General features: G+C 44.4%; 2 protein-coding genes across 8 annotated transcripts in view; one reads left to right on the top strand and one right to left on the bottom strand.

Moving 5' to 3' along the window:
* Window positions 1-38,474, bottom strand: part of mov10l1 (Mov10 like RNA helicase 1) — a 66,539-nt gene extending 28,065 nt beyond the window's left edge. Inside the window, exons 1-16 of one of the 3 annotated variants that reach the window (XM_086010321.1) lie at window positions 38,393-38,474; window positions 37,462-37,758; window positions 31,607-31,712; window positions 29,588-29,775; window positions 26,517-26,685; window positions 23,374-23,486; window positions 22,444-22,634; window positions 18,150-18,293; window positions 15,723-16,256; window positions 13,025-13,225; window positions 10,121-10,235; window positions 9,847-10,024; window positions 6,400-6,470; window positions 3,627-3,718; window positions 2,503-2,561; window positions 631-752 (exon numbers count right to left, since the gene is read on the bottom strand). In XM_086010321.1, the coding sequence (XP_085866447.1) occupies window positions 631-752; window positions 2,503-2,561; window positions 3,627-3,718; window positions 6,400-6,470; window positions 9,847-10,024; window positions 10,121-10,235; window positions 13,025-13,225; window positions 15,723-16,256; window positions 18,150-18,293; window positions 22,444-22,634; window positions 23,374-23,486; window positions 26,517-26,685; window positions 29,588-29,775; window positions 31,607-31,691 (2,262 nt within the window). In that variant the 5' untranslated portion in view covers window positions 31,692-31,712; window positions 37,462-37,758; window positions 38,393-38,474. The remainder of the gene's footprint in view (window positions 1-630; window positions 753-2,502; window positions 2,562-3,626; window positions 3,719-6,399; window positions 6,471-9,846; window positions 10,025-10,120; window positions 10,236-13,024; window positions 13,226-15,722; window positions 16,257-18,149; window positions 18,294-22,443; window positions 22,635-23,373; window positions 23,487-26,516; window positions 26,686-29,587; window positions 29,776-31,606; window positions 31,713-37,461; window positions 37,759-38,392) is intronic. The other 2 variants (XM_086010322.1, XM_086010323.1) reach the window with 2 other exon arrangements.
* A 20,255-nt stretch (window positions 38,475-58,729) lies between these two features.
* Window positions 58,730-120,711, top strand: mlc1 (modulator of VRAC current 1). 5 transcript variants are annotated; one of them, XM_086010317.1, is made up of 12 exons: window positions 58,730-58,825; window positions 58,916-59,099; window positions 59,598-59,687; window positions 61,278-61,331; window positions 61,427-61,528; window positions 93,740-93,841; window positions 94,268-94,339; window positions 99,174-99,290; window positions 100,662-100,718; window positions 103,800-103,922; window positions 119,663-119,830; window positions 120,181-120,711. In XM_086010317.1, exons 1-12 carry the CDS (start codon window positions 58,758-58,760, stop codon window positions 120,184-120,186), a joined length of 1,143 nt encoding a protein of 380 aa, XP_085866443.1. In that variant the 5' UTR covers window positions 58,730-58,757; the 3' UTR covers window positions 120,187-120,711. The 5 variants fall into 5 exon arrangements, with proteins under 5 accessions (XP_085866443.1, XP_085866445.1, XP_085866446.1 ...); XM_086010316.1 differs by having other exon boundaries at window positions 58,731-58,825; window positions 120,209-120,711; XM_086010318.1 differs by having other exon boundaries at window positions 58,741-58,828; window positions 120,209-120,711.
* Window positions 120,712-144,179: the final 23,468 nt, after the last annotated feature.

Genomic DNA, 144,179 nt, shown 5'->3' with positions numbered 1-144,179 from the left:
CTTCATTTTCCCTCCTGAATATATTGTTTAAATAGACAGTGTTAGCAAAAACACTGGGCAACTGGCTAGGTGAAGTTACTGTATACTGTGCATTAGTTTAGCTCCTTCAAACCGTCAAGTTCAGTAATTTTCCAAGCCAGTTTTACCCATTGATATCAATTTCTTGTTCAAGTAAAAAGCTTCCAGATACCTCAATTTTATTTAAAAAATGAAACTCTCCCTTCGCTAATTAAAATCTGAAATGTGAAATGCTCACAAAAGGTAGTTTTTATTCAAATTAGGATGAGTTAACTGGTTTAAAGTCAACGATAAATTCAGCCCAAGTCAAGACCCCAAACTCAAAACCTGAACAAGGATTTTGACTGCTTGTCTTCTCTATACCGCCACTGATTGTTTAGTGCAGTATCTTTGCACTCATCTTACTTCTAATGGCAAAATGCAAAAAATATTGACTTCACTGCTCTCCTCTACTTGGGCTCAACCCAATCATGAGGAAAAAACCCACTCTCTGTTTAAAGGAACAGACCAACATGCAAACATGAGTATTTATGGTACAACTGATGACCATCAGATTCTAATGCAAGTATTGGATCAGAAATATTTGTTTAAAAATCCTAAAAATATTCTTACTTTCTTAGTCTGACCTTGTGACCTGCAGCAACTTTTCTTTTTGTTTCTCACGACCAAGTCAATATCATTCCATGTGGTAACAGTCTGTGGAGTTTTTGGCACAACATTTTCTGGAAACAAAACTGGGGTTGGGATGGGTAAAAGGAAAGGGAAGTTACTGGCTGGACTAAAGAACGGAGACAATTTAAAACTTCACTGTTGGATTCAATCTGTCCCGTTACAAAATTTACTCAATCTTCCAAGGGACACAATTTCTCCCCAACCTTAGAAGGTGCTTAAATGAAACTCCATGGCATCAATCCAACCCCATGCCCTCCAACTTGGCCACATTATTCTCAAAAGTCCCAACATGAGAATTATCGTACTCAAATATTTGCTCAACTATCTACATTATTCTTAAACTTTGTACTTCTTTTTAAACCAAACATTTAGGCAACTTCCTTTCCCCCCAAAATAATGACTGTTTTTGCTAGAAATCAATTGCTTAAATCCACTACCATGTGGGCGAAGATTTAAAAATGTCCAGCCGTATTTGCAATTTGAGTTGAATAACTTGTGACCTGCAGTTCAGAACTCTCATGCTAAATACTGTAGCACAATCACATTATTTATGCCTCTCATCATTTTGAAGCCCTTGATCTTTTCTCCAAATGCAAGGTCAGCTTTGAGAGTCTCTCCTCAACTTAGAGATCCACGTCCCACAATGATCCTTAAGGTTCTTTGTCAAACATTAATATCTTGAATGTAGGGTGCACAAAACCGCACGTAAAATGTAACCTCACCAATGATCTGCAATAGTTTATTTTAAAATAAACTTGTTTCAAGTTCTAATCAAACACTTGTTATTTACGGCAGCATTTGATTGGCTCTATTGATAACAGTTGCAGACAATGTTCACCCCCAAATCCTTTTCTTTTCCATTAATATGGATATTCCACATTTCCTGTTCTGAAATGTATTACTTTACATTTACCCACATTAAAAAATCCTATTCCTCAGCTCAGCCCACTAAATGTAATCTGAGTACAAAACATCCTCCTGCTTTTTCACTTCCACTTTTCATTCCTTCCACCACAGGCCCAAAATGGAGCCTTTTTATTTAGCATCACCTTCTAATTTCTATTGCCATGATAGTTTCAATCCAGCTAATGTACCATTAATGCACATTCTGCTAGAATATTAATGAGCTGCCTGAATTTACCACCTTCAAAAGCAAAACTCTGCACTCTTGCACTGCCTTGCTGGAAAACCGGTACTGAACCCAGTATAATCAGGTTAATGCTTGCGCAAGTGACGTGGACTCCATGCTTGCTGACTGATTCAGTTTCTCAAACTCATACTACTAAATACACTGTAAAAAAAAATCTTCTCAATGTCTTACTTGTGTTTTCATTTTGACGCACGGAGTATAAAAGCAAAAAATCTTATAACCCTAACAAAGAATTAATTCAATGCTTCTGAAAATCTAATTTACACCCACTAGATATATATCCTTCCTCCATTAAATTAGTTGTCTTTTCAAAGAATCCCAGTAGACGCCACAATATGAAATATCACATACACAGTGGTTGCAATCTGAATCCCTAGAAATTACTGAAACCATAATCACTTTCTTTTCTCAACATAATTAATAACAGCGTTCTTTATGATAGACGAGAAATAGAGAGAAACAAAATAGCAAATTAGCTTTCTGTAGGTTGTCAGTTTTGACTGGTTTATTTGAAATCTTTATAATGTTGAACAGTCTTTCAAATTTCAAATACAAAACATGATGCCACTTCCAGATATTAGAAGCAAAAACCCCCAAAATTCCTTCTACTTTGACATTTTTCAGCAAAAAACAAGCTCCCCTAGAATTAGAAGTCATTTTACCTGCTTCACCAAGATGAACAGCTTGTTCCACTGCAAATTGACGTCTTCGGGTTGAGATTCTAAAACATAAGCATTCCAAATGAAATCAGACCAATTCATAGGCTGTACCAACTAATTTTGTTGGTGAATTCTACTGCCCTCAAATTCTACTTCAATGTATGCCTATCACAGGGCTGGTTTTTCCAAAATGCAACTACAGTAAACTTTCGTATCCGGCACCGACGGGACCGGGATGGTGCCGGTTGATTGAAAATTCCGGATAATGGAGCGGCTATTTTTAACAAAAAATAAAATAAGATTTGAATGCTATTTACATAACATGACCAAATTTTATCTGGTATAATCCTTATCTGGACATCAATCTTCAGCTTTCACTGGCAAATGTACATTGCCCTCCAAGTAACTTATCCACACCAATGCCTTCTATATAGCTTATCCACACTCGCACTTCAATCTCTACCTAACTCACCAACAGCCAGTCACCTTTTTCTTCTGGGTAAGTCTCTATGAAGTATTTATTATTCCCTACCAACTATATATTAATCCCTATACAACTGAAGATTTCCGACCTATCACCTGACAGCCATGAATCCATCAGGTGGTTAACACGCGCCTGTAAACCTCCAAATGGAGAAAATTCAGCTCTTTCTCTCCGACAGGGATTGAGTGCATAATCTGACTGTCCTTGATGTTAACTTCACTCACTAAAAAGTGCTCCATTTCCCAGCACTGTCATTTGTTACAATGATGAGCAAAGAGAAACAGCAAAAAACAAACCCCATAAGTTTTAAAAAGAAATTTAGCATTCCAAGAGAATCCAGTGATTTCAGAAAATCAATTTCACATCAAATCGGCAATAGAACCTGGGACTGCTAGTCTATATGGCACAGTAACATACTGAAAAATGAACTCATCCATCGAGTCTCTGGGAAACGCATTCAATTCTAAAGTAGCTGCCACACTCAATATTCTGAAGCAAACAGAAACTAAGACTCAGACTCAGCAACATGTCCGGTTATTTAGGTGTTGTTTTCTGAGTAGCAATTTTGCCGGTTATTAGAGAATTCCGGATGATTAAGTGACGTTTATACAAGAGTTTACTGTACTATTCATCCCGGTTTTACCTGTTATACATAAACTCCACATCCATAGGCTCCGCTCCATAGGTCTGTTGAAATGAAGAATGAAACTTCAGCACAAGCTCATCGTCGCACACCTGCACCAAGAGAGGGGAGGAAAAAAAACAATTTACTTTTCCTGAGTACAGAAAGACCAGCTCCATACATCGCAACCAAGGAAGGCAACTTTACAAAATACTTCAGAACAAATGGGATACCGAGTCACAAGAGACCAAAACAGCCCCAAGTTTGATCCCCATGCTGAATTGAAGCAGTGATGTGGCTCCAGTGTCCTCTATAGGTCCAGGATGGACATGGCCTTTGGGGGGGGGGGGGGGGGGGGAAAGAGGGAGGTTGCCCTGACTGCCTACCTCTCTTCCGTGGTCTTGTCCCCGCCTGGGTGGCTCTGGAGAAGGAGCTTGTATGTGTGAAGGCCTTCTGCGACTGGTGGGCACCGCAAGGAGTGTTTTGTGGATGCCAGGAATATTATAATTTAGTTTTATAAGTTTCCCTTTGTTTTGTTCAAAGTTATTAAAAAAACAAAAAAAAGGGGAAGCTCCTAATCTTGAACACTATCCAGTGACTGAAAAGTACGTAAGTGGCAGCAGAATCAGTCTCAACTGTAATGCTCTCCAGTCAAACAGACTTACTCACTGAGAATAGCCACCTAAGTGAAATACTGTAGAGCAGAAGGCACATTTGAAACAGTAAAGATCCAGCTTGTTCCCAATGAATTCTGGGATACTTGACTGTTAACCCTATCAAAGAAGGAACTGCAAGAAACAGCTGTTAGATTCAAAGATGGGTTTTAATTAATTCTTCGAACAGAGACTGACAACATGCAGCTGGAAACTGATAGCAGAAAGGCAAGCAGGGTCGAATATTAAGCATCAAAGACAAATAGAAGTGATAAGGGAGTCGTAAAATGCAAGGAAACAAGCACATTTGCAGACTGTGAGACACCACTTCACTAATCAAACTTCGGAATATGTGTTCACAATGCCTCAGTAGAGCCACTGTCTAAACACGGCCAGTCCTCCCAGAAGATAAGGGTACAAATTAACAACCAACATTGTACTAGTCGCAGAGTATATGAATCACCGTGGCCTTGTAGTCACCCTGCTTGTTCGACAGCTAAGGATAAAACATGTTTTCTCAAACAATAAATTATGCCTACAACGGGGAAGAGATAACAGCAAGAATGTGGGGAGGGATGAGACAACCAGCATCTGTGACTAGCATGGTCGAAAGGTACCCGAGTTCAAGGGGTGGGCCCGACAGTTGAGTGACTAACCACATAAACCAATAAAGAGCAACTGTTGTGACACACTTTGTAGTAGGTGGGTGTTGCTTATAGAATTGTATAACTTGAATGAACAACCGCTTGTCCTTTGTGAGTGCACCTCGAGCTTGAGGAAGCGGGGTGGCTTTCCCTTGTGCACAAGTTTCTCTAAGTTTTAATAAATTCTGAACTTGTCCTCAATTCCGTCGCCGTCTGTGGTTTCTCCAAATTCGAATCTAACAGTACCTTTAGCACAAGTCACCAAGTTCAGTGAAGGAAGAGAGATGAGGCAAGAATACTAGGAGGTCCAGCACAAAATTCATGATATTATTTAGGGCAATTAAAAGATAGCTCCTCGAAGTCAGAGAAGTTTATTTCCCCATCCACAGCTGGAGGAAACAACATCCATCCTCTGAAATGTTCTACATTTTCTTTTTAAATTTGACATACCTTCAAAACTGCTTGGAACATATGATGGAACACAAGAACAGGGGTAGGTAATTCAGCCCCTCAAGCCTATTCCCCCATTCAATTTGATCATGGCTGATCTGTATCAACTCCATTTACCTGCCTTGGTTCCACAACCCTCAATACCCTTGCCGTACAAAAATCTATGAATCTCAGCCTGTACAACACCATACTTGTAAGAATCCATAAATAAATGAAAGAAAGAGTCTTTAAAATTAGCTTAGCTATCTTCATTACAGTCTTCAATCTTTGAATGCAGTTAATAGCCTACACAATGGACTGTTCAAGTCAGAGGGCAGGAGGGAGCAGAAAGAGGAACACAGTCCTATCGAGACTTTCAAATGTCTTTTGCTTAGGATGATCTTGCACCATCCCTCCCCCACCCAAGTCACTCTCTAGATCCTTTAAAGAAGAGGTTAGCACCTTACAGCACAAGAACAATTTACCAAGCACTCTACACTAAATGCAAGGAAAAAGGTTGGGATCTGCAGGAGCCTACATTCAGAGAATTGGCAAGACCATAGTGAAGGCAGGTAAGCTGCACTTCACAGCAAAGGGATCATATGCTGGAAATTTAACACCATAATCAGAGAGAGGGAAATTTGACATCTATAGGGAGGAATTTAAGAAGCCAAAATACAGCCACATGCTAATTCCTCAATAGGAATGCTCAATGTATCTGCCAAAAGTCATCAGCACCTTGTGTGAATGGCAAAACGTAAAATCAAAGACAAAAAGTTCCTCAATAGATTCAGCCATTAGTGTAAGTTACAAGATACGAACTTGTGTTTTTTTTCCTGAATTAATGCAAATGTTCGAATATTTTGAAACAATAAATGCAGGTTTTTCCAATCTCCACAATTTCACTTATGGTTGCAATTAAGAACTCTGCTTCCAAAGTGTCAGTGTGCTCTTGTTTGGAGCGCACTGTATTCAGTCTGTATTAATAGGAACTATTTTAACTGGTAACTGAATTAGCTATTGTACTCTTTCCAGACAATTATTGGTAGCCCAGAGATGCCCATTTACCTCAGTTACAAAGCCAGAATACCGCACTTCAGCTTCCGTAGAACAAGAATTCTTCAATATTATTCGGTCACCTAATGACAAACAAAATACATTGAGAGCATTACAAAACTAAATGAATATTTGGACAAATACAGCATTTAACAATGCACCTTTTATTCTAATCATATGCTGCACTCTTCGTGTCTATATTCAGTAAAGTAATAAAAATCATGTTTCAGATTTTGTTTCCCCAAAGGATTTGCATAAAGGAAGTCAAGTCATGTGACCTTGAACATAAAACATAGGTTGTGTGTGGTTTCACTTGAAAATTACAGCCTACTCTTAATTCAACATTGCTTAATTCAAGTTAGCTGCTAATTCAATTTTTGACACTAAATACCTACTTAGTGTTATGTATAGTAAACTCTTTCATATCCGGCACCGACGGGACCAGGATGGCGCCGGTTGATTGAAAGTTCCGGATAACGGAGAGGTATATCTACCGAAGTTATTTTTAACAAACAGAAATAAAATAAGATTTGAATGCTATTTACTGTACATAACATGACCAACTTTTATCTGGTATAATCCTTATCTGGACATCAATCTTCAGCTTTCACTGGCAAGTGTACATTGCCCTCCAAGTAACTTATCCACACCAATGCCTTCTATATAGCTTATCCACACTCGCATTTCAATCTCTACCTAACTCACCAACAGCCAGTCACCTTTTTCTTCTGGGTAAGTCCCTATGAAGTACTTATTATTCCCTACCAACTATATATTATTCCCTATACAACTGAAGATTTCTGACCTATCACCCGACAGCCATGAATCCATCGGGTGGTTAACATGCACCTGTAAACCTCCAAATGGAGAAAATTCAGCTCTTTCTCCCCGACAGGGATTGAGTGCATAATCTGACTGTCCTTGATGTTAACTTCGCTCACCAAAAAGTGCTCCATTTCCCAGCACTGTCATTTGTTACAATGATGAGCAAAGAGAAACAGCAAAAAACAAACCCCATAAGTTTTAAAAAGAAATTTCTCACCATCCCGAGAATCCAGTGATTTCAGAAAATCAATTTCACATCAAATCGGCAATAGAACCTGGGACTGCTAGTCTATATGGCACAGTAACATACTGAAAAATGAACTCATCCATTGAGTCTCTGGGAAACACATTCAATTCTAAAGTAGCTGCCACACTCAATATTCTGAAGCAAACAGAAACTCAGACTCAGCAACATTTCCGGTTATTGAGCTGTTGTTTTCCGAGTATCAATTTTGCCAGTTATTAGAGAATTCCGGATGATTAAGTGCCATTTAAACAAGAGTTTACTGTATATTGCTTCATTCAAATTATTGGTCAATTCAATTTTGTTCAGTGCAAGAAAAAAATGATCAGACTATCCCTTATATTATCTCGCCTCTCCCCATCTCTAACCTCTTCCAACCCTACAACCTGCCGAGATCTTTGTGCTCCTCCAATTCTGGCCTCTTGCGCATCTCCGATTTAAAAATCGCTCCACGATTGGTGGCCGTGCCTTCAGCTGCCTAGGCACTAGAATTCCCTCCCTAAGCCTTTCCACCTCTCTCCTCCTTAAAACCTACCTCTCTGACCAAGCTTTTGGTCACCTGTCTTAATACCTTATGTGGCTTGGTGCCAAATGTTGTTTGACAACGCTCCCGTGACGAGCCTTGGCATGTTTTACTACACTGAAAGCGCAATGTTGTTGTTGCACGTTTTTTATTTTATGGGCAGTGACATACAATACAGCAAACAATAGTTCTGAGGCATTCCTCATTCGATAAATGCACAAGGCAATACTGGATCATGCAGACGAGCAGTGTTCCAATTTAAATCCCTGGCTTATACCAAGAGGCCTTACCACCAAGCGCAAGCAGCAGATCCTGTTTAAGTTCTTTCTCCAAGACTTACTGGTAGTATTATTCCCTAATACTACCAGTTTCCATGAAGTATCAGCTTTGGCTAAGTGGTAGCACTCTTTCTTCGAGTCAGAAGGTTGTGGGTTCAAGCCTCAATCCAGAGACTTCTAGGCTGCCACTCCCTACTGAGAGAATACTGTACTGATGGATGAGATGTTCAACCAAGTCCCGGTCTTCCCCCTCAGGTGAATGTAAAAGATCCCACAGCACTTTTCGAAGACGACCAGGGTAGTTCTCCCAGTATCCTGGCTGTTTGTGGGAACTTGCTGTGCGCGAATTGCTTGCCGTATTTCTTACATTAAAACAGTGACTACACTTCAAAAGTAACTCATTGGCTGTAAAGCACATTAGGACATCCTGAGGTTGTGAAAGGAACTATTGAGGGTCACAGATCTGAAACGTTAACTCGGTTTCTCGCTCTACGAATGCTGCCTGGCCTGCTCAGCGTTTCTAGCATGTTCTGTTATTTTATATAAATGCAAGTCTTTTTTCTTTCACTGACTCCCTCAATGATACTTAGTGCTTCACAAGTCTGCATGCTAGTCTCAGCACTTTGGGATAAATACCATATAACCCAGGAGAGTAATTAGGTTTCAATTCTTTTAACTTGTCTAGAACTTTCATCTCATTTATATCAAAGTCCTGAATTTTGCCTTGATACTTTGGAGGAGGTTATGTTGTTTATGCATCACTTTAGGCCCCTATATTATTTCTTCTTTTTCTTAAAGGGCCATAACCCTTTATTCTTCACCTTTTTAATGTATCTGGCTCTCTCATTTGTGCACATTCTACACCAGTCATCACATAACCTCCATCTTAATTTTACTTCTGTCACATACTGCCCAGTCTTGTGCGCCCAATTTGTTTCTCAGTTTTAGTTTATCTCTTGTGTTCCCTTTTGCTTTTACTGCTAATTGGTATCCTTTTTGGAGTATCCTTTTCAATATCCCCTTGCTTCAGCAGACCGCTTTATTAGCAGTCACCTACAGACGCTCTCTTACAGCTTAGCTCCTCTCCTCTATTAACATTCATTTACTTTTCAGCTGCTGCCCTTTTAGTTTTTAAAACAAAGAAGCCATACTCTCCTTTCTTTACTTGAGCGGAATACCTGCATTCTATCACTAATATTTTTTTTTTTTTTTAATAAAAAAAAGAGTGAAGTTCTCACAATGAGGTATTTTGCTGCTTTGCCAACAATCATGCTTTAATTTCACATTGAGTTCCCAATGGAGACAATCAGATACTCTTCGATTTAGCAAACTTCAGCTGCTGTGCTGGATGCCATTAGATTATTTTTGCAGCCATGCCATTCGGCATTGTGCCCGTGAATAGTCGAGCTAGAAATTTAAATTAACCTCCATGACAAATAATTGAAATACAGTTTTAAAAGCTTAGATCGAGGTAACTTTGGGGATTAACTGTCCCTACCGACCTCTCAAACTGGGGCAACGGCACAAAATGAATTGGCTCAAAGCCCAATAGTCTATAGCGTTTATAAATGGATTAATGTCGAACTAACCAACAGCTACAGATAGCCGGCTTTCAACCAACCCTGGCATCTCCAGAATTAGGAAGTCTCCACGCTTTTTCAAAAGCGCTGCAATCATGTTAAATTCTCTCATCTCCAACTCCGCTTTAATCTCCTCCAGCCACAGAAGAGTTGAAAAATGGTCTTTATATTTTGACATGTTCATAGCCTAAAAAGATTCAAAACAAATATTCACTTTAAAAATGGGAGAATTATACTTTTAAAATGGGAAAAGGTCTGACTGCAAATAAGTTAAGTTACTAACCTCCCCGAGACTTGGCTGAACAGTGAGGACATCGGCACCTTTTTCAATGCACGCCTTCAATCTCTCAGGTATGGGGTAATGTGGAAGAAAGCTAGGTATGTGTCTTCTGGCAAGTCTAGACAGAACATTCACAAAGTTAATATTCAAAGCTAGATAAGCTGTTGCCCAAACTTCCACAAGTACTTTCCACTCCCTACCCAATCATTTCCTAATTATAAGTGACTACACTTCAAAAAGTAATTTATTGGCTGTGAAGCGTTTTGGAACATCTTGAGATCATGAAAGGCGCTATATAAATGCAAATCTTTCAATCAGCTATTGTGTCCTGAAGAGGGACCAAGCAACTGCTTTCATTAAATTCCACAACTGAAGAATCTAGCTGCTCACATTTGATGCGCTGTTCTCCATTTAAAAACCGTTTCTAACCTTATTTTCAAACTTGTGCTCCCCAGCACAACGATCAACTAAACTCTAAAAACCATAAACCAGTTTTAATCATTCAAAACTATGTTAGCATCGCCAGAGAATTTTAAAATTACATTCTCTAAATATCTTAATCGTGTTTGACTTATGCCTCTGAAAACAGTAGAGGCAATCCTTCATAATGTGGTACATTTTTTAATATCGCTCCTTATTTCCATCAGGTGGCATCTCTATAGGATTTACCATTATGTAGTGAGCAGTTCCTAAATGGGGGCGGGGGGGGGGGGGGGGGAAAGAAAAGAGGGGGCGTCAGCAGACATGATTGGTGGAGAATGTTCTCCCCCCCCCCCCCCAAAAAAAAAAGCGGGTCAACCCGCCGCCACGTGCCTTTACCAAATGTCGGGTCTGTCAGCACTGAGCAGACGCGACACACAGCGGCGGGGGAGGCAATTAAAATAATTAGTAGCTTGTTTACAGCCACTTAATGCTTTTTTCATTTGACAAGTCGCCCACCGGTTTCCCGCTGTGCCTAGACTGCGTCTGTGAAGCTGAAACATAGAAGATAGCAGCAGGAGTAGGCCATTCGGCCCCTCGAGCCTGCTCTGCCATTTAATGAGATCATGGCTGATCATCCAAATTCAGTACCCTGTCCCTGCTTTCTCCCCATATCCCTTGATCCTACAACTGCAGCAAGACATCCTTGCTCCTGTACTCGAATCCTCTCGCTACGAAGGCCAACATACCATTTGCCTTCTTAACCACCTGCTGCACCTGCATGCTTATCTTCACCTGTAGCTGCACACTTCTATCACTAGATGGAGCTTCAAAAGGTCCAATTCTCTATCTTTCTGCAAATTTTCCAACTGCCCTGTATATTATTTTCTCTAATAAGTTTTGATTTTAACAAGTTAGTTATTTTTCCCTCTTTTGAAGCACTTACCACCTCAGGCTATTTTCCATCTAATCTAATTATAACATTTAAATTAAAGATTTCTCTCCTCTATCACCCCTGGGTCCAGCCTTGCTCCACATAAGGCCAGGATTAAATTTAACTAATTTATCCCTCCACTTCAGTTAAGCAAGAAAACCGAAGTTATTCTGATAAGAAGCTCCAGTTCAATTTATTTCACCTCCCGCCTCAGCTTCCGAACGTCCCAGGGCCTCCACCTGGACTCCGGCCTCCCTTGCAAGAACATCCTCCAGCTGCCAACCCTGCTACTTTCCAAAATCCTCCTGCATGTAAGAAGCTCCAGTCCAATTCATTTGATGGCCTGATTCTGGCATCTGATCCCGAGTTTTAAGGCCTCGATCCTGGTTGTTTTTCCCACCCGGACTCCAGACTCCCATCTGGGAACTTCCGCGGGCCTCCACCCTACTGGTATCCAATTTAATGCAAGTTTAAGTTTTCCTTCCTTTCTTTTATGTTTGTTGGCGAACTCCTCAGGACACTATGGTTATTTCATTAATTTCCCACAAGCCCCGCCAATCCCAAATTTAATTATTACAAAAGCAAAATACTGCAGATGCTGGAAATCTGAAATATAAGCAGAAAATGCCAGAAATACTCAGGTCAGGCAGCGTCTGTAGAGAGAAACGGAGTTAACGCTTCAGGTTCTGACGAAGGGTCATCGACCTGAAACGTTAACTCTGTTTCTCTCTCCACAGACGCTGCCTGACCTGCTGAGTATTTCCAGCATTTTCTGTTTATATTTAATTAGTTCATTCGCAAGTTTTTTATTTCCTTTTCCAAGGCCTGTTTTTATCTATTGCCTATTTAAGTATCCCAATTTTTAAAATTTTATTTCAGCCCATTCTTTCCAATACCTCTCAATTCATGAATCTGAATTTATTTACTTATTGCTATAAGTCACTTAAAAGCACAAAAGCAACAGGTGCCAGTTGATTTAATTATTATACCACTCTTATTTTATTTAAAACCTCGCTCCAGCCAAAAAGCCAGAGTTTAAATTTAATTTCACCCAAATTTATTGAATCCTAGAGGGAAACGAGTTGGATTTTATTTCACCGATTTCACCCCATTTCCCACTTAATTTTTTCCTTCTCTAATGCTACTTTACCAAAAGCCTGCATTTAAATCCATTTATTACCAAAGATTTGTTTCATTAATGCAGCACCCCAAAGGCGTGATTTCAACTTCTATTACTTTCAAACATGCCATGTTTATTTAATTAATGCATTTATTCACAGACTTCATTTAATCAATTACTGGGCAGACCCAATTCCCTACCCGACAAAGTAATCTAATGTTTCTAACCAGTATGCGCATAACTCATTAAAAAATAATGCAGGGCTGGGTGACCAGTGTGCAATGCCAGGAGACATCGCCAAAGGGTGCACATTTCCTCTAAGTTCACACTTTGTTCATCATTTCTTTGTTATAAAACATTGAATCCTGTGATTAAACCATGAGCAATGCCACAGGAGATCTGCTAGTGCATCATTTGAAAAACTTTACGGTACCTTATAGGTTGTTGCACGCTCACAACCATGAAGTTAGTTTCCTTTTGATCTGTTTGAAGGGATTTGGGTCGTATGGGATGATATTGGGATCTTGGTGCAAGAAGAGATTCCTCATCACTCATCACATCCACCTCCACATAACGTCCCATCACAAAGCCATTAAAATAAAGCAAGAGAAGATCTTTACAACGACCAGGATTTCTGTAAAAGTCAAAATTACGTTAAAAAAGAGAATCATCTGAAAGAAAACAAGTGAATAACTGGAATTTGTTTCAAGCAATGTGTATTACAAGTAAAATAAATACTATTTAAAAATCCAGTGTACTAACACACATCTACTGGGATGATTTTAACTCTTATCCCATTAACAATAATTTATGGTCATGATAGTGAAGCTCATAGCATGGAAATCCATTCTAGATTTGTATTAACAAAATAAACTCTACATGCACAACTTCCTAACAAACAGACCCCAGTCTGTCAAATTAGGTAACCACACCTCCCCCCCCCCCCCCGACCCTGAACACGGGGGCCCCACAAGGATGTGTGCTGAGCCCCCCTCCTCTACTCTCTCTTCACCCACGACTGTGTGGCTGTTCATGGTTCCAACACCATCATCAAGTTTGCAGCTGATACCACGGTAGTAGGCCAGATCACCAACAACGATGACGCAGGGAGGAGGTCCAGCATCTCGTGAAGTGGTGCACCGATAACAACCTGGCCCTTAACATCAAGAAAACCAAAGAAATCATTGTGGACTTCAGGAAGTCCAAAGGCGGAAGTCACACCCCCATCCACATCAATGGGGCTGTGGTGGAAAGCTTTAAGTTCCTCGGAATCCACGTCATGGAAGACCTCTTCTGGTCCCTCAATACCTCCTCTCTGGTGAAGAAGGCCCAGCAGCGCCTATATTTCCTAAGGAGGCTGAAGGGATGTAACCCGTCACCCCTGATCCTCTCCAACTTTTACCGCTGCACAATAGAGAGCATCCTGACGAACTGTGTCACAGTATGGTATGGCAGCTGTAGCTACTATGACCGGAAAGCCCTGCAGCGGGTAGTCAAAACTGCCCAACGCATTACCGGCACCCAGCTACCGACCATAGAGCACATATACCAGAAACGCTGTTTATGGAGGTCACAGTCCATCATCAAAGACCCTACCCACCCCAGCCACAGTCTGTTCGCCCTCCTGCCATCTGGGAGACGCTACAGATGCATTCGCACCCGTACGAGCAGATTTAGGAACAGCTTCTTTCCCAGGGCTGTCATCCTACTGAACTCCACAAATAAACTCTAAAGCCTGCACATCTGCCAATGCACTTTATTATGGTTATGTTTATGTTAATGTATTACGAGCCAAATGTATGTTGAATGTTTAAATGTCTTAATCTAAATGTACACTCTCGGGAGCCGCAAGCCTACATTTCGTTGTACTGCACTTGTGCACTAACAATGACAATAAAAGTTGATTTGATTTGATTGAGAAGTTATTGGGAATTGAATTGTGCAGTGCATGTAAAAGGGAAACCGTGGGGCGGTGATAATTTGTATTGCTGACTTTGCATTTACCCCAGCCAACCTTTCCTAAAAAATAAACTATTGGCGCACTGCGATGGCATCCACATTGCAAACTGTGGGGCAGTAAGGACATGTCCCCAATGCACAAGGTGAGGCTCGCTCTACAGGGGACATACAAGTCTAACGCTTCTCCAGTTCCTGCCAGGGCAAATGCAAATCCAACACAGTCGCGCTGATCTTGGCTTTCCACTTCCTCTGTGCCTGATGCTAGTGCATGGGAGTAGAATCTCAGCTAGATAGGCCAGCATAGCAACATTTGCGGAGTCAAGGGAGATGGCGGAAAGGTACAGCTGAATGATGTCAACATGCAGATGGAAGCTGATCTCTTAAGTGTGCTATTTCCGAGAGGCATCGTGTATATGAGGAATCGGAAGGGACGAAGATGGAACTTTGGGCAGGTTGAAAATCGGAGTATGGTCATGGGAGGAGAAACCATCACAGGAGAAATTGTTTCCACTGGCAGGAGGGTTGGTAACCAGAGGACACATTGAAGATAATTGGCAAAAAAGCCAGGGGGAGGGGGAGCTTATGTGAATAATGATAATCTGGAATGGATTGCCTGAAAGAGTGGTGGAAGCAGATTTAATAGTAACTTTCAAAAGGGAATGGGATATATACTTAAAAAGGAAACATTTGCTAGGCTATGGGGAACGAGCAGGGGTGTGGGACCAATTGGATAGCTTTCAGAGAGCTGGCACAGGCACAATGTCCCAAATGTCGTCCTCCTGCACTGTATGATACTACGATACACTGACTATATTGGGACAAGTAGGAATGGGAGCATGCGAGAGTGGCAGCAAAGAGGGGAACAGCAGGAGGAAGGTAGTGAAGGAGAATGAAGTGGTCAACCACAATGAAACTAGACAGCTGGAATTCCTTGATCATCTTGCAGGTGGCTGAGCAGGCTTTTAAAACCAGAAAAAGAAATGAGGTCTTAACATTCAGGCAAAATTAGCTGAGGCTTTCACCTTCTGTGCCATCATTTTTGATCATATCTAATACTTAAACCCCAATGTAGTGCAAGAATTAAAATTAATGCTGGTTACCTTTTAAGCTAGACACTGATCTGCATGTCAATACTCTTTTCAATATAACTTAGTCAATAATAAGACTCTTACTTTGCTTCACACACAAGGTTTATGTAGGCTTTTCCACCAGGTAGTATTTGCAGTGCTGTTTCACCAATTTCTGCATTTGTATTGAGGTATTGTTTCATCTCTTCACATTTTACATCAGCATCATCACAAGTTTGTGGACAATTTAGCCGATCTACTGAACTTGCAGAGACTAATGGCAGGATCGTCAACAGTTTATCTCTAGTGCTTTGTGAACCATGTGTAACATCTTGTTGATATGAAGTTATCTCACGAGGTGTAGGTACATTCGGGTGATCAAGAGTCATATAGGGGGACTTAGAGTCTGGCTGAATCGACATTCTGTGAAGGGAAGAACCGAGGTCCATATATGATGACTGGGATCTAGTCACACTACAGTTGGATGCAAATCCAGTGGGGCTCTGTTGTTGTATGGCTGTGTTTTCAGAGACAAATGGAGTTAGAACTGCTTGTGGTGACACCAGCAAGAACTGATTTCCCCTCTCCCATCCTGCCAGCTTGTAGTTCAGAAGGCTATGGGTCTCTTTGCCTTTGTTCCTGAAAACAAAAATCACAGATGAAGAATGTAAAATAAATAAAATGGCTATGTACAGGAAAAGTTCTGATATCTGGCACCGACGGGACCGAGCTGCTGCCGATCTATCAAAACTTCCGGATAGACCAGCGCTAATGTTGAAGGATACGGAGGTTTTCATCTCCGTATCTGACAACAAACACTGTTGCTTAGCAACAGCTTGTAAACACTCAGCCCGTACCTTGGAAGCGTCTCTGAAGCTGTTGCTAAGCTACAGAGACGCTTTCCAGAGCCTGACTGTTTTATAAAAAATAAAAAATAAATGCTAGAAGAAAAAAAACCTAACCAAAACGGCTGCTGATTTCTGCCGTTAGGTCGAGGTTTCCGGACATACAGCCTCCGGATAAACCAAAGTTTCCTGTACACCATTCCCTCCGTTAATTTCAGAGCTGAGGGGAGCCACAAACATTTAATTAGGAGTCCAAAGACTTTCAGACTTGAGTCATGGCATTTCCATAAACCCATCCAGTATCATTCAACTCCGTTTGGCCAAGTTCTTCTTTCTTGCCTTTGCATTGTTTTCCATAAACACCACGGAATCTTGTGACTGGAATCTAGCACTGACGCTGCAATGCTCTATTCCATAACATAACACCATGGTCAACTTATTATTAGTGTAAAAATCTGTAAGCATACAAGGAGTGCAGATCATGAGCAACATCACTGCAGTACATCATGCACAGCATGAAAGGAGGCACAGTATAACATGTCCCATGCAGACGATCAAACTGTCTAGTATCTCAGCATGTAATTATAATTCCTCATTAATTATTAGCTGACCATACCTACAGCTGTTAGAAGGATAATAAAACTAAAGAAATGTCATACTTTGATACCCGTCTCCTCAAGAGCATATTACATTGTGATTGGTGGCTGGACCTCAGCAGTTCTGTCCGACTGATTAAATGATGTCCTTGCAGTGGAGACCAAAGATAAAACATAACTTGGGTAGCTCAATGGTCACCGGATGTTCTAGTTTATAAAGGGGGGGGGAGGGGTGAAACAGAAAATACAGAAGCTTGTACTAGACCAAATTCTATGCATAGGTAATATCAATAGCATTGTCAGGAGGGAGAACAGAAAGGCAGAAAGTACAGCATGTTCCAAATAAATGCGTTTATGGTACTGGTTCCAACCGCACTCAAATCAGTTCGGGTTGCACTGGCTCATTAATTGTGTTCCTCACTAAGTTCATAATAATACATATGTAGTGGCACTAGAGATTTTGGTAAACATTAGATTCTGGTCTTTCTTTTCCCTGACTTTGAATAACCCAGGAGTGGGAAACAGCTGAGAAAAGGCTAGAATATTGTGATCTCTTTGACCTGTACCAAAAAGGTTAGTGTTTTGTTCTCTTAATAGAGAAATTAATGCTAGGTGACACCTCCTGATGAAGTATCTACAGGGTAGCATTTCACAGTTCTGCTCAAGACTCAAACACATTTTTTTTTTTTGCTTACCTGCTAAATCTTGGGTTAGTGGACACATTTTGTCTCCTATTACATTGATCATTCTTCAATGCAACCCAACTAACCAGCTAGTACTTGTGACTGCACTGAAGTGTCAATATTTTGTTCACGCAGTGGACTCAAGCTTCCATTCAATCCACTTTTGCCTCTAAAAGGCACTCAATGCCAACAAGGTAACATCTAAATTTACTTAAATCTTTAAGAAAATATATGAGTATGAACAGTACTAAATGAAACAGTTGATTTATTTTAGTCAAACAGAATATTCTCAATACAGGGAATCTGTATGCCAGCTACACTAAAATGTAATTCAACTGCATTCATACAAACTGTAATACAGAGACTCATTTATGGCTTTCCTAGATACTGAACTTTATATAAACTTACTCAATCCACACCAGCAAGTCTTTCTTCTCTCCCTGCTTGATGATACCAAAGTCAATCTTCCTTGTAACTTCCAATCCTCCTTTGTTAGAGAACTCCAAGTCAATTTGTTCAAGCTCTTTGTTTGTCATTGAAGGAACTGATAAACTGAAAAAAACAGCCAAATTGCAACAAGTTGTATTACAGGAAATTGCCTTCATCTGAAATACACCTCAATTCAAACCAGGAGGCAAAACTTGCCTAATTAATTAATCAATACAAACAAATCTTTGGATTTACTATTGGGCATTACAAACACAATTTTCTGTTTCCACTCTCCAGATGTAATATGTTCATTTCAGGTTCATTCTACATTTAGTTCACACTATTTCTGTTTGAACAAGATATGTTGTGTTCATTTTTGTATGCTTCATACAATGCCCTCCAGTGAAGGGTCATCTTTTTCCTGGGCAGAATGAGCAAGCTTAAGAAACAGGTTGCACTCTATTTAAATAAATAGGGGGGAATTCATATTAATTTGTATGAGGGCAATAAGATGGATAACCCTGCAAGATATTTTGATAATCTCCTTGGCCAGAATTAAGTTCAGACCAGCTCTTGGGCACTCGTGTGTATCTTGGAGCCTTGTAAAGATGTGAAAATTAGACTTGTGAAGCTTGAATTTTGAAAAGCGAGTTTCAGGTTGGGAGTCTAGGGAGAAGGGAGGTAGGGAAGCAAGGAAAATCAGTGTCTAAGATGGGTAAATTCTAAAAGGAGCAGGTCTTCCATTCAAGGAGAAGGATGCCTAGAGATATTAGGTATTATTTAAAGTTGTGTCAACATCTCATTGTGTTTTGCCAGTTTACTTTATTTAATGCACATGAAATCATCATCTACTGCCTGGTCTGGTCCACCTCCATTTTCTCCTTGCTGCTGTTTTGGGATCCTCTCTGCCACCGCCACCGCTGGCTCCTGCTGACCTACTCTCCAAATCCTAACTGTCCTGTTTTAGCCTTTTCAAAACCTGCAGGGCTCAGAAAGCAGCGTTTTCCAGTCTTCCAGGCCAGGGATGGTTGAACTGCTTAGCCAAATCTTCCTTATGCGCAAGTAAGCTAATGGGCCTTGTTTTACACAGTTAGTTAGAGGCTTTATAACAAGAATAATGTTGTATCATGCAACACACAAAAGCAATATTATACATTGACAAGGAGGAGGAGGATTGGGGCAGAGGTCTGGGCGAGGGCAGCATTTGGTGGGGTGGGGGCGGAGTGAAAGGGAGAAAAGGAAAGCACATGGTTGCTAGTTTCCATTTCCGCCCTCTCCTGTGCTGTGCTGGTAGAATTAAAAAAAGTATATCCAGAGTTTGTGGAGCCCAGATTAGTTTCATTAATAAATTTGACAGTGGAGATTTAAAAAATAAATAGATCATGATGTTTGGGAAGGGTACAGTACAGTTAAAGCATACACGATGACTTGTTATGTCAGCCATCTCACGGAGGCATCAATCCTGTTACACCCTTTAATAGTGGCCTCTATTTACACAATCTTGGATCACTATTGACATTCTACTGCAATGTCATGCAATACTCCCTGAATTATTGAAGAGAGATAGCAGATACAGTCCAAGAACATTACTAAACGCATCTGACACTGATCCTGTACTACACTGCGGACATTACAAACCAAAATCACCATATTATTTTGGCCATTAATTTAGTCTTGGTAATTGGAACAGTATTGAGTTAAAATAAAAACCAAGGTCAAAAACAAACAGCTTACCATCTTGCTAGGTTATAAATTGAACTGATATTAAAATGGGACTTGGCATCCAAAATTATTTTTGAAGTACTGAATATACCAATAGTGTTCAGTAACCATACAATGTAGGTTAAACACAATGTCAATTTATGCAGATATAAAAAGAAACACACAGGCACACTGTCTGAACACCCGCCTAAAAGAGAAAAGGCTGGGGAGGTGGAAACAAGGAAGAAAAAAAACTTCCGCATTTCCGACAGAGTATTTCATTCAAGAAGGGGAAGGATACTTGGGGATATTAGGTATTATTTAAAACAGTGTTAATTTCTCCTTGTATTTGCCAGTTTACTTTATTTAATACACATTAAATCTACTGCCTGGTCTGGTCCATCGCCACGTACTACTCCGAGTTTCCTACTCCATCGCTGCTGCTGAACAGAATGTAAAAGCTTAGCAAAAATAAGTTTAAAAAAAACCCACAGAATTTCTGAACATTCAGAACTAAAGTGGCTGCTCTGTAGAATTCGGCAACAGGGTCTGTATTCCATTGGAGTCTTTAGTTCAACCGAAGCCTCTCGATCTGAAATACTCGTTACTGAAGGCTTTTCCCTAGGTGCTTGTTTTATCACAATGAAATAGGGAATGAATTAAACTTAATCTGAGCTGAATTCATTGTACATGTTCTGTAGAAACTTTCCATAAAGTTGTGTTATAGGAACAAAGGTTGTTGCACAGGAGGAAGCCACGTGACAAAGATAGGCTTAGGCTTGATTGCAATTTACCCTCTAGTCAAATAACCTGCCAACACTCAGTATCAAAGTCAAGACTCATGCATAATAGCCACTTTAGCAAGGTACTGCAGGGTGATCAGGAGAAGGAAAAATGAATGAGATAAAACAAGATGGGGCAGAGAAGAATGACAAGAATAATTCTATCGTTCTGTCTCATTATGATGAGAGATACGGAACTAAATTTGTTTTAATTAGGGTAAAAAAGAAACAGCTTTGGGAGAGGGGAGGGAAAGAAAGGAGGTAGGAGTCATGATTTGCTGAGAGGCTTTGAACTGCAATGGAAAAATGTCCTAATAAACCAGAGACTTTCCTGGGTCTTCAATTTTCTATTCACCATGCTTCCCTACATGAAAGAGACAATTAGAGCACCGTGGGAATAATTGTGTGTTTACACCATCATAGATTGTGTGTTTCTAACTTAATGAGAGGAGCTGCAACAACTACAGGCATTTGCCTTTTTAAACAATCAACCCAGTTTGCATACAATGCAAGTTTAGTGTACTGAACAGTATCCAGCTAATGTTTCTGCTTCTATATATTAAATGTGAGCATTAGTTTTAGTTTGTATGCAGTGGTCCAGTGATGTAATATTTTCCACCTTCCAATACATCCACAAATTCTCAAGTAAGTGGTTTACTGTGATTTGGCATTCATTTTAGACCTGGGCTACACTAACCCACACCTGGCAGAAATAAAGACAAAAATTCTGGTATTGGTCTGATTTTGGAAACAATCAAAATATAAACATGAAAAAAAAATGTAGAGGAAAAGTCCAAAAATGTAACATATCGTATCTTGTAGCGTAGAATGCAGAGACGCTACATCACTGCTGATTCGCTACAGTAGGTTATTCCAGAATCATGAGGGTTTAAAATTACAATCTCTACTTTTGAACAATTTGTGATGTCAGGTACATATTCTGATTATTGACTGAACACATGGATACTGGTAGAAACTTGAGCACCTTTTCAAATTCATTCTGGAATACCTTACACTATTACGTGGAAATTCACACATGAAATATTAACATTGGCCATGAAATCACAGTGCCATGTCTCAAAATGTAAACACTTAGGAAGGGAAAAACAATTATACAATTTCACAAAACAAAGCAGGAGGCAGCCAATCGGGCCAGCGTGCCTGAGCCGGCTCTCTGCACCATCTACCCACTTACTCCCTTTCGCCTGCCCTTCTTCCATACCCTTTAGTTATTTGTTTTCAATTATTTATCCACTGCCCCTTTAAAAGGAATAATAGATCATGCTTCCAACACTTTCTGTCAGGGCAGTCCATGTTCTAGCAACCCTTTAAAGGAAAAAAATCTAATTTCTCCCCACTTTGTTCTTTTGGTGATAAATATACCAATAAAGTAATTAAGTCCCAGTTTTGAGGAGTTGGGTATTTGTTTGTGTACTGCAGTTCCACATTAAAACAGTATTAGACTAAAAGCTTTGGGTGTAAAAGAGAGCGCAATAAATCAACATTACTATACACTAGAAGCTTCTGAAAAAAGAATACCACCCCATAGGGAGGGAACTGTTCTCTTTCCTCAAAATATTTAAGCAAATTAGGGAAGGAATGATAAATGAAGCAGTACTTGAACAAGCATTCCCGTTAAACGGGTTACCGATTAACGGACCATTATGGACTAATAGTTTACCTAGAGGGCTCTACACCAATTGGTTTTGGATTGCAAAATTTTAACCAATTAAGTGAAACATGCACATGGCAAAGTATTCAGTTAATTGCAAAGCTGGATTATACCACACCTCTCTTTCTCTGCAGGTGCGATGCATAAAGCTCTCCATTGGTATAAAGACTGATTACTCTCAATAATCACAAGGTTGACCAAATCATCCTTCTTGGGTACATAAAGGTGTGGTAGTTGGAGAGATTCAAGAGTGAAGAATATGACGTCATCCACTACACCACTTCGATGAAGTATTCTGGTTATTGGTACCTTCATACAAGAAACACAGCAATAAATTTACATTTTATAGTCAATTCAGGCAAGCTGTATAATTAGACATTTGGTTATTCTGCCCAACTATGCTATACTGGAGGTTAATAGTTACAAGAGAAAATTTTACATCAACACAAATACGGTCATCCAGGTTGTGCAGAATGGAATTGCATTCATATTGATCAGTAACTTCCCTTACAAAAACATCGGCTGCGATTTTGCCTACCGAGGCGGGTCCTGTGCGGCCGGGGTTGGTGGCGGGGTGTGACCCCGCTGCTGGCTCCATCCTGCTCTGTGAAAAGATTTTATGATAATTGGGCGTTTGCCAGCCAATTGAAGGATGCCAGACAAATATGATAGAAATTTGCCAGGGAGAGGCTGTTCAGAGGCCTGGCTGGGTACACTGTGCTGCTTGTTAAAAGGGAGAGAGGAAGGGTTAAAAGAGGGATGTTGTTGGAATGAAGGTTGTAGGCCAGTTTGTGATTTAAAAAAAAGTAAATCAAAGTATATGGAGTGTGTCCTGGGCATGTGGAAATGGTCTTACTATAAACCCATTGGGTATTTACATGTGCAAAAATATTTTACTGAATGCTCTAATAGGAAGGAAAGCAACTCAATGGCATGAAATATAAATTACCCCTTGCTCCACAGTATCAAATCAATTTTTTTTTTTTTTTCAAATTACAAAATTCTGCAGTTTCCAAAAAATTTCTTTGCATCTTTAATGAGCACTTACTTTATCTACTCTTTTATATCTAAGTGGTTTCATGCAGCAAGCTTGACTTTTCCAAGTTGTTTGTTCAATGAAATATTGTGCCTGCACCCAATCACCTTTATAGGGTTGAAAACCTGTAAAACAAAAACAAAAATTTTGGCACACGCACCTAAACATATGAGAGAGATCAAGGTTGCGAGAGCTCAAGAGAGGTCTAGAGGGATCAAGATCACGAGAGCAAACCCAAATAGATGCAAGCAAGACCCCCAATGACTAAAATACAAGAGCTCAGAGCAAGCCTTCATATTTTATTTACGGAGGATTTTCATCTGTAGAATGGTTGCATTTTCAGACTGCACAAAATTATTCGCTTAGCACCCTCACCATCATAAAAATGGAGACTGCACATCAGACTGGGCAATCACATCCACAGCCTAGCGGTGAGAGCACACTGTTAACCAGCTGTGCCACCCTATGCCTTGAGTGCCACATTTGTTAAACCTTGAATTAGAAGTCTGTCAGAGGACTGGGCAGAGCACAGAGAGGAACACATTTGGTAGATCCAGTGTCCTGCCTGGGTAGAGTGAACCTGACAGCAAGAAGGGATGAAGCCTGGGCTGGTCTCTGTGGTCAGTACCACACCAAGAGGTTTACTTTTCCACTAAGTCATTGTGGAAGCCATCCATTAGGATTTACTGATAGTTAAACTATGATCTTTTTTTCTTGACTTCAACTGAGACAGTTAAAGCTGTAGATAAAGTTTAACTTTTTCTTTGTGGTTTGTCCACAAAGAAATGGATGAAGAAAACCAAAGCTGACAAGAGAGCAAAAATAAATGTTAGTTTGTGACAGAATAAGCCATATTTCAAGAGATACACCATAATATGAACAGAATTCTGATATTTCTTAATACATGATATACTAGGTTTAAAAATCTAAAGCCTCCGAGACACAGGCTGCAAACAGAAAACAGGCCGGAGATGGAATGGTTTGATAACAAAGTTGTAAACACCACAAGCTTTGAAATGGGAATTGATTGTTAATGCTAATACAATGGCCCTATTGAAAAAGCAAAGGCTTGCTTCCGAAAGGTCTACGGTTTGGAACCAACACAATGAAATGGCCCAAGTAAAGTGTTAGAAACTGACACTTTGAACAGAACAGAATATTAAAAAACAATGTGCCTTTGTAAAAGTAACATCAAATAAGACAGGTAACACGATTAAATATGCAACCAACTAAGATAGCTAGAAAACAAATAAACACTCTGGTTAAAGTGGTTTTGATTTACATATAGTAAATATACTTGCAGAACACTTTGAAGATATGACTTCAATAGATGCACCACGCAATTACATTGTTTTTGTATTGAACTTGGAATACCACGGAGTCACAACATCTGCTAAAACCAGTTAAGCCAATATTAAGAATTGAATGAAAGATCTTCGATAAGAATGACATCAAATAAATACTACGGTCATATTGTTTTTATGCTAACTATTGAACACCTAAAAAGGTAGAGACATAATTATGCATGCAGCAGCTAAATTGACAATAAGATTAGTAAGAATTCAACAGAGAGAATGAATAAGACAATTAGCTTACATCAGCAGGAAACTTCAATGAATAAACCACTAAAACAAAGTATAAAAGATAGAGCTTTTCAGATGAAAAGTCAGAAGTCGCTGAACGGGCAAGCGTTTCTCAACTTCACAGGCATGCTCTAAGTTTTTTAACTTCGAGTCTCGGGTAATCAAGGTATTTGATTTTGGTGGATGTTCTGGATTTAGAAATAAGTAAGAAATGTAGAAATGTAATGAAGTAAAGGTTTGAAAATAAGGATCTCTGAGAAATAAGAAATGTAAGCTATTTGTATTTCAAATTGTTAATGTTGCGACTGACTCAACAGCTGTTAAATGAATGTCAGCTCTTAAATAAATCTATATATTTTTAGAATTGTCTCAAGAGTATTTCTGTATAAACTCAAACCCAATTTCTTTACACTCTTTTGTAAGGAGTTGCAGAATTCTGGGGCTATTCCGGACCCTCATAATATCCGGAAGGTTACAGTCTAGTTAAACTTATTAAAAGTGCTATCCGGAGGATGGTAACATCTTCAGTCGTTCCTTTCCTTTAGGGAGAGATAACCTGAACCTTTAGACCCATTGAAGCGTCTTATAGAATTCGGCTATCTCTAACTTAAGTTGAAGATGAACGTCTGGGGAATATGCCTGATCTGGGGTAGCCTGAAAAAGGCTAGGACTTGTAATTATCCCTTCAAGTTAAGATCCTTAATGTTCTGTATGGCTTTAATCCTCAGTTAATAACTGAAAATGCTTGCAGTTGATTTTGTTTTTGCCTTCACAGCCTCAGCAGCAGGTCCTAAGAAAATTGTTCAGATGACCCGACAAACGTGGTGGCGAAAGGAGCCAATGCTATTGTTACAGAAACTAAGCAGAAGATAGCTAATGTGGAGTGGAATTGCTTTTGGTGGTACAAAGAAAGTCTATAAAGACACACAGTATTCTTGATGGGAGAGGGCATATATTCTTGGAAAGGGAGAACTTCAGGCGCCCTTCCCAGAAATAGGGAGGGAAAATAAGCTCGAGAAAGTGTTTCCTGTCAGAGGAGATAATCTTTTGGGTAACGTGGAGGGTGAATGCCGACACCGACTGATTGGGTCGAAAGGCCTATTTCTGTGTTGTAACTTCTATTTCTAGTATGTATGCATGTATGAATGAATTGCCACTATTTGTTTGCTCCTGATGTTCCCCACCCAGCCTGCAAGTGTCAGCAGATTATTGAATTGGAGACATACCACACATATTCTTTCCAGCAGGGATCACTACATGCAATCAGGAAAAACAACCCTGGATGATTTTCCTACTTCCTACATAAAGAGCATGGAGACGGATTGCAGTGTGCCAACTGAAATCAGACAAAGCTTACTGGGTAAATACAATCAGGGAGCTATGTACTTTAAAAAAATATATATTTTCACTGCAGTGACATACAATTAATTTATAAAGTTTGGACATGCCCTACATTTAATACATTTATCTTTTTACACAAGATATGCAGTGGACCCTCAATTGGTACAGCTGACACTGAAGGAATCTGGTAAGCTAATTGTGTGGCTTTTAAAAAAATTGCTGCACTTTTACCTTCACAAACATCTGCCATGGAGAAATAAGTAGTTTCATTAATGTAGCCACCGTCCTTGGTGCATGAAGTTATAATGCCGATCAGGTTGTGAGTCTCACTTTGTGCTGGAGGGTTTGAGTAGGTACCACGAGCACCATCATCATCCCACTGAATGGTTACAGGTTCCACCTGCAAGAAAAAAATACAATAAATGTAAGAGAATTCCATTCTTCCGGGTATTTGTACAATTTGCATGTGATGCATATGTTCATTTTTTTTTTTAAATGAGCAACAGCAGTTAAAGTAACATTTTCAAGAATTGTCTGTCTTTGCACATTGGCAATTTAAATCCAGGTCAGTATTAGTAACACATCAAAACTTACCTTAGTAAATGCTTTCCAAATAGTTTTAAACCAACAATACATTTTCATTTAGAACTGAAGCAATTTATAATCAATTTATGAGAATAATGAAACCAGGAAAATAATATGGGGGAGAGGGGGAAATGAATTGGATTTAACACGAGAGTGTGGGCGTTAACACATTATCCTTTCTTTTCTGGGACCGGATGTTGAATCCTGCCCAGACTGATGGAAAGACTCTTGGCAACTGAGAATTTCACAAGTTCAAATAAAAAAGACCCTTCAGCCCATTTGCTCTCATTCTTCCAGAATATCAACCCTACCATCTTCCCGCTCCAATATTAGTCCACCTGAACAGGAAGACAAAGCTCCATTTAATATCTCACTTGAAAGACAGAAATTAGTTAGCATGTTTCAACCTCACACCTTATGGGTAAGCATTTTCTGCACTAAACTGAATTTAACAGGACATAAACTAGCAATTTCAAATCAAAGCAGCAGGTCCGCTTTGTGGAAAATAGAAAAAAAAACACACCACTGGTATAGGAGGGTTCCTTCCATAGTTGGGGCTAAAGGATATTGCCAAGGACACAGGAGGCTTTACTTCTGCATTTGAACCATACAATAACAAACCTGACCTAACAGTGTGGTGATACCTAAAGCCTAAAAGCTTGCCGTCTATTCTCATCTTGATGAGTCACCAAAAGTGAAAGAGAAAAAGTTTGCTAATGGAGGGTTGCAAGATAATTTTATATACTATTTGAATGCAATTAGACTGCACCTGAAACAATTACAAACTGACTACAGGGTTGGCTTTTGAAAAACAATCACAAATCTATCAGCAAGCTTTTTTAGACAAGCAGGAGTGTTTTGACTAAATTGGCTGTCATTGTGGATAACAGGAACATCTGTAATCAACCTGAGGGCATGACACTTCATATTTCACCAGGCATATGGCTTAACAGCAGTGAGATCCATAGAATCTCAAATTCTAGCATGGTAGAAAAATACTTGGCCCACTGTGTCTATCCCAGTGCTAGCTTTACACTGGAGCCATGTACCTTAATCACATTTCCATGTTCTCTCTACCCTTCAATATTTTTTCCAATTCTCTCTTGTATTGTGTAACTGTTTCAATAGCTATGTGTGGTAATGCAGTCCATATTCTGATAACTCTTCCCATGGAAAAAAAATCCTTCAAACTGCCCCCTTTCAGAGTACTAAAGCTATCCTTGTTAGTGATTCACCAATGAAGATAATCTTACACTATTCACTCTCAAACCCATTCAAAATGTTGAATACTATTCAATCCCACCTTAGTGTTAGCCATCTGTTCCAATCAGTATCTGAGCAGTAGCCCCCAAATTTCTCAACCCTGCTATTATCTGCCTTGTATCTTTTTCATGGCACCGATATCTTTCTACAACAGAGTGCCCTAAACTGCAGACAGCAATCCAACTTTGCCCTAACATCTTGTATGCAGACTGGAAACGAACAGAAGTGCCTGCATGATGTCAGTACACAAAGGAACCTTTAACAGTAGCAACAATGACAACTACCTGCATTCACATAAGCAGCTTGAAATAACAGATATAATCTGGGTGTTAGAACTGCTCTTGAATTTTTCAATTAACTAATCCACCAAAAACCTTCCCAACTCTGCATGCCTTATATTGGACAAAAATGCTTAACAACCAGTATCTAAGCACCAACTCGTACAGTGGTTACCAATTTTTGTGGTGCGGAAAACTCATTCCATGAGAGCAGTGTACTACAACAACTTGCACTTATAGAGCTCCTTTAACATAGAAAAATGTCTCAAGGCTCTTTATAGACGTAATCAAGGATAGATAATTGAGGGATGCCGGAGGTGACTGTGCAGTAGTGGGAAGGGAAGTCATTGCCAAAGATGCTCCAGCTAGACTTGTTTAGATAAGAGTGGAATCAAGCAAGGGCATTCCCACCAAACTGCACCAGAGGAGGATGGTGTGGTCGACCATGTTAAAGGCTGCAGAAAAGTCAAAGAGAACGAGCAGTGATAACGCACCATGGTCACACTCAATGTGTGGTTTTGACTTTTGTTAGGGCTGTTTTGGTGCTGAGGGGCAGAAACTTGAGAGATTCAGAGAGGACATATGAGCACAAATTAGGGAGGTGGCAACACATTCAAGGACCTTGGAGATGGGGTGGTAGTTTGCAAGGACAGAGGTGTCGAGGGCATGGTCTTTTGAGGACAGGGATGACGACAGTAGTCTTGAAAGCACTTCAAGGTGACTTCACTCCAGCATAAAAAAGCAGCACTACAAAAGACAGGGGTAGCGAATGTGCAAGAAACCAACATCAGCAAACAGGAGAGCAGTCTGATGAAGGGTACATACCTGAAAGGTCATAACCTATCTTTTCTCTTTACAGATACAGAATGACCTGCTGTGTATTTCCAGCATTTTCTGTTTTTATTTCCGATTCCCAGCATTAGTAGCTTTTCCTTTTTATTTTGGGGAGAGACTGGTGACCTTTCCGTATGGAAGTATACTCTGGGGATTCTCTAAACTATGTGCCCAAATATCCTTACAAAGATGATAATGCTCATTTCTGTTTTACATTCAGTTTGCAATTCAAGAATTATATCCAGTGTGAATTAATGCGAATAATGTTAGAAATTTTAAACTCTATTTTCAAAGTTCAGTTTTATCAGAATGGAGTAAGTAACCATCTGTATCACATCCTACCTTGACTGCTTTCCAACCTCCCGATGTCTCATTCTTTTGGGCCACTATGTTCACCTTCTGGCCGATTTGCAAAGGCATACCTCCCAACACATCATTAGAAGTGAAGTAGATGGAGTCATCAATTAAACCATATTTACCACAAAACCTGGTCACAGTACCTCCAAGTACATTTTTATACTCTGTACAATCTAGAAAACAATATTTTAAAAGTTATTTATACAACTGGTATCAGTCAACCATTTACACACGATAGCACTAATATCGCAATAGAATCAGAAAATCTGCCTTTTTATAATTAAAGCTAACTGTCCTTTTTTTAAATCAATCTTCAAAATCCTAAATTTACTATTGCTTGATCAGCTGATGGTTTACTGGGTATAAGCACCATCTGTCCTGTGTAGCACTAAGCCATATAGACAAAAAATTCCAAGTTCAATTCCTGTTCTGTATTTAATTAGCTGATCTCAGCTGGGGTAGCATTTGAACTATTGCAATTAGCCTCAGTGTCCCTTGGCTGAAGAAAAATTAAAAACAGCCAAGGTTTTCACTCCTGATCATTCTCCAATGTCCCCTGCTGGAACGTAAATGTGTGTGGGTGTACGAGTGTGTGTACACACATTAGGTGGGAACAAGATGGCTGTGATACTATCACTGTTGAATAACTTACACATGGCAGACTACACAAGGTCAAGCAATTTGGGCAGCCATCTGCTGCTGAAGATCGTACAGCTGTGTGTCTGCGAGGAGGCCGCAGGTAATGAGCAGCGCAGTGGCAATGGCTGTTCATTACAAAAACAGCAGCTCCTTCCCGTGCGGCCATAAAGTTGATTTGAGAAAACAACTGCTTGATGGAGAGAAGTGGTGGGGAGCAGCCGGGCGCTGCTGAATGGCGCGGTGAATGGTTACCATAGCGGCGGCAGCTGTGTACTGCAGGGAGGAGGAGGAGGGGGGAAAAAAGGAATGCGGGCCAGCAGCTCAGATAAGAACCGACCATCTGCAACCTAAAAGCTACACAAAGTTGTTGGTGTAAATGGGTAGTTTGCCATCAATTTTGTGCTTGGCCACTAATTCTGGTACACGTTAATAATACTTGTCTACATAACATGATTCCTAAACATTTCTGCCCAAATTGTGCATCTAGTCTAAAAATCATTATTGTGCTTTATGACAATTATTTTACATTATCTTAAGAATACTAGAGTACGGAGACACGAGGTAAATGCAAACAGTGAGCATTGTTACATGATCAAAACTTCAGGAATACGTTCAGAGTGGGAAAACTAACAAGAGTCAGCGCCTTCACATATAAGCTGTTGCACTGGCTTGTGACGAACATGCTGAACATGGTAGAAATTCAAATGTCATTTCAAACTCTTATGGTGTTCTTAAATATTCTTAAAACATATTCCAAGTCCTACATAATTTGCAAATAGAAGTAACTGACATGATGAATACAAACCAATTGAAGTTTAAAATAAATTCAAAGATAGTCAGAATGGAGAGAACATAAATCAAAAGCAAATGAGGACTGCTCAAAGGACCCATTAGCTTCTATTTCCATTGTACACTGCAGCATTACTATGGATTTTTAACATTTCAGATCAATACTACGTAGGTTACCAAATTTCTTTGCTCTCATACATGCACCAATGCAACTGCACTCATTTATAAAAAATCTGAATCTATCATTCACAAATTCTTCCCCTCCCAAGACTTTTACTGGCCATTTTTATTTACTGTACATAATCTATGGAGCAAAAAGCTGGGAAAACATCCACAAACAGCAAACTATTTAAAGTGGTGGGTGCTTCTTGCTTGCTACTGATAATGGTATGCAATACCATCAATGCAGAGGGTGCTGGGTGAGTATGTGAGGGGTACACATCAGGCGATATTAATGAGTCTGAAAACAACCATATTTCAGTAATAGTGACAGCAGCACATGTATGTGATTAGATTCCTTCAAAGTATAGGACAATTTCCCACTTTAACATCACAGTATTGAGTAAAATCCAGTACCTGCAGCTTCACATTTATCCTGTTCCAAGTCATCATCAACTTTCCTCCACAAGAAGGTGGCAGCTTTCAATAAGAGGGAGAGCATTGCAGTATTTCTTCACTATATCTAAAATTGGAGAAAATTTTAAATACTGACAAAACACAGCCTACATAGTTGAGCTTACATAATAAAACACTCGACTGTCCCTAAAAGTACAAACTTCTGCATATGAAAGTAATCTGTTATATCTGTACAAGCAGAATGCTTCAGATTGACATAGCTGCTGCAGAGGTTCTTGTCAGTTGGTTAGCAGCAGGAGTTTTAAGAAAATTAGATTACTCATTTTTGTCAGAGTACAAACAGATTTGAGATTTAGAGCAGCTCAACGAAGTGACAACTTAAACAGGAAGTCAACATCAAAAACGTGTCCTGAGCAACAAGCAGCACCACATATTTTAATGTTTTTTTAAAAGTAGGTTCTGACAGCTACAGTAAGCAATTGCTAATGGTGCAGTCATACTGCACATCTCACATTGCTGCAGAGCAGGTTCCCTGGTAGAATTACAAGCTTAAATCAACGTTAGTTTGGAATTTTATGCCAGGTGAGACACAATCCAGAGGAAGTAGTCTTCTGCTACTTCAGCTTCACAACTAGCTTGAAGCAATTTTTTTTTAATTTAAGTTTAAAACAAATTAGGGCAGTCAATCCATTTACAGGAAACTTTGGTTTATCCAGAGGTTGTATGGCCAGAAACCTCGATCTAACGGCAGAAATCAGCAGCCGTTTTGTTAGGTTTTTTTTCTTCTAGCATTTTTTTTTTTTTTTATATAAACAGTCAGTCTCTGGAAAGCCTCTCTGAAGCTGTTGCTAAGCTACAGAGACGCTGCCAAGGTACGGGCCGACTGTTTACAAGCTGTTGCTAAGCAACAGTGTTTGTTGTCAGATACGGAGATGAAAACCTCCGTATCCTTCAACATTAGCGCTGGTCTGTCCGGAAGTTTTCATAGATCGGCATCACGCTGGTCCCGTTGGTGCCGGCTATCGCAAAGTTTCCTGTAATTAGCTTTAAGTTTAATTGGCTCTTGGAAATTTCACTAGCAGTCAGACACCAGTGAGCAGAGTTTTGTTCTGCCCATACAAAGAGTGTTGCGAACAGGCAGATAACTCTGTGCTGGTCGTTCCATCACTCTAAACATTATATGGTTATTACGATCTGGGCATTGTCCTAAATAGTGAAAAAGACCTTTCCTTATGAACCAAAGCATGACCTGAAATGCAAAGTATCTGATAATGTAGTGTATTTGGGGTGACCACTGGTCTGCATAACATCCAGCAACGTTGGTTCCAATAATGAGCAACAGACAGCTGGGCGAATCTTTCCCAGCATGCGGTCGCAGCAACCAAATTAAAAGTAGCTACAACTACAAGATGCTATAAAAAAATATTAAGAGTCCCTTATGATTTGAAACACGACAACTCAACAATCATCTGGTGTCAAATAATGGTGTAACTTCATTAATTAAAATGCCAATTGCAACAAACTAATTTGATCCACATAAGTCTCTGCATATGATATAAACTTACAACTGCGAGTCTTCAGTGTCAAGGTGTTACTGCAAGTGTCAGCTCGACTTAGTGGTATCACTCATGCTTCAGTCAGAAGACTGTGGGCTCAAGCCCCATTCCACAACTCAAGCACACAGCAAACATAGAAATAGAAGATAGGAGCAGGCCATTCGGCCCCTCAAGCCTGTTCCACCATTTAATGAGATCATGGCTGATCATCCAAATTCAGTACCCTGTCCCTGCTTTCTCCCCATATCCCTTTGGCCTTAAGAAATATATCTAACTCCTTCTTGAATATATTTAATGAATTGGCCTCAACTGCCTTGTGTGGTAGAGAATTCCACAGGTTTACCACTTTCTGGGTGAAGAAATTCCTCATCTCAGTCCTAAATGGCTTACCCCTTATCCTTAGACTGCGACCCCTGGTTCTGGACTCCCCCGCCATCGGGAACATCCTTCCTGCATCTAATCTGTTAGAATTTTATAAGTTTTATAATGAGATCCCCTCTAATTCTTCTAAACTCTAGCAAATACAAGCCCAATCGACCCAATCTCTCTTCATACGTCATTCCTGCCATCCCAGGTATCAGTCTGGTGAATCTTCGCTGCACTCCCTCCATGGCAAGAACATCCTCTCTCAGGTAAGGCGACCAAAACTGCACACAATACTCAAGATGTGGTCTCACCAAGGCCCTGTACAACTGCAGCAAGACATCCTTGCTCCTGTACTCTAATCCTCTCGCTATGAAGGCCAACATACCATTTGCCTTCTTAACCGCCTGCTGCACCTGCATGCTTACCTCCAGCTGGCACTACTGAGGGAATGCTGCACGGTTGGGAGGTACCTTTTTTCGGATGCGATGTTAAACATGTTGAGGTGCATGAAAAAGATCCCACAGCACTATTTAGAGAGTTCTCCCCGTATCCTGGATAATAATTTCCCCTCGGCTAACGCCATGAAACAGATTAACTGGTTATTTATCTTGCAAGTGTCAGCTATGGCTCAGATGGTTGTGGTTCAAGTCCCATTTCAAAATACTTGAGCACATAATCTAGGCTGACACTTCAGTTCAGTACTGAGGGAGTGCTGCTCTGTTGCAGGTACAGTCTTTCAGATAAGACATTAAATCGAGGCCTCGAATGCCCTCAGGTGGATGCAAAAGATCCCATGGTACTTTTCGAAGAGCTGGGGAGTTATCCTGGTGTTCTCGCCATATTGGGATTCCCTCCATCTGAGACACCACGGGGGTGGGTGGGGGGGAAAGAGTGTGGGGGAGGAAAGAGCAGTTGGAGGGGGGAGAAAGTTTGCAAACACAGTAGAAGGGGAAAATTGGGGCCAGGATGAGTGTGTGTGGGGGTAGGAGCACCCAGCATAAAGCTTTTTTTAATTAAAAAAGTGTACTTTGCAATAGCAAAATGGAGCTTTAAAAACAGCTTCATGAGAAGACCCAGCTGACAAGATAGGCAATAGGGGGATTTGTTACAGGCAGATTGGCAGGGGTGTGTGCGCAGGGGCATTAGTGTGTGACTTTGGATGTATTGGTGCTGGTAATTCATAAAACAGATTTCAGCAAATTCATATTTATCCCAAATGGATTTGAACATGTAATGGGGACAACCCTCCCCAATATGGGGGAGCAAAGGGGTAAGTCGTTGACAATTACAGTTATTCAATATTCTGAATTAACTGACACTATGAATCCCACTTCTCCAAAGTCTACAATTTTTAGATCAGCATGGAATATTTCTGAAGATTTAGATGCTACTTGGTCTTGGGATTCATTGTTCATGTAGTACTCAATCTTTGCTACTAGATGGTGCAGTGGCAAACACTGAGAACTAAAACAGTGAACTCAATTAACAGAGCCTGTAGAAATACAACTAAATATTTTAGTCTTGGAGCCTAAATGCAAAGCAATTTTGTTCCTCTCTCTCTCCACCCCCTTCCACACAAACATAAAAGTGTAAAATTACATTGTACAAAATTATTCCACAGTTCTGATGAGGGGTTACAGCCAGACTATCTGGACCCAATATTTGAAATGATAAATGATATACAGAAAATCACAAATGTATTAACCAGATGTAAAAAAAAGCATGGACACAATAAATCCCTACTTTTTAAAAATAAAATGAAGAACTCTTTAAAAAGAGCAAGTACATTCAGGATAACTTTGTAGATAACAAATCATTAAAACCCAACACATTTTTGGCATCCTACTATATCGTATACAAAGAAATTGAATTTGAATTCAGTTTTTTTTAAATCTGTGAATAAAAAGCTAGTATCAGTAAAAGCAACCATGAAACTGCTGGATTATTTTAAAAACCCAACTGATTCACTAATGGCTTTTAGGGAAGGAAACCTGCCGTCCTTATCCAATTTGGCCTGTGTGTGACTCCAGTCTCGCATCAATGTGGTTGACTCTTAACTGCCTTCTGAAGTGGCCTAGTAAACCACTCAGTTTAGTAAGAAGGCCCACCACCACCACCTTCTCGGGGCAACTAGGGATGGGCAACAAATGACAAAATTACCAGCGACGTCCACATCCCAAGAAGAGGGTTGTAGGGCTGGAGCAGGTTAGAGAGATAGAGAGGGGCGAGACCATGGAGGAACCTGAACACAAAGGTGAGAATTAAAATTGGAGGCGTTTGGGGATCGGGTCCAATGTCAGTCAGCGAGCACAGGGGTGATGGGTGCAAGTTAGGATGTGGGCGGCAGAGTTTTGCACGAGCTGAAGTTTACGGCGGGTGGAAGACGGGAGAACGGAGAGGAGAGCATTGGATGGTTATGGGACAATTGTGGAAGGCTGGTAAGGGAGGCAGGGAGGGAACAGATCTCCTCTGCTTAAAATAGATCTGGCCTGATTCAGTGAACAGGCTAACCAGAAAAAGTTAAGTGACCTCACTAATAAGGATAACATGGTGTGGCTTTGTTTTATATCGTTATGGAATAAATTCAAATGTAGGATGCACTACTCTGTTCAGGCATTTGCAATGTGCAAAATAAACTAATTTCTTGGGTTTTCCTCCCCCCCCACATTGATCTTGTCCCACCACAGCATTCATCAATTCCACCTCTCAGAAGATTGGCGAAATGCACAAAGTCGCATGAGAGCGATTAGGGCATCTTGTTCATATAACATGGTGCTTTTGTTCTATTTCCAGGTTATGCTATCATGACAACTTATTAGGCAGTACAGGTCAGCTACTAACTGAACTTAGTAATTACAATGAGATATTACACAAATTACAGTTGCATTCCCCTAGAATTTAGAAGGTTGAACGGTGATTTGAAATAGTTTAAGATATTAAGGGGAACAGATAGGGTAGATAGAACTATTTCTACTGATTGGGGAGTCTAGGACTAGGGGGCATAGTCTAAAAATTAGAACCAGACCCTTCAGGTGTGAAATTAAGAAACACTTCTACACACAAGAGTGGTAGAAGTTTGGAAGTCTCTTCCACAAAAAGCAATTGATGCTAGATCAATTGTTAATTTTAAATGTGAGATTGATAGATTTTTGTTAACTAAATGTATTAAGGGATATGGGACAAATGCAGGTGTATGGAGTTAGGTGGCAGATCAGCCATAATCTCATTGAATGGTAGAACAGGCTTGAGGGGCTAAATAGCCCACTCCTGTCCCTATATTCCAAAAATTGTCAGCATCAAAAACCTTTGGATTCAATTACTGTCAACATCTCTGCCATGTTTTAATCCTCTACAATTTTTCCAGCCGGTATTTATATATTTATGATACTTAACATTATCTGAATTACTTCTCGCAAGTATTCTTCAGGCCTAGAGAATAAAACTTTGAAATTACACGTAATTAGTGAGCCGTCACCTAGTTACACGTGCAACATCGCATCAATGTGGCAATGTGGCACTATCAGGATTTTTTTCTTGAAATGGGGCAAAATAAAATAAATCTACAAATGCAGATATCCACTAAATAAACGCACGAGAATAAAGTCCAACTGAACTTAGCAGTAAGTTCTGACGAAGGGTCATCGACCTAAAACGTTGACTCTGTTTCTCTCTCCACAGATGCTGCCTGACCTGCTGAGTGTTTCCAGCATTTGCTGTTTTCCAGCATCCATTTTGCTTTTGCATTAGTAATAAGCACATTAAATGTTGCATTAGTAATAAGCACATTAACTGTTGTATTAGTAATAAACACATTTCACCAACTCAAAAGCATCCACCAAACCTTTTTCCCCCCAAAACTACCATGTACAGAACCCCTCAGGCAGCCTGAACCTTGTACCAGGCCTTGACCCGCCTTCCGCCGCCGACACTCACCCGCCCTACACACCTCCCAGGATCTGTTCAGTGCACACGCCGTCCGCACTCACCCACCACGCGCCCCTCCCGGGGACTGTTCTGCGCACGCGTCACCCGCCTCTAACATCACAGCGGCACGTGCCCCGGCGCGCTCCCGCGCAGCCGCCTCCCGGGTGCGGCGCACGTGCCGCGCGCAAGCTCGGTGGCCTTCAGGACTTCTTGTCTAAGCATTTGCTCTGCTCATTCTCTCTCTCTGAAGTTGTATTATTGTTTTTCGAACAAAAAAAGTTTTGCCTCTTTTCAATTGCCCATGTTCTGGAAACACAAACCAAGTGTAATTAGGATGACCAATAGTTGTGTGTCAGATATGCCGAATTTGCATAAGACTTCTAATTCAACTGCTGGCGAAATACAGTTCTAGTTCAGGCAAAGACATGGGCCCTGAAATTAGGATCGGGTGCTTGCCGCGCGTGCAAGCCCCCGATCTGCACTCACCCTGCGCACCAACATCTGAAGCCCGGGCCTGCTTGCATTTCCTGTCACTGGCCCGGTTCAGGTGTCGGCACGCTGTGCTAACCTGATCCAGCGGCGTAGTTAGTGCGATGTGCCGGCTGGGATCAGGTGAGCACTGTGCAGCCAATCAGGGGAGGGGAAACTCATTCATGAGTTTGACAGAAAGAGCTGTCAAACTCATGAAAAGTCCTGGCGCCAAAACACTACTTAAACCTGAAAGAAAATTTAAAAAAACATTGCACTACTTAAATGAACATTAAAGAACTCTGAAAAACTATTTTAAACAATAATTTTAAAATTTGAAATTTTTTTTTTTTTAAATCCGGGCTAAAACTAAACTTACCTTACTGTAAATTCTTTAAAAATAACAAACCTGTGGGAAAAAAAATTCTCAATTGTACTAAAAGCCCACTTACCTGGAAAACTAAGTACTTACGTGTGGTTTTTCAATGCGTAAAGACCGGAGGCCTTTACACACACGCAACTCTGGAAAAAAAAAAGAGGAATTTCACTGCGCACGCGCTGCCTGTGCAGTCGCGCGCGTTCTGCCTCTTAACCCCTTGGGTCAGAGGACAGGAAATGCCGGTTTTCAGCGCATGCGCTGTGCATGCTGAAAACCGGCAATTCCTCCGGGCACACGCGTGAGTACCCCGTCCGTACTCACGCGTTGTGCCCGGAATTACTGGGCCATGGGTGTGTACTTTTAGAGGGAAAGGCAGGATGGCTTTTTTTCTCATTCAACAACAACAACTTGTATTTATATAGTGCCTTTAACATAGTAAAACGTCCCAAGGCGCTGCACAGGAATATTTTAAGACAAAAAGTTTGACACCGATCCACATAAGGATAAATTAGGGCAGCTGACCAAAAGCTTGGTCAAAGGGGTAGGTTTTAAGGAGCGTCTTAAAGGAGGAAAGGGAGGTAGCAAGGCAGACAGGTTTCGGCAGGGAATTCCAGAGCTTAGGGCCTAGGCAACAGAAGGCACGGCCACCAAAGGTTGAGCGATTATAATCAGGGATTCTCAAGAGGGCAGAATTAGAGGAGCGCAGATATCTTGTGGGGGGGGTGGGGGGCTTGTGGGGCTGAAGGAGATTACAGAGATGGGGGGGGCGAGGGGGGGCTTGTGGGGCTGAAGGAGATTACAGAGATAGGAAGGGTCGAGGCCATGGAGGGATTTGAAAACAAGGATGAAAATTTTGAAATCAAGGTGCTGCTTAACCGGGAGCCAATGTAGGTCAGCGAGTACAGGGGAGATGGGTGAATGGGACTTGGTGCGAGTTAGGACACGGGCAGCCGAGTTTTGGATGACCTCAAGTTTACGTAGGGTGGAATGTGGGAGGCCAGCCAGGAGTGCATTGGAATAGTCAAGTCTAGAGGTAACAAAGGCAAAGGAGGACACAAATAACCTCCCAGAGATGTCGGGGAACATAGGGTCTAATGAGAGGGAGGAATTGAATGAAATCAGTATTTGTAGGGAAATGGTGTTAGGGAAATTGACGGGATTGAAGGCCAATAAATCCCCAGGGCCTGATAATCTACATCCTAGGGTACTTAAGGAAGCGGCCCTAGAAATAGTAGATGCATTGCTGGTCATCTTCCAAAATTCTATAGACTCTGGAACAGTTCCCATGGATTGGAGGATAGCTAATGTAACCCCACTATTTAAAAAAAGTGGTAGAGAGAAAACGGGGAATTATAGACCAGTAAGCCTGACATCGGTAGTGGGGAAAATACTAGAGTCCATTATAAAAGATGTAATAGCAGAGCACTTGGAAAACAGTGACAGGATCGGACAAAGCCAACATGGATTTACAAACGGTAAATCATGCTTGACTAATCTACTGGAATTTTTTGAGGATGTAACTGGTAGAATAGATAAGGGAGAACCAGTGGGTGTGGTGTATTTGGACTTTCAGAAGGTTTTCGATAAGGTCCTGCATAAGAGATTAGCGTGCAAAGTTAAAGCACATGGGATTGGGGGTAAGGTACTGTCTTGGATAGAGAACTGGTTGGCAGACTGGAAGCAAAGAGTTGGAATAAACGGGTCTTTTTCCGAGTGGCAGGCAGTGACTAGTGGGGTACTGCAGGGATCGGTGCTAGGACCTCAGCTATTTACAATATATATTAATGATCTAGACGAGGGAACTAGATGGAATATCTCCAAGTTTGCAGACGACACAAAGCTGGGTGGGCGAGCAGAGAAACCCCAGTATGATTTGGACAGGTTGGGTGATTGGGCAGATGCATGGCAGATGCAGTATAACGTGGATAAATGCGAGGTTATCCACTTTGGTGGCAAAAACAGGAAGGCAGATTATCTGAACGGCAATAGATTGGGAGAAGGGGAAGTGCAACGAGACCTGGGTGTCCTTGTGCACCAGTCGCTGAAGGTAAGCATGCAGGTGCAGCAGGCGGTTAAGAAGTCAAATGGAATGTTGGCCTTCATAGCAAGAGGATTCGAGTACAGGAGCAAGGATGTCTTGCTGCAGTTGTACAGGGCCTTGGTGAGACCACACCTTGAGTATTGTGTGCAGTTTTAGTCGCCTCTTCTGAGGAAGGATGTTCTTGCCATGGAGAGAGTGCAGCGAAGATTCACCAGACTGATACCTGGGATGGCAGGAATGACGTATGAGGAGAGATTGGGTCGATTAGGCTTATATTCGCTAGAGTTTAGAAGAATGAGAGGGGATCTCATTGAAACTTATAAAATTCTAACAGGACTAGACAGACTAGATGCAGGAAGGATGTTCCTGATGGCGGGGGAGTCCAGAACCAGGGGTCACAGTCTAAGGATAAGGGGTAAGCCATTTAGGACTGAGATGAGGAGGAATTTCTTCACCCAGAGAGTGGTGAACCTGTGGAATTCTCTACCACACAAGTCAGTTGAGGCCAATTCATTAAATATATTCAAGAAGGAGTTAGATATATTTCTTAAGGCTATAGGGATCAAGGGATATGGGGAGAAAGCAGGGACAGGGTATTGAATTTGGATGATCAACCATGATCTCATTAAATGGCGGAACAGGCTCGAGGGGCCGAATGGCCTACTCCTGCTCCTATCTTCTATGTTTCTATGGATGAGGGTTTCAGCAACGGATGAGCTGAGGCAAAGGCGGAGATGGGCGATGTTACGGAGTGGAAGTAGGCGGTCTTTGTTATGCTGCGGATATATTTTTGTCTGGCTCGTCACTATTGAAATTGGATGGCTGGTTTGGAATGCTATGTGGGAATAAGATAGATATGGATATAAAAAGCCATTTAGCCCACCCAAGTGTACTCTTACAGGGGGTAGTTCTTCCATCACAGCATTCAACTATTACTCCCAACGTTTTTGTCTCCACCACTGTACCTGCCTATGCCAAGTGTTCATTCCTCTGTGTGCAGAATATTTGATTATCTGTGTCTATGCTTGATCATTTAACTTTAACTAGATCCTTTTCCTGAGCAGTTATATGACCCATATACTGGTAAGTACGCTATGTCTCTATGAGGGAGCATGGCACAAGAGGTGGCAAACATGGGTTCGGAGATATCAGGGAATATGGGGGGGATGAGATAGGCTATTGTGTCACAGCTGGAGAAGGGAATGCAGATTAAAAAACAATAATAATTAGTGTAATCCCCGCATCCAATTAGAAGGAACTATTGTCCTTTTGAAAACAACAACTTCCTTTTTCTCTGACACACTTCAAATACAGGTGGTCTTGTACCCTTCAGAATTTACAGTTAAAGTGTTTATTATAGCTGTACCGTTGTAAGACTGAAAACTGTTAACATTTTTCCTTTATGAGTCTTTTGTTGTATGTAAGTACAACTGGATAAATATGAAACACAAAACAAATGTTTTTTATTTAGCAAAGCAGCATCTTTCGGCATTGTTTTTCTGCATCCTTTTTATTTCTTCTACAGTTTATGTGTGGTTCTTTTCTTCCCTATTCTCTATTTACTACAGGAGAGCCCATGGTCATTACTCTATTTTGGGTGGGACAAAAAGATTTCTTTTGAATAATCCAGTTTAAACAGGTTTTTATTTCACAGCAAGGCCTAAATCACCAGTTGTCAAGCAACTATGTGAGGCAAATGAACAATGTACTATTGTACAAAGCTCCTCTGGTTAGAGAAGAGACCAGTTAGTACAGAGGGAGTAAGAACAAAAATTGATAGCCAGATTGCAAAGTAAAATGTGTTAACAGATACATATAAAATCAATGCCTTCATTAAGGTAATACACTATGATAACACTGCACAATGACCTTATGCTCAAATTATTTTTTGTTTCACTTAAAAAAAACTTAATTCATCATGAGGTGACTGGACTCATTCAGGCTGTAGAACAGAAATGTGATATTTTGTCAGCGAGCTTTGACTCCAAGAGCCTCTTCCTCATCCTACCCCCTCCCCCAATCCCCCTATATATTAAAAACAATAGGAGCGCTAGGAACCAATGTTACGTAAGAAAATAAAGGTTGTTTTAGTCCTTTCTGTCCAAAAACTTCGTGTGAGTGTTAAGGATCCCACTTAATCTCCTTATCAAACATACGTATAAACATTTAAGAAAATTAAGTTCCATGAAATTTCCCCCTGAACCTGAAGTTATTGATTGAGGATGAAAAGTGCAGGATATAAATTCTACTTTACTTATCAAACCTGACTAGTTGTATTCCTCACGCAGCCCATGCATGATTCCTGCAACACAAGTCCCGTTCTATTCTGTGAAGAATTTAGTTATCACCACTATTTTAGCAGAGGCGTGGGTTTTCACCTTTGCTAAAATAGTAGAGAGAGGAATTTCCAATGAATGCATTAAGTGTTCATATGTTAGTAACATACAGTGTAATTTCAGGACTGAGAATCTGAAACTTTAAATGGCATCAGTCACCTGGTAACATGGCAGTTTTGTCTTTGTTTTACATGAAAAATACGGTAAAGAAGTTAAATAAAATGACATTTCCCATGCTAAAAAAAGTAAACAAACATGAAATCTTAAAACAGATGCTGCCTGACCTGCTGAGTGTTTCCAGCATTTTCTGTTGATTTATTTTATAGTATTGGGATATCTGATTTACATTTCAGTTAGAGTGATTCAATTGTTTTAGAGACTGTTGCTAGTATTCCATCACAACATTGAATGGAATGCGACTTGTCTTTGAACGGTGGAACTGGGAGTTCCACTCAGCTGCTGGTTGTTTTCATTACCTTTGTGTAGCTCCACGTGTCTGATCTTTGCAAAATATAGCTAGAGAAACTGCTTCTGGTGAATTATTTCATGGTGAGAGTAACATGCTTTTCCACAAAATTCTTCATGGTTCGAGACCGGCTGTCTTGCAGAGTTATTCATGGGAAATGACAAGACATCTGTTTATTTTAAATTTGTACTGAGGAAACTGTGTATCCCAGTGTGACTTTATGGATGAGTTATCGCTGAAGCAACGCTCCTGCATCTTTGGCCAACAACCCATGTGCACAGGGATTAGTATGTGAGAGGAGAGAGGGAAACTAAAAGTCAATTTTTTTTTTAAACTTGTTGTTTTTGAGATAACATTAATAGTTGTGTTACCTGTGGATTTAACTAAAAGCCTGACAGTAAAACACTTTGATGCCTTTCTGGGTGTTCCGAAAACTCCCAGAAGGAATACCAATTTGGCTGATGAAAGAGCAAAGTGAACAGACAAAATATATTGATGCATATTCATGATAGTGTTGTAGTGTTGGTTTCATGTGTGTGCTGCTATTTCCCTCCCAGAACCACGATAAGGTTCCCCTTATCCTCACCTTTTACCCCACCAGCCTTCACATTTAATGGATCATCCTCCACCATTTCCGCCACCTCCAGTGTGATGCCACCGCCAAACACATCTTCCCTTCCCCTTTCAGCATTGCAAAGGGATCGTTCCCTCCGAGACACCCTGGTCCACTCTTCAATCACCCGCAACAAGCCCTCCCCTTCCCACAGAACCTTCCCTTGCAAACGCATGGGATTCAACACCTGCTCTTTTACCTCCTCCCTTAAGAACATAAGAAATAGGAGCAGGAGTAGGCCAATCGGCCCCTCGAGCCTGCTCCGCCATTCAATAAGATCATGGCTGATCTGATCCTAACCGCCAATCTACTATCACAGAACCATCTCCTGAATCTAACAGAATTAGACACACGAACTAGGAGCAGGATCAGGCTACACGGCCCCTGGGCCCACTCCGCTACCCACAGGGCCATGACCTATCCGAACCCAGACTCATGTCCAAATTCCTGCCCGCTCCCCGTAACCCTTAATTCCCTTTACTTCAAGAAACTGTCTATTTCTGTTTTAAATTTATGTAATGATGTAGCTTCTACAGCTTTTTGGGGCAGCATATTCCATGGACCTACCACCCTCTGAGTGAAGTAGTTCCTCCTCATCTCAGTTTTGAAAGAGCAGCCCCTTATTCTAAGACTATGCCCCCTAGTTTTAGTTTCACCCATCATCGGGAACATCCTCCCCGCATCCACCCGATCCAACCCCTTCACAATCTTATATGTTTCAATAAGATCGCCTCTCATTCTTCTGAACTCCAATGAGTAGAGTCCCAATCTACTCAACCTCTCCTCATACGTCCATCCCCTCATCCCCGGGATTAACCGAGTGAACCTTCTTTGTACTGACTCGAGAGCAAGTATGTCTTTTCTTAAGTATGGACACCAAAACTGTAAGCAGTATTCCAGGTGCGGTCTCACCAATACCTTGTACAACTGAAGCAATACCTCCCTATTTTTATATTCTATCCCCCTAGCAATGAAAGCCAACATTCCATTGGCCTTCTTAATCACTTGCTGCACCTACATACTAACCTTTTGAGTTTCGTGCACCAGGACCCCCAGATCCCTTTGTACTTCAGTACTTTCCAGTTTCTTGCCATTAAGATAATAACTTGCTCTATGATTTTTCCTGCCAAAGTGCATAACCTCACACTTTCCAGTATTGTATTCCATCTGCCAAATCTCTGCCCACTTACTTAGCCTGTCTATGTCCCCTTGCAGGTTTTTTATGTCCTCCTCACTCACTACTTTCCCCCCCATCTTAGTATCATCTGCAAACTTTGATATGTTACACTCGGTCCCCTCCTCCAAATCGTTAATATAGATTGTAAAGAGTTGGGACCCAGCACTGACCCCTGCGGAACACCACTAGTTACTGATTGCCAGTCTGAGAATAAACCATTTATCCCAACTCTCTGCCTTCTGTTAGATAGCCAATCCTCTATCCATGCCAGAATATTACCCCCAATCCCGTGATTTTTTATCTTAAGCAATAATCTTTTGTGTGGCACCTTGTCAAATGCCTTTTGGAAGTCTAAATACACTACGTCCACTGGTTCCCCTTTATCCACCCTATATGTTACTTCCTCAAAGAACTCCAGCAAATTTGTCAAACATGACTTCCCCTTCATAAAACCATGCTGACTTTGTCCTATTAAATTATGATTATCCAAATGTCCTGTTACCGTCTCCTTAATAATGGACTCCAAAATTTTACCTACCACAGATGTTAGGCTAACCGGTCTATAGTTTCCAGTCTTCTGTCTACTGCCCTTTTTAAATAAGGGTGTTAAATTAGCAGTTTTCCAGTCTGCTGGGACCTTTGCTGAGTCCAGGGAGTTTTGGAAAATTATTACCAATGCATCCACAATCCCTACCGCCACTTCCCTCAAGACCCTAGGATGTAAGCCATCTGGTCCAGGTGATTTATCCGCCTTGAGTCCCATTATTTTACCGAGTACCACTTCTTTAGTGATTTTGATCGTGTTTAGCTCCTCCCCCCCTTTAGCCCCCTGTTTGTCCAGTGTTGGGATATTCTTAGTGTCCTCTACTGTAAAGACTGATACAAAATATTCATTCAGTGTTTTTGCCATCTCCATATTTCCCACCATTAATTTCCCGGTCTCATCCTCTAAGGGACCAACATTTACTTTAGCCACCCTTTTTCTTTTTATATAACTATATAAAAACTCTTACTATCTGTTTTTATATTTTTTGCTAATTTACTTTCATAATCTATCTTCCCTTTCTTAATCAATCTTTTTGTTATTTTTTGCTGTCTTTTAAAGTTTTCCCAATCCTCTATCCTCCCACTAGATTTGGCTACCTTATATGCCCTTGTTTTTATTCGAATACTATCCTTAATTTCTTTACTTAGCCACGGATGGCTGTCTTTTCTTTTACACCCTTTTCTTCTCAGTGGAATATATATTTTTTGGAAGTTGTAAAATAACTCCTTAAATGTACACCACTGATCATGTATCGTCTTACCCTTTAATCTAGTTTCCCAATCCACTCTACTCAATTCCGCTCTCATACCTTCATAGTCTCCTTTATTCAAGCTTAGCACGCTTGTTTGAGATCCTACCTTCTCACCCTTTAATTGAATATGGAATTCAACCATGTTATGGTCACTCATTCCAAGGGGATCCTTTACTAGGACATTTTTAATTAATCCTGTCTCGTTACACAGGACCAGATCTAAGGTTGCTTGCCCCCTGGTCGGTTCAGTTACATACTGCTCAAGAAACCCATCCCTAATACACTCAATGAACTCATCCTCAAGGCAGCCCTGCCCAATTTGATTTGTCCAATTAATATGATAGTTAAAATCCCCCAAAATTATAGATGTTCCCTTATTACAAGCCTCAACTATTTCCTGATTGATACTCCGTCCAACAGAGTTGCAACTGTTCGGAGGCCTATAGACTACAACCACTAGTGTTTTTTTCCCCTTATTATTCCTTATCTCCACCCAAACTGTTTCATTATCCTGATCTTTTGACCCAATATCATTTCTCTGTATTACAGTGATTCCTTCCTTTATTAACATAGCCACCCCACCTCCCCTTCCTTCCTGCCTGTCCTTCCTGATCGTTAAATAACCTGGTATGTTTAATTCCCAGGCATTGTCACCCTGCAGCCATGTTTCTGTAATGGCCACAAGATCATACCCATATGTAGTTATTTGTGCCATTAACTCGTCTATTTTGTTACGAATGCTACGTGCATTCAGATAGAGAACTTTCAAAGATGTTTTGTGACACTTAGTTCCTGCTTTTGCCCTTTTTATTACTTTACCTTTTACTCCATACCTTCTGCCCCTTCCTGACATGCTCTGGTTTTTAATTTCCCCACTGCTACCTAAGTCTATGACCTTCTCTGTTGTCATTTTTATTATTTGCTCTCTAGGAACCTCCCCCCCACTAGTTAGTTTAAAGCCCTCTCTACAGCCCTAGTTATATGATCCGCCAGGACTCTAGTCCCAGCACTGGCCAAGTGAAGCCCGTCCCAACGGAACAGCTCCCTCCTGCCCCAGTACTGGTGCCAGTGTCCCAGGAAGCAAAACCCATTTCTCCCACACCAGTCTTTGAGCCACGCATTTAGCTCTCTAATTTTATTTGTCCTAGCCAAATTCGCTCGTGGCTCAGATAATAATCCAGAGATTATTACCCTTGAGGTTCTGTTTTTTAATTTGACCCCTAGCTGCTCATACTCCTTTAACAGAACCGGCTTCCTAGTCCTATCTACGTCATTTGTACCAACATGGACCACGACAACTGGATCCACCCCCTCCCACTGCAAGTTTCTTTCCAGCCCAGAGGAGATGTCCTTAACCCTGGCACCGGGTAGGCAACACAGCCTTCGGGACTCTCGCTCTCGGCTGCAGAGAACTCTACCTATCCCCCTAATAATACTATCCCCTACCTCTACAACATTTCTATTTACTCCCCCCTCTTGAATGGCCCCCCGTTCCACGGTGCTGTGGCCAGGTTGCTCATCCTCCCTGCAGTCCCTGCTCCTGTCCCCACAGGGAGTAAGAACCTCGAACCTGTTGGTCAAGAGCAAGGGCTGCGGCTCCTCCAGCTCTACCTCCTGGATCCCCGTACCTGCCTCACTCATATTCACACCGTCCTGTCCCTGACCATGGGCTACACCTGAATTACTTAACTTCATAGGAGTGACCACCTCCTGATACACAGAGTCCAGGTACTTCTCCCCCTCCCTGATGTGTTGCAGTGTCTGAAGCTCAGACTCCAGCTCATCAACACGGAGCTGGAGTTCCTGTAGCAGCAGACACTTGTCACAGACGTAATCACCGTGAGCCTCAATGGGGTTCACCGGCTCCCACATCTCGCAACAGTAGCACATCACCTGCTCCATTCTATATAATTAATTAAATTTTTTATTGTTAGTTATGGACACCCTCTGCCCGATTTTAGATGCTAGTATCCCCTTTAATTAATTGGATTTAAATTAAATCAATCCCTCTAGTTACACCAGTTAAATGGTTTACCAACAGTCACTCTGCACCAGAAAGGCCTTATTAACTACAACCCACAGAGTTAAAGTTTGAAAAGAGCACCTAACACCCCACTTACCCCAACTCACACTTACCCAAACTCAGAGCACTCTCTGCTGACCTCGCACTCGGTGCTTGCTCGCACTAGCAATGGTCTTTTTATACTGTTTGTTTGTTTACAGCCAAATGAGTCACCCCTGCTGATTGGTTAGAAAACTGGTTTTCACTGCCTGCTGTGCCAATTTACTCCTACTGCAGTGTAACCTTGTTTTACTCTTCTTAAACCAACAGAATCCCAAATACTTAACTTTTCCCCTTTACTTAAACTGCTTAAGTAATCTTATCAAGGATGATTTAAAGAAAAATAACAATTAAAGAACTCTCACACTTACCCAAACTCAGAGCACTCTCTGCTGACCTCGCACTCAGTCCCACCACCCAAACACTCCCTCCAGGTGAAACAGCGATTTACTTGTACTTCTTTCAATATAGTATACTGTATTCACGGCTCACGATATGATCTCCTCTACATTGGGGAGACCAAACGCAGATTGGGTGATCGCTTTGCAGAATATCTCTGTTCAGTTCGCGAGTGTGACCCTGAGCTCATGGTTGCTTGTCATTTTAATTGTCTGCCCCACACCCACTCTGACCTCTCTATCCTCAGCCTCCTACACTGTTCTAATGAAGCTCAATGAAAGCTCAAGGAACAGCACCTCATCTTTCGATTAGATACTTTCGAGCCTTCCGGACTCAACATTGAGTTCAACAATTTCAGATCATAACCACTGCTCCCATTTTTTCGGATAGCAGCTGCTGGGAATGATTCTGCTGTTGTCACTTACAGCTCCTCTAGACCAATTTTTTGTTTCTTGGCCAATTACCACCCCTTTTTGCCTTGCACCATCAGCCCTTTTGTCATTTAATCACTCCTGCCTTCCACTCGATTACAAACATTCCCTTTTGTTTTCTCCCCTTCCCCTTTCCCTGCCTCTGTACTTGCTTAAAACCTGTTACATCTCTAACTTTTTCCAGTTCTGATGAAAGGTCATCGACCTACAACATTAACTCTATTTCTCCCTCCACAGGGGCTGCCTGATCTGCTGAGTATTTCCAGTATTTTCTGTTTTTATTTCAGATTTCCAGCATCCACAGTATTTTGCTTTTGCCACAGTAGTATTGTTAGTTATCATCTACAACCTTCATATCTTACACTTTACCCCATCAATTTAATCTGTTTGGAGAAAGTTCCAAATACATTTTTCCTGATTCCTAAAGGCAATCAAGCCATACACCAGACTATCCATCATTGCATCCCCTCTATTGAAACTGGATCAAATACCCTCCACAGATGACCACCTGCCAGCATCAGCATAATTATCACCAATATGAGTGCCAGTAGCACAGGAATCATTATGTCCAATGGTGTATTTGATTATATCAGTCTACACATGTCCCTACAATCTCCAATCCAATTTTCAATCACCTACTTATCCAAATAATGTATAGAATCATAGAATAGAGTAGTACAACACAGAAGGAGGCCATTTGGCCCATCAAGTCTGCGCCGGCATTTTCGAAGAGCAATCCAGTTAGTCCCACTCCCCTGCTCTTTCCCCATATCCCTGCAATTATATCTCCTTCAAGTATTTATCCAATTCCCTTTTGAAGGCTACTATTGAATCTATTTCCACCACCCTATCAGCATTGGTAGCAGTGACCACTGCACAGTGGAGATGAAGTCCCGTCATCAAACTGAGGACACCCTCCATCGTGTTGGATGGCTCTACCACCGTGCTAAATGGGATAGATTCGGAACAGATCTAGCAGCTCAAAACTAGACATCCATGAGGCGCTGTGGGCCGTCAGCAGCAGCAGAATTATATTCCACCACAATCTGTAACCTCATAGACTGGCATATCTCTCACTCTACCCTTACCTGGTTCAATGAGGAGTGCAGAAGAGCATGCCAGGAACAGCACCAGGCGTACCTAAAATTGAGGTGCCAACCTGGGGAAGCTGCAACACAGGACTACATGCATGCCAAACAGCAGAAGCAGCATGCTATAGACAGAGTGAAGCGATCCCACAACCAACGGATCAGATCAAAGCTCTGCAGTCCTGCCACATCCAGTCGTGAATGGTGGTAGACAATTAAACAACTAATGGGAGGAGGAGGCTCCATGAATATCCCCATCCTCAATGATGGCGGAGCCCAGCACGCGAATGTAAAAGATAAGGCTGAAGCGTTTGCAACCATCTTCAGCTGGAATTGCCGAGTGGATGATCCATCTCAGCCTCATCCTGAGGTCCCCACCATCACAGAAGCCAGCCTTCAGCCAATTCGATTCACTTCATGTGATATGAACAAACAGCTGAGTGCACTGGATACAGCAAAGACCCCGACAACATCATGGCTGTCGTGCTGAAGACTTGTGCTCCAGAACTAGCCGTCCCTCTAGCCAAGCTGTTCCAGTACAGCTACAACACTGGCATCTATCCGACAATGTGGAAAATGCCCAGGTATGTCCTGTCACAAAGAGCAGGACAAATCTAATCCAGCCAATTACCGCCCCATCAGTCTACTCTCAATCATCAGCAAAGTGATGGAAGGTATCATTGACAGTGCTATCAAGCGGCCCTTACTCACCAAAAACATGCTCACTGATGCCCAGTTTGGGTTCCGCCAGGAACACTTGGCTCCAGACCTCATTACAGTCCTGGTCCAAACATTGACAAAAGAACTGAATTCCAGAGGTGAGGTGAGAGTGGCTGCCTTGACATCAAGGCAGCATTTGACAGAGTGTGGCATCAAGGAGCCCTAGTAAAATTTAAGTCAATGGGAACCGGGGAAAATTCTCCACTGGCTGGAGTCATACCAAACACAAAGGAAGATGGTTGTGGTGCTTGGAGGTCAATCATCTCAACCCCAGGACATTGCTGCAGGAGTTCATCAGGGTAGTGTCCTAGGCCCCACCATTTTCAGCTGCTTCATCAATAAGGTCAGAAGTGGGGATGTTTGCTGATGATTGCACAGTGTTCAGTTCCATTCACAACTCCTCAGATAATGAAGCAGTCCAATACCGCATGCAGCAAGACCTGGATGACATTCAGGCTTGGGCTGAAAAGTGGCAAGTAACATTCACACCACACAAGTGCCAGGCAATGACTATCTCCAACAAGTGAGAGTCTAACACCGTCCCTTGACATTCAACGACATTACTATCGCCGAATCCCCCACCATCAACATCCTGGTGGTTACCATTGACCAGAAACTAAACTGGATCAGCCACATAAATACTGTGGCTACAAGAGCAGGCCAGAGGCTGGGGATTCTGCGGTGAGTGTCTCACCTCCTGACTCCCCAAAACCTTTTCACCATCTACAAGACACAAGTCAGGAGTGTGATGCCTGGATGAGTGTAATTCCAACAACAGACAAGAAGCTCAACACCATCCAGGACAAAGCAGCCCACTTGATTGGCACCCCATCCACCACCTTAAACGTTCACTCCCTCCACCCCAGCGCACCGTGGCTGCAGTGCGTACCATCTACAAGATGCACTGCAGCTACTCACCAAGGCGTCTTCGACAGCACCTCCCAAACCCGCGATCTCTACCAACTAGAAGAACAAGGGCAGCAGGCACATGGGAACAGCACCACCTCCAATCTCCCCTCCAAGTTACACACCATCCTGACTTCGGAATATATGACCGTTCCATCATCATCGCTGGGTCAAAATCCTGGAACTCCCTACCTAACAGCACCATGGAGTACCTTCACCACACGGACTGCAGCGGTTCAAGAAGGCGGCTGACCACCACCTTCTCAAGGGCAATTGGGGATGGGCAATAAATGCTGGCTTTGCCAGCGACACCCAGATCCTAAGAATGAATATAAAAAAAAATCATGCAGTGCATTCCAGATCTTAACTACTCGTTGTGTAAAAAGGTTTTCCTCCTGCCGCCCTAGTTCTTTTACTAATCACCTTAAATCTGTGGCCTCTGGTTATCAACCCTTCAGCCATTTGAAACAATTCTCTTTATTTACTCCAGCTAAACCCGTCATGATTTTAAACACCTCTATCAAATCACCTCTTAGCCTTCTCTGCTCTAAGGAGAACAACCCCAGCTTCTCCAGTCTATCCACGTAACTGTAATCCCTCATCCCTGGAACCATTCTAGTAAATCTCTTCTACCCTCTCCAAAGGCTTCACATCTTTCCTGAAGTGTGGTGCCCAGAATTGGGCACAATGGGCTGAATTTTGCCGGCGCTCGGAGTGCGGGTTTGGAGACGGGTCCGCTGTCAAACTTGAAATGATTGACAGCAGGTTGGGAACCCACTGCAAACCCACCTCCATGTAAGTTTCCAGAGTGTCGGGTCTGCGATTTCAGAACAGACCCGACACCAAGCGGCGGGGAGGCATTTAAAATTCTTAACTGCTTATTAAGTGCTTGTTTACTACTATTTTGCCAGTCTTTTTCTATTTTACCACATTTTTAACAGGGTTCACGTCATTCGGAGATCACGTCAGGTAAGTAGGTCGGGTTCTCTTTGTCTCCCTATTGCTGTGAATAGGTGACAGCTGCAAAAGTGGTATGAAAGCTACCATTTCACAGCTGGTCACTTTCCAATGTCAGAAGCTTGAGCCTTCAGGACTTGGAAGAAACTTTTGAGCTGTATGCAGTTTGCAAGTGTTTGGCGTAAATTCTCTATCCACTGTCACCTCCTTGCAGCAAGCTCTCTCACCATTAACAGATCGCTTCTGGCATCTCAACTTCAGCTGCCATCTATTCCAGTAACATCGGTGCCCTTGAAAAAATCTCACCTTGGTCCTCTGAATCCCTCCACGATCAGCCCCAACACCAACATCACCAGGTTAAACCGCCGGCATCATCAGGCACACCAGCAGCACCAATAACAGCACCAACCTTCTCTGCAATCACCTGATGCTGCACAGGACACAGGGCATCAGCACCTGACAACATTGCTGCCCGGGGGGCCAGCAATATCATCACCATGGCCAGATTTACTTCACTTGACGCTGTACACCCTGGCTGCCACATGATGTGCCAGGTTAACACTACTCCACACCAGCACCATAAAGCATCCCTATAATGACCAAGCCATTCCTTTCACACTCATTACCATTGCGGGGAGTACCGTTATGTTTCACCATTCTCTGCAACTTACTAAGACACTTCCAAAGGTGAGCACAGATCTGTACAATAAGGCAAAGTGTTGAAAATAAAGAATTCAGTGTTTGACAACACATTAACAGAAAATTTACATGAACATTGCATAAAACACCCAAGTGCCTACCCTTCTGTGTTGTTAGTTGGTATGATTGGACTAGGATGAGGGTGAGTGTGAGGGGTGGCTAGTGAGATGGGGGAGTGATAATGTAGGGAGAGGGATGGGTGGAGGTGCAAGGTAAGTTGGTGTGAGTAAGGATGTGCAGGAGTAGGGTAGGGAAGGCAGAGTGATGGGGATGTGATAAGTGGCACAGCAGGATGAGGTTGAGTGTGGCTTTGCAGTAACGTTTCGTGATCTGCTGAGATCATTGAAATGTTTGCGCCACTGCAGCCTGGTCCTCCTGATGATATCCCTGCTTTTGCCCTCCTGTGCAATGTGCAACCAGGCTGTGTTGGTGTCCTGGGGAAGTCTCTGCCACCCTTGGAAGGGAAGACAACCTCCCTGCTTGCTGTGACTCCCTCCATAAGCATATCGAGGGAGTAATGTGAGAGCCTGGGTGCAGCCCTGCACCTTTGTGTAGTGCTTGTCAGTGTTTGCAGCACCTCAATGCTGCAGATCACTGACAGCACAACTGTCAAAATGAATGTGGTCCCTTTAAGGAAACCAGCTGATGATACGTCATCATATGATGTCATCAGACCCGCTTCCTGTTAATTGACCGGCAACCCCGCAGGGCGGGCTTAACAAGCCCTATTAACGGAAATTCCTTTTTACAGAGCGGCTGCAGCCGGGAACAGGACCAGAACCGGAACCCGCCAACCACCTCTTCCTCCGCAATCGTGCCTCCTTTGGCAAAATCGCGGCCAATACTACAGCTCTGGCAGAACCAGTGTTTTATCTTGGTTTAGCATTACTTCCTGGCTTTGGTACTCTATGCCTCTATTTATAAAGCCCAGGGTCCCATATGCTTTAATAATTGCTTTGCTAACCTGTCCTGCCACCTTCAAAGATTTGCACACAAACACCCCCAGGTCTCACTGTTCTTGCACCCCCTTTACATCAGAATGCTGTTCATAGACTACAGCTCAGTATTCAACACCATCATCCCCAACAAGCTGGCCACCAAACTCCACACTCTTGGCCTGAACACTTCCCTTTGCAACTGGACCCTGGACTTCCTAACTAATGGACCCCAGTCTGTCAAATTAGGTAACCACCCCTCCCCCCCCCGACCCTGAACACGGGGGCCCCACAAGGTTGTGTGCTGAGCCCCCTCCTCTACTCCCTCTTCACCCACGACTGTGTGGCTGTTCATGGTTCCAACACTATCATCAAGTTTGCGGATGATACCACGGTGGTAGGCCAGATCACCAACAACGATGAGTCAGCCTACAGGGAGGAGGTCCAGTACCTCGTGAAGTGGTGCGCCGACAACAACCTGGCCCTTAACATCAAGAAAACCAAGGAAATCATTGTGGACTTCAGGAAGTCTAAAGGCGGAAGACACACCCCCATCCACATCCAAGGGGCTGTGGTGGAAAGGGTGGGCAGCTTTAAGTTCCTCGGAGTCCACATCACGGAAGACCTCTCCTGGTCCCTCAATACCTCCTCTTTGGTGAAGAAGGCCCAGCAGCGCCTATATTTCCTAAGGAGGCTGAAGGGATGCAACCTGTCACCCCGGATCCTCTCTAACTTTTACCGCTGCACAATAGAGAGCATCCTGATGAACTGTATCACAGTGTGGTATAGCAGCTGTACCTCCTATGACCGGAAAGCCCTGCAGCGGGTAGTCAAAACTGCCCAACGCATTACCAGCACCCGGCTACCGACCATTGAGAACATCTACCAGAAACGTTGTCTACGGAGGTCACTGACCATCATCAAAGACCCTACCCACCCTTGCCACAGTTTGTTCGCCCCCCTGCCATCTGGGAGACGCTACAGATGCATTCGCACCCGCACGACCAGATTTAGGAACAGCTTCTTTCCCAGGGCTGTCATCCTACTAAACTCTGCTAATAAACTCTAAAGCCTGCACATCTGTCAATGCACTTTATTATGTTTATGTTTATGTTACAAGCCAAATGTATGTTAAATGTCTTAATCAAAATGTACACACTTGGGAGCCGCAAGCTTACATTTCGTTGTACTGCACTTGTGCACTAACAATGACAATAAAGTTGATTATTATTATTATTATATTTAAAATTGTACCATTTAGCTTGTACTGTCTCTCCTCATCCTTCCTACCAAAATGTATCACCTCACATTTTTCTGTGTTGAATTTCATCTGCCATGTGTTCACCCATTCCACCGACCTGTCTATGTCCTGTTGAAGTCTATTACTACCTTCATAGAATCATAAAATCATAGAATGGTTACAGCATGGAAGAGGACCACTCGTCCTGTCGAGCCCGTGCCGGCTCTCTGCAAGAGCACCTCAGCTAGTCCCACTCCCCTGCCCGTTCCCCGTAGCCCTGTAATTTTTTTTCTTTCAGGTACTTATCCAACTCCCTTTTGAAAGCCGTGATTGAGTCTGCCTCCACCACCCTTTCAGGCAGTGCATTCCAGATCCTAACCACTTGCTGCGTAAAAAAGCTTTTTCTTATGTCGCCTTTGGTTCTTTTACCAATCACCTTAAATCTGTGTCCTCTGGTTCTCAACCCTTCTGCCAATGTGAACAGTTTCTCTCTATCTACTCTGTCTAGACCCCTCATGATTTTGAACACCTCTATCAAATCTCCTCTCAACCTTCTCTGCTCTAAGGAGAACAACCCCAGCTTCTCCAGTCTATCCATGTAACTGAAGTCCCTCATCCCTGGAATTGTTCTCGTAAATCTTTTCTGCACCCTCTCTAAGGCCTTCACATCCTTCCTAAAGTGTGGTGCCCAGAATTGGACACAATACTCCAGTTGAGGCCTTCCCCACTGTTTACTACACTTCCAAGTTTTGTGTCATTGCAAATTTTGAAATTGTGCCTTGTACCCCCAAGTCCAAGTCATTAATGTTTATCAAAAACAGCAGTGGTCTGAGTATTGAACCCTGGGGAACACCACTGTATACCTCCCTCCAGTCCAAAAAACAGCCATTCACCAGAAAACTCTGTTTTCTATCCCTTAGCCAACTTTGTATCCATGCGGCGACTGCCCTTTTTATCCCATGGGCTTCAATTTTGCTAACAAGCCTAATATGTGGTACTTTATCAAACGCCTTTTGAAAGTCCATATACACAACATCAACTACACTGCCCTCATCCATCCTTTCCATTACCTCAGCAAAAAACTCAATCAAGTTAGTCAAACATAATTTGCCCTTAACAAATCTGTGCTGGCTCTCCTTTAGTATTCCATACTTGTCCAATTGGCTGTTAATTTTCTTCCAGATTATTGTTTCTAAAAGCTTCCCCATCACCGACGTTAAACTGACTGGCCTGTAATTGTTAGGTTTATCCTTCTCCCCTTTTTGGAAAAAGGATGTAATATTTGCAATCCTCCAATCCTCTGGCATCACTCCTGTATCTAAGGAGAATTGGAAGATTGTGGCTAGTACCGCCACAATTTCTACCCTTACTCCCTTCAGCAACCTAGGATGCATCCTATCCGGACTGGGTGACTTATCCACTTTAAGTACTGCCAGCCTTTCTAATACCTCCTCTTTATCTATTTTTATCTCATCCTGACTACCTCCTCATTTACCATAACTTTGGCAAAGTCCTCTTCCTTGGTAAACACTGATGCAAAGTAGTCATTTAGTACCTCAGCTCTGCCTTCTGTCTCTACCAATAGATCTCCATTGGGGTCCCTAATCAGCCTCACCGCTCCTCTGACAACCCATTTACTGTTAAGATGCCCATAGAAGACCTTTTATGTTAGTCGCCAATCTATTCTCATACTGTCTCTTTGCTTCTCTCATTTCCTTTTTTGCTGCTCCTCTGTACTTTTTATATTCAGCCTGATTCTCCCTTATATTAACAAACTAACATCATATGCCCTCTTTTTCTGCTTCATCCTACTCTCTAACTCCTTAGTCATCCAGGGAGCTCTGGCTTTGGTTGCCCTCCCTTTCCCCCTTGTGGGAATATACCTAGACTCTACTCGAACAATCTCCTCTTTAAAGGACGTCCATTGCTTCATTACATTTCTGCCTCACAGTCTTTGACTCCAATTTACCCGGGCTAGCTCACTCCTCAATTTGCTGAAATTAGCCCTCCTCCAGTTAAGTATTTTTTATTTTAGATTGCTCCTTGTCCTTCTCCATAACTAATCTAAACCTCGGAAGTCACACAACACCAGGTTATAGTCCAACAGCTTTATTTGAAATCACAAATGGTTGAAAAATTCCAAAGTAATCCATGCTTTTGTCTTTCTCTGTATTGGCATTAATCACCATAGTGTTCAACAAAGATGTGCCTTGCATGTGCGACCATTTTGTAGCCAAAACAATCCAAACCTCATGATACTATGATCACTAGTCCCGAGATGCTTCCCCACTATGACAATCTCCACTTGACCTAATTTATTCACCAGGACTAGATCCAGCAGTCAGTAGTCAGTATCTTTGGTGCTTCAAAATGTATATAATTTGTTTCAAGTATTCCTGTAATTTGGGCCAAGTTTCCAAGAAGTGCTTAGAAAAGAAGCACATCAATGGTATTTCTATTATGTAAGATGATATTCTCAAAGCACTAACTGTTTCAATGGAAGATCTCTATTTATTTAAGTGAAGAGATTTCCTAGGTCTGCTGCTAAAAAAAGACATAGAAAATGCTTTTCTATCAAGAGAACATTTGAAAATAACATTTGCTAAATGGTTGAAAAATTCCAAAGTAATCCATGCTTTTGTCTTTCTCTGTATGGGCATTAATCACCATAGTGTTCAACAAAGATGTGCCTTGCATGTGCGACCATTTTGTAGCCAAAACACACAGGGCAAAACAACGAATCATGTTTCTCAGGCAGTAAACCATATTTAAACTGCGAAGAGATACATACAACATAGCTAAACAGACTTATCTTTCTTTTGTCCTATGGTTTCCTTCTATGTTAGATTTATGTATTCACAAAGTTTAGAAAAGGTAAAACGTTGGGTGGAATAAGTTTAGTGGAGGTCCTGTTCTAGCCTTTTCTGCTCATTTAAATTCAGGATGCACTCCACTCTCCTGGCTTTAATTCACTGTTTCTTAGCTGCGGCTTTGTTCGCAACTTGAATAGATTATGCCCAAAGCCAAAGTTGATGAGCAAACTTTTCAAAGGAAGCTCACTGCACTGTAAAATCTTCCAGAGTTCTTTGCATGAGTACAGCGCACTGCTGCACAGCACCGAGTCTGCTGTCACTTGCATTTTTTCCCTTATCAAAACTGTAGTGAGTTTTCCTTTGAAACAAATATTTATTTTCTTGTCATGAACTGTCATTTGCCTATGACTAACGTCTTTCTGTTATTGCAAAAAGGAAAATGACCAAGGAAGATAATTACAGAGAAGAGTTTAGCTATGACAAAATGTCTACATTGGAACGGGGAAAACAGGACAATGGAAATTACACCACTGACTTTGAATCCAGTGAACTTCAGCTAGACAGAAAATGTCATACTTGTTTTCATCACAGGGGATGGATCTACAGTCTGATGATTGGGGTAAATGTACCCATTATATATATTTTTTGGTAAAGTTAAACAATACTAAGAGCAAACTATATTGTTTACAAATCTCAAAGCAATGCTCATCTGTGAATTTGAAATTTTATATATACTTTACCAAGAAAAGTTGACATAGAAAGTGGAATTACAGTTTATAAGTAATATATGATATTTGAAGTATCACGAAAGAAGTAATAGATTTAGGCAATACTATTCACAGTAAAGCAACTAACAAGGGAAATAAGCCTTAATACAGTAATAAGATTTTGTTTTGCAAAATGTTTTGTAATATAAATCTTGTAGGTGCTATGTTTTTTATTTAGATTTTGAGGACAATGTGTTACAGCGGGTAGCCTGTTACAGGGTGTTTTATATTGTTTCCCTATTAGCACAGTAGTTATAATCAACGTGTATCAGAGGTGATGTGATATCAGTGTTATAGTAAAGTGCTAATGTATTTTGGAAAAATTGTATTTAAAAAAAATTGTGTTACAGAGTTGCCTCCTGATAGTTTCTGGCTTTTCAGTTTATCTGGGAAATGTATTTCCTGATGAAATGGACTACTTGCGTTGTGCAGCAGGTTCAGTAAGCACCTTTTCAATATGATTGTTAGTAGTCTTTTATTTTAATCTTGTGTAGTTGAAAATAGAATTGAACACAGAATATAATTGTTATGAAAATGTTTAGCTTTCTAAGCAAAGTTGTTTAAATAGGTTTTGTGTAAATTTGAATTTTAACAAATTGGCCCATTTGACCAAAATTTATTCATAGCTGTTTTTTGAAATAATTTATTTGTTGAAATTTAATATTGCATCCAGTATTTGCCATTACCATTCTAAATTCTTTGTTAGATATTGTTTTTCAGTATGAAAATATTTTATGCTAAGCAAGGTGATGAATGTTAATTCTGGGAAATTAAACACTTTGGCCTAGAAATTGGGTTGGGGCGCCAAAGTGGCGCAAAAGTCGCCTGAGCGCAGGATTTAGCGCAGCGTTCGAGGCTTTAGCGATCGTCAGATATTCAGTTTCATTGCTCCTCGAGGGACACGGGGCGAGGCTCGAGGCGCTCCACGTCCTTCTTAGGGCGCTGAAACTGAATATCGCAGCGCAACGTGCCGCAGCGCCACACGCTGCGGCACGGCACGCTGTGGTACTGCGGGCCTTCCTCCCGCTGTTAAGGGGGAGGTGCTTGCAACAGCGCGATCCCCGCTCGCGAGTGCCGGCAAATGAGCCCGGCACCAAGGAGAAGTGCCGGGCTCTCGGGAAACAGCCGGCAATGCCGCGGGGGGGTGGTTAGGAGGTCGGGGAAGGAGGTGCTGGCAGGCGGCCGCCGAAAAGGTGGCCGCCCCGCACCTCCACCTTAACTTGCGCCGCTGCCGGCACAGTAAGGCCCCGTGAACCGGGCGCGGGTAGCGAGCGGCGCAACTGCGGCGTTCGCTACCAAATATCGCGAACGGGACGCGAATGGGGTGCTGCGCACACCGATGACGTCATTGGTGGCGGCGCAGCGCAAATGCCTAACGCCACCATTAGCGCCCCTACTGAATATCGCGGGAGATGCAGCCAGTGGCGCTACAGCCACTGACTGCCTCTTTAGGTGCTAACAGGTGGCGCTACTCACCCAATTTCTCCCCCTTCAACTTTTCTTATTCAGTATTAATGCCAGATTGGGTAAACCAAGGGGCTAAATTCACAGTCTGTCCCTCCCCCAGTGTACACACTAACCCACAACATGCCTTCTCTTCACCTTCATAAATAGACACCCCCTTGTGAATGTTTGCACTTGCTGCCCCTGCCATTCTTAAGGCCTCTCTGAGTGAGACTGCCAATTTCTGCTAATTTTAAGATCGTGACTATCAGGAACTGGGTTAAGACTGTCCCCGACTCATTTCAAGTCAACCCTTTCAGGTGGCAGCGAGAGAGCAAGAGAGAGAGAGCAGAGATTTTAAATCCATCTATTTATTCTTCGAAATAAAGAACATGTTTTTATCAGAAATATACAAATAAACAATTGGATTATTTTCCAAATATAAAATCTCAGTGAAACATTGCACAAAATAATTGTTCTATTTAAGCTGTTTTTTTGTATGATGGGAATTTATTGTAAATATGATGTTAATGGTTTAAGTGCTTGTTTCCTTTTGCTTAAAATAATTTTTTAAAATTTTCTCCCAGAGTATTCCTGCAGCGGTTGTCAGTTTTGCTATAGCTAAAAGAAGAGTTAATGCAGTAGGTACATCATTACAAATTACACTTTATTATTTGTACTTTTGTGTTGTTTAAAGAGTAAAATTGCAGAATTTAAAAAGAATTATCTTCTTCAGATGCCGCACTTCCAGCTTCTCTTTATCTCAACGTTTGCTATCACGACAACTTGTATGATTTGGTATGGGTGCAAGCTAGTCCTCAATCCAGCTGCATTAAATGTAAGCTTACCTTTACTTCGTGTTGCTACATGCACCATTCATTAATGGAAATTTTTATTTAAAAACAAAACAAGGAGAGTCACAGGCATGTGACAATGATTAGACAATCCTATCTAATCAGGGGTTGAAAGTTATAAACTAACAAAGGTCTATAACCTTCATTTTAAGATTTGGTGCAGTGCTCCTGTGTTTGATTATTTATAATGTGCGCTCTTTGAATTTTTTATGTGTGGTCAAGTTTTGTTTTTATGTGGATGCCGACTGTCAGTGCCCTCTATGTTCTTGACATGTGATGGTGTTCATCCAAGAGAAAATTGTTGCTGGAGTCTTTCTGTTAAATAATCTATAGTGAACACCTGAATATTCTATTTTAAGTATATATACAGTATATATAAAGTAATGTTACAGCAATGGAATTAGTAGTAAATACATTACCAATACAAGGCAATAACAGAAAAATATTATCCCTTTACACCCACATATTAAATTGAAGCCTTGTGCTGTTCCTTTCCTGTCTTTAGGATGCCCCAAAGTGTTTCACAGCCAATGAAACATTTTTGAAGTAAAAACCGAAAATGCTGGAAATACTCAGCAGATCAGGCATCGCCTGTGGAGAGAGAAACAAAGTTAATGTTTCAAGTCGTTTTAAAATAACAGGGCCATGAGGAAAGAGCAGGGGAGTGGGACTAATTGGATAGCTCTATCAAAGAGCTGGCACAGATACGCTGACCCGAATGGTCTCCTTCTGTGATTTATCATTCTATGATTCTATCTGGTACTTCAAGTAACAATAGATGTTATGGATGATACAAGCCTTCAAACATCAAACATTGGATGTATATCTATCAGTAAGATATACAGATAGCGATGTGACTATTGTAGATGTATTTATTTCCTGAGGGGAGTTATTCTCTCTTGAATCTCCTTTTCTCCCATGTTGTCTCAATTGGCCACACACTCCCAATACCCAAGAAGATACTCCTGTATCTCAGAAGGTGAGTGATCTACTCACAGGCATCTGTACATGCCACCTAATTTCTATTTTTACCTTGGGATCTTATTGATTTAAACTGATCCTGTATAACCAGTGCCTAAATTCAAATTTTTAAAAAGTGAAAAATTGTTATCTTTTCCCTTTTATTGTTATTGCAGTTTAATGCCACAAACTATAATAATACGATAAATCATTTCATTATTCTTTCTGTGCTGTAGCAAATTCTACCTACTTAATTGAATCAACTAAACTTTAAATGCTGTTACTGGAAATCAATTAGGTCAATTCAACAAAATGGCAGACATGGTCAACAAGTGAAAGTACTGTCTGTTCAAAGTTCATTCACTATATTTTGTCTGTGTGCTAACTGCAGATTGGGATCTCTGTTTAGAACAGTATTTGTTATTATTTATTTATATTGACAATTATTCCACCTTATCTCTTTTAGAAAATTTGATTTAATATTTCAGAATGATTTAAACCATATCTATCCTTTTTGAAATTAATGAAGATTTGAAAAGTTACAATTTTACTTGAAAGTAATGGGTGGCTCAGCACACAGCTGCAACACACAATAAGGGCGGCCTCAGTAAAGGGTACAGTTCTAGCAGCTTCTCGTATCACACACAAATATGCTCTAAAAGTCAACAATACCCTGCCTTGTAAAAATGTATATGAAGTTTATCCTCAGTTAATATAAACTGCACTACAGGGCTGTTTCAATCAAGCTTCACTGCTCTAACTGCATATATTTATTTCCATTGAAAGACTTTCTTCAGTTCACACACTGAACTTCTTGTGCTCACAGGGACAGTTGCCAGCCGAGGTAGCTCAACCTAATTTGCATGACCAGTATTTTCACGTGCAAGAATATTATAGCACCTGAAAACACAGACTTTACAGAACTACAACTGGTACTATACAGTAAAATACTGGCACAAAAGAGTTGGCACTTGTACAGACCACAATCAAATTCATTCATGCAAATTTGATACAAAGTTCCTGGAATTGTTTTGATAAAAAGCAAATCATTAATGGGAAACCCCAGGGTCTGAGCAATTTCTACTTAAATATGCAGTCCCATTGTAGTGCTAGCAGGACTGTAACGCTTCATGCACAAGCAGTGCAGAAAGCTGATGCGTGATATTGAGAGGTCAGCTCACTTTAACAATCATATGCTCCTTGCACAAATTCTCTGATACACAAAGAGCTTGCTGGGTATGTAAGATGGGACGTTCTGTGTCAGCAGTTCTTAAACGTTACTCCCAGTTAAAGCAGAAATGCACATTGACAAATTTAGTCTTGCTAGTAGCAGTTGAGGATGGAAGCAAAGAGGGACAGGATTGATTGATCCTCTTGATGCTGTTTCCCTGGAAATCTTGCACTAGGACGTGCTGTCAAGGAGGGTTCTCCTCTTTGAAGTTGAGAAGTTTCCTTCGATCAGGAGCACTGTTAGAAATGCCTGAGTAGAGGTGGCCAAGTTGGTCAATACCAGCTCCCATGCCCAAAGGTTATGGGAGCAGATGAGGAAGAAATTTTCTGATGCAAAGGTTGCCAAGATAAGAGTACCCACATTTTGACTACTTTAGTACATTGTCTTATAGAAAAAGCTGCAAATACCAAGTGGGAACAACTCCAGACTGGAGAAGACCCTTGCAACTATTATGCATTGACTCAATATAGGAACATAGGAACAGGAGTAGACCATTTAGCCCCTTGAGCCTGTTCTGCCTTTCAATGAGATCATGCTGATCTGCAACCTAACTCCAGATACCCGCCTTTGCCCCATATACCTTAATACTGTACCTTTGGTTAACAAAAATCTATCAATCTCAGATTTAAAATTAACAATTGATTTAGCATCAATTGCCATTTGAGGAAGAAAGTTCCAACTTCTACCGCCCTCTGTGTGCAGAAGTGTTTCCTAATTTCACCCCTGAAAGGTCTGGCTCTAATTTTTAGACTATGCCCCCTAGTCCTAGAATCCCCAACCAGCGGAAATAGTTTCTCTCTATCTACCCTATCTGTTCCCCTTAATATCTTGAAAACTTCAATAAAATCACCCCTTAACCTTCTAAATTATAGGGAATACAACCCTAATTTGTGTAATCTCTCCTCGTAATTTAACCCTTGGAGTCCAGATATCATTCTGGTAAAAATGCACTCCCTCCAAAGCCAATATATCTCTCGGGAACGATGGCATAGTGGTTATGTTACTGGACTAGTAATCTAGTAGGCCTAAACTAATGATCTGGAGATATGAGTTGAGGCCCCAACACAGATCCCTGCAGGACACCACGAGTCACATCCTGACAATTAGAGTACCTGCCCATTATCCCTACTCTCTGTCTCCTGCCGCTCAGCCAATTTCTTAACCAGGTCAATAATTTGCCTTCAATTCTATGGACTTCAACTTCAGTTAACAGTCTCTTATGAGGGACTTTATCAAATGCCTTCTGGAATCCATATAAATAACATCCATAGACATTCCACTACTTTAGTCACCTCTTCAAAAAATTCAATCAAGTTTGTCAGGCATGCCTACCTTTTACAAATCATGCTGGCTCTCTCTGATCAGCTGAAAATTTTCAAGGTGTTCAGTCACCCTATCCTTAATTATAGACTCTATGGCAATAGGAGGAGACTGCCTTCCAAATTCTATGGCATGAGGCCGTATGGAGAATCAGGGAGGAGGAGGTCATAGGCCTCATACAAACTCAGCGCTAATACTATCGGTTGTCTATTATTCCTTTACCCCACCCCCTGCCTTCTATTCATTGACACGTAGGCATAAACTATACTGCAGCAGCATAACACACAATGGGAGAATTGACAATGGAAATGAAAATCAGGAGAGCTGTATAATGGACAGCTGATCCGATATCGCGCGTTTTACACTCTCGCCCAAATGTCAAAATTACCTCCAATATCTTAGAAACATAGAAACATAGAAGATAGGAGCAGGAGTAGGCCATTTGGCCCCTCGAGCCTGCTCTGCCATTCAATGAGATCATGGCTGATCATCCAAATTCAGTACCCCGTCCCTGCCTTCTCCCCATATCCCGTGATCCCTTTAGCCTTAAGAAATATATCCAACTCCTTCTTGAATATATTTAATGAATTGGCCTCTACTGCCTTGTGTGGTAGAGAATTCCACAGGTTCACCACTCTCTGGGTGAAGAAATTCCTCCTCATCTCTGTCCTAAATGGCTTACCCCTTATCCTTAGACTGTGACCCCTGGTTCTGGACTCCCCCGTTATCGGGAACATCCTTTCTGCATCTAGTCTGTCTAGTCCTATTAGAATTTTATAAGTTTCAATGAGATCCCCTCTCATTCTTCTAAACTCCAGCGAGTATAAGACCAATCGACCCAATCTCTCCTCATACGTCATTCCTGCCATCCCAGGTATCAGCCTGGTGAATCTTCGCTGCACTCCCTCCATGGCAAGAACATCCTTCCTCAGATAAAGCGACCAAAACTGCACACAATGCTCAAGATGTGGTCTCACCAAGGCCCTGTACAACTGCAGCAAGACATCCTTGTTCCTGTACTCAAACCCTCTCGCTACAAAGGCCAACATATCATTTGCCTTCTTAACCGCCTGCTGCACCTGCATGCTTACCTTCAGCGACTGCTGCACAAGGACACCCAGGTCTCGTTGCACTTCCCCTTCTCCCAATCTATTGCCATTCAGATAGTAATCTGCCTTCCTGTTTTTGACACCAAAGTGGATAACCTCGCATTTATCCACATTATATTGCATCTGCCATGCTTCTGCCCAACCACCCAACCTATCCAAATCATCCTGGAGTTTCGCGACATCCTCCTCACAGCGCACACGCCCACCCAGCTTTGTGTCGCCTGCAAACTTGGAGATATTACATCTAGTTCCCTCGTCTAGATTATTAATATATATTGTGAATAGCTGGGGTCCAAGGACTGCTCCCTGCGGTACCCCACTAGTCACTGCCTGCCACTCGGAAAAAGACCCATTTATTCCAACTCTTTGCTTTCTGTCTGCCAACCAGTTCTCTATCCAAGTCAATACCTTGCCCCCAATCCCATGTGCCTTAACTTTACATGCTAACCTCTTATGCGGGACCTTATCGAAAGCCTTTTGAAAGTCCAAATACACCAGATCCACTGGTTCTCCCTTATCTATTTTACCAGTTACATCCTCAAAAAATTCCAGTAGATTAGTCAAGCACGATTTACATCTTGCCATGTAAGCTATGTTTTAAGGGGTGTCTTATTGCCATCGTTGTTCTTCTGATCCCATAGGTGTTCATGAGGCAATGTTCACCCTGTCTCCTACACCTTACTGGATCCTGTGTCACTCACTCCAGGGTTGGTGGGAGTTTAATTGCCCAGTTTGAGGAAAACTGCATGCATTACACAAACACAACAGAACCAGTTATCCACCACAGCAATAGATGTGGCGCTATCAGTTACAGTGTCATCTCATGACCTAGCACAAAGAGTCACTGGATCAACTGCATCCCAAGACACCCAGCAGCCATCCACCACACTTCCTCCTCCCACTGGGAAATTAGGTAGTTAGAATAATAGGTTAGACAATAGAAGACATGCACCATAATCGTTCACAAATAGGACACACTGGGGTAAGAGACATTGAGCTTAGACAAACTGCATGCATCCCACAGTATTATGACGAATAAAATTGACTTTATTTCAACTGCCCTGAGTGTAGCAGAGGAATGTATCAATACCCATGATAAAGGCAGTGGGATTTGCTGTCAGCCTTGGCTAAATGGCACCACTCTTGCCTCTGAGTCAGAAGGTTATGGATTCGAGCACATAAGCTAGGCTGACACTTCAGTGCAGTACTGAGGGAGTTTTGCACTGCTGGAGGTGCTGTCTTTTGGGTGAGGCATTAACCAAGGTCCCGTCTGCCCTCTCGGGTGGGCATAAAATATCCCATGGTACTGTTCAAAGGAGATCAGGAGGATACTCCTAGTGTCCTGGCCAACATTTAACCCTCAACTAACAAACTAAAAAAAACAGATTATCTCGTTGCTGTTTGTGGGACTTTGCTCTTCACAAATTGGCTGCTGTGTTTACCTACATTACAATAGTGACTACATTTCAAAAGTACTTCATTGGTTGTAAAACACTTTGAAATGTCCTGAGGATGTGAACGGCACGGTATAAACACCAGTTTTTTTCCTTTCTTTTAGTTGATGTAGCATAGAGTCAATGATGTAGAGAAGTTGTGCAAAAGGCAACAGGCTACTATAATCTTTTACACCTCTGTGAAGCGCTTTGGGATGTTTTTCTATGTTAAAGGCACTATATAAATGTAAGTTGCTGTTGAGACCTTGGCATACCTATACTGTAATACCTTCCCTGATCTATCCAAGCATCTGCAAATTTCTGATGGTACGTTTTACTATGATTCTATTGGCCATGGCTGCCTCAATATAATGTTATTCTCCTGCTTCAAAGGGTTGGAGAACACATTGTTGGTCCCTGGACCCAGCTGTCCAATTTCTATGCCCCTTCAAATAACATGGCACTGTAGATCGCAGTAAAATTAAACAGTAAAAAATTAATGATTGTGACCAGGGTACTGAGCATTCAAATACATAATTTTGTGCCTTTTGTCACAGACCAGCTATGCATTAATGGAATGGAATACATTTCTCTTCATAAAATGATTGGGAATAGGCAATTGTAAAGCCACATGCATGCCATCAATAAGGCCCTTTGGGAAACTCTGCAACACATAAGTGCAATGCTCTTTCATGCTGTTGGCTGCCTTCTGTGAGAAAAATGATGAAGGAGTTAGCTCCAGCAAACAAGGCATCTATGAACTGCTTTATGTATTAGTGCACTGCTTTATCTATTGGCATATATTCTTATAGCTGTTGCTTAAAAGGACCCTGTAGTGTAGAAGCTCAAGGCTGTGGTCACATTGCCAGCCAGTGGCAGAGCTCTCCCTGTTGTGGAATAGGGTTGTTGAAGGTTTGTCTTAAAGAGATGGCATATTTCTGTGAAGCATAGATAGTGAAGGCCAATCTCCTCAGACATGTCTAGGTAGATGCATCTTGGTTTATAGACAGAAAAAGTGTGATCGCCTTCTGAGCTTAAAATGTAGCCTGGTAGCAAAATGGAGGTGGAGGCAGTTTTCAGGCCACAACTGACCAGTCCTATTACTGATACAGACTGTGCTAAACATATGCTGCAACTTTTCTTGCAGCATATGACATTTAAATGTCCAGTGACCAGCTCCATGTGCAGATTTGGACATATGCAGAAGGCACATTAATGGGTGGAACAGAAAATTCTGAAGACAGTTCCCCATGGCCATTGTCAAGTAGGTGCAACAGTGTCTGCAGCTATTTTGGCAGGTATGGCCAATCAGACTATGCTGGCTGTTGATCACCCTGGCATGCCACTTTTAAGGATCTCAGAGGGACCCTGATTCTGAATGATTCGAAGTTGACCCGTATTGGTGAGAGTGATTTAATTTTATTCAGCACAATCATACATTATAGTATTAGAACAGTAGTTTCCAGAGTATAATTGAGACTTATGTTATCCCGTTATGCCCTGGTAGAAGTCACGACTGTCTCTCGGGTGTCCCCTGGATTCTGTTGAGAACCCCTTCTTATACCTTTACTATCATTCAAAACCTATGGTCCTTCACTGACCCAATCATTGGCTTACATTCAATTCCCCAAAATCCAACCATGAAGATGCCTCATACACAGCACTTCTTCTTACTCACGTTCTAGTCTTATGACCCCACTGACATTATCTGTTTTTGACCACCACGACTGATATCTGGTGCAGCTATGACAACACAAAAGAACATGGGCTGGATTTTGCTGGGCCCGAGGAGGCGGGTTTGGAGGCGTGTGAGGTGTTAAATTAGCAAAAAATGGCGGGCGGATCCGATGCCATCTCCAGCCCACCTCTGAGCAATTTTCCCAAAAGTGGACTTTCAGACCCTGTTTTGATCCCGCCTCCAAGAGGCGGGATAGGCCCTTAAGGCACTTAACAAACACTTAATTGCCTCTATAATGCCATTTTGAGAGGCCTTTCTAAGTTTAACACATTTCCCCCATGCTACACATCTCCTCTGGAACATGCCAGTTAATCCTGATGGGCTCACAAGTGGATGGCTTACTAGCCGCTGCAGCTCCACCATTAAAAAGGATTTTTCAACAATGATCATTTGCAGGTGGCAGAACTTTGTTTTCTCAGGTCTGGGAGAACTTTTAGCAGGCCTACTCATTGTGGAAGTTTTGAAGCTGAGATCCATCTCCAGTGTGACCCCCTGGGAAACCCTTCTTCCCACCTTGACTGAGCGCTTCCTCAACTGAGGTATATACCTGCAGCATGGGAACCATTTATTTCCTTTCCTCCTGGACCTCAGATTCGGATGAAGACCAGCCGCAGCAGCAGCAGAACCTGTAACAACAGCAGCACCAACAGCAAGACCAACAACAGGAGCGCCAACCTGCTGCTCACCCACCTGAAGATGCACAGGCCAGAAGGCGCCAGCGCAGGGAGGGACATCGCCGCAGGAGATACCTCTAAAGCAGGGTTTACAGACAGAGGATGAGCTACCTCAACTTGACTGAGCAGCAGTGCCAAAGGAAGCTCAGACTTTTGCGAGAGGTAGTGGGTGACATCTGCGCAATGCTGCAGCAAGACCTGGAGCCCAGAGGAGTGGGTGGACACCCCTTACCAGTGGCCATCAAAGTCACCACCACACTCAACTTTTTTGCTTCAGGATCATTCCAGGGATCAAAAGCAGACATCAGCGGCATCTCCCAGGCAGCCGCACACACCGGCATCACTCAGGTAACCGATGCCCTCTTTGCCAACGCGCACAATTACATCAACTTCTCCAAGGTTCAAGCAAGTGTAACCGCGCGTGCGGTTGGATTTGGATTTGCTAATCTGGCAGGCTTTCCAAGGGTGCAGGGCATCATAGACTGCACACATGTGGCCCTTAAGACACCCCATCACAATCCAGGTATTTTTGTCCACCACAAGGGCTTCCACTCCCTCAACGTGCAGCTGGTGTGTGACTACAATAAGGAGATTTTTCATGTTTGCGCCAAGTATCCTGGCAGTTGCCATGACTCCTTCATCCTGCAGCAGTCGAGTGTGCCTCCGCTCTTCAGTCTGCCAGACCAACTTTTCGGATGGCTACTTGGAGACAAGGGCTATCCCCTGAAGACATGGCTAAACTCGCCGTTGAGGAGGCCATCCAACGAAGCTGAGGAGCGCTACAACTCCAGCCACATTTCTACCAGATCCATTATCAAGCAAACTATCAGCTTGCTGAAGATACGATTCAGATGCCCTGCAGTACTCAGCAGCCAGGGTCTCCAGAATCGTTGTGGTCTGCTGTACACTTCACAACATGGCACAGCATCATGGCTTGCAGCTGCCTGAGGTACAAGTGGCTCATCGCATAACCTCCTCAGATGAGGATGAGGATGATGATGAGGAGGAGGAGGAGGGGGAGGAGGAGGAGGAGACCGACAATGAGCAGCTTACGGAGGCACATCAACCAGCGGCAGCAGCACACGAGAACCTTGCTGCCTGGGATGCAAGGGATGCAGTCATCCAGGCCAGATTTGCCTAGCCTGCCCAATCAAACACATTTGCCTCGCACCTTCTTACCAGACCATCGACAATGGACAAGAACCTGCGGCTTCCTATCATTCTGACCACCATACTGACAATTCCAAGTCACCCTAAGCCCTTAATATGGAAGTCCCATTTGCGAAATGACACAGCCCACAACATCAACAGTTTGTCAGCAAGTTTTTTCATCACATACAGTCACGGATAGCTTTTCAAAAATAAACACAACAGAACACCCAAGTGACTACCCTTGTGAATACTTGTGCTTTATCTTCCTCTTATGCGTGCTCCTACGTGGTGCTTCCCCTGTGGTTTCAGCAGATGTGGAGGCCCCTTGCTCACTTTCTTGCTGCTCCTGCCTCGACACCTTTGGCGGGCATCCTCTGGGGTTGCGAGCCTGTGCGGGCTCGCCAACAGTCTGCTGCTCCTGCGGCTGTGCAGGGGCTGAGATGCCGATCTCAGTTGGGTGAGGACTCTGGTGGGGCTCTGACCGAGGGCTTTGCAGTGGCATGGGATTGTGAGCACTTGGAGAGGAGCCCCCTCTTCCTTGTTGTCTGCCACCAACATCCCTCCCATGGGTCAGCCCCACTTCAGAGCTAGCAAGTGGCTTGACAGCACCTTGCTGCACTTCAGGGGGGCCATGAGGACCCGTTTTTGCACTGGAAGTCCTACTCCAGAGGACTTCCATGAAGGTCTGGTTTCTCTGCTCAATAGCTGACCATCGCTCCTCAAGAGATGTCAGTCTATTCTGAACAATGACCATGTTTTCAAGACCCTGGCGATTTAGCTCTTCCATGGCCGTAGCCATCCTCTCCTCTACCGTAGCCACCCTCTCTTCTACGGTAGCCAGCCTTAACACGGAGGTAGCCATCCTTTCCACGGAGGTTGCCATCCTTTCTATGGTGATGCGTTCATGCGCCAATGCCTCCACAAAGGCTCTGCTCATGTTAGCGATGGACTCCTTCATCCGCTCCACACTCGCAGCAACCCTGGAGACAAAACCTGCCAGAGACTCCTGCACCTGTTCCTGGAGTTCCAGCACCGCTCTCCTTCTGGATGGACCCAGAGGCACAGGGTCGACATGCAGCTGAGCTGAGCTGGGAGAGTCCTGCGCCCTCCGACGAGGACTCTCCACTGCTGTCCCTGGCTCCACCATCTGTTGATGCTCACTTGTGAGCTGTAATACACCAGGTGACAACACTACTCTATGTCCCGAAGGTCCCACCGAGGTGTGAGTTTCTGCGCTGGTGTTGGGTGCACTTAATTCTGCCGTCGCTGCGGCCTCAGAGGTTGCAGCTTCCTCTGAGGAGTCTGGGGGCTCAGGCTGTTCCTCCTGGACAATTGTAAGAAGTCACACAACACCAGGTTATAGTCCAACAGCTTTATTTAAAGTCACAAGCTTTTGGAGCGCTGCTCCTTCGTCAGGTGAAGTGGAGAGATGCATAAAGACACAGCTTATATAGTCAGAGAATAATGTCAGATGTTTACAGGTAATCTTTCTAACTGCCATTTATCACACCTCAGCAGAGAGCTAATCACAGCAATCAAAGGTGTGGATGGTGTCCAAACAGGTCAGTCAGGAAAACATTACATCAAAGAACAATGAGGTGGGGTCACAAGAGGTCAAATGTTGCAGATGCTCCACACTCGCAGTGTTCTTTGATGTAATGTTTTCCTGACTGACCTGTTTGGACACCATCCACACCTTTGATTGCTGTGATTATCTCTCTGCCGAGGTGTGATAAATGGCAGTTAGAAAGATTACCTGTAAACATCTGACATTATTCTCTGACTATATAAGCTGTGTCTTTATGCATCTCTCCACTTCACCTGATGAAGGAGCAGCGCTCCGAAAGCTTGTGACTTCAAATAAAGCTGTTGGACTATAACCTGGTGTTGTGTGACTTCTTACATTTGTCCACCCCAGTCCAACGCCGGCATCTCCACACCTGGACAATGGGGAGGGTTTTTTTTTATGGTCCTGTGGGGGAGTAAAGGAAAGAGTTAGGCATGTGAGATAACCGTTGCATGCACATTGAATTGTGCAGATTATCATAAGTCAATCTGTTTCAGCATTAGAATTAAGATCAGTCACTCATGCAATGTCAATGAGAGAGATGAAAAACTATTCTGTCACCAACTTGCTCTGATTCGCCCGTCTGTCCGTCCCCCACTTGCGCATCTTCCTCGACTCCCACGATCTCCAGAGCCGCCTCCTCTGCAGTGGTGAGTTGGGCTATTGAGGGTGGCCCTCCTCCTGTCCTCACTCTCTCCCTCTTATTGTGGGCTCTCTTTTCCTGCAATGAGGGACACAAGTGGAGTTTGACTGAGAATGAAGGAGTGAGTGCAGAGATTCCATAGCATAGACGCCTAGAAGGACACAAAGATGGAATGAGGTCCCAAGAAAAAGTTGTTGTCATAGCATCACAGTGATAGGGAGTGTGAGGGCTGCATAGTCAAATAATTAAGCGAATGTGAACATACAGAGAGAGGGAATGGTTAAAGGTGCAGGGATGTAAGGGTGAAGTGGGATGTGGAGGAGGAGGTCGACAATGAAGAGTGCTGGTGATGAGAGGCAATGGGGAGCAGATTGAGGGTCATGGGGATGGAATACTCACTTTTCCTGTGCGGAGAAGGTCATGAAACCTCTTTCTGCACTGCAGCACATTGATATGGCACTCACCTCCTGTGCCACTTGCAGCCACACAGCTTTGGTCTGTTGGGGAGGCTTTTTCCTCCCAGAAGAAGGAAACAGCACTTCCTTATTCGCTCTTGCTCCCTCCACAAGAGCTTGGAGGGAGGCCTCATCAAAATGGGGTGCACATTTTGGTCTGGTGCTTGGCATGTTTAGAGCACAAATCCCTCAGAAGTATAAACCAAGGCCTAGAAATTCAGTGGGCTGCGCCACTAGTTAGCGCCTAAAGAAGGCACTCAGTGGCTTTAGCGCCACTGGCCACGCCTCCCGCGAAATTTAGCGGGGCACTAATGGCGGCGTTGGCCTGTAGCGCTGCGCCGCCACCGATGATGTCATCGGTGTGTAGGGGTTGTTGGTTGGGTGGTCGGTTTGGCCCGGGCCTGACCCAGTGGACGTTTTCGAGGCGTCCCCACACTCCCACTCAGTTCTGACACTGGGATCCTACCAGGCAGCTGATGCGCAGAATAACAAGTTCGAGACAGACAAGCAGGTGAAAGGTTAAAATAATAACGGTTTTATTGAGAGAAAAATAAAACAAAACAAGCAAGCAGAGAAAGTAATTGGTTCAACGATACTAAACCAAGGCTACAGCTCTATACACTTTAAAAAGAGAAAAAAAAAGGAATACTATATATTCAAAACAGAGGGCACGCGAGTGCGGGAAGGAGTACGACACATCGAGGGGTGTCACACATTAACACTCCCCTTAGCCTTATCCCCACCTCCTACACTATCCCTAACCTAGGTCGAACTAAAGGGGGGTCAGACTCTCATGCTCACCCAACACATTGGAACAAAGGCCTTTAGGTTGTCCTGGGACTGCAGCTTTAGTTGGTCTGGCCTGGTAAAGTTCAGTGTGCACTGGCCACACACTCTCCCGTCAGTCAGGTAGTGGATCTTCCTCCTTGGCTGGGCGAAAAGGCTTCCCTCCTGGGTCGGGCTGCGCCGTTTAGCGAGGCCCGCTCTGGGCTCCGGTCCGTACCGGGATGGTACACTTCATCCCGTGTCTTCCTGGTTCCACTCTGAATCCCTGCCTGAGGTGGTGGGCACGGAGGGGGGGGGAAACAGTCAGGTTTAAATCGGGAGTCAGTACGGACCGGGAGCTTCGCCTGCTTACCAAAGCATGGGCCTGCTGCGCATAGCCTTCCCCGTCTTGGAGACTGCGTCTCCCAGTAGAGTCCTCGAAGTTTCCCTTTTGCAGCGAAGTCCCAGGATGAAATCGAAGTGAAGTGTAGAAGCTGTCTCTCCCGAAGTGTGTTCCAAGTCGAAGTGTCTCCAACTGCCCTTTCTGTCTGCTTGCTAAAAACAGTTATACTCTCTCGATCTGCCTTGCCTCCCCCCGATCGAGAGGTGCCCCAGGTTACTTCGTTAACTGTAAATGGCTGCAAAACGGCCGATTTCCCACTAACGGCCTTATCACCAGCCCTCATTGTTTTTGGTTTCAGTCACACAATAGTGTCTCTGGTGCCTAGTCCTCTAAAACGGTTTCTGATATGATTGGATCTGTTAGGATGGGCCCGATGATGGTTTTAACTAGCTTAACCCTGATTGCAGTGCAACCAGGTTCATTGTTCTTACCGGCCTACTGGCGACTTGCTATTACATATTCAATTCCATGTCTGGCCTGGAATCCACATAGGGACTGTGGAATTCCAGGCCCTGTCTCCAGTCTTGTTGCTGGGGAGAAAAATGACTCACTTCCAGCAGCTTTCTGGTCACGTGTCCCAGAACTCCATTTTGTATGTTTAAAAAGTGGCCAACTTTGTTTGATTCGGAAAGCAGGCGAGGTGGGGGAATTTTGCAAACTCCCTACACCCCCCTGTGATACATAATAATTTTTCTTGAAAATTCCATTACGTATCATAATTCTGGCCCTCCTTAGTCGACCTTCCCCTTAGATTAATCTCTCCCCTCCACAGATACCCGCGATACATCGCACTTCCCATAACGCGAGACCGTGGTGTACACAAGCAGCTAGAAAAGGAAAAATCAACCAAGTACATTACATTACTTACATCCAAACATGGAGGGGCTCCGACGTCCCTGCTCAGTTCGGTACATTCATCATTCACAATCTTTATTAACAACCGCGCCGCAAGAATTCTCATAGTACGGAGAGTCCCTTGGGAGGGTTTACGCAGACGAATCCCCGTTGATTCCCACGTAGTGTTCCTGCCAAGTTCTTTGGTTGCGGAACTGTGTCAACCGACCCCTCCCTCTACACTGCACGCAGACTAGGTACAGTACGATCCCTATCTGACACACCACCAGGATGTGGGAGGCCAGACGGATCCACGAGGGGACCTCTATACTCTCAAAAATGTCCCACCACGGTGGAACCACTATATCCAAAATCTTGGACCCTATATCTATCGTCTTTTGCTCTAGGGTGTAAAAGTGTTTTTGGGAAACCACTACGGCCTTCAGTAGCTTTGCGAGGTGTTCAGGGAGAAGTGGAATCTCGTAGCCGAAGTGTGCTACATACTGTAACAAGTTGGTTACATTCTCTTTAACAGTGAGGTGAACGGTGGAGGGCTCCGGGATGGGGACAATTCGTTCCTGGGCCACTTGAACTTCTGCCTCGGGTTTGAAACAGAAACTGCTGTCACTCACCGCACACCAGCTGTGCTGTCCGTGCCGGTAGTGGGACGCGCCGATGGTGACACAGTAGGTCCCACCTCCTATATATGCCACCTGGGGGGGAACGTGGCCTTGTGCCATCGCCTCCATGGTGCAATTTATAGGCTTCGCGCCAGCAGCTCTGAACCCACACTGCGGTCTTAAAAAGGCATTCAAGTGCTGGGGACACAGGATTATGTGTGCTCCCCGGCTCTGGCACCCTGAAAGGTTCGTGCCTGTCATTTCGTGCTCCCACTTGATGACGTAAGGCGGGACCGTGGCGAAACGAATGTGCGCACCCCCTTGGATCACTCCAATAGTCTCCACCCTGTACACCGGTGCGGGTCGGGCTGTCCTACCCATGACCAGCATCCTAACAACCACCCCCATGACTGTGTGGTTAGACCGACCACAGTCCACGGGAACTGGATAAGCCTCGGAGGCTAGCCGGAGTTGGCACGGGCTCAATGCGTTCTCATACGGGTGGAGGGCGGCGAGGTGTTTGTTACTGATCCAGGAGGGGACCAAACCCTGTTTCAGGTCCTCCAGATTACTGCGGCCCTCACCCAGTAACCATGCCCCGTACAGTACGCACACCGCGCTCTGCGCTGCTTGGTCAGACACATTCCTGTCCTCCCGTATGAGAGCATTTACCGTTTTCGCATGCTTCTCCAACTCTGCTATGATTTCCTTCAAATGGACCGTCATAGCCTGGTCCTCATGCAACTCCGAGCTCACTACTTTGTTCTCATCCATGAGAATCCCCTTTAGCTGTGTTTTCAGCTCATTTATCTGGGTCTGTAACTCAATGTTGTCTAAAGAGTTGATGACAGAAGTCCCAGTATTAAACGCGGTGAAAGTATCACCCAAAATACCCCTTCTCTGTCTCCCCGTGTCGCCCAAAAACTCGCATGGTGTAGTGTAGAGTTCAGTCCTATCCCCACTAGAAAAATCAAATTTGTAAAACCTCCCGAACATGTCCTTTAAGAGGGCCTGGTATAACTGTTCTGTTTCCTTGGGCCACCACTCGGGTAGACGTACCTCGGTGAGATTTAAGATCACCGAGGCCACCGCGTAGTGTACCCCCTGGTACAGCACCTGATCGGTAGGCACTAGTACCAGTCCATTCCCAGGTCCCTTAGTGGTGGTAGGGCACCCTTCCCGGGGTGTCCTATTAGGTGGATTGGTGGGTAACGGCTTGCGGGTGCGCGCCACCAGTTCCGTGGCTTTAACTGGGGCTGCCCCTTGAAAAACCACGCATGAACGTATGTGAGAGCCCCACCTTATCCCCTTCCCCTGGTCCTGCCAGGCGGCAGAGAAGACAACTGAGATTCCTGCGGGGCAGGCCTCCTTCGATCCCCACATACACACATAAATCCCTTGCTCGGATTCCCACCATTTGTCCCAACAGACACCTGTCCTTTCTGCTGTAGCAGTGACAGTTCGGTGGGTGTCATTGTCCATTCGCACCCACGTGGATGAAGCGTCTTTTAAGTCATTCTTTAACTTGCGGATCCACCACCATCGCGCGGCCGGGATCCTTCCGGTGCAGGTCAGGCAGACCTTCTTGCCAACGATGACTCCCACACGCGCAGCCACTATTTCCACCGTGGGAAACACTAGGGATGCCTCGCTGTAGGTGAAATCGGGCTGGTCAGAATACCGGGTGGAATTGGACCCGACCCATCCGGGCCAGCGCCTCTGGTGGGTGTAGGTGGCGGGTCCCTCGGAGCCTCTCTCACAGCTCCCTGCAGTGACTACCGGAGCTCTCGGTCCGGAGCACCCAAAAACGTAGGAGTCTTCTACGTCTCCCCGGAGTCCTCTGCTCCCCTCGATTAGGGCGAGCAGGATGGCCAGCTGCCATGCGCGAATGCCTCTCTGTAAAACAAAAAGGAACACGCAGCCAGGTCTCTCCGGAGATGCTCTGGCCTGGGTTAAGCGGTGGTTGGGTCCCTCGACCTCGAACCCAAACACATACACTGTGAGCAACAAGACTTACTTAACCACTAAACTTATAAACCTAACTTAACTTATAATATACTATATACATCCGCCGCCCATCTCCGGACGGCTAAGTCAGTCCCTGGTAGGGCCCCGGCTTGCCATTGCTTCCGGCGGGCCAGCGGTGTCCCTACCTATGGCCCCTTCGCGGTCTGTGGCCGGCCGCTGGGGACCCCTGTCCTCAGCTTTCCTAATCCTCAGGACGGCTCTGGGCAAATGGAAGACGGGTGACCACGTCTTCTTGGGCTGGGGTGTGCGGGATGACCTCCTGAGGGCGGGTGGAGCTTTCTTGGCCAGTGGTCCCCTGACTCGGGCCGCCGCTCCCTTGCATCCATCCCCCCCTCCTACCGTTGGGACAAACGTCCCGCTGCAGCCTACTGCTGCGACCCGCAGGTCTCTGCCCCCTGTTCCCACGACGGGGTCCGGGGCGGGGTTCCTGACCTCAGGTCCCTCCTTCCCTACACCTGAGCTAGGGGCGGGGCTACTCTCCTCGGTCTCCCCCCCTCCTCATCTGAACTGAGAGCGGAGGCGCTGTCCTCGGGTTCCTCCCCCTCTATACCCGAGCTGAGGCTGGAGACGCTGCTCTCGGGTTCCTCCCCCTCAGCCACATCCCACAGAAGTGGAGGAACGCCCCACTCGCCGGTGGCTCCTCCCTTCAGACACGTCACCAGGCCTGCTGCGGTCTGTGACCTGGTTCCCATATCGGGCTGGGGATTTCTATTCCCCAACCCCTGACCAGCCAGCTGTCCAGCCCTGCTTGGCTTAAACAGCTTGCACTGGTTGATATGAAACCACTTTGTACGCCGGGGCATTTTCACGGCGTACACCATGGGGCTGGCTTTGTCTACCACACTAAAGGGCCCCATGTACAAAGGCTCCAAACTTCCTACTCTGGCATAATTCCTGACCATGACCTGGTCTCCCACTTCCCATTCTTGGTGCCCTTTCGGTTCCAGCAGCAATCGGTTACTCTGATGCTGCCTCCCCATGTTCCCCGCTGCCTGCCCATGGACCTGCTTCAGGTGCTCATAGAGGGTCCGGGCGAACTTGTCCCGATTCACCTCCCGGAGTTGCCCCTCCATAAGCAGTGGCGCTAACACATGGGTGGGGGTCCACATGACCCTGCCTGTCATCAGCTCGTACGGGGAGTACCCCGTGCTTTTTGACTGGCTGGCCCGGATCCCCATCAACACTAACGGCAGGATCTCAGCCCATTTGCGGGGCGAGTCCACCGTCTCCTTTCTCAACCGTTCCTTGAGGGTCCGGTTCATGCGCTCCACAATCCCGGATGACTGTGGATTGTGAGCTACATGCCACTTTCCCTCAATGCCCAACAGCATAAGGGCCGTCTGCATCACCTGTCCGGTGAAGTGACTCCCCTGGTCGGACTCCACATACTGTGGTAGTCCCCACCGCGAGAACACCTCTCAGACTAGGATCCTTGCAGTTCCCAGAGCCGTGGCATTTCTACAGGGGAAGGTTTCCACCCACTTGGTGAACACATCCACCAGGACTAGGCAGTACTTAAAGCCTCCCTGGGTGGTGGGCAGGGGCCCGATGTAGTTGACCTGGATCGACTGCCATGGTCCCTCTACCTGCCTGATGTGTCCGATGGGCACCTTCCTTTTCCGGGGGTCAGGGTTGTTTGCAGCGCACACGAGACAGTCTACACAGAACTCGCGGACGTCCTCCCTGAGTCCCGGCCACCATCCCGCCTGTTCCACCCGCTGCCAGGTGGCCTCGGGCCCGGGGTGTCCCGCTCCCGGTCCCTCATGGGCCAGTTGCAGGAACTCCCTCCGGTGTTGTTGCGGCACAATCCACTGCTCCCCCCTGAACAGCATGCCCTCTTTAACGGAGAGGGTCGCTGTCCCATATGGCCCCTCTACCCTCCTGCCCTCAATGACTGCGCTGAGGACAGCCTTCAGGGCCGGGTCCTGAGCCTGGACGGACTTAAGGTCCGGGGCTAATGCTACCCCTACCCTCCTTTGTGTCCCGTCCCTACCTCTGATCACTGCCACAGGTCCGGACCCGAATGGATCCCAGAAAGTGCCGGTGCGGGCACCCTCCTTGGCAAGCAGGTCAGCCTGCTGGTTACCCTGACCGCGGGGTTCTGTGGAGGAATGAGCTTTCACCTTATGGATGAACACGTCCCCTTCCTCCCCCACGGCTGCCAGAATCTTTTCCAGCAAGGGCTTCACTCTGAGGGGTCTCCCGTCAGCGGAGGTGTATCCGCGGCAGGACCAGATGGCCAAATATTCCGTACACGAGTTGCACGTGAACATGCTGTCCGAGCAAATCGTGTAGGGGGTAGGGAAGATTTCGGGGTGTGTAATGACATACACCACCACGGACAGTTCAGCCTGCTGGGCACTCATGGTGCTGGGGAGTTTAATTGCCAGGGCAATGCTTGCCGTAGGGTCATAAATCCCACATCCCGTGAGACGCTTGCCAGCGGACACCGTGCTGGAACCATCAACATAGATTTCGCGGCCTGTGGGATGTATCCCAGCCCGTAAACCTATGTTCACCTCCCAAACCCCTTCTACGGAACACCGATGGGCTGTTCCTGGGTAGACCAAATTGGCCGCGAGCTTTAGCTCGCAGAGACCCTTCACCCTCAGATCCATCTGGGAGAGGAGCAAGGTCCAGCGAGCAATGCAGGCACTGCTCACTGTCCCATCCTTAATTCTCCCATCCAGTAGCATCTGAGTCGGCGTGTGATGCGTGAGGAGGGTGATGGGAGAGGTGCCTGTGAAGATTAGGGACCTCTTCACAGCCCAATGCGTGGCTAACAGATGCCTCTCGCAATTGGAGTAGCTCCTCTCAACATCAGTGAGCACCCTGGAGGAGTATACCATGGGCCGCAGCCGGCCGTGCCGCTCTTGAAGCAGCACTGAGCTCAGGCTGTCCCCGCTGGCTGCTACCTCCAGAAAAAACTCCTTTCCCTCATCTATGGCTCCCAGGGCTGGTGCGGTCTGCAGATTCTCTTTGAGCCCGACAAACGCTGCCTGGCACTCCTCATCCCAATGCCACTCCACTCCCTTGTGCAGGAGTCGGAGCAGAGGAGCTGCAGAGGCTGCATAGTCCTCAATAAAATCTCGACAGTAACCGGTCAGTCCTAGAAACGACCTCACACCCGATACTGTTTATGGGATCGGTAGCTCTTGCACCGCCTCCCTCCTGGCCTTATCTATGGCCCTTTCTCCAGCGCGCACGGTCAGGCCCAGGAATTTTACCTCCTGCCGGCCGATCTGCGCTTTCTTGGGGTTAACTTTAAACCCCTTCTGCCCTAACAGCTCCAGCAACTCGGCCAATAGTGGGCCATGCTCCTCCTTTGAATCGGTGAAGAGGAGTAGGTCGTCCACATATTGGACTAGTTGTCTGGGCTGGCTAAACTCCTTGATGCTACCTGCCATGCACTGATGGAAGACGCTGGGGCTGTTAGAAACATAGAAACATAGAAACTAGGAGCAGGAGTAGGCCATTCGGCCCTTCGAGCCTGCTCCGCCATTCAACGAGATCATGGCTGATCATCCAAACCCTAGCACCCGGTCCCTACACCGACAGCCATCCCACCCAAGCCCTATCCCCGTAACCCCACATATTTAATCCCCCCTAACACTAAGGGCCAATTTTTTATCATGGCCGATCAACCTGTTGTGAAAGCCCTGTGGCAAGCAGTTCCAAGTGTACTGTTGCCCCCTAAACGTAAAGGCAAACTTGTACTGGTCCTCCCTCCGTACAGGGATGGACCAAAACCCGTTTGAAGTATCCAGTACCGTGAACGTGGTCGTGGATGCTGGGATACTCCCAATTAGGTCAGCGACTGCTGCCACGGTGGGGGCGCAGGCAGGAATGTTACTATTGAGGACCCGATAGTCCACCGTGGCTCTCCAGGCACCGTCCGGTTTCCTCACCGGCCACAATGGAGAGTTCATGTGGGTTGCTATAGGTCTCAGAACTCCCTGCTGCACTAGGGAGGACATGGCTGCTTCCATGTTTGGCTCAGCTTCCCTTGGGAAATTATACTGTTTCTGTGGTCTGGCCATGGGATCCCTGTCTACCGTGACCTCAAACCCCGTGACCCTACTGCAGTCGTGCTGGTGAGTGGCAAACATGGTCAGGTGCGCCTTCACGAATGCCCGAAACTCCTCGGGGTCACCACTGACCATAAGCCCGAGGTCGTAGCGTCCCTTTGGCTTCATGGTGCAGAGAGTCCCCTTCCCTTCCTTTCCCGGGATCACTACTACCTCACCATCCTTTATTCCACCTGCTCCCCACAAGCAGTGGTTCCTTAGATCCACCAGAATCCCGTGACCTGCAATGAAGTCGGCCCCCAGGACTCCCCTTCCACCCTCCACCTCCCACCTCATCAGGATGCACTTCCATGTGGTGTGGAGTGGTCCCAACTGGATGGAAAGCGGGATGGACACCGACCCAGCCTGTTCCTTCCCTGTAAATCCCGATAGACTGTAGGGGACCCCGCTGGAGAGGGGCGAGGCGGCGGGGTTATCTGCATAGATTACAGTGCTCGATGCTCCCGTATCCAGCAGATAGGTCCCCTTCAGCCTCTCCACCTCCATCTCCACGAGGGGTCTCCCCCACTCATCATAGCGGACAGAGCACAGGTGGACCGGTTGCGTTCTTGCTAGTCAGGGTTGGGAATTGGCTGGGGCTGCCGGAGTAAGAGCGCCGGTGGCCATTGCTACCTTCCCCTGGCCAGACAATACGGACCGTACGGTGTCCAGTATTATCTCGACCTGGCTAGGTCCTGCCCCCGCCGGTTGGGCTGGGGCAGTGGGCACCTTCCCCCTGGTCTCTTTCCAAGGGTTTCTACACTCCTTCTGCCAGTGGCCATCTTTACCACACCCGTAACAATTAAGTTTGGGGTGTGTTGGGGTAGTCCCTTCCTGGCGCCACTCCTTCCTACCCGGCCCGGGTTTTGCCTCATGCAGCTTCCCTTTCGCTGGGAGCGCTTCGGCTGCCCGACCGTTCTTGTAGGCTAGGGTGAGCTGCCGGATCACCCTGGCTTCTGTGGCCCCGGGGTCCTTGGGGTCAAACCAAACTTCCGCTTTTGCTCTAACTTGCGGCAGGCTGTTCGCCACCAAGCAACGGAACCAATGGGTCAGGAGATCTCCGTTCAGGAACGCCCGGTTGGGTGTCCCTGGGCAAGCTCTCCGGTACACCGGCCACAGCTGGTCCGCGAAAGCTTGCGGAGTCTCTTCCACCAATTGAACCGTTTTCTCCACACGGGAGAACGGACTACCCTCATCCATGCCCAATGCCTCTAAGATTGCGTCCTTGAGCTCCTCGTACCCACTCTGACCTCTTTTATCCCCGTCAGAGAGGGACTGGAGGAGGCTGCTTTCTAGGGAAAATAGCAGCATTTTGGCCTGCTCAGCGTCATCACAGTTGTTGGCGCTGGCTGCCTGCTCTACCTCCCTAAAATGAACCGAGGGATCTCCCTTCTGGGAGAGCTTTGGAATATTGCTCACCATACTCCTAAGCTGTTGGGTATTAAAAGGGACCACAAACTGGTTCTGGAGAGGCCCTTCCCTTTCCCCTTCGGCGGGCGGACCTAACCTCAGCTGCCGGGCCGGGCACATGGGCCCCGCTCCCGTCCTAGCTGGGGCTTGGACCACCTCCGCCTTCACCTCCCCTTGGTGCCACACTTCCCCGAAACTCGGAGTAGTGGGTGGTGGACGGGCAATTTCCTCTCTTTCCTCTATTGCTTCCCTAGGTACCACTTGGGATGGTGAAATGGTCCTACCCTCGTTCCCCAGAAAATCCGCCTGACCCACCTTCGGATTCATCAGGCATACCATGCCCTTTGCCTTCCGGAGGGCTTGGCTAAGACTCTCTGGCCTAGAAATTCACTATGGCCCCGTCAGCTGGCTAGCGCCCAAAAGTTAGCGCTGGGCGGGAAGCCTATAGCGATCATCAGATATTCATTGTTAGCGCCCCAATTCGGAACCGGGCGCTATACCAGGGTGTGTCCGCCTCCACTTGGGGCGCTGACACTGAATATCAGCGTTCTTGGCGCCGCTGCGCCAGCCGCTGCGGAGCGGCAGGCTGCGGTACTGCAGGCCTCCTCCTTCTCTTAAGGGGGAGCTGCCTGCAATGGGGAGATCGCCGCTGGATAGTGCCGGCAAATGAGCCCGGCACTACGGAGAAGTGCCGGGCTCGCGGAAAGCAGCCGGCAATGCCGCGGCGGTGGGGGTGGAGGAGGCCGGGGAAGGAGGTGCGGGCAGGCGGCCGCCGAAAAAGCGGCCGGCCGCACCTTCCGCTTTAAAGCACCCCACTAAGGCAGCAGGACGGCCCCGTTTTCTGGTCGCTGTTTGCAGCTGCTTCGGAGGAGGCGGCCGCAAATAAATATGGGGATCGGGCCGGCTTCAGGGCGGAACCGGGGCACTGCGCACACCGATGACATCATCGGTGCCGGCGCAGCGCTAACGGCTACCACCGCCAATACCGCTGCGTTGAATATCTGCGCAAACTCATTTCTGGCGCAAAATCTCTCTTTAGGCGTTAACTGGGCGCAAAGCTGGCAGCGCCTTAATGAATTTCTAGGCCTCTATCTTCTCCTGACAGGGGCTGTGGTCAGCTTCCCCGAACCCCTGTTCACTGGCCAGCTTATAGGCTGCCTTCACTTCCCTGACTTTCTCCTCCTGTTCTTTTACTTCCTTTACCAAGCGGGCACTTTTGTCCCGCAGCCTAAACTCATTCCCCTTGGCCTCGGTGACTTGACACCGCAGGTATTCCAACTGGGAATTATAATCCCCTAGTTTGCGTGGGTTTCCTCCGGGTGCTCCGGTTTCCTCCCACAGTCCAAAGATGTGCGGGTTAGGTTGATTGGCTATGATAAATTGACCCTTAGTGTTAGGGGGATTAAATACGTGGGGTTACGGGGATAGGGTGGGATATGTGTCGGTGCAGGCTCGATGGGCCGAAATGGCCTCTATCTGCACTGTGGGGTTTCTGTGATTCTGTGAAGAGCTGCACCCTCTCCTGTGCGAGAGCCTGCAGCGCCACAACTAACTTCTCTCCTGCCTGAGTCTTCTCCTGGACTTCCAGTTCCAGCTCCTTTAACCTGGCTGCCTGGGCTGCGATGAGCCCATCCAGGAGCTGTACCTGCTTTTTGTAGCAGCACAGCCACACAGCCTTTTCAAGCGATCTCGTGTTCCCTCCCCTGCGTCCACTGAGCTGCGGTGTCCACCGGACGGCCAGCCTTCAGCAGAGCGGTGATCCACTTCTTAGTGAGATTCACCTTCCTGAACACATAGTCCGAGATTCTCTCATCCATCAAGCTTGTCTCATTCGACTCGCCATCTACAACACCAGATGCCTGCGCCCAGTGTCCTGCCGCGGTCGCCATTTTGTAGGGGTTGTTGGTTGGGTGGTCGGTTTGGCCCGGGCCTGACCCAGTGGACGTTTTCGAGGCGTCCCCACACTCCCACTCAGTTCTGACACTGGGATCCTACCAGGCAGCTGATGCGCAGAATAACAAGCTCGAGACAGACAAGCAGATGAAAGGTTAAAATAATAACGGTTTTATTGAGAGAAAAATAAAACAAAACAAGCAAGCAGAGAAATTAATTGGTTCAACGATACTAAACCAAGGCTACAGCTCTATACACTTTAAAAAGAGGGAAAAAAAAGGAATACTATATATTCAAAACAGAGGGCACGCGAGTGCGGGAAGGAGTACGACACATCGAGGGGTATCACACATTAACACTCCCCTTAGCCTTATCCCCACCTCCTACACTATCCCTAACCTAGGTCGAACTAAAGGGGGGTCAGACTCTCATGCTCACCCAACGCATTGGAACAAAGGCCTTTAGGTTGTCCTGGGACTGCAGCTTTAGTTGGTCTGGCCTGGTAAAGTTCAGTGTGCACTGGCCACACACTCTCCCGTCAGTCAGGTAGTGGATCTTCCTCCTTGTCTGGGCGAAAAGGCTTCCCTCCTGGGTCGGGCTGCGCCGTTTAGCGAGGCCCGCTCTGGGCTCCGGTCCGTACCGGGATGGTGCACTCCGTCCCGTGTCTTCCTGGTTCCACTCTGAATCCCTGCCTGGGGTGGTGGGCACGGTGGGGGGGAACAGTCAGGTTTAAATCGGGAGTCAGTACGGACCGGGAGCTTCGCCTGCTTACCAAAGCATGGGCCTGCTGCGCATAGCCTTCCTCGTCTTGGAGACTGCTTCTCCCAGTAGAGTCCTCGAAGTTTCCCTTTTGCAGCGAAGTCCCAGGATGAAATCGAAGTGAAGTGTAGAAGCTGTCTCTCCCGAAGTGTGTTCCAAGTCGAAGTGTCTCCAACTGCCCTTTCTGTCTGCTTGCTAAAAACAGTTATACTCTCTCGATCTGCCTTGCCTCCCCCCGATCGAGAGGTGTCCCAGGTTACTTCGTTAACTGTAAATGGCTGCAAAACGGCCGATTCCCACTAACGGCCTTATCACCAGCCCTCATTGTTTTTGGTTTCAGTCACACAATAGTGTCTCTGGTGCCTAGTCCTCTAAAACGGTTTCTGATATGATTGGATCTGTTAGGATGGGCCCAATGATGGTTTTAACTAGCTTAACCCTGATTGCAGTGCAACCAGGTTCATTGTTCTTACCGGCCTACTGGCGACTTGCTATTACATATTCAATTCCATGTCTGGCCTGGAATCCACATAGGGACTGTAGAATTCCAGGCCCTGTCTCCAGTCTTGTTGCTGGGGAGAAAAATGACTCACTTCCAGCAACTTTCTGGTCACGTGTCCCAGAACTCCATTTTGTACGTTTAAAAAGTGGCCAACTTTGTTTGATTCGGAAAGCAGGCGAGGTGGGGGAATTTTGCAAACTCCCTACAGGTGTGCGCAGTGCCCCACTACTGCCCCGAATGCGATATTGGGTCGCGCCCCCACTGTAACGCCGGTCGCAAATCGCGACTGGTTCACGAGGCTTACCTGTGGCGGTAGTGGCGCAAATTAAGGTGGAGGTGCGGGGTGGCCATTTTTTTCAGTGGCCGCCTGCCAGCACCTCCTCGCGCCGCCCTCCCCGGCCTCCTGATCCCCCCCCGGGCAGTGCCGGCTGTGTCCCGAGAGCCCGGCACTTCTCCTCGGTAACGGGCTCTTTTGCCGACACTCGCAATCGGTGATCGCGCTGGTGCAGGCCCCTCCCCCTTAAGAAGGGGAGGAAGGCCTGCAGTACCGCAGCGCGCCGTGCCGCAGCATGTGGCGCTACGGCACCTAGCACTGCGATATTCAGTTTGAGCGCCACAAGCGGGACGCAGGGAGCCTCGAGCAGCGCCCCGAGTCCCTCTTGGGGCGCTCCAACTGAATATCGGGAGGGCGCAAGCGGCTCCGCCCGGAGCGCAAATTCCGGCGCCCAGGCGTGCTTGGCGCCCCAAACGCAGCGCCACCGAATTTTTAGCTCCAAATGTTCGTAGGCAGAAAAAGAACCAAGGCTGCTTGCAGGCCTTAAATGCAGCTGCATAGATGACATCATCAGAGGCGAGTTTCAGCACCAAAAGATTCATTGGCCCAAGGGTTCCCACACGCTGGGAATCAAGTGCCCAATTAGGGGAAAATCGCGCAATTGTCCCGCCTCACATTGGAGGCGGGGTCGGGACCCGCCGACCACCTGACCCACCCCCAGCCCGCCCCCAATGACAAAATCCAGCTCCATGTCTCCACACTGAAGAGATATGGCATCCTTGGTGATCAATGATCCTGTGAGAGGTCCATGTTCCAGCTTCCAGCCAGACACCGGTCCTCCCTTTTCCTTCTCATAACATTCCAACACAGGTACAACTACAACTGACCTTGGTTCCCGTACACATCTAGCTTCACTCTATCCCATATTCTTACTGTTGGCCAATATCCAACTTTCATTAACTCACCCACAGCTTCCCTATTCAACTATGTCTGTCCTCTCTCTCACCCCAGGCTGTCTAGGTTACAGCCCAAGATGCTTCAATTATAGGCAAAGGGTTACATGTGTAATATAATTCAAGTTACCATTGCATACAGTTTACAATTACAGACATTTAGGGCTGGATTTTGTCAATGGGGAGCTTTTGGAGGCGGGACTCCCACTTGTTGTGTTTTAGTCCCGCCTCCATTGACTTGTGGTCAATCCATGCTATTTTCCCTTGATTGACCTTGTTAAGCCCGCCCAGTTACAGGTGACATCAGCGAGTGCCGTTTCATCTGTCAAGAGCTTTTGACAGATGAAATGTCATCATTTGACAGCTCTGTGAAGCTGTCAAACACTGACAATCTGTCTTCTAAGTTGTGTCTTTACTCAAGACCCAATTAGAAAGCCTTCCTGACCAGAAAGCAGAAGGCTACAGCTTTTGACAGTTCAGTGGCCATTCTGCTTTCTGTGCCAGTGAGCTGAGGGACTCCCGAGACCTGAAGGGAGGAAGCCTGCAGGAAGATGGAAAGGTAAGTAAAACTTATTAAAACACTTTACACACACCTCACACACTTACCTCTGCACCCATTACTCACCTGCACACCAGACATCTCAGCCCCTCCGACCCCCGCAGACCGACAGCCCGCCTTGCTGACCCTGGCGAGGTTCGGAGCCATCGGGAAGCCCACACTTCAGGGCTCAAAATAGGGATTAGCCAAAAAACTGCCTGTTAACTACCTGTTAACAGGCAGTTAATTGGCATTAATCCACTTCCCGCCTCGAGGATTCTGCCATTTTTCTGGCAGTCCTGTCTCCAAACCCGCCTCCCCAGGGCTGGCAAAATCCAGCCCTTACAGTTAATTCCCCACATAAACACTCCTTGCCTGGTCATGGCTCCACCGGCTTATGACCACCGTACGATTAGGAGAGTGTTCATTCAGTGTGAAGCCACATGCTGGCATGATGTGCTGACACACGTCATACCAACATTCCCATTTATTTCCAATTTGCCGACAACATCTTAGGTCTGGGGCCAACCATGAGCCCTTTTTACCAATTAACCATTGTGGGTGATCTTTGAATTCCTTGAAGATGGTATTACCTTCAGAGGGTCCAATAACTGACAGACACTACTCTATACAACCGTACCAGAAGGGCTGTGGAGTTGCCAACAATAGGGACTGCTAGAATCACTGGAATTTGGCTACCTTCACTTTGGGAGTGGGCCTGAGGGGCGAAGAAAGCTAGGCTGTGTCACCTTATACGTTTCTATTCCACCCCCATCTTATTGGCTCCAAGCCAGATAGCTAAGTGATGGTTCTTAACAAAGGCAGGAATTTGGTTGGACTCTTAAGTTGGACTGTCCCTTTTGGATTAAAGTGAGTACGAAATTTCCATACATGCTACACATAACTGCTTGATAAATATTCTGCTGTGCATAATCTTGGTTATTTGCCCCAATGACTTCATTGACCTTATCTGAGATGGACTGCAGGGCTGTGGGACAACAAGGTTTTACCCTGTTTGTGAACCAGGTTGCCACTCTGGTCATTTAGTTTAGTCAATAATCCCTTCAGCTATCTCCACATGACCTCGTCATGTTCCCACATACTTTCTATGTCTATCCGATTCATTCCTGCTACACCGGTTGTGGTTCCTATTCCTACCCAGTCGGCTAGATCCCCTCCGCAGTTGAGCCTTTACTCCTTCTTTCTTATTGAAGTCAGGGCTTCCCCAGTCCTTCCTCTGGTTTCTGACCTGTGAATCCTCTACTAACTCCTACAACATAAGATGAAACAAATTAAGGTAATTACCATGACACAATCCGCCGGGCAAATACAAAAAGGTTAGATTAAAAACAACCGGTGCAATTTCAAAGCACGCGTCGTTATACAATATATCTCCAGATTCTTACCACCTCCAGCCCATTCATCGGCGGCTTAGGGAGAGAAAGAGAAGATCCACCCGGTGGTGGTGAAGGATATTTTCAGGAAGTAGGAGGCATCCAGCGATGGTCCTATTTGCCTGTTTGAACAACCAACAGTTCTCATATTTCTGCTTAGGGTCAGAAGCTGTCAGCCAGCTGGCTGAATGGTCTCTCTTTTTCCTGGATGTGAAGATTTCTGTAAACAGCCTCTTTATTTTCCAAGATCCCATTAGTTGCTCAAAAGACATGAGCGAACAGCAGAAGTTTTACATTGTGTCTCCTGTCCCTAGTGGTAGATATCTTGATTAGTTTCCATTCACTAACAAAACGTATAAACACAAAATGGAAAAGTGTGTGCATTGTGTTATGCAAAGTCAATTAGCCCTTGAGATGTCCCACAGATCTGAAATATCTCCAGCATCTGTTGATAATGGTTCAATACCTAATTGTATTCAGTTGTGGCTATTTCAATCTTTTGTGACCCATTTGCTTTAGCATTATTAGGGGATCATCAATTGGTGCAACCCATTTTAAAATTATGCTCACTTAGGTCCTCACTGGTTCCCAAATGGGACTTTAGTTCTTCACAAATTAATATACCCACAATTCTATCTCTTTGATAGTATGAGTTATAGGTTTGATAAATGGAAAGCTGCACTGTTGCTAGCATTAGCTTTGACTTGCAAAGCTAGTGCACTGCAAGCCCTTATTGTAGGTTAGTTATGGTTAATTTGAGATTCTGGCAGGACAGTCCTTAGGACTCACCCAGAGTTTTTACCTAAGATTGCTTCCCAAATTCACTTGAGCCAAGAAACTGTTCCAAATTTTATCTGTCACCATGCAAATCAGAACTGGAACAATTGCTTCGACTATGCAGATGCTAAGCGAGCCCTAAGTTGTTATGATATATTTCTTGTGCAGAACAATTTAGGAAGTCTGAACACTTATTAATTTGCTTTGGTGTAAAGACCCAAGGCAAACTGGTGATTAAGCACTTGATGGCCGCATAGCATGGCGGAGAAGCACTACTGGCGCGAATTCATGAACTCATTTCTCTTATCTGGAAGGAGGAGAGCATGCCAGGGGATCTCAGAGACGCCGTAATTGTGACCATCTTCAAGAAAGGTGACAAGTCCGATTGCGGTAATTACAGAGGAGTTTCCCTGCTATCTGCCACAGGGAAAGTCATCGCAAGAATCCTTCTCAATCGCCTTCTCCCAGTGGCCGAAGAGCTCCTCCCAGAGTTGCAATGCGGATTCCGCCCACTAAGGGGCACAATGGACATGATCTTCACCACACGTCAATTACAAGAGAAATGCAGGGAACAGCACCAACCACTGTACATGGCCTTCTTTGATCTCACAAAGACCTCCGACACTGTCAACCGTGAGGGATTATGGAGTGTCCTCCTCAAATTCGGCTGCCCTCAAAACTTTGTCACTATCCTCCGCCTGCTTCACGACGACATGCAAGCCGTGATCCTGACCAACGGTTCCACCACAGACCCAATTCACGTATGAACTGGGGTCAAGCAGGGCTGTGTCATCGCACCAACGCTCGTCTCAATCTTCCTTGCTGCAATGCTCCATCTCACCCTCAGTAAGCTCCCCACTGGAGTGGAGCTAATTTACAGAACAAACGGGAAACTGTTCAACCTCCGTCGCCTCCAGTCCAGATCCAAGGTCGTCTCATCCTCTGTCGTCGAATTACAGTATGCAGACGATGCTTACGTCTGCGCTCACTCAGAGGTCGAACTCCAAACCATTGTAAACACCTTCACCGAAGCATACGAGAGCATGGGCCTTACACTAAACATCCGTAAGACAAAGGTCCTCTACCAACCTGCCCCCGCCACACAGTGCTGCCCCCTGATTATCAAAATCCATGACAAGGCCTTGGACACCGTGGACCACTTTCCATACCTCGGGAGCCTACTGTCAACACGGGCAGATGTCGACGACAAAGTCCAACACCGCTTTCAGTGTGCCAGTGCAGCCTTCGGTCGCCTGAGGAAGAGAGTGTTTGAAGACCAGGACCTCAAACCCGGCACTAAGCTCATGGTCTGCAGGGCAGCAGTGATACCTGCCTTGCTGTATGCCTCAGAGACATGGACCATGTACAGCAGGCACCTCAAAGCACTGGAGAGGTACCACCAACGCTGCCTCCGCAAGATCCTGCAAATCCATTGGCAGGATAGGCACACCAACGTCAGTGTTCTTGCTCAGGCCAACAACCCCAGCATCGAAGCTCTGACCATGCTCAATCAGCTCCGATGGACGGGTCACATTGTCCGCATGCCCGATACGAGACTCCCAAAACAAGCGCTCTACTCGGAGCTCCGGCATGGCAAGAGAGCCACAGGTGGGCAGAGGAAACGCTTCAAGGACACCCTCAAAGCCTCCTTGAAAAAGTGTAACATCCCCACTGACACCTGGGAATCCCTGGCCCAAGACCGCGCAAAGTGGAGGAGAAGCATCCGGGAAGGCGCCAAACACCTCAAGTCTCCTCGCCGGGAGAAAGCGGAAGCCAAGCAGAAACAGCGTAAGGAGCGCACGTCAACCCAAGCACCCCACCCACCCGCCTCTTCAACCACCGTCTGCCCCACCTGTGACAGAGACTGTAGGTTCCGCATTGGACTCATCAGTCACCTGCGAGCTCATTTTTAATGTGGAAGCAAGTCATCCTCGGTTCCGAGGGACTGCCTAAGAAATAAGAAGAGATGGTTGAGTCCACTTTACAGGAAATAAGTTCAGGGGCAGGTTAAAGACCATTCCACCCAAGGGGCAGAATGGCCTACTCCTGTTCCTATTACATGCTGCTGCCTCGGCATCTCTCAGTCAGATTCAAATTGATAGTGTTGATTATGCAAGATTGCCACATGGAACAATCTTCACGTTTACTGACCGTTACTGTCTAGATTTAACTGAAGCACACACCACATCACTCCTAATGCTCTACTGGTTTGGTGGAGAATGTGAAATGAAGATGATGGATAGATTTGTCTGCCTGGTAGATCTTCTTCATTCTTAGAATAATATGGAACCTACACACACGACAGTCCCACCCATTTATTACTGCAGGGTTATCATTTTGGGGTGTTAGTGATACATAGTTAGTTGGCTAGATTAAGTTCAGCTTCAGGTCAAAATGAACTGGCAAAATGCACACGTCTGGGCTTTATACAGCATGGAAATAGGACAGCTATGTCACGACTGATCTGCAACATAATTAACATTTCTATGTGTGTGCACAGCACATGGTTTCCCCAGAACCTGTCAAATTAGGCTATACTCCTAATAGAGGATGCAAATCATTTGAAAAATGAAGACTTTTATCAGTTAAGTAATGATTCTTTCTTTGTTATACACTTAGGTTAAAATGCAAACAGGTTGTTACTTAAATCAGCTCATCTAATGCATGTATATTTTATAATTTATTTTCTTTCATAGATAAACTTTAACCTGGTTTTACTTGTACTTCTGGAAATACTCATGGCATGTAAAGTCATCCTATCAGCAAGATCCGACACTGAATGCTGTAAGAGAAAGAAAGTAAGTGTTCCAGTTGCAAAGTCTCAATCTTCAGACTGCTAAACCATATATTTTAAAATGTAGGTAGTAGTGGCTTTCAGCTTGAGAATCAGAACATACTGAATAAAAACACTATTTTACAAGTTGATTCAGCTAACGTAAACCATGTCTACAGGCCTTTTTATTGTTGAATTATAAAATTCAAAACACAATTAAAGCAGCTTTATGTGGTATTAAATTACATACTATTTTAAATATACTACCAGCTGTTTTCTTATGTGTGTACATATATACATACTGAATACACTGATATGGAGGGTAAAGATGCTACTTTGCATTAGAATAACAGATGTGAAGTTTCTGAGACTTGGTGACTTTCTCTTTAGGTGTAAGTGCCTTGCGTTCTAATTTTATGCTGATTTATCTTTTTATAAAATATACCTGCAGGTCCTGTCATACGATGAAACAACTTTCTTATGCCACATAAGATTCCCATCTCGTACTCTGAAGTCCTATTCGGTAAGTTAAGAGCTATAATGCTCAGCATTGATTGTTTTGCTAATAGTAGTTATTTGGAGAATCTAATTATGGGAGTAATCACTGATGAAGCATCATCTGCTTTGTCTACAAATACATCTTTTTGTTTATCTTTGTCATACTGGTGCTACCAGTCCTTCCCAGTGCCACTGGAGAAGGGATGTGACTGGAGAGTGTGCTGTTATACCTGCTATTAGGGGATGGGGGAAGAAGGGGAAAGATAAGCATCATTTACAAATTTCAACATCATACCTCCAATTCCTGAGTCCAAATCATGTATGGTTAAGAAAGAGCTTGGCCTCTGTCCACTGCCTCATAGAATCATACAGCACAGAAGGAGGCCATTCGGCCCATCGAGTCTGCGTCGGCTGTTTCGAAGAGCAATCCATTTAGTCCCACTCCCCCGCTCTTTCCCCATATCCCTGCATGTTTTTTCCTTCAAATATTTATCCAATTCCCTTTTAAAGGCTACTATTGAATCTGTATCCACCACCCTATCAGGCAGTGCATTCCAAATCTTAACCACTTGTTGGTGAAAAGGTTTTTCCTCATATCACCTCTGGTTCTTTTGCCAATCACCTTAAATCTGTGCCCTTCAGCCATTGGAAACAGTTTCTCTTTATTTACTTTATCTAAACCATTCATGATTTGTAAATACCTCCATCAAATCTCCTCTTAGCTTTCTCTGCCCCAAGGAGAACAACCCCAGCTTCTCTAGCCTATCCATGTAACTGCAATCCCTCATCCCTGGAACCAATCTAATAAATCTCTTCTGTACCCTCTCCAAAGCCCTCATGTCCGTCCTAAAATGTGGTGCCCAGAATTGGGCACAATACTCCAGCTGGGGCTGAACCAGTGTTTTATAAAGGTTTAGCATAACTTCCTGGCTTTTGAACAAATTTCCCACCCGACCTGCCACTGATCTTGCCCGCTGACCCCCTGGAAAATTCCAGCCTATGCCTCTACTTAAAAAGCCCAGGATCCCATATGCTTTAATAACTGCTTTGTTAACCTGTCCTGCCACTTTCGACATTTTGTGCACAAACACCTCCAGGTCTCTCTGTTCTTGCACCCTTTTGAAAATTGTACCATTTAGGTTGTATTGTCTCTCCTCATTCTTCTGACCAAAATGTATCACCTCACACTTTCCTGCATTGAATTTCATCTGCCATGTATCCGCCCATTCCACCAGCCTGTCTATGTTCTGTTGAAGTCTATTCCTATCTTCCTCACTGTTTACTACACTTCCAAGTTTCCTGTCATCTGCACATTTTGAAATTGTGCCCTGTACCCCCAAGTCCAATTCATTAATGTATATCAAAAACAGCAGTGGTCCTAGTACTGAACCTTGGGGAATGCCATTGTATACCTCCTCAAGTCCAAAAAACAGCCATTCACCAGAACTCTCTGGCCTAGAAATTGGGTTGAGGCGCCAAACTAGCGCCAAGTTCACCTGAGCGCAGGATTTAGCGCAGCGTTCGAGTCTTCAGCGATCATCCGATATTCAGTTTCATTGCCCCTAGAGGGAGACAGGGCAAGGCTCGAGGTGCTCCGCGTCCCTCTTAGGGCGCTGAAACTGAATATCGCAGCGCAACGTGCCGCAGCGCCACACGCTGCAGCACGGCACGCTGCGGTACTGCAGGCCTTCCTCCCATTGTTAAGGGGGAGGGGCCTGCAACAGCGCGATCCCCGATCGCGAATGCCGGCAAAAGAGCCCGGCACCGAGGAGAAGTGCCAGGCTCTCGGGAAACAGCCGGCAATGCCGCGGGGGGGGGGGGGGGGTGGTCAGGAGGCCGGGGACGGAGGTGCTGGTTTTTGGCGGCCGCCCCGCACCTCCACCTTAACTTGTGCTGCTGCCGGCACAGTAAGGCCCCGTGAACCGGGCACGGGTAGCGAACGGCGCAACTGCGGCGTTCGCAACCAAATATCGTGAACGGGGCGCGAATGGGGCGCTGCGCACACCGATGATGTCATCGGTGGCGGCGCAGCGCAAAAGGCTAACGCCACCATTATCACCCCAACTCAATATCGCGGGAGGCACAGCCAGTGGTGCTACAGCCACTGCCTGCCTCTTTAGGCGCTAACAAGTGGTGCTACTCACCCAATTTCTCCCCCTCTGTTTTCTATCCCTTAGCTAATTTTGTATCCATGATGCTTTTATCCCATGAGCTTCAATTTTGCTACCAAGCCTAATATATGGTACTTTGTTAAATGCCTTTTGAAATTCCATATACACAACATCAATTGCACTGCCCTCATCCATCCTCTCCATTACCTCATCAAAAAACTCAATCAAGTGAGTCAAACATGGTTTGTCCTTAACAAATCCGTGCTGGCTCTCCTTTATTAGTCCATGCTTGTCCAAGTGGCTGTTAATTTTCTCCCAGATTACAGTTTCTAAAAGCTTCCCAGCACTGATGTTAAACGGACTGGCCTGTAATTGCCAGGTTTATCCTTCTCCCCTTTTCTGAACAAGGGTGTAACATTTGCAATCCTCCAGTCCTCTGGCACCACCCCTGTATCTAAGGAGGATTGGAAGATTGGAGCTAGCACCTCCGCAATTTCTACCCTTACTTCCCTCAGCAACCTAGGATGCATCCCATCCGGACCGGGTGACTTATCCACTTTAAGTTCCGCCAGCCTTTCTAGTACCTCCGCATCACAGTGGAACCAAAATCAGGGATTCAACAAGAGTAGCTAAGCTTGGGTTTTTAAAAGCTTGTAGACTGAAGGAGAAGGGAGGGACTGAGGGAGGCAAGTTACACTATACCTGTGGTTAGGAGAGATGCAGATTAACAGGATCACCACTTGCAGTCAAATTTTAATGGCGCTGGTTTTGTAGTCAATGACGAATGAACGGCGCTTGCCTTTCATTACATTTGCAGCTGCCCACAGACTTCTCGTGGGTGTTTGAGTGGCAACTTATGGTCATTGGGAATTTGATACAGCACAGCGCCCTCTACAGGATATCTGGGACTTGTGTAATCAGGGAAAGCAACAGCATGTCTCTTCAACCAATCAGATTGAAGCAAGAGAGCTACCAACTGAGCCACAGCAAATGAGGAAGCACTGGACCGAGGTTAAGCTCTTCCTTGTTGGCTTGGGAAAATCAAAAGTACAACTATCTATTGGCAGTTGTCTGCCTTCTAGTTGCCCTTTCAAAGTCTCATTGACAGAAGCCTGGAAGCATGTTGGCGGCCTACTCACATAGGAACATAGGAACAGGAGTAGGCCATTTAGCCCCTCGAGCCTGTTCGGTCATTCAATGAGATCATGGCTGATCTGTGACCTAACCCGCCTTTGTTCCATTTCCCTTAATAACCTTGGTTAACAAAGATCTATCAATCTCAGATTTAAAATTAACAATTGATCTAGCATCAATTGCCGTTTGCAGAAGGGAGTTCCAAACTTCTACCACCCTTTGTGTGTAGAAATGTTTCCTAATTTCACTCCTGAAAGGTCTGGCTCTAAACTTTAGACTATGTCCCCTAGTCCTGGAATCTCCAACCAGCAGAAATAGTTTCTCTCTATCTACACTATCAGTTCCCCTTAATATCTTGAAAACTTCAATCAGATCACCCCTTAATCTTCTAAATTCCAGGGAATACACCCTAGTTCGTGTAATCTTTACTCGTAATTTAACCCCTGAAGTCCAGGTATCATTCTGGTAAACCTACGCGGCACTTCCTCCAAGGCCAATATATCCTTCCTAAGGTGTGGTGCCCAGAACTGCTCACAGTACTCCAGGAGTGGTCTAACCAGGGCTTTGTATGGCTGTAGCATGACTTCTACCCCCTAGTATTCTAAGCATAACTTCTACCCCCTTGAGACATTACTAGCACAATGTAGAGCAGAGGAACTGGGGGAAAAAGTTGTATTTATTTCACAATAGTCTTTGTTTAAAGTTATTTCTAGTGCAGGGAGTACCCTGTAGAAGTCTTTTTTCACCAGTTCATGCAAACTGAATTAATTTAATGGGCAATAGCCTTCAGTGAGTGCCATCACAAGGCAAAACCAGTGCAAAGATCTCCAAGAAATATTTTAGGATGGTGCACTCCTACTCTATATGTTAGGATGTGGCCCCCTGTGGATTACTATAGGGAAGCAAAATTTGAAAAATCTATGTCCTTTTCAGTCTTGGTTCTCATTCTTTCTTGTTTTTCACTTTTTAAAAGGTGCCATCAGAACATCCTAAGAAGTTATTTTTATCTTGAGTGAACTACTTAGTAGCTTCCTGAGCACAACAGTCACGTTTGTAATATGAGCAGAACTGCGCTATTTAAGTCATGACTACACTGTCCCTCCATGATCATTTTTAACATTTATGTTTGTCTGTTTACCAGATTAATATTTCACTCTTGTACTTACTCATATGCTGTGGGAACTGAGCTGATAGGATAACAACTTAAACTTTCAAATTGGCCTCAGCATGAAATTCATTTGATTTGGATACATTTATGTCGGATCAACTCAGCACAGGAATTGCCTGATGTACATTGTCAGTTGGAGAGAATATTTAGGTAAAATATTAGATCATTGCTGATCCCTGGCACTTGACTGGTATAAATTTTATAAGGTACTCTCTAAATCAATTTGTGATTGATATAAAACAAATGATGAATTCAGTTGTTAGGTCTTAATATAATACTCTGTGATATATTAATGACCTGCAACGCTTTCAGCCTTCAGCAGCATTACTTCTATTGCTTGGTGAAATAATATGGCACTCTCTAAAGACTGCTGGAATAAAGAGTGTCCAGTGAAATCATATATTAGCTATTAAAACTATGTCAACGTTTTCTTTGAATGTCCGCAGTTAGTTGAAGTGATTGTGGCAATTTGTGCAGTGTTTGGCGGAATTATTGCTCTGAACATGGGTGCCTTGGTTCCGGGACCTTACCTATCTGTGACGTTCTTTTGGATTCTGGCTGCCGTAAGTCAATATGAAATTTAATAATTTAGTTTGTATGAATTTTGTATTATTATAATCAACTAAACAGTATTGGGAAAATTGGAATTGATTTTGAACAAGCAAAGCTGTTTTAAAAAAAATCCAGCTAATAAAACTATAAGATTGTAACAATTCGATCAGATTTTGATCAATAGAAACTTTCTTTTTTTTCTGCTGAATGGATTAGTCTAGGTATTTATATTTGTTTACCTTTGCATCAACAATGAGTCCATTCACTCGCTCAACGCCAAGGACATAATTTAGTTGAATATTCTGATATAAAGTATATTGCTTTACTAAAGTGCCGACTGCAAAGTGGTGTGATGAGATTTTACACTTGTGGGCCTGGAGTTTCCTCTACATTTGCACCCAGATACATCTGTAAAGTGCACAAGTTCATTCTAATCCAGACAGTTTTTTTGTTGGGAATGAAACTGTGAGTATACCTATTACCTAAAAGTTAGCAAACTGAATTCTAGGGTGTATTTTGTTGTTTCTAACAGAGTGGGGCCCAGCAGGGAAAGCCAAAGCCCACTTTTGTTGTAGCCACCACTTGGGTCAAAATGTGGAGGGTTCCTCTTAAAGCTAACCATCAGACCCTGGACCAGTTGTTTATGTTTTCCCCATTGTTTATTTTATCATCTTGACCTGACAGCTCAGGATGATAGTCACTTCACTACAACAATGCTCCAAGCTCCATCAAAGACCCACCAATTTTTGCACTACTTTGATATACTCCCATTTATATACATATAGAAGATTGACCGAATGAGGAAGTTTCATTTGGCTTAAGGAATCACAACACTGATGTTTTATCAGCTACCTAACATTTGTTCCATTAAAAGGAACTACCATTGGTTAGATTCCTTATTTCTTGAAGAATCAACTTCCACATATAATGTCCTCACCCATATGTGACCTGATGTGTGTGTGACAGAGAGAGAGAAAGAGATTCTTGCTTCTATTACTCAAAGTTTAATAATGCCTCCTCTGGTCAAAGAAAAATAAAAGCTATTCAGAACAAGGTTTTGTATACTACATTGAAGGTGAAGATCAATCCTGTGATGTGAATTCCGCACAAGAATAGTGCTCTTGTGTTGTTCAGCCCCCTCCTTGCCCCAACCCCCAACCATGAAAGCAATATCTCATTTGTGTGAGGAAGTTGAACTTCTTTGAAAAAATGTGGTCTTTTTACTAATTGGTCTCTTTTTAAAATGAGATAAATGGGTTTCAAGCACAGCTTTTCCAAACTTCTGTTTTCAGGAGATTGAGGCATTCACTGAGTCATTTCAAATAGGGTGAAGCCTAACACACTTTACACAACTTTCTTAATATGATTGTTTCTTCTTCCAGTGTTTTCCTGGTGCTATTGCAAGCCATGTGGCAGCAGAATATCCCAGCAAGTTCTTGGTATGTAGGTAACAAATGTGATGAATTTCTATTATTCACTACACTACATTTTCATTGCTCTTTGGAGCAAAGCATTTTGTCTGTTATAATGCATTGTATGCTATCAGGATTGTCTAGTAACATAGGTTGGGGGCCAAGTTCTAGGAGTCAACACTGTGGGCCTAGAAATTTGGTAACGATCCCTGGGCCTGAATGGTGAGGTCTGAGGCCTTGGGCCTCATTCCCATTGAGACAGCGAGCTGCGAACAGTAACAGGCAGCTCGCTGGCGATGCGTGATGGAAGATCAGGCCATTGTGATATCAGTAGCAGCTCTCAGGTAAGTGAAGGAGACCGAGAAGTGGGGCGACCGGGTCGGGAAGGGGGTTAACTGGAGCGGGATGTAGCGGTGGCCAGGGGGGAGGTAGCGGTGGCCAGGGGGGAGAGGTAGCGGTGGCCAGGGGGGAGGTAGTAGTGGCCGGGGGGGGGGATGTAGCGGTGGCCGGGGGGGATGTAGCGGTGGCCAGGGGGGATGTAGCGGTGGCCAGGGGGGAGGTAGCGGTGGCCAGGGGGGAATGTAGGAGTGGCCAGGGGGGAGAGGTAGCGGTGGCCAGGGGGGGATGTAGCGGTGGCCAGGGGGGATGTAGCGGTGACCAGGGGCGATGTAGCGATGGCCAGGGGGGAGAGGTAGTGATGGCCAGGGGTGAGGTAGCGGTGACCAGGGGGGAGAGGTAGCGGTGGCCAGGGGGGAGAGGTAGCGATGGCCAGGGGCGATGTAGCGATGGCCAGGTGGGATGTAGCGGTGGCCAGGGGGGATGTAGCGGTGGCCAGGGGGGAGAGGTAGTGGTGGCCAGGAGGGAGAGGTAGCGGTGACTGGGGGAGAGGCAGCAGTGACTGGGGGAGAGGTAGCAGTGGCTGGGGGAGAGGCAGCGGTGACTGGGGGAGAGGCAGCGGTGACTGGGGGAGAGGCAGCGGTGACTGGGGGAGAGCCAGCGGTGACTGGGGGAGAGGCAGCGGTGACTATAGGAGAGGCAGCGGTGACTGGGGGAGAGGCAGCGGTGACCGGGGGAGAGGCAGCGGTGGCTGGGGGAGAGGCAGCGGTGACTGGGGGAGAGGCAGTGGTGACTGGGGGAGAGGTAGCGGTGACTGGGGGAGAGGCAGCGGTGACTGGGGGAGAGGCAGCGGTGACTGGGGGAGAGGCAGCAGTGACTGGGGGAGAGGCAGCGGTGACTGGGGGAGAGGCAGCGGTGACTGGGGGAGAGGCAGTGGTGACTGGGGGAGAGGCAGCGGTGACTGGGGGAGAGGCAGCAGTGGCTGGGGGAGAGGCAGCGGTGGCTGGGGAGAGGCAGCGGTGGCTCAGGGTAGATGCAGCGGTGACCGGGGGAGACATAGCAGCGGCGATCAGGGGATTGTGTAGCGACGACGTTTGGGTGGCTCCACCTTCAGGTAAGTTTTAAAACCCTACCTTGTTGGTTGCGGCCTGCAGCGGTCCCTTTTAGGACTGCCTGTTAGGCCGCATGTAGACCTGGTTTTCCTGAGTGCTGCTGGTGCTGGCCTTCAGGGCAAACCAATCTTGCCATGGGGGCCTCAAACAGGTGTTGGGCCTCTTATTTGTGTATGTAAAAGGACTAACTCCTGTTTCAGGCGAGGACACTGCACGCCGATTTTTTTGGCCTTTAGCAATATGGTGGGCGACGCACTTCCGGCTTGTAATCAGCGTGCGTTTTCTGTCCACCATATTGGAACCTTAGGAGGGCATTTAGTGCCCAAAAAATGGACGCTGCACAGCCCAATTTCTCGGCCTATCTGTTTCAAAGTACTAGAGTCTTATATTGAGAGTAGGGTATATTAAATCTAAACTACCAAATTAGTATTATATTTCAAAGACGCAAGTTCAGACATTTCTGTAAAGTTTGGTTCTAAGAGTTGCTGAGAGTGAGAGAGGGAATTTGTTTTCTAAATGGCAGGAACCATTACTTAGTGAAAGAGCAATCATCTCAGATCATCCTTAATAAAAAGGAAGTTATTCATTAGTATAATGCTTTTAAAAGTCAGATCATTGAAAAGAAGTATGATTAATATTCGTAATCTTAAAAAAAATCCTGCCTCTTTTTGTTGATTTAAAAAAAAAGTCTATTTAAACCATGAATGCTGAGGCCCAATTGATAAGATTGGATTGGAGGAGTAAGCTGGACCCAAAGTGAGGTACTAAGTTAAAATTAGTATTTACTGTCCCATATCGTACTTCAGTTATGTCATAAGAACGTAAGAAATAAGAGCAGGAGTAGGCCATTTGGCCCCTCGAGCCTGTTCCGCCATTCAATAAGATCATGGCTGATCTGATCTTGGCTTCAACTCCACTTTCCTGCCCGCTCCCTATAACCCTTGATTCCCCTGTTTTTCAAAAATCTGTCTATCTCCGCCTTGAATATATTCAATGACTCAGCCTCCACCGCTCTCTGGGGCAGAGAATTCCAAAGATTCACAACCCTCTGAGAGAAGAAATTCTTCCTCATCTCCGTTTTAAATGGGCGATCCCTTATTCTGAAACTATGCCCCCTAGTTCTAGATTCCCCCAGAGTCATTTTAACTCTGTATGCATTAGTTAGCTCACTTCAGTCACGCTGTTGAGCTCTTTGGAACCAATGTACCTTGATGATCTCATTCACTGTTAAAAAATATCACGGAAATAAACAAAATTTAACAAAAGGGGAGGTTAAAGTTTCATGGTTTGATTTTTAAGAAAGGAACTGTTAATACTCATATTGTAACATTACTAGATCTGGTCATTTATAGAACTATTTTTCTAATATTTTCCACAATACTTTCTATTGTAAATGGGACAATGCTAATCTCATATGAGACTCAACGGTCATGTTCTGTTTTGAAAGTCAAAGGTGCTGAATCTTTTGATCATCAATGTACATGTGAAAGATAAACCACAATTGCAATGTTGTGGTCTGTACAATAAATATTCCACATATAACTTGCTTCGTATATGGGTTGGATATTGGATTTTTATCTTGTGAATTATTGCATATAAAGAGTACCACGCGTGTGGCATCCTATAATTATGTACAGGTAATTTTTTTGTTGCTGTTTAGGTTGAGGTCTTAATTGCTATAAGCAGTGTCACAACTCCAATGCTATTTACAGCCTCTGGATATCTATCCTTCAGCATTATGAAATTCATTAACATCTTTCGACAGAGTTCAACAAGTCTACGTGTAAGTATGTCAGCTGAGAAAAAAATCTTAATTTTATGTGATGCTCTATTAGTGCAATGCATTCCAGACCACATCTATAAATATTAAGTATTATGCTAAATATAATGTAGGCAAACTCAATTTTGTAGACTGGTTGCAAATTAGCACCTTTGAAATATATAATGGAGCTGAGATTGTTGGACTTGATAAAGGTTTCTACTGAGTTGCTGATACCTACACAGTACAGTACTAGTTATTTCCAAATTGATATTGGATGTGACCAAAATGTTTAGCTATTGCTACCCCTTTAAGTGAACTTAAATATTGCTGCCCCTTTAAGTACAGTACCTCTGGCCATTTGCTATTGTATCTTTAATTAAGATTGATACTAATCATTAGAGTAGCAAATTTGGATGTAAAGATCATTACTTAGCTTAGACCACTTCAAAATTTTACAATTGTGTTGGCCCGGATATTCCAATCCCTACGGGTGTGTACGCGCTGTGTACCCACCCGCAGGGACATCGGAAATGCCGGTTTCAGCCATGCACAGCGCATGCGCTGAAAAGCGGCTTTTCTGATCTGTCAAGAACTTGACAGATCCTTCGGCTGCCCTGGAGAAGGGCCTCTGCGGGTGGATAGTTCCGCTTTCTGGAGCCCCTCTGCCCGCAGAAAACCTTTAGAATTCTTATGCCTGGTAAAAGCAGGCCAGGATAAGAGTTGAAAAAAGTAAAAAAAAAATTAAAATATTTTTTCAGTCATTTATCATTTGAAAATACTTAAAAAAAAGTTAAGTTTATGTTTAGCCCTGTAAAAAACTTCAATTATTTTTTTCAAAAATTTACATTTTTGTTTAAAATATTTAATTTATTGTAATTCCAAGTAATTTTAAAAATGTGATTTAAAAAGAAAAATTATTTAATGTTTTGAAGTGTTTCTGGGGGTGATCTCCATTCATATATTTGACAGGCCTATTTGTCAAGTGTATGAAGGGAGATTCCCTTCTTTGATTGGCTCCCCATGGCCCATGTGATCCCAGGGATGTTTGCGAACAGCATGTGCCCCTGGGATATGTAGGCCCTGCGCACTTGGAGTTGGAGAGGCCCAGGAACGGAACTATATGCACCTCGGGAGCCCTCAGGTAAGTGCGTAGATTTTTTCCAGATCAGAGGCTTCCGCACATAGGAAGCCTCCGATCAGAAAACACGACCCATTATATTTGATTTCCAAAGGAAGGACTCTGGGAAAATTGCTGGGTTTTTACTTCTGGACTCAGCTTTTCAATATAACCAAAAGCCATTGGTTGAAATAGTATGAGACTAAATTCATTTTGGCCTTCTTAATTAAGTCCTTGGACATAAAATTGAAACAACTCTGCTAATTACTTGATAACTCATAGCCACTCTTGTTCAGGCTACAAATATGCTTGCATTAGAAATGGAGATGCATAATTTTGTTGTATTATAATCCAGATGTAAAGCTTTTGTTTTGTGCTTGAGTCCATGTCCTGGTTTGGCAAAGAATGAGTTGATGTAGCCTATAGTTACTGCAGGACTGTAGGGCGGCATCCTTTACCTGGTTTACGGTAATTTACCTGGTCAGGCAGCCTTGCCACTGCTCTGTGACCAATTCCAATCAGCGGTTTTGAATCGCTAAACCCTCCTTCCAGTTCTGACTGGAGGAACTTATAATTAATGATATATTAAAAACGGACAAATGATCTGGATGCAAGAAAGTCAAATTTTATTAAAACGAAAGAAACTACACCACACAATCAATGTAATCATGGTAAAATTGCTTAACAGGGGAAGGCAGATGGCAAAAATGAGGGATAAATGGCTACAATGTTAATTTTACAATCTTAGCAGCGGTTCCCTTAAATTACCACCCGTTTACTTCTCACTAGATTGTCTTGCTAGTGGGTCAGAAGCCTTGCTCACCTGCAGTCCAAAGAGTAAAAGAGAAGAGCGAGATGCTTCTGGGAAGATATCTTTTATACCCCTTTTTTGGGGCCCACCCAGATCTGATGTTTTTGGGCTAAAACAAAAGAGATCCAAACTGTCCACTTGTCTGGGATGGGTTTGGATAAAGTTGCAGTTTAAATGTGTCCATTGTCTGTGAGGGCTTTCGAATAAAGCTGCAGTGGTTTGAATGTGTTCTTGATTGTCTGTGATGGGCCATCGAATAAAGCTATTTCCTTGATTGCTTGAGTAAATAGCCTTGAAGGTATTGTAAACAGAAAGTCATTGTTCTGTGGTCAACTGAGACTGCAGTCTCAAGTGGTTACTTCCTTGTGTACACAAAGTAGCAGTTTCTGTAAACAAATCGATTATCTAACTTTCCGAATTGCCTTTGATTGGCAGATTCAAACGGGCTACTCCCCAGTGCAAACAAGCAGCTAGTAGGTTACCGGACCCGCCCAATACCACAGGGTGACTGACAGCTCGGGCTCCATTCATATGCTAACAGCCTGTCTGCCCTTTTGAAATTCTGTTTCCATGAGGTCTGTTCAGCCATTTTTAACAGTCCAAAACTCAAGAGTACATCTTTTAATAAAATGTACAATCTTAAAGTGTGCGATTTTCACAAAGTTCTTTGATTCCAGTGTCCAAGTGCCGCCTAGCTTACGAGCTTTTTAACGCAGCCTTTTTGCGGTTCTGGGTATGTTTTAAAACATTGTCCAACCCAGAGACAATTTAAATCACACAAGTCTTCATCCACGATGTGGATTAATATTTCCCGATCTTCGGGGGCTGAGGGGATTTTGCGACCCCTACATTCCACCCTTGGATACTTCCAACTTGCTTGTAGTATCCTCTTGAAGAAGTGAGCAAACTTTTCTGACCCCCCACAAACAATCATCCCCTGTATTTACCTATAGCTACCTACCACTGATCCCCCGACCCATTTATTCCCCTCAAATCCGAGAAAAACCATGGTACGGTAGGCATCTACAGATACATCAACTACAAAATGTTACAATAGGGGTCTCATACCCCTGCACCACTTGTTACATTATAACATATTACAAAATGTTGCAATCTTGGTTATACAATGTAATCAAAATGATCCCAAGCACGGAGAGGGTCCTACGCCTCTGCACCGCTTGGAACTGTAAAACAAAAATACAAAAATCTTCATTAAACATTTGAAACAAAATGCTGAAATAAACCCCGACCATCACGTGCCAATGATGGGTCACAAAATTCGAATGGGTATTGTTCCTCCCACCCGGGCAGTAAATGTTCCTTCCACCCCCCTCTTAAACTTTTAAAACATACAGAATGGATTTTACAGAACAGTCTGATCCGCCAGCCCTGAGCCGTTCCCTTGTCCCTTTGTGGAGGCGGGGTACCCCTCATGTTTCACAGACCGAGACTGGGGAGTATGGGATCGTGACTCCCAGTCCCTCCCCCTCCCGTCTTCCCTCGACTGGCTGCAGAAAATGGTGGGTGCCTGTGTGGCGGCTCTCACTGGCCCCACGCTCAGACTTGGATCCCAGATCCGGCCACCCTCTCATCCTTCCCAGCCACACTTACACTCTAACTTTGCCCGTGGGCCCCGGGTGAGTTCCTCCCTTCCCCGAATGCACCCACGTGATTCTTGGGTCTCCCCCTCCCCTTCACAATCTTTCCCGGGCCATCACCACCCACTCCCGGGGAACGCGTCCCTATCTGACAAGGCGCCCGCACTTCCTCACCATGACTCCTCAATAGCGAGGTCTCCCGCAAGTGAAATTCGGTCAAGATAGTGCTGGGTACCCAGCTGGGACCATCTCTTCCACGTAGGATGAGTAGGCAGGTTCCTCCGGACCCTGTCCGGTTTCTCCCGAAGGTCGCTGTGGGGCCTCCTCCTGGATTTGTCCAGTGACGAGGTGATTCCCCAACATTCTGTATAACCATATCTTCATTCGATGCCCAGCTCGGGCTGGGCAAACAGGGCTGCTCCTTTGTCCACTCTCCTGCAAAAGAACTTAAAAGGACATGCAGCCAGGTCTCTCACTGACCTGCTGCCGTAGGTGGAGACATGGTTGGGTCCCTCGACCTCAGACCAAAATACAAGCATTTGGCACACTTATAAACTTAAACTTTAAACTTAAACTCAAAACTATTAGTTGCACTCTAAACTTAAAATTTAAACACCTTAAAAGCAAGCTATAAACATTGGTAACTTAACACAAAGCTATAATACAAATGCCGCCCGTCTCCGGATGGCCAGGCCAATCTCTGGTGTCACTGTCGCAGATTACTGCTGCCTGCAGCGAGGCTGGACTGCCTCCTGCTTCTAGTCCCTGGCAGCTTATGGCTGCTAGTTGGGGACCTCTGTGATCTGTTTCCTCCCGGGCTCGGGAGATTGCTCTTTGTGGCGGGTACTCTGGTGACCATCTTATCTTGGGCTTGCGGACCCGCTGAGACCTTCTGAGGGGCGTCTCTGTGGGGGAAACTTTGGCTGATGGACCCTGAGCCTGGGTCACAGCCCTAACTGGCTGGGAACCTTCTCCCCCTAATGCAAACAGCCCGCACTGTTTAATATACCTGGCAGCCTGCCAGTAATCCGGGTTTGTCTCCTTTTCCCTACCCACTCCTGTACTGGGGGCAGGTATCCCCTCACTGTTAAGTCTGTGGGTTGTATTATAAATAATCACAGACTCCACTGTTAACAAAATAAAACACGTCTTTACTATTCAGAGGCTCGGGCGATTCTGCCCTAGTTAACGTATCACAACCCTTATATACTGGTGTGGTCACTATCGGTATTACAGTATATATGAGCCAATAGATAGTGCCACCCTAAAGTAGTGCTCTTAAAGGCGAACGGTTACATTCTATAGTTCCCTTAAAGGTAAACGGTTACATACACAACACTCCTCCCTTCCTAGCTTATTACTTACAGAATCCCGTTAAACATACAATCTTCAACTTTATATAAACAGTTTGCAGATATACTCTCGATGGAGTCAACGTCATATAACAATTTACAGATATACTCTCAATGGAGTCAACGTCATATAACAGTTTACAAACATACTCTCAGTGGAATCAGTTTACAGGTTCAGTCTCTGTGGGAACAGTTCATAAATTCAGTCTCTGGTATTAATTCGTTCCAGACAGCATCCTCCATAGCCTTTTTTTTTTTTTTTTAACAGCTTGTACTTTCGTCCTGTTGAACCAGCAGTGCGGACTTATACAACCCACTGGCTGTCTTGATAATGTCCCTGGATTTTTTTTACAAATTTAGCACCTTTCGTAGCACCTACCTCGGACTGAGGTAGTAGAAGTAATAATATTTTAAACAGTTATTATTTTCTGCTTCTTCTTTTTCTTTTCTGCCTTTTTGAAACTCTCCGAGCTCTTTTCCCGGCTGCCATCTGTAGCGCCACCAACTCTCTATGTTCCTTAGACCTTAAGTGCTTCCTCAGGATTTCAGCACTTTGGGAGTTCCCATCACAATTTGGGCAGACCACATCCTCATAACATTCGGTGTCACTCAACAGGTCAAAACCCTTCTTCAAGCAATCATATTCATCCTGCTCTTCCTCGGATGTCTGCCCTTCCTTCCCTCCTGGCCTCATTTGTGCGTTCAATCCTTTCCCTTCCTTCAGGGATTTCGTTATCAGGCTATTTAATCCTTCTACTGAAGTAGCTGTTTCCCCATTCTCCTGTTCCCCTGGACGTAATTCAGCGTACTCCTCCATTTCATCCATCATTTTCTCCAATGCTTTCATCTTCTCTTCCTCTTGTACTTTGGCTTCCAGTGCTTGGAGAAGTTGCGCCTCGATGCTCTCTAGCTCATGTTCAGGGCCCATTCCCAGTTGAAACTGTTCTTCAAGTCGGTCAACCTCGGTAATTGCCGCCTCATATTTGTCTTGGGCTTCCTTCCATATTTTTATGAGTTCTGCCATGTCTTTCACCTCTACATCCTCATCTATGTATGGAACTTCTACCGATGAGTCTGTCTTGGCCCTGAGCTCCTCAAGAATTTCCTGCAGCCTTTGGACTTCTTGCTCATGTTCAACCTTTAGTTGCTCATATACTTCCAACGAAACTAGCTTTTCGGAGGTTGCTGAGTTAACCCCCTCCAGAATTGTAGTCTGGGCCTGTTCATACTGTTTTTTCAACTTCTCGCACTCTGCTTGTAAGGAGTCGTAGAGAAGAACTGGAATAAAATCCTGGCTTCCTGAAGATTCCTCTTCATTTGTTTCTTTCGCAATTTCCTGTTGGAGTTCAGCCAAGGCTGCTATGCTATCTGCCTCTCGAAGTCTCACTGCCATCAACTCTTCTTTATTCTTGCAGTCCATCTCAGCCATTTCCCGTTTACTTTCATTTAACTGAGTGAGTAGTCCCTTATTTTGGGCTGAGAGATATTGCACCTTCTCATGTAGACCCTTGCACTCCTTCTCTGCTTGACATAGCTGATTACCGCTGATTTGGTTCTGCGTTTCAAGTTCCAACACCCTTTGCTTAGCTTCTTTCAGTTTCGCCCCTATAAGCTCCTCTTGCAACATGGCCACATTATTCTCATCAGGTAAAGAAGCGTTTCTCTTTTCCATGTCCAAGATTTGTTTCTGCATCTCCTTAAGAGCACCCTGTGATTCAACTTCTCTTAACTTTGCCTGCACTAGCTCCGTCTCTAATTGCAGAACAAAATCCTCAGTGCAGCGTGATTTGCCCTTCTGCTGTATCTCTAGATCATGCAAATATTCTAACCCCTGAACATCCTCAGGGAGATGTGATCGGTAATTGGTCACGATGGCTCTATGGTCGCTCTCTGCTTGAGCCAGTAGGTTCTGTTGTCTTTCCAGACTCTCCCATTCGGTGTCATAGAACTTTTTCATTGTTTTCATCTCTTGTACGAGGCGGTAACTTAATTGTTCTAATTGTTGTTGTACTTTGAAATAGCGTTGAGTTCGAGCCCGGTGTTCCTCCGTAATGCATATGTCTGTAGCTTGAACAGACTCAGAATTCTCTGTCTTTATGCACGCCATCGATTTTCCAACCTTAGTCCGTGAGTTAATGTTAACCTTGTTTTTCATACATAAGCTGGACTTATCGTCTTCCGGCTCAGAGTCTGAGCTGCTTGTCTGCACCGAGTCCTCACTCGTCATTGTTTGTCGGTAGTGCCATTCCATGTCTATTTTCTTGATCCACTCCCGTCCTAGAAGTGGTGGTCCTCCCTCAGGTAGTACGTACAAATTCATTCTTGGGTGTACTTTACCCCTATCTCTCACCTTGACTCTTATTTTCCCCATGGGGTATACGCGATGCCCCGTGTATGTCTGTAATACGAACTTGGTATTTCTTAAGGGTATGTGAGAGAATAGTCGGTGGTAGTCCTTTTGGTTGATGACTGATACAGCTGATCCCGTGTCCAGCTCCATTCGTACTTGGACTCCAGCTATTTTTAGTGTGACCCAGATCGTCTGTAGATCAGTTACTTTACCCACATTGTGGATTCTCAGACTATCCAACTCCTGGCTGTTTGGGTCTGAGTCTGAATTTTGTTCGTCTGAACTCTTTTCAGCCACCTGATGCACCTTGTTGTACTTTTCTTGTGGTGGTGGCTTCCTTTGTTTGTTGGTCTTCTTTCTGGACCTGCATACCTTCGCGATGTGACCCAGTTTGCCACATTTCCTGCACTCTTGATTCTTAAACCAGCACTGATTCTGGTCGTGCGTTGTCTTTCCACAACGGTAGCATTTGGAAATGCTTGCAGTAATTTGATCCTTCAGCACTGCTACGATCTCTTCGAAGGTCTGGTCCACTGGTTTAACTGGTGCTATTAGATGTTTCAAGAGCCCGTATGTTTTTGCTCCCATCGAATTTAACAAAGTTATTGCCTTGGCGTATATGGCTACGCAATATATTCCTATGCGTTCCCCATACGTGGCCCTGTCTTCTATTTCAGCATTAACATCATTAATATTTCCTCGCTTAGGCATCTTCTTCTCTTTCCGAGAACAGCACAAGTATTTCTTTACTTATTATTAATTTTCTTCTCTTCTTGAGAACACCACAAGTATTGCTTTACTTATTTCTTGTTTCTGAAAATTCTAATTAATTTTCTTCTCTCTTCTTGAGAACACCACAAGTATTGCTTTACTTATTTCTTGTTTCTGAAAATTCTAATTAATTTTCTTCTCTCTTCTTGAGAACACCACAAGTATTGCTGTACTTATACTTATTTTCCCTCTCTTCTTGAGAACACACCAGCCTTTCTGAAAAATCTTATTACTTTCCTGAAATTCTTAATAATTTCCAAGATGGCGGTTTCCCGCTTCTTCCTTCTTCTTCAGCGGTTTCCCCGCGAAAAATGGCGGCTTTCCCGCGCTTCTCGCTCTCCCCGCCCACTTCGATGGCGGTTTTCCCGCGCTTCTCGGCGCTCTCCGCCCACTTCAATGGCGGTTATCACCCGTTCCCCGACGCTGACTTTCAGGCCGAGTGCGGGCCTTATCAGCGGATGCGATCGATGGCCCGGCTGCGCCTCGCACTTGAAAGCGGCCCCCGGCCTCTGGCTCACCCGCTCGCGCGGCTCTTGCTCGCTCCCTCCCGGGCTCTGGCTTACCCGCTCGCGCGTTTCACCGCGGCTCTTATCAGGGATTGCGATCGCCCTGTCTTTGCAGCCAACGCTGCGGCTTACCCACGAGGTTATGGAGGCTTCAGGGTCCTAATGCCTGTCGCTTCCAGCCTGTCGGTTCCAGACTGGTGAGGATTGAAACCTCTCTTCAACGTCCTGTCTTCGGACGAAGCCGCCGTGGAACAACTGCCGCAGGGTTCGAATCCTGACTCGTCGCCAATGTTAAGTCTGTGGGTTGTATTATAAATAATCACAGACTCCACTGTTAACAAAATAAAACACGTCTTTACTATTCAGAGGCTCGGGCGATTCTGCCCCAGTTAACGTATCACAACCCTTATATACTGGTGTGGTCACTATCGGTATTACAGTATACATGAGCCAATAGATAGTGCCACCCTAAAGTAGTGCTCTTAAAGGCGAACGGTTACATTCTATAGTTCCCTTAAAGGTAAACGGTTACATACACAACACTCACCACCCACTACTGGTGGCTGAAAATCTTCCTCTCCAGGTCCAAAACCTGGTACCGACTCCTTCCATATGTCCCCTGCAAGAGGAATTGCTATCCCTTCCTCCCCAGAGTCCCACACCATAGGGGGAACCACTCTAGAAGTGGGCTGGGAAGCTTGTCCCTTTAAACAGGCAACTGTGCCTGCGCGAACCTCCTCCCTGGAGTCCCACGGCAGAGGCTGTGAAACCTCTGTATTCAAACAGGCGACTGCACCTGTGCGGGAAAACTGAAGAGGAGCCACTGTGGTCATAGGCTGGGGAACTGCGCCTGCGCAAACAGGCCGTTCAAAAGACTGGGGAATTCCTGTCTCCAGACCAGCGACTACGCATGTGCAGGCAGTCTCTTCACAGGGTGGCTCCTCCCTGGGGCCCCCCAAGCGATTTTATGTGAATGAACTCGCAACAGCCTGCAGATTTCTACTCTCAGGCTGCGGTTTCTCTGTTTCTGAACTAAATAACTGGTTCAAATTTAAACTTTGGCCAAAACTTAGGTCCCACTGGGGCGGGGAAGTGTCCCAATTGGTGGGCCGGACAACTTTTCCCTTGAAACAAGCCACAGTGCCTGTCTTTACAGCCTGTGAACTTGAACTTGTATGGTCAGATTTATACAATTTACATTGGTTGGCGTGTAACCACTTTGTGCACTGGGGTAGTTTTACTGCATAGACCATGGGGCTGGCCCTATCAACTATACTATAGGGTCCCATGTAGAGTGGCTCTAAACTTCCCACCTGGGCATAGTTTCTTACCATCATTAGGTCTCCTATCTCCCACTGGTGGCTCTTGCTAGGCTCGAGCAGCAGCCGGTTATTCCGATGCTGCTTCCCCATGCTGTCTGCTGCCTGCCCATAGAGGGGTCTGGAGTATACCCCCGCCTGCTCCTGACCGGTGAATCCCGATAGTATGTATGGAACCCCGTTAGACAGAGGTGAGGTGGTGGGATTATCCGTATGGATCACGGTGCATGATGCCCCCGTATCCAATAGATAAGTCCCTGTAACCTTCTCTACCTCCATCTGTACGAGCGGTCTCTTCCATTCATCGTACCGGAGATTACACAGATGGACAGGCTGCGCAGGCTCCAGTCATTGTGGGGAGGCAGAGGTGGGCGAGCGGGCTGCAGCACCACTGATGGCTGCTACCTTTCCCTGATTGGCCCTGAGGAAAGATTTTATCGACTCCACGACGGACTCGACTGTATCGGGAGGAGTTTCTGTCTCTGCCTTCTGAGTTGGGGCTGTGGGGGTCCTGGCTTTATCGTCTCTCTCAGGCTTTTTACAATCCCTGCGCCAGTGGCCATCCTCCCCACACCTGTAACAAGTGACCTTGTTCTGGAAGGGACGGCTCCCCTCCTGGCGCCACTCTTTCTTGTAATGAGCCCCAGGTTTAACCTCGTGGACCTTACCCTTTTGCTGGGGGGTCCCACTATTCCTACCATTCCTATATGCTACTGTGAGCTGCCGGATTACAGTCTCTTCGGTTGCTAGGGGGTCTCGGTGGTCAAACCAAGTATCAGCCTTTGCTTTTATCTGGGGCAGACAATTGGACACCAGGCAACGAAGCCATTGGGTCTGCTGCCGCTGGTTCAGGTGTGCCCTTTCTTGTCCCCCTGTACACGCGCTGTTGTAGACTGGCCACAGCCTGTCTGCAAATGCCTGTGGGGTCTCCCCTTCCTTCTGCAGTGTTTTCCCTATGCGATCGAACGGACTGCCGTCGTTCGCACCCATGGCTTCCAGTATACCCTCCTTTAGGTCCTCAAAACCCTTCTGCCCTCTCTGAGCCTCATCCGAAAGGGTCTGATAGAGCTTACTATCTGCAGAGAAAAGCAACATTTTGGCTTTCTCTTCGTCATCACAGCTGTTAACACAGGCTGCCTGTTCTATCCCTTGGAAGTGCATTGAGGGGTCTCCCTTTTTGGAGAGCAGGGGAATATGTTTCACCAGGCCTCTGAGCTGTTGGGTATCATAGGGTACCAGATAGGTATGCTGAACAGCCCCTGGGTCATTATCATTCACGGGCGGACCGTACCTCCGTTGTCGGAGGGGTTACACCGGTCCTGGTCCCCGCCTGCCTAGCGGGACCTGCTGGCGTTCTTCTAGCACCCCACTGTCCACCCCTTCTTGCTGCCAGAGCTCCTCAAAACTCGGAGCTGTGGGCTGCAGTCTTGGGATCTCTAATTCCCTAGCCAGCTCTGTTCTGGGTGCTGCCTGGGGGCGGTTTGAATTGGGCTGCTGGTACTGTCCGACGGACTTCCCTTCGGACTTATGAGACATACCATCCCTTTAGTCCTTAATAACTCCACACCCAAACTCTCTATCTTTCTGTTACATGGGGTATGATCTGCTCCACTAAACCTTTGGTCGCAGGCCAGCTTATAAGCTGCCTTTACCTCCCTAACCATTTCCTCCTGCTCTGTTACTTCTGAGGTGAGGCGGGCATTCTCTTCCCGCAGTCTCATCTCGTTACTCTTTGCTTCTGTAATTTGGCACTTTAAGAACTCTATCTTGTGCCTCGCGTGGCTTTTGCCCTCGCTAGCTTCCCGGGTGAGGTGTGCGTTTTCCTCCTGTAGCCTCATCTCACTGTCCCTAGCCTTTGTGACTTCCTGCACAAGGCGCTCTCTCTCTGCCTGGCATTTTTCAAACTCTGACTCCCGATTCTTGGCCTCTGTAACCTCCTCCCGCACCCTCATCTCACCCTTCTTAACCCAGCCACCTACACTATAATAGGTCAGCTTACATGCTGCCGCTAACTTCTGCAGGGCTACCCACAGACTGAAAGCAAGAAAAGCAAGAGCTGATGCTTTCTCCAGATCCAGACCACTTATCATATCAAAAACTGCCTCCAGTCCCTTCGTGGTCGCCAATTTGTAGGGGGGCATCCTTTACCTGGTTTACTGTAATTTACCTGGTCAGGCAGCCTTGCCACTGCACTGTGACCAATTCCAATCAGTGGTTTTGAATCGCTAAACCCTCCTTCCAGTTCTGACTGGAAGAACTTATAATTAATGATATATTAAAAATGGACAAATGGTCTGGATGCAAGAAAGTCAAATTTTATTAAAACTAAAGAAACTATACCACACGATCAAAGTAATCATGGTAAAATTGCTTAACAGGGGAAGGCAGACGGCAAAAACGAGGGATAAATGGCTACAATGTTGATTTTACAATCTTAGCAACAGTTCCCTCAAATTACCACCCGTTTACTTCTCACTAGATTTTCTTGCTAGTGGGTCAGAAGCCTTGCTCACCTGCAGTCCAAAGAGTAAAAGAGAAGAGCGAGATGCTTCTGGGAAGCTATCTTTTATACCCCTTTTTTTGGGGCCCACCCAGATCTGATGTTTCTGGGCTAAAACAAAAGAGATCCAAACTGTCCACTTGTCTGGGATGGGTTTGGATAAAGTTGCAGTTTAAATGTGTCCATTGTCTGTGAGGGCTTTTGAATAAAGCTGCAGTGGTTTGAATGTGTTCTTGATTGTCTGTGATGGGCCATCGAATAAAGCTATTTCCTTGATTGCTTGATTAAATAGCCTTGAAGGTATTGTAAACAGAAAGTCATTGTTCTGTGGTCAACTGAGACTGCAGTCTCAAGTGGTTACTTCCTTGTGTACGCAAAGTAGCAGTTTCTGTAAACAAATCGATTATCTAACTTCCCGAACTGCCTTTGATTGGCAGATTCAAATAGGCTACTCCACAGTGCAAACAAGCAGCTAGTAGGTTACCGGACCCGCCCAATACCACAGGGTGACTGACAGCTCAGGCTCCATTCATATGCTAACAGCCTGTCTGCCCTTTTGAAATTCTGTTTCCATGAGGTCTGTTCAGCCATTTTTAACAGTCCAAAACTCAAGAGTACATCTTTTAATAAAATGTACAATCTTAAAGTGTGCGATTTTCACAAAGTTCTTTGATTCCAGTGTCCAAGTGCCGCCTAGCTTACAAGCTTTTTAACGCAGCCTTTTTGCGGTTCTGGGTATGTTTTAAAACATTGTCCAACCCAGAGACAATTTAAATCACACAAGTCTTCATCCACAATGTGGATTAATATTTCCCGATCTTCGGGGGCTGAGGGGATTTTGCGACCCCTACAAGGACCTGGGCCAAAAATTTATTTGGGTAAATTTCATTTCTGAATATTGTCATCTCCCATAAAATCATAGAAATTTACAGCACAGAAGGAGACCATTCGGTCCATCATGTCTGTGCTGGCTGAAAAAGAGCTATCCAGCCTAATCCCACTTTCCAGCTCTTGGTCCGTAGCCTTGTAGGTTACAGCACTTCAAGTGCATATCCAAGTACAGTACTTTTTAAATGTGCTGAGGGTTTCTGCCTCTACCACCCTTTCAGGCAGTGAGTTTCAGACCCCCACCACCCTCTGGGTGAAAAAGTTCTCCTCAACTCCCCTCTAATCCTTCTACTAATTACTTTAAATCTATGCCCCCTGGCTATTGACTTATCTGCTAAGGGAAATAGATCCTTCTAAGGGAAATAGATCCACTCTATCTAGGCCCCTCATAATTTTATACACCTCAATTAAGTCTCTCCTCAGCCTCCTCTATTCCAAAGAAAACAACCCCAGCCTATCCAATATTTCCTCATAGCTAAAATCTCCCAGTCCTGGCAACAACCTTGTAAATCTCCTCTGTACCTGCTCTGGTGCAATCATATCTTTCCTGTAATGTGGTGACCAGAACTGTATGCAGTACTCTAGCTGTGGCCTAACTAGTGTTTTATACAGTCCAAGCATAATCTCCCTGCTCTTATATTCCACGCCTTGGCTAATAAAGGAAAGTATCCCATATGTCTTCTTAACCACCTTATCTACCTGTCCTGCTACCTTCAGGGATCTGTGGACATGCACTCCAAGGTCCCTCTGTTCTTCTACACTCCTCAGTATCCTTTCATTTATTGCGTATTCCCTTGCCTTGTTAGTAGCCTTGCAGAGGATAGTACTTAAGAATGCAGGCTGTATTGAATGGAGAGGGCACGTAATGTATGCTTAAATTCTGCTCACAGAAGTAAGGTTTGACCATTTCACTGCGATTATATGCAAACTTTATTTTGTGTTCAATGGGTGACTTACTGATCATTCCTGTTTTAATTCTCTTTTTTGGTTGTCTCTCTCTTTCCCTACTAGTAATCCACTAGCAATACTCCAGTTAGATGAATGGAAAGATGGATTACTGATTCTTTGGATCGCTGCCACTTTATGGATCAGCTGGGGCAATGTGCACATTTCTAAGCCACAAGTGAACATTTAAAGTCTTTGGCCTAGAAATTCAGTAGGCTTTGCGCCCACTTTTCGCCCAAAGAGGGTTTCTGCGCCAGTGTAAGAGGGTGCGCTGATATTCAGCGCTGCGGTAATGGCGGCGGTAGCCGGTAGCGCTGCGCTGACACCGATGACGTCATCGGTGTGCACAGTGCCCCGGTTCCGCCCTGCTTCCGGCCCAAACCCCATATTTAGTTGCGGCCGCCTCTTCTGCAGCGGCCGCAAACAGTGCTGGAAAAACGGGGCCGTACTGCTGCGCTACTGGGGCGCTTTAAGGTGGAGGTGCGGCCGGCCGCTTTTTCGGCGGCCGCCTGCCCGCACCTCCCTCCCCGGCCTCCTACACCACCCCCCCCCGCGGCATTGGTGGCTGATTCCCGCGAGCCCGGCACTTCTCCGTGGTGCCGGCTCATTTGCCGGCAGAATCCAGCGGCGATCTCACGGCTGCAGGCAGCTCCTCCTTAAGAGAAGGAGGAGGCCTGCAGTACCCCAGCCTGCTGCATCGCATCGGGTGGCGCAGCGGCAGCTGGAGCGCTGAAATTCACTTTCAGCGCCCCAAGCGGAGGCGGGCACACCCTGGAACAGCGCCCGGTTCCGACTTGGGGGCGCTAAAAGTGAATTTCTGGCGGGCGCAACTGGCTCCGCGCGCAGCGCTAACTTTTGGGCGTTAGCCTGCTGGCGGGCCTTAACTGAATTTCTAGGCCTTTGTTTTTCACTAATTATCTCCCCTCCTTTGCTAAAGAAACTGAATCCTACCTTGGCATAAGTTGCACAGGCATTGGTTACCTTCTGGCACCTCACCAAAGTGAGCATTCACTGTGAGTATCAGCAAGCTATTTGACTACAGCGATCACAGACACTCCAGCTGCTGTTCTCATCCGATGTTCACACATGTACAAGGGTCACTCGATAGTAACTAGGACCAGTAATCCTGGCCCGTTTACATCTCCCTAACCCAAAGGTCAAGTGTGGAACCCTATTGGCCCCAGCTGAGATCAGTCAACTCAGCACATACTGGATTTGAATCTGGTCTCCATGGTTCAACTACTCAGTGGGTAAACTAGCGGAGTCATTGAGGAAGCTCCTTTCTTTATGGTAGCATAACTACTCATTAAAAAAAAAAGAGTTACTTTGAAAAATTATAAAGCTCACGTTGCACATTATTGAAAGGAGTTTAGAATTGTTTCTGCTTTTGGGATTGTAATGTGGAAACCACAGAGGTATATGATGTGTGCTTAAGGGTAGAGCCACTCATTTCACATCTCTCCAGCGTTAAGTGATGCTTATTACTAGTATTTGCCTATTATATTTCATTTCAACCTGAAAAATAATTGTTGCTGTTTCTGAAGCAATATTCCCGTAATAAAATGTCCTTGAAATGTAACTTTCTCCAATTTTTGTTATTTCAGCAGTCTTATGATATCCTGGTGTTTGTTCTGATGCTTTTGTTGCTGGTTCAGTCCAGTCTCTCACTTGCCACAATCGTCCACTGCGTGAGCTACAAAATTCAAATTAAATATTATGATTCAACATGGAATATTTCAGACTTCCAAAAGGAGAATGGCAAAGCAGTTGAGGCAAGTATAAAAATGCACAAATTCGTAATAAACCAGGACCAGGGTTTTCCACTTCTCCATTTGCCAGTCTACGAAGGAAAATCATGGACTGGTAAATACAGGAGTGAAGAACCATACTATAGCTTGTCTCACCTAAGTATTCTGTCACGGTTTTTTTCCTGCATTTTTTGGCTGGAGAGTTGACAGGTAATTTTATTTAGTAACATTGCTATTAATAGAAAGATTACTTTGTTATACTTCATGAGCTGAAACCAATGAATTATTTTCCCATATTTACTGATACTATAAGTTAAAAATTACAGTCAGCTTATTTGTTCCTTTGTTTTTCTATTTGACTATTTTCACTATAGGATTGAAATGATTATATTTCTAATCCAGATACCCAAAGCCGCTACAAAGGACTTTGACAAAGACAAGGCATGGAAAGCCGTCATGGTACAAATGGTGCAGTAGCAACAAACTGTTTCCTGAATGTGCCTCCAAATAATAGCACCAGCACCTGACATGTACATTTATTTATCCGTTGGTCATTTTAGAACTCTGCATATTATCTAACCTTAAAACTTTAGGTAAACATTGTAAATAATAGGATTTATGTTCAATTAAATCAATACTTCTGAATCAAACTGACATTAACAAATAAATCTGTAACTTTAAAAATGTGTTTCATTTGAGTTAACCATTCATAAAATAACATTTTCCACAATATTGCTTTTATTGACACCATAACTGATGATTTTTATATAGGCTTCTTTTGGATTGTACCAGACTAACTGGAATTTTTTTTATCAATTGTGGAAGTTCTAATACATAATGGCAAGCACTAGTTTTGTTTATTGGTGTACAAAATAAACAATAAAGCTTGACAATAGCAACACAAATCAGAGTGTAATATTTTTAGACCAATTGACAATTGTCCAGCATGTTACAGTGTTGTTCTTCCTTGATACACATTTGCAATCTGTTCATTAAAGAATATGTTTAGGTATTTGGGTGGGAGAGAGAATTAACAATCCTCAAAGTAAATTATAATTTGCTGAAAAGTTATCTGTCTTGAGGATTGGTTTAAGCCTTTAAAGTTGTCTATATCACTACCAACAAAAAGTGCTGGAAATACTAAGTAGGTCAGGCAGCATCTGTGAAGAGAGAAACAGGGTTAACGGGCTGGATTTTTCCAACCTCGGCGGGTCCAGGGCGGGTGACATTCGTGGCTTGTGGGGACCCCGCATCTGTGTCGATCCCGGCCTCCAACAAGATATTCCGTATTTGAGGCTTGTTAAACCCACCCTGTGAGGTTCCCAGCCAATTAATAGGAAGCGGGTCTGACAATGTAATTTGATGACGTGTCATCAGCCGGTTTTCTTAAAGGGACCATGTCCACTATCATTTTGACAGTTGTGCTGTCAGCATTCTGCAGCATTGAGGTGCTGCAAACACTGACAAGCACTGCACAAAGGCGCACGGCTGCACCCAGGCTTTCCCATTACTCCTGCCATATGCTTATGGAGGAAGTCACAGCACACAGGGAGATGCTCTTCCCTTCCAATGGGTGGAAGAGACGTCTCTAGAAGACCAATGCAGCCTGGTTGCACATTGCACAGGAGGACACAAGCAGGGATGTGGTTAGGAGGACCTGGCTGCAGTGGCGCAAACCTTTCAATGATCTCTGTAGATCATGAAACGTTACTGCAAAGCCACACTCAATCTCATCCTGCTGTGCCACTCATCACCTCCCCATCACTCTGCCTACCCAACCCTACTCCTGCACATCCTTACTCACACCAACTTGCCTTGCACTTCCACCATCCCTCTCTATCTACATTATCACATCCTCATCTCGCTAGCCACCCCTCACACTCACCCTCATCCTTGTCCAATCATACCGACTAACAACACACAAGGGTAGGCAGTGAGGTGTTATTGCCAATGTTCATGTAAAGTTTCAGTTAATGTGTTGTCAAACAATGAAATCTTTATTTTCAACACTTTGCCTTCTTCGACAGATCTGTTGCAATGAATGGTGAGACATAACGGTACACCACCCTCCCCCCCACCTCTCAATGGTGATGAGCGTGAAAGGAATGGCTTGGGCATTGTAGGGATGCTTTATGGTGTTGGTGAGGGGTGGTGCCAACCTGGCGCATCATGTGGCAGCCAGGGTGTACAGTGTCAAGTGAAGTAAATCTGGCAATGGTGAGGCCATCCCTGGCCTCTCGGCCAGCAATGTGCTTGGGTGCTGATGCCCTGTGTCCTGTGCAGCATCAGATGATTGCGGAGAAGGTTGGTGCTGTTGTTGGTGCTGCTGGTGTGCCTGGTGATGTTGGTGTTGGGGCTGATCGTGGTGAGATTCTGAGGACCAAGGTGAGATTTTTTCTAGGGCACCAATGCTGATGGAATAGCTGGCAGCTGAAGTTGAGATGACAGAAGCAATCTGTCAATGGTGAGAGAGGTTGCTCCAAGGAGGTGACACTGGATAGAGAGTTCGCTCCAAACACTTCAAACCTCCATAAAGCTGAAAAGTGTATACCAAATCCTGATGGCACCAGCCTCTAAGACTGGAAAGTGACCAGCTATGAAATGGTAGCTTTTATATCAATATCACTTTTGCAGCTGTCACCTATTCACAGAAATGGAGAGTTGTTTAAAATCTGACACAATTACCTGCTGTGATCCCCGAGCGATGTAGGAAAAACTTGGGAAAATGATTTGTACCTGGTAAAATGCTGATTAAATTGCTTTAAACACACTCTTAACTATCTCAATTGCCTGACCTGCTGCTTAGTGCTGGGTCTGCAAAGCGCAGGCAGAGCCAGCACTAGGGAAACTCACAAGGAGGTGGATTCAGAGCGGGATACCGCCCCACTGTCAATCTTTTTGATTTTGACAGCGGACCCGCCTCTAAACCTGTATGGAAATGTACACCAACAGTTCTGAACAGAAGGTAATTAGGTTTGGTTTTGAGCCTTTTGCGCTCAATACAAACTCTGCAACTTATATACTCTCAGAATATGGATCAACCTCATGCAGAAACGGAATGTTAATGGACGAGTATTTTTTAATGTCCTTTAACAACATAACAGCAGTAAACAATGACAAAAATCTAGGCACAATGTATTGCTGCAGCATAAATCTTATAAATTAAAGTATTTTTGTGAAATACAGACAGGCATAAAGAGAGCAATAGCCAAAGGCGCCTGCAGAGCTATAAACAATATAAAATATAGGGTCCAAGTTTTGTTACAGCAGTTTATCAATGTGACACAAAACCACCATTGTCACGTACAAAATCTTTAAAGGTGTCAGTTCTAGAATGTGAGCAGTAACCCTGAGAACCATCTCCAAGTACACTGTTTTCATTCCAGGAGAGGGGATCCACATATGAACAGTTACTGCAATAAAGAGCCATAGGCTGCTGCAGCTCTGACAACTGCAATGCCCACAGGCTGAAGGTGGTGTAACAGGATTTCACATGAACATCAGTTTTTTTTACAAAAGTATCAGCAACAATAAATGTAACTTTTTAATTCTGGGCTTGGATTTTGCAGTAGAAATAATGGTGAGGTTATCAGCGCTCACCATTATTAAAGAGTAAATCGGACAGCAACTTACGGCGACTGCACATGCGCAGCTAAATGCGGAAATCAGGAAGTTGCTGTCCAAGTTGCCCTGCTCCTCCAGAAGCTTCGCTATAACAGTATCTCGTCGAGAGGCTCAGCATTGAAACACATGAAACGGTATGAAGTTGATGTTCTTAGAACATAAGACCATAAGACGTAGGAGCAGGAGTAGATCATTTGGCCCCTTGAGCCTGCTCCGCCATTCAATACGATCATGGCTGATCTGATCTTGGCCTCAACTCCACTTCCTTGCCCACTCCCCATAACCCTTGACTCCCTTATCGTTCAAAAATCTGTCTATCTCCACCTTAAACATATTCAATGTTCTTACGTGATAGATACACACTAAACTCACCAGAAAAAATTAGTGTTTGTCCATTCAAACGTAAATGATTTTTTAATGGTGTGGTAAGTCTTAATGACTGCAAAAAAAACACCTCTCTGGCGCTGAAAATTAACTTTTACAAATGTGGAGTCTCATTCCTTGAGATTTTAATTATTGTTGGTGTTGGGGCTGATCGTGGTGGGATTCTGAGGACCAAGGTGAGATTTTTTCTAGGGCACCAATGCTGATGGAATAGATGGCATCTGAAGTTGAGATGACAGAAGCAATCTGTCAATGGTGAGAGAGGTTGCTCCAAGGAGGTGACACTGGATAGAGAGTTTGCTCCAAACACTTCAAACCTCCATAAAGCTGAAAAGTGTATTCCAAATCCTGAAGGCACCAGCCTCTAAGATTGGAAAGTGACCAGCTATGAAATGGTAGCTTTTATATCACTTTTGCAGCTGTCACCTATTCACAGAAATGGAGAGTTGTTTAAAACCCGACACAATTACCTGCTGTGATCCCCGAGCGACGTAAGAAAAACTTGGGAAAATGGTTTGTACCTGGTAAAATGCTGATTAAATTGCTTTAAACACACTCTTAACTATCTCAATTGCCTGACCTGCTGCTTAGTGCTGGGTCTGCAAAGCGCAGGCAGAGCCGGCACTAGGGAAACTCACAAGGAGGTGGATTCAGAGCGGGATACCGCCCCACTGTCAATCTTTTTGATTTTGACCGCGGACCCGCCTCTAAACCTGCACACTGAGTGGCGGCAAATTTCAGCCCAACATTTCAGGTCGATGACCTCTCGCCAGAACTGGAAAAGGTCGTCGACCTGAAACGTTAACTCAGTTTCTCTCTCCACAGTCGCTGCCTCACCTGCCGAGTACTTCCAGCACTTTCTCTTTTTATTTCAGTTTTCCAGCATCTGCAGTATTTTGATTTTGTATATCATTATCAAATTCTGTAAATATACTTCGATTAGCCCCGCTTATGAAGGGCGTGGTACTTGAGTCTTCTACTCCCACTGAAAGAAAGCAAATGGTCCCTTGTAGAACAATTCAAGTATTATAAGGACATATTGAAAATAAACCTACAGAGTTGTGAGATGCAGTGGTGGCACTGATGATTGATACAAAAATGATGTTTGGATCCCAATTATATCATATAGGACACTCATTTTAATATATCAATTAGACCCCAGCCGATTTTGGGCAGGAGCACTAGCTGCCTAAATCAAGGCCCACTTGAAAATCACAATAGGCAGGCCTCTGGCGATAAGTCAGTGATTTAAAAAAAACAATTCTGCAGGGGCGGGGGGTTATTTTTCATGCCACTACAGTCATGTTCATGTGGAAAACAGGGTAGTAGGGAGACAAAAATCAGTCCAATGTGTTGAAGCTGTGCACAAGAAATGATAGAAAGAATGAAAAGAAAAGCAGTAGAAAAAACGTAAGGAAATACCATGCCACTGAGATAGCAACCAGACTGCAACAAAAAATGTTGAATTCATTGTACTAAATGTGGTTACATCTGCCTCTCTTATCAGACTAGTAAACTGCACCGCAGTTCATGAGAGGAGACATGCCAACCAAATATCCCAGGCTATGATCGGTACAAGATGTCATTATTGTTCCAATGGTTGAGTAACGAATATAGTCTTCTCTCGTGAATACTTCAAAGTAACAATCATTGAGTATATTAGAGATTCTTTGTTGATCCTCAGTTTCCCAGTTAGAATCTTTTTAAGGTTTTCACCTCTTATCAGACAGTTTTCTTACTGTTGTATGGAGCGAAATAATTTCTTGTGTTGTTTTTAGTGTATGTCGTAGCTATGTTGATTCTAACAACAGAAAATGCTGAAACACTCAGCAGGCCAGGCAGCATCTGTGGAGAGAGAAACAGAGTTAACGTTTCAGATCTGGGACCCTTCATCAGAACTGGAAAAAGCTGGCGATGTAACAGATTTTAAGCAGATGCAGAGGCAGGGAGAGGTGGGGGAGGGGAGGAAGGAACTGAAGGAATATTCTCTGCTAAGGTAGGAGGCAGGAAAGATAAAATGTTACAAATGGGAATGGCAAAATCATACAGCCTGAAAAATGGGGGCAGGGGTTAGAGTTTGAAATTGTTGAGTCCCGAAGGCTGTAAAGTGCCTAATCGAAAGATGAGGTGCTGTTCTTCGAGCTTTTTCCAGTTCTATGAAGGGTCCCAGACCTGAAACGTTAACTCTGTTTTTCTCTCCATGGATGCTGCCTGGCCTGCTGAGTGTTTCCAGCATTTTCTGTTGTTATTTCAGATTTCCAGCATCTGCAGTATTTTACTATTGTGCTATGTTGATTCTCCTTGACAATCATTTTGTTGTGCTTGTTTTTCATTGGAATTCCTCACCTTTTTCCTTATACAATTTGTAGGGTTCACTTTTCTATACTTATTTCACTTCAGGTGATTTGTTTATCAAGTTTGTTCAGCCTTTGCTTGCTGATCCTGGATCTATGTATTTATCCTGCAAGTTCTTGGGTATTTTTTTGAAGGTAATGCATTTCTCCTCATCCGGAGTGCTAATAAAATAATTTCCTCCGGTGAATTTGTTTAAGCTCTTCCCTTATCTTAAATTTGCCTTTCTAAAACACTACAGCTGAGTATTGGTTTATGGAAGTATTTGAATTCCAGATCATGTTAAAGTTAATCATGTTGTGGCCACTATCACCAGTGGTACCTGTATCCTATTAGGGTTACTTACCATCTCACCCCTCACTGATGCCATTGACAATTCGAGTCTATAATCCCTTTCCTTGGATAGTCAGTCATACCTTTGACTTTGGACTCTGATAGTCCACTAGTACCCAACCTATCAACTCCTCACTCCCTGCTCTCTTAGTGCATTTGTCTGATGCTGGCCTGGAGCGTTATATTGATACGTGTCCAACACTTTCCATGACAACTTACCAAGCATTTGCATGTTCAGTGTCTTTCCGAGAACTTGTTTTATTTTAGCAGTCACCTGTCATTAAACCTGCTCTGGTGCCCAGTTGGTACCTTAATCTGATACTTACCTGTGGGTTTTGTTTCCTTAGTGTCTCTGTTCACATTTTTGCACAAAGTTTTTGTCCACATTATCTTGCTGCTTAGCTAGCATCTTATCTGCCACATCATCACGACAATGGTTTGGGTGAAACGAATAGCCAGACAGAGAGGCTTCATGTACAAATGAATTAATGTATGGAAATGTACACCAACAGTTCTGAACAGAAGGTAATTAGGTTTGGTTTTGAGCCTTTTGCGCTCAATACAAACTCTGCAACTTATATACTCTCAGAATATGGATCAACCTCATGCAGAAATGGAATGTTAATGGACGAGTATTTTTTAATGTCCTTTAACAACATAATGGCAGTAAACAATGACAAAAATCTAGGCACAATGTATTGCTGCAGCATAAATCTTATAAATTAAAGTATTTTTGTGAAATACAGACAGGCATAAAGAGAGCAATAGCCAAAGGCGCCTGCAGAGCTATAAACAGTATAAAATATAGGGTCCAAGTTTTGTTACAGCAATCTATCAATGTAACACAAAACCACCATTGTCACGTACAAAATCTTTAAAGGTGTCAGTTCTAGAATGTGAGCAGTAACCCTGAGAACCATCTCCAAGTACACTGTTTTCATTCCAGAAGAGGGGATCCACATATGAACAGTTACTGCAATAAAGAGCCATAGGCTGCTGCAGCTCTGACAACTGCAATGCCCACAGGCTGAAGGTGGTGTAACAGGATTTCACATGAACATCAGTTTTTTTTACAAAAGTATCAGCAACAATAAATGTAACTTTTTAATTCTGGGCTTGGATTTTGCAGTAGAAATAATGGTGAGGCTATCAGCGCTCACCATTATTAAAGAGTAAATCGGACAGCAACTTACGGCGACTGCACATGCGCAGCTAAATGCGGAAATCAGGAAGTTGCTGTCCAAGTTGCCCTGCTCCTCCAGAAGCTTCGCTATAACAGTATCTCGTCGAGAGGCTCAGCATTGAAACACGTGAAACGGTATGAAGTTGATGTTCTTAGAACATAAGACCATAAGACGTAGGAGCAGGAGTAGATCATTTGGCCCCTTGAGCCTGCTCCGCCATTCAATACGATCATGGCTGATCTGATCTTGGCCTCAACTCCACTTCCTTGCCCACTCCCCATAACCCTTGACTCCCTTATCGTTCAAAAATCTGTCTATCTCCACCTTAAACATATTCAATGTTCTTACGTGATAGATACACACTAAACTCACCAGAAAAAATTCAAACGTAAATGATTTTTTAATGGTGTGGTAAGTCTTAATGACTGCAAAAAAAACACCTCTCTGGCGCTGAAAATTAACTTTTACAAATGTGGAGTCTCATTCCTTGAGATTTTAATTATTGTTGGTGTTGGGGCTGATCGTGGTGGGATTCTGAGGACCAAGGTGAGATTTTTTCTAGGGCACCAATGCTGATGGAATAGATGGCATCTGAAGTTGAGATGACAGAAGCAATCTGTCAATGGTGAGAGAGGTTGCTCCAAGGAGGTGACACTGGATAGAGAGTTTGCTCCAAACACTTCAAACCTCCATAAAGCTGAAAAGTGTATTCCAAATCCTGAAGGCACCAGCCTCTAAGATTGGAAAGTGACCAGCTATGAAATGGTAGCTTTTATATCACTTTTGCAGCTGTCACCTATTCACAGAAATGGAGAGTTGTTTAAAACCCGACACAATTACCTGCTGTGATCCCCGAGCGACGTAAGAAAAACTTGGGAAAATGGTTTGTACCTGGTAAAATGCTGATTAAATTGCTTTAAACACACTCTTAACTATCTCAATTGCCTGACCTGCTGCTTAGTGCTGGGTCTGCAAAGCGCAGGCAGAGCCGGCACTAGGGAAACTCACAAGGAGGTGGATTCAGAGCGGGATACCGCCCCACTGTCAATCTTTTTGATTTTGACCGCGGACCCGCCTCTAAACCTGCACACTGAGTGGCGGCAAATTTCAGCCCAACATTTCAGGTCGATGACCTCTCGCCAGAACTGGAAAAGGTCGTCGACCTGAAACGTTAACTCAGTTTCTCTCTCCACAGTCGCTGCCTCACCTGCCGAGTACTTCCAGCACTTTCTCTTTTTATTTCAGTTTTCCAGCATCTGCAGTATTTTGATTTTGTATATCATTATCAAATTCTGTAAATATACTTCGATTAGCCCCGCTTATGAAGGGCGTGGTACTTGAGTCTTCTACTCCCACTGAAAGAAAGCAAATGGTCCCTTGTAGAACAATTCAAGTATTATAAGGACATATTGAAAATAAACCTACAGAGTTGTGAGATGCAGTGGTGGCACTGATGATTGATACAAAAATGATGTTTGGATCCCAATTATATCATATAGGACACTCATTTTAATATATCAATTAGACCCCAGCCGATTTTGGGCAGGAGCACTAGCTGCCTAAATCAAGGCCCACTTGAAAATCACAATAGGCAGGCCTCTGGCGATAAGTCAGTGATTTAAAAAAAACAATTCTGCAGGGGCGGGGGGTTATTTTTCATGCCACTACAGTCATGTTCATGTGGAAAACAGGGTAGTAGGGAGACAAAAATCAGTCCAATGTGTTGAAGCTGTGCACAAGAAATGATAGAAAGAATGAAAAGAAAAGCAGTAGAAAAAACGTAAGGAAATACCATGCCACTGAGATAGCAACCAGACTGCAACAAAAAATGTTGAATTCATTGTACTAAATGTGGTTACATCTGCCTCTCTTATCAGACTAGTAAACTGCACCGCAGTTCATGAGAGGAGACATGCCAACCAAATATCCCAGGCTATGATCGGTACAAGATGTCATTATTGTTCCAATGGTTGAGTAACGAATATAGTCTTCTCTCGTGAATACTTCAAAGTAACAATCATTGAGTATATTAGAGATTCTTTGTTGATCCTCAGTTTCCCAGTTAGAATCTTTTTAAGGTTTTCACCTCTTATCAGACAGTTTTCTTACTGTTGTATGGAGCGAAATAATTTCTTGTGTTGTTTTTAGTGTATGTCGTAGCTATGTTGATTCTAACAACAGAAAATGCTGAAACACTCAGCAGGCCAGGCAGCATCTGTGGAGAGAGAAACAGAGTTAACGTTTCAGATCTGGGACCCTTCATCAGAACTGGAAAAAGCTGGCGATGTAACAGATTTTAAGCAGATGCAGAGGCAGGGAGAGGTGGGGGAGGGGAGGAAGGAACTGAAGGAATATTCTCTGCTAAGGTAGGAGGCAGGAAAGATAAAATGTTACAAATGGGAATGGCAAAATCATACAGCCTGAAAAATGGGGGCAGGGGTTAGAGTTTGAAATTGTTGAGTCCCGAAGGCTGTAAAGTGCCTAATCGAAAGATGAGGTGCTGTTCTTCGAGCTTTTTCCAGTTCTATGAAGGGTCCCAGACCTGAAACGTTAACTCTGTTTTTCTCTCCATGGATGCTGCCTGGCCTGCTGAGTGTTTCCAGCATTTTCTGTTGTTATTTCAGATTTCCAGCATCTGCAGTATTTTACTATTGTGCTATGTTGATTCTCCTTGACAATCATTTTGTTGTGCTTGTTTTTCATTGGAATTCCTCACCTTTTTCCTTATACAATTTGTAGGGTTCACTTTTCTATACTTATTTCACTTCAGGTGATTTGTTTATCAAGTTTGTTCAGCCTTTGCTTGCTGATCCTGGATCTATGTATTTATCCTGCAAGTTCTTGGGTATTTTTTTGAAGGTAATGCATTTCTCCTCATCCGGAGTGCTAATAAAATAATTTCCTCCGGTGAATTTGTTTAAGCTCTTCCCTTATCTTAAATTTGCCTTTCTAAAACACTACAGCTGAGTATTGGTTTATGGAAGTATTTGAATTCCAGATCATGTTAAAGTTAATCATGTTGTGGCCACTACCACCAGTGGTACCTGTATCCTATTAGGGTTACTTACCATCTCACCCCTCACTGATGCCATTGACAATTCGAGTCTATAATCCCTTTCCTTGGATAGTCAGTCATACCTTTGACTTTGGACTCTGATAGTCCACTAGTACCCAACCTATCAACTCCTCACTCCCTGCTCTCTTAGTGCATTTGTCTGATGCTGGCCTGGAGCGTTATATTGATACGTGTCCAACACTTTCCATGACAACTTACCAAGCATTTGCATGTTCAGTGTCTTTCCAAGAACTTGTTTTATTTTAGCAGTCACCTGTCATTAAACCTGCTCTGGTGTCCAGTTGGTACCTTAATCTGATACTTACCTGTGGGTTTTGTTTCCTTAGCGTCTCTGTTCACATTTTTGCACAAAATTTTTGTCCACATTATCTTGCTGCTTAGCTAGCATCTTATCTGCCACATCATCACGACAATGGTTTGGGTGAAATGAATAGCCAGACAGAGAGGCTTCATGTACAAATGAATTAATGTATGGAAATGTACACCAACAGTTCTGAACAGAAGGTAATTAGGTTTGGTTTTGAGCCTTTTGCGCTCAATACAAACTCTGCAACTTATATACTCTCAGAATATGGATCAACCTCATGCAGAAATGGAATGTTAATGGTCGAGTATTTTTTAATGTCCTTTAACAACATAACAGCAGTAAACAATGACAAAAATCTAGGCACAATGTATTGCTGCAGCATAAATCTTATAAATTAAAGTATTTTTGTGAAATACAGACAGGCATAAAGAGAGCAATAGCCAAAGGCGCCTGCAGAGCTATAAACAATATAAAATATAGGGTCCAAGTTTTGTTACAGCAGTCTATCAATGTAACACAAAACCACCATTGTCATGTACAAAATCTTTAAAGGTGTCAGTTCTAGAATGTGAGCAGTAACCCTGAGAACCATCTCCAAGTACACTGTTTTCATTCCAGGAGAGGGGATCCACATATGAACAGTTACTGCAATAAAGAGCCATAGGCTGCTGCAGCTCTGACAACAGCAATGCCCACAGGCTGAAGGTGGTGTAACAGGATTTCACATGAACATCAGTTTTTTTTACAAAAGTATCAGCAACAATAAATGTAACTTTTTAATTCTGGCCTTGGATTTTGCAGTAGAAATAATGGTGAGGCTATCAGCGCTCACCATTATTAAAGAGTAAATCGGACAGCAACTTACGGCGACTGCACATGCGCAGCTAAACGCGGAAATCAGGAAGTTGCTGTCCAAGTTGCCCTGCTCCTCCAGAAGCTTCGCTATAACAGTATCTCGTCGAGAGGCTCAGCATTGAAACACATGAAACGGTATGAAGTTGATGTTCTTAGAACATAAGAACATAAGACGTAGGAGCAGGAGTAGATCATTTGGCCCCTCGAGCCTGCTCCGCCATTCAGTACGATCATGGCTGAACTGATCTTGGCCTCAACTCCACTTCCCTGCCCACTCCCCATAACCCTTGACTCCCTTATCGTTCAAAAATCTGTCTACCTCCACCTTAAACATATTCAATGTTCTTACGTGATAGATACACACTAAACTCACCAGAAAAAATTAGGGTTTGTCCATTCAAATGTAAATGATTTTTTAATGGTGTGGTAAGTCTTAATGACTGCAAAAAAAACACCTCTCTGGTACTGAAAATTAACTTTTACAAATGTGGAGTCTCATTCCTTGAGATTTTCATTATTGTTGGAGATTTAAAAAAAGTAAATGTAAATTTTTTTTTAACTTTTTCTTTCTGTTTTTTTATCTCTCTCAATCACATCTTTCTTTCCCTCTCTTTATTTCACTTTCTGTACATGGTTTGGCATTGAATTAAATATTCTAACTCACACTTCCACGTTTCCTCTGGGAGGCAGTTTTGATTATGTGAATTAATAACTCTTTACAGTTGGTGGGAACTAATATATTTAAATACCAGAGAAAGTCCATATTTAGGCAAAATATCTTTTCAATAGAATGATTTATGAGACATTCTGCGTGCCTCAGAAAAGAGTCTTCAATCTGATTGGTTAAGGAGACACACCTTTGCTTGCCTGTTCACACAGGTCCCAGATCCCCTGTAGAGGACACTGCACTGTTTGGGATTTCTAAGTATCGCAACTTCCAGTGCAAAAGCTCATAGAAAGTCTGTGCGTAAGTGCAATGAACGTTTGTTCGCCGCTGACCGCAAAATCCAGGCCCGTTTTGCTGTGTGTTCATTCATTGTAAACATCAAACATCACTGAATACATACCAGTTTCTTTTTATACCTGTTTCTGTTACAGCACTGCCGGCACTGACTCGATTTGCCAAATGGTCTCCTCCTGTGCCATATGACTCTATGACTAGTGCCACGATCCTCTGCTGTGGATGGAACACCGTGATTTATTATGCAACTGATTTTGGAATGTTTGATGCTGACACCGGGTCATAAAACTAGCAAAAATGTTATGAGCAAAATAAAAAAAAGTTGGATTTCTGGATCCGTTTGTGGGTGGGACACAACAAAAAGCCACATTGCTCAATTAAGAATATTACTTGCCAGTACTTCCAAGTTGGGTAATATGACAGCAGAATTCGTGAATCAATTGATGTCTCATAAATCATTCTATTGAAAAGATATTTTGCCTAAATATGGACTTTCTCTGGTATTTAAATATATTAGTTCCCACCAACTGTGAAGAGTTATTAATTCACATAATCAAAACTGTCTCCCAGAGTGAACGTGGCAGTGTATCGAGGTCTTCCTAGCAACAACAGTGACTGTAGAAATTTGGCTCACCCCTGAGACCCAAACATTGCTGAAGTCCTCCAGTCAAATCCCTAGATCAGATATTACCTAAGGGAATTCCACATTATTCTTGGCTACTACACTTCTAAATTGTCAAATATTAAGAACAAAAGGCAACACTGTTCATTGTTTCACTGTGTACACACTGTGAAGGTGTCAACGCCAATGTAAATGTTACTTCTTGCCTTTTCAACAACAACTTGCATTTATATAGCACCTTTAATGTAGTAAAACATCCCACAGCCCTTCACAGGAGCGTTATGAACAAAATTTGACACCGAACCACATAAGGAAATATTAGGGCAGATGACCAAAAGCTTGGTCAAAGAGGTAGATTTTAAGGAGTGTCTTAAAGGAGGAAAGAGAGGTAGCAAGGCAGAAAAGTTTTGGTCCTTGGCAGCTGAAAACACAGCCGCCAATGGTGGAGTGATTAAAATCGGAGATGCGCAAGAGGCCAGAATTGGAGGAGTGCAGATATCTCGGAGAGTTGTAGGACTGGAGGAGGTTACAGAGATAGGGAGGGGCGAGGCAATGGAGGAATTTGAAAACAAGGATGAGAATTTTAAAATTGAGGTGTTGCTCAACCGGGCGTCAATGTAGGTCAGCGAGCACAGTCATATATCTAAGCTTGGCTCAGATTCTGAATTAAATAGCTACATTTATTTAGCAACATTAAACTAATGTATTTAGGATACATTGTTCACACTGCCCAAATAAGATCTTACTGGCTTAATTAACAGTTTAATACTGTAAGCAAGTTGAAGATTTAAAAAAGCTGGAAATCAGGCAGGCTTAGCCCTTCCCCAACCTGGACTTTACATTTGCACAAAGCATAATTAATCTATAATTCTACAGAAAGCTAGTCCTGCCTCGATCTACATGTATGCAATGTCAATACCATGGAAATTTGTCACAATGATTATGATATTCAGATAGCCAGGGCCATATAATCCAAAAGGCAAAGCTGCACAATTGTACAATTGTATCTATTACATGTGCAGATTTTTAAGTGGAATCATCCATTCTCTCATAACATTCATATGGATCCCACTGGACATAACTCTTAAAATACTCCAGCCAGTGTAAGTGCAAACTGGCGAATAACCTCCTGGTGTGAGTCTCATAAGGTTAGGGTCCGTTAGTATAGTGTTTATGATATTTGACTAGTAATCCAGAGACCTAGATTTATAATCCAGAGAAAACGAGTTCATATCCCACTCTGGTAAATTGAAAATTGTATTCAGTTTTTTTAAAATCTGGAAATAATACAAGGACGGGTAACCCACCCCACCAGATAACTGGCCAGACTGAAGGAAAACATTTACCCTCTTATGCATACAGTAGAGCTTCTCGGCAGAACTTTCTTAAAGGGGTATGGTCTTTATAAAAAGAAGTAGCAGGTACATCTTTTTAAATTTGTTTTCAGATGGAGAAAAGCCATGCGTTGTTTTTGCCATGATGACACTAGCCCATTAGCGCACGTGTGATTGTCAACAAGTGGAGCAAATGTTTGTCAAACACTTTTACATGATGCTCCTTTAAGATCAGTTCCACAACTCGAATTCACGGCAACTCTGGCCATTGCCTCATGAGTCCGTCTTTTATTTTAACAATGTTGATCATCATGTAAAATGACAAAATCTAGAAATCTGAGGTTATATCAGGCACGAACCATATCTATATAAAAAAAGACACAATTTTTTAAGGAACCTGGAATACAAATGGCATTAATGACGATCGATTTACGAGGCAGAACATTACAATCCACAGTAATCAAACGATCGGCCTCCTGAATACGTGTTCACAGAACAATACAGCAACATTAGCAATCCAGCACAAGTGTGATTCAGACAGAAAACCGAACAGAGCAAGCACGGATTGCATGCGTCCCATTGAACCACATTAAAATGACAAACTCCCCAACATGGCTACGAGGGGGAGTTTCGCCTCTTTTGGTGTCATCACCGGGAAATTTACACTTCATGTGACGTTAGGCTGACGTAATGTTAGCTTGTGGTGTCTGTTTTGTGTCAAAATCTGATTGAATGCACTTGAATGATCGTTTGATTAATCCAGCGCCAATGTTATTTTAATGTCTGCTGACAAATTCACAGATCTTCCCACATAATCACAAGGGACATCGTTACTTGCCCTTAGGCGTGAAGGAAAACCTCTCGCAGCATTTCGAGGTGTTCTGTAAGGATTGTGATTATCATTCGGCTTTCTCCATTCAGAATAATTCCATAGGTTTCACTCACCCTGAGCTGTTAAGGTTGGTATTTTATTTTGCAGCTGAGCGTCAGGTTTCCAAAAGACACACAAAAACTAAGGATTCAGAAATGAGCGAGAGAGAAACTTGGCTTCTCACTGACCATTGAGCGGCATTTAGGAATAACATTCAGCCAGAGGCAGCAGCCGCAGCTGGAAAACGAAAGAAACAGGAGGAATTGTAAGAACAGGAACCTGGTGTCAGAAATAAGTTACTCAGGAATGCTGAGAAATGAATTCAATAACAATGCACTTAATTACATCGAATCACATAGGATATACAGCACAGAAACAGGCCATTCGGCCCAACCAATCCATGCCGGCGTTTATGCTTCACTCGAGCCTCCTCCCATCCTTCCTCATCTAACTATCAGCATAACCCTCTTTCCTTCTTTCTCACATGTTTAAGTAGCTTCCCCTTAAATGCATTTATACTATCCACATCAGCTACTTCCTGTGGTAGCAAGTTCCACATTCTCACCACTCTCTGGGTAAAGAAGTTCCTTCTGAATTCCCTGTTTGATTTGGTTAATCGTTAAGTGCAATTATTAATTAAAAAGAGCCCAATATTCCAAACACCTTTCTCTCAAAATGAAACGCCCAATGAAATGAAAAGATTAAATACTGTAGGTGCCTAATAGAACGCATAATATGATTATTTAAAATGTTGAATTATTTTTGTTGTAATGGATTCCTCTCTTCCTGACACAGTGGCCTAGAAATTCAGTGGGCTTTGCGCCCAGTTACCGCCCAAAGAGGACTTCTGCGCCAGTCTGCAAACTTCGGGCGAACTTCATTGACGCGCTAATTGCGGCGGTAGCCGTTAGCGCTGCGCCACCACCGATGACGTCATCGGTGTGCGCAGCGCCCCGGTACCGGCCCGACCCCCATCTTCAGTAGCGGCCGCCTCTTCCGTGGCGGCCGCTAATAACATTCGGAGACCGGGTCCGTACAGCACCCTTAGTGGGGCGCTTTAAAGTGGAGGTGCGGCCGGCCGCTTTTTCGGCGGCATCCTGCCCGCACCTCCTTCCCCGGCCTCCTCCACTCTCCCCCCCCGCGGCATTTTTGCCGGCACTCGCGATCGGGGCTTCGGCTGCTGCAGGCACCTCCCCCTTAAGAGAGGGAGGAAGGCCTGCAGTACCGCAGCCTGCCGCTCCGCTGCGGGTGGCGCTGCGGCCACTAGCGCACCGATATTCAGTTTCAGCGCCCCAAGCGGGGGCGGCCACACCCTTGAACAGCGGCTGTCCTCGACTTTGGGCGCTGAAACTGAATATCGGCTGGGCGCGAGTGGCTCCGTGCCCAGCGGTAAATTCTGGCCGCCAGTGAGCTGGCGGGGCTATAGCTAATTTCTAGGCCAGTATGTTTAATGTTTAACTAGGGCAGTAGACAGGGCTTTAAACTAATGAAGGGGGCGGGGGGGAGTTGGGAGGATTCAGGAAAGAGTAAATTTAAAAGCAGCGAGAGAGATGTCAAGGCTTGAGAGCAGAGTAGAGTTTTGGGTAAAAATAAGCAGAGTGGGTCAGGAAGGGACAGAGAGAGAGAGTAACAAAGGTAAGAAGGCATCAGTGACTAAGGTGACATCAAGAAAAAATAGAAATAAGCCAAAGTTAAAGGCAGTATATCTGAATACGCAAAGCATTTGCAACAAAATAGATGAATTAATGGCGCAGATAGAAATTAATAGGTTTGATCTAATAGCCATAACGGAGACGTGATTGCAAAGTGGCCAAGGTTGGGAACTAAATATTCCAGGATACTTAGCTTTTAGAAGAGATAGGCAAAATGGAAAAGGAATAGGAGTAGCCCTGATAATAAAGGATGGGATAAAGACAGTAGAGAGAAAGGATCTTTGCTCTGAAAATCAAGAAGTAGAATCAGTTTGGGTGGAGCTAAGAAACAGCAAGGGGCAGAAAACATTGGTGGGTGTTTATCATAGGCCCCCAAACAGTAGTTGTAATGTGTATAAATCAGGAAATTAGAGGCGCGTGTAACAAGGGTAATACAGTAATCATGGATGACTTTAATGTACATATAGACTGGGCAAACCAAATTTGCAGTAATAGTGTGGAGGACAAATTCATGTAATGTATGCAAGATAGTTTTCTAGATCAGTATGTTGAGGAACCAACTAGGGAACAGGCTAATTTAGATCTAGTATTGTGCAATGAGAAAGGGTTAATTAATAACCTTGTAGTAAAGGGGCCTTTAGGGAAGAGTGACCATAATATGAAAATATTTTATATTCAGTTTGAAAGTGATTTAGTTAAATCTGAAACTAGGGCCTTAAATCTAAACAATGCAAACTACGTAGGTATGAGGGGCGAGTTGGCTACGGTAGATTGGGAAACTACATTAAAAGGTATGACAGTGGACAAGCAATGGCTGGCATTTAAAGAATTAATACATAATTTACAACAAATATACATTCCTTTAAGGCACAAAAACCCCACAGGTAACGTGTTCCAACCATGGCTAACAAGAGAAAAGATAGTATTAGATCAAAGGAGGAGGCTTATAATGCTGCCAAAAAGATTAGTAAGCCCGAGGATTGGGAGGAATTTAGAATTCAGCAAAGGAGGACCAAGAAATTGATAAAGAAAGGGAAAATAGAATATGAGAATAAACTAGCAAGAGACATAAAAACAGACTGTAAAAGCTTCTATAGGTATGTAAAAAGGAAAAGATTAATGAAAGTAAATGTGGGTCCCTTACAGGCTGAGACAGGAGAAGTTATAATGGGGAATGAGGAAATGGCAGAGAAATTAAACAAATACTTTGGGCTGGATTTTCTGAATGGAGACGAGTTGGAGGCGGGACTGCTGCTTGTCGGGTCAATGTCCCGCCTCCATCATCTTCCAGCCAACCAGAGGGATTTTCCCTTGATTGACCTTGTTAAACCCGCTCTGCGGGCTCAGCAGGCCAATTAGGGGGGAAGTCACTGACAGAGCATGTCAACGTCTGACATGCTATCTGTCAAGACTTCGCAAAAGAAGAAATGTCAGCGGTTGACAGCTCTGTGAAGCTGTTAAACACTGACATTCTCTGTAGTTTGATGGGTCCTTGTGTTCAGGACTCATCAAACCTTTCAACGTTGTAGATTTCAGATGGCTGTTGGGTCGGATGGTTGCAAATGTTTCAGCCTTGTCTTTGCACTCATGTGTTGGGCTCCGCCATCATTGAGGATGGGGATGTTCATGGAGCCTCCGCCTCTCGTTAGTTGTTTAATTTTCCACCACCATTCATGACTGGATATGGCAGGACTGTAGAGCTTTCATCTGATCCGTTGATTGTGGGATCACTTAGCTCTGTCTATAGCATGCTGTTTCCGTTGTTTAGCCTTTATGTAGTCCTGTGTTGTAGCTTCTCCAGGTTGGCACTTCATTTTTAGGTGCTGCTCCCAGCATGCTCTTCTACACTCCTCATTGAACCAGGGCTGGTCCCCTGGCTTGATAGTAATGGTAGAATAAGGGATATGCCGGGCTATGAGGTTACAGATTGTGGTGGAATACAATTCTGCTGTTGCTGATGGCCCACTGCACCTCTTGGATGCCCAGTTTTGAGCTGCTAGATCTGCTCCAAATCTATTCCATTTAGCACAATGGTAGTGCCACACAACATGATGGAGAGTGTCCTCAGTGTGAAGACAGGACTTTGCACTCCTACCAATACAGTTATGGACAGATGCATCTGCGGTAGGTAGATCAGTGAGGATGAGGTCAAGTAGGTTTTTCCTTCATGTTGGTTCTCTCACCACCTGCCGCAGGCCCCGTCTGGCAGCTATGTCCTTCAGCACTCGGCCAGCTTGGTCTGTAGTGGTGCTACCGAGACCCATTGTTTCAGCCTGTTCTTGCCCTACGGAACTTATCTCTTCCTATCTTGACTCTATCTTTTCTCCCCTTGTCCAGTCTCTTCCCACCCACATCCGCGACTCTTCGGACGCCCTCCGCCACTTTAACAGTTTCCAGTTTCCTGGCCCCAACCGCTTCCTTTTCACCATGGACGTACAATCCCTCTACACCTCCATCCCCCACCCGGAGGGCCTGAGGGCGCTCCGCTTCTTCCTTGAACAGAGGCCCGACCAGTCCCCATCCACCACGACCCTCCTCCGCCTGGCTGAACTTGTTCTCACATTGAACAACTTCTCCTTTAACTCCACTCATTTCCTCCAAATCAAAGGTGTTGCCATGGGTACCCGCATGGGTCCTAGCTATGCCTGCCTTTTCGTGGGCTATGTGGAACAATCTTTGTTCCAGTCCTACTCGGGTCCCCTCCCTCACCTCTTTTTCCAGTACATTGATGACTGTATCGGTGCTGTTTCCTGCTCTCGCCCCGAACTTGACAATTTCATTCACTTTGCCTCCAATTTCCACCCTTCCCTCACCTTCACATGGTCCATCTCGGACTCCTCCCTTCTCTTCCTCGACTTCTCCGTCTCCATCTCTGGGGATAGGTTATCGACCAATATTCACTACAAGCCCACTGACTCCCACAGCTACCTGGACTACACTTCCTCCCACCCCGCTTCCTGTAAGGACTCTATTCCATTCTCCCAGTTTCTCCGCCTCCGCCGTATCTGCTCCGACGACGCCACCTTCCACACCAGTGCTTCAGACATGTCTTCCTTTTTCCACAACCGAGGATTCCCCTCTACTGTGGTTGACACTGCCCTCGACCGTGTCAGTTCTATCTCCCGCACTTCTGCCCTCACCCCTGCCCCTCCCTCCCGGAACCACGATAGGGTTCCCCTTGTCCTCACCTTTCACCCCACCAGCCTCCACATTCAACGGATCATCCTCCGGCATTTCCGCTACCTCCAAAGTGATCCCACCACCAAACGTATCTTCCCCTCCCCTCCCCTTTCAGCATTCCGCAGGGACCGCTCCCTCCGAGACACCCTAGTCCACTCCTCTATCACCCCAAACAGCCCTTCCCCTTCGCCTGGCACCTTCCCGTGCAAGCGGAGGAGATGTAACACCTGCCCCTATACCTCCCCCCTTCCCACTGTCCAGAGCCCCAAACACCCCTTCCAGGTGAAACAGCGATTTACTTGTACTTCTCGCAATCTAGTATACTGTATTCGCTGCTCACGATGCGGTCTCCTCTACATTGGGGAGACCAAACGCAGATTGGGTGACCGCTTTGCGGAACACCTCCGTTCAGTCCGTAAGGGTGACCCTGAGCTTCCGGTCGCCTGTCATTTTAATTCACCACTCCATTCCCACTCGGACCTCACCGTCCTTGGCCTCTTGTATTGTTCCACGGAAGCTCAACGTAAACTCGAGGAACAGCACCTCATCTTCCGATTAGGCAGTCTGCAGCCTTCTGGACTCAATATCGAGTTCAACAATTTCAGATCATAAGCTCGGCCCCCATTTCATTTTCTCTTGTAATTGTTCCACTCCTTTCCCCCCCCCCTTTCCTTTTGTTTCTCTCTCACAGCTATCCTTTGCCCTGCCAGTACGCTTTACACCTAATCCCAGCCTATTACCATCTCATCTAGTTTCTAATCTCTTTTACTTCTTTTGTTTCTTTTATGCTTTTGTCCGATCGCAGCCCTGCCTTCGATCCAGTTTCTTTTCTTTCCAGTTTTGAAGAGGGGTCCAACCCGAAACGTCAACTCAAATTTCTCTCCACGGATGTTGCCTGACCTGCTGAGTTTTTCCAGCATTTTCTGTTGTTATTTCACTCCTCATGATGGACATTGAAGCCTCCCACCCAGAGTACGTTCTGTGCCCTTTCTACCATCAGTACTGCTTCCAGGTGGTGTTCAACATGGAGGAGTACCGATTCATTAGCTGAGGGAGGGTGGTAGGTAGTAATCAGCAGGAGGTTTCTTTGCCCGTGTTTGACCTGATGCTATGAGACTTCATGGGGTCCGGAGTCAATATTGTGTACTCCCAGGGCCACCCCCTCCCGACTGTGCCACCACCTCTGGTGGGTCTGTCCTGCTGGTGAGACAGGAGATACCCAGGGATGGTGTTGGAGGAGTTTGGGACGTTGGCTGAAATGTATGAGCCTCTGAGTATGACTCTGTCAGGCTGTTGCTTGACTAGTCTGTGGGACAGCTCTTCCAATTTTGGCACAAGTCCCCAGATATTAGTGAGGAGGACTTTGCAGGGTCGACTGGGCTGGGTGTGCCTTTGTTGTGTCCGGTGCCTAGTGCTCAGCACACACAAGAACTAGTCCTGTCCAAAAGAATAGATATAAGTCAGTAACAGTTAGTCGGACATCTGAGGCTTTGTCTCATGCTGAACCTTGCTTTCCTGTAACAAGGAATATTACAGGAACAGAGTGAAAAATAGGTATTGAATAGTTACATTTGGAGAATGATTTCTGAAATATATCCAGTTAGCTTTATGTGATAGGAAGTGTGCACAATCATATTTTGTTATCTTATTAACAAATCTCCTGTGGCATTGTTCATAGTGATTCAATTTCAATTGTATTTACAAATTCGCGACTCAGTTCCCTCTATTTTATTAAGCTTTTAAGCTACATCTGTGGCTCCAGTGGGACCCTGATCAAGAGTAGGTAAGAGCTAATTCAATTCTTACACCTCGCAGTGGCTGAGACGTAGTAATTGAAAATACTGGCCTGGAAATTGCGGTCGGAGGCTTGCTGCCCGCGTACGCCTCCGAACTGCAAGAAAACTCCGTACTTACCCGATGGTTCCGGAGCTTCAGACCCTTGCGGTCCTGGGCCTGCAGGCGTACATGTGCGAAGAGGCCCACGCATCCCAGGGGTGCAGGCGGTTTGCAAGTGTCCCTGGGATCACATGGGCCAGGCCAACCAATGACAAAGGGTGTCTATTATGCTTATGGCTATTCCATTTACAGCTTACTTTCCCACCTAGCTTTGTATCGTCAGCAAACTTGGTTACATTACAGTCGGTCCCTCCAGCTAAGTCATTAATATAAATTGTAAATAGCTGAGGGCCAAGCACAGATCCTTGCGGCACCCCACTAGTTACAGCCTGCCAACCTGAAAATGACCCGTTTATTCCTACTCTGTTTTCTATCCGTTAACCAATCTTCTATATTAACCCCAACCCCATGAGCCCTTATCTTGTGTAACAATCTTTTATGTGGCACCTTATCATAAGAAATAAGAGCAGGAGTAGGCCATTTGGCCCTTCGAGCCAAATGCCTTTTGGAAATCCAAATATACTACATCCACTGGTTCTCCTTTATAATGAAGCTGTAAGTAAAAAAAAACTTCCTGAAGCTCCTTGAAAAGAAGACTTGATCCTCTGAATGGATGGTTCTCAAGATTCTAGCTATATCACTTCTTTGTGTTTAAAAAGCCTTACCGTGAAAGAGGCATGTCCATGAGTCTGCTTCTGATGACAGGATTTGCACTGTTCTGCCCAGCATCCTTAGCAATTGGATAAGTAAAATGAGTGACTATTGTATAATAAATGGAATAAAATTAGCCAGAAAAAATGCAATTGTATTAAGCACATTCTATGTCTCAAATTTTAACCAGTGGCGTCTCGGAGCAAGGAATAACTATGGGGGGAGTTTTCCCAGCCCTGAGGAAGCGGGTTTGGAGGTGGGACTGCTGGGAAAATGGCAGAAACTGGGAGAGGGTACCGACCCCGCTCGCAACCCGCCTCCATGCCATCTTCCTGAGTCGAGCAGGGACCCGTCTCCTCGAGGCGGGAAGGGGATTACAGCCAATTAACTGCCTGTTAACAGGTAGTTAATAGGCAGTTTTGAGGCTTATCCCCATTTTACTCCTACAAGTGCGGGCTCCTTGACGGCTGCGAACCTCGCCAGGGTCAGCGAGGCGAGCAGTGGGTCTGCGGGGGTGGCAGGGATCGAAAAGTGCGCTGTGGAGGTGAGAGATGGGTGCAAGTGTGGAGAGGTAAGTATGAGAGGTGAGTGTAAAGTTTAAAAAAAGTTTACTTACCTTTGTTTCTTCCTGCAGGCTTCAACCTTTGGGGATCCAGAGGTGTCTCATCTCAACGGCAGAGATGACAGAATGACTGCTGCATTCTCTGATGCTGCAACCATCTGATTTCTGCTGAGGAAAGAGGTTTTGGTGAGTCTTTGTGCAAGGACTCACCATAGAACAGAGATTGTCAGCATTTGACTGCTTCTCTAAGCTGTCAAACGCTGACAATTCATCTGTTAAAAATTTTTGACAGGTGAAACATCATACACTGACATCCTTTGTCACCAGCTTTCCCTTAATTGGCTGGCTAAGCCCGCAGGGCAGGCTTAACAAGGTCAATCAAGGGAAAAGAGCGTGGGTTGGCCAGACGTCGTTGGGGGCGGGATTAAAACCCAACAACCAGCAGTCCTGCCCCCAACGCGCCCCATTGATAAAATTCAGCCCTATAGTTCAAAGCAAGCAGCCAAATTCGGCATTCATACGTATGTTT

Source organism: Somniosus microcephalus, chromosome 17, assembly GCF_052327205.1.
Source record: "Somniosus microcephalus isolate GS21.2 chromosome 17, FLI_Smic_1.0, whole genome shotgun sequence".
NCBI classification, from domain to species: Eukaryota; Metazoa; Chordata; class Chondrichthyes; order Squaliformes; family Somniosidae; genus Somniosus; species Somniosus microcephalus.
Note: the sequence above shows the minus strand (reverse complement) of the source record. Positions and strands in the feature narration are given on the sequence as shown.

What these genes read in the sequence shown, in the direction of transcription:
- mlc1 (XM_086010316.1), top strand. Translation starts at nt 58,758, where the DNA reads ATGAGTACAGCGCACTGCTGCACAGCACCGAGTCTGCTGTCACTTGCA. An exon ending in CTAAAAGAAGAGTTAATGCA is followed by an intron (nt 61,332 to 61,426) that starts GTAGGTACATCA and finishes TATCTTCTTCAG; the next exon opens with ATGCCGCACTTCCAGCTTCT. An exon ending in AGAATGGCAAAGCAGTTGAG is followed by an intron (nt 119,831 to 120,208) that starts GCAAGTATAAAA and finishes TTTCTAATCCAG; the next exon opens with ATACCCAAAGCCGCTACAAA.